Source organism: Oncorhynchus mykiss, chromosome 13 (genome assembly GCF_013265735.2).
Source record: "Oncorhynchus mykiss isolate Arlee chromosome 13, USDA_OmykA_1.1, whole genome shotgun sequence".
In the NCBI taxonomy this organism is placed as follows: Eukaryota; Metazoa; Chordata; class Actinopteri; order Salmoniformes; family Salmonidae; genus Oncorhynchus; species Oncorhynchus mykiss.
In genome coordinates, this window is record NC_048577.1 from 40,817,467 (window position 1) to 40,919,966 (window position 102,500).

General features: G+C 44.4%; 6 protein-coding genes across 8 annotated transcripts; all 6 read right to left on the reverse strand.

Moving 5' to 3' along the window:
* Positions 1 to 13,935: 13,935 nt before the first annotated feature.
* LOC110486364 (ribonucleoprotein PTB-binding 1) lies at positions 13,936 to 26,017 on the reverse strand. Its single transcript, XM_021557897.2, has 14 exons — positions 25,659 to 26,017; positions 24,208 to 24,274; positions 23,585 to 24,054; positions 19,976 to 20,167; positions 19,746 to 19,866; positions 19,031 to 19,131; positions 18,458 to 18,536; positions 17,940 to 18,127; positions 17,698 to 17,779; positions 17,447 to 17,586; positions 16,945 to 17,016; positions 16,656 to 16,787; positions 16,012 to 16,071; positions 13,936 to 15,914 (listed from the first exon to the last, which is right to left on the reverse strand). The coding sequence occupies exons 1-14, from the start codon at positions 25,971 to 25,973 to the stop codon at positions 15,780 to 15,782; spliced, it is 2,154 nt and encodes a 717-aa protein (XP_021413572.2). The 5' UTR covers positions 25,974 to 26,017; the 3' UTR covers positions 13,936 to 15,779.
* A 567-nt stretch (positions 26,018 to 26,584) lies between these two features.
* Positions 26,585 to 42,118, reverse strand: LOC110486365 (non-receptor tyrosine-protein kinase TYK2). Of its 2 annotated transcripts, none has more exons than XM_036941089.1 (24): positions 41,976 to 42,118; positions 38,800 to 39,008; positions 36,481 to 36,604; positions 34,673 to 34,805; positions 34,364 to 34,527; positions 33,481 to 33,865; positions 33,173 to 33,358; positions 32,747 to 32,904; positions 32,533 to 32,650; positions 32,231 to 32,414; positions 31,951 to 32,069; positions 31,235 to 31,408; positions 30,878 to 30,965; positions 30,481 to 30,608; positions 30,120 to 30,255; positions 29,592 to 29,743; positions 29,319 to 29,469; positions 29,097 to 29,188; positions 28,747 to 28,939; positions 28,395 to 28,513; positions 27,973 to 28,145; positions 27,744 to 27,861; positions 27,479 to 27,589; positions 26,585 to 27,384 (listed from the first exon to the last, which is right to left on the reverse strand). In XM_036941089.1, exons 1-24 carry the CDS (start codon positions 42,074 to 42,076, stop codon positions 27,244 to 27,246), a joined length of 3,657 nt encoding a protein of 1,218 aa, XP_036796984.1. In that variant the 5' UTR covers positions 42,077 to 42,118; the 3' UTR covers positions 26,585 to 27,243. The 2 variants fall into 2 exon arrangements, with proteins under 2 accessions (XP_036796984.1, XP_021413574.2); XM_021557899.2 differs by lacking the exon at positions 41,976 to 42,118 and adding an exon at positions 39,595 to 39,785.
* A 4,221-nt stretch (positions 42,119 to 46,339) lies between these two features.
* Positions 46,340 to 51,574, reverse strand: LOC110486366 (hsp90 co-chaperone Cdc37). The gene is made up of 8 exons (XM_021557900.2): positions 51,229 to 51,574; positions 50,709 to 50,990; positions 50,478 to 50,583; positions 50,280 to 50,395; positions 49,764 to 49,886; positions 49,499 to 49,681; positions 47,326 to 47,397; positions 46,340 to 47,142 (listed from the first exon to the last, which is right to left on the reverse strand). Exons 1-8 carry the CDS (start codon positions 51,337 to 51,339, stop codon positions 47,002 to 47,004), a joined length of 1,134 nt encoding a protein of 377 aa, XP_021413575.1. The 5' UTR covers positions 51,340 to 51,574; the 3' UTR covers positions 46,340 to 47,001.
* Positions 51,575 to 51,684: 110 nt separating this feature from the next.
* Positions 51,685 to 54,196, reverse strand: LOC110486367 (hemicentin-1-like). Its single transcript, XM_021557901.2, has 5 exons — positions 53,978 to 54,196; positions 53,154 to 53,420; positions 52,646 to 52,978; positions 52,274 to 52,525; positions 51,685 to 52,005 (listed from the first exon to the last, which is right to left on the reverse strand). The coding sequence occupies exons 1-4, from the start codon at positions 54,027 to 54,029 to the stop codon at positions 52,275 to 52,277; spliced, it is 903 nt and encodes a 300-aa protein (XP_021413576.1). The 5' UTR covers positions 54,030 to 54,196; the 3' UTR covers positions 51,685 to 52,005; position 52,274.
* A 998-nt stretch (positions 54,197 to 55,194) lies between these two features.
* On the reverse strand, positions 55,195 to 66,439 carry LOC110486370 (intercellular adhesion molecule 1). Of its 2 annotated transcripts, none has more exons than XM_036941090.1 (5): positions 66,377 to 66,439; positions 58,315 to 58,590; positions 57,890 to 58,219; positions 57,444 to 57,680; positions 55,195 to 57,105 (listed from the first exon to the last, which is right to left on the reverse strand). In XM_036941090.1, exons 2-5 carry the CDS (start codon positions 58,475 to 58,477, stop codon positions 56,993 to 56,995), a joined length of 843 nt encoding a protein of 280 aa, XP_036796985.1. In that variant the 5' UTR covers positions 58,478 to 58,590; positions 66,377 to 66,439; the 3' UTR covers positions 55,195 to 56,992. The 2 variants fall into 2 exon arrangements, with proteins under 2 accessions (XP_036796985.1, XP_021413578.2); XM_021557903.2 differs by lacking the exon at positions 66,377 to 66,439 and adding an exon at positions 60,274 to 60,483.
* A 1,777-nt stretch (positions 66,440 to 68,216) lies between these two features.
* LOC110486368 (vascular cell adhesion protein 1) lies at positions 68,217 to 74,925 on the reverse strand. Its single transcript, XM_021557902.2, has 8 exons — positions 74,540 to 74,925; positions 73,748 to 74,023; positions 73,328 to 73,657; positions 72,871 to 73,221; positions 72,483 to 72,746; positions 72,058 to 72,387; positions 71,563 to 71,805; positions 68,217 to 70,776 (listed from the first exon to the last, which is right to left on the reverse strand). The coding sequence occupies exons 1-8, from the start codon at positions 74,601 to 74,603 to the stop codon at positions 70,550 to 70,552; spliced, it is 2,085 nt and encodes a 694-aa protein (XP_021413577.2). The 5' UTR covers positions 74,604 to 74,925; the 3' UTR covers positions 68,217 to 70,549.
* Positions 74,926 to 102,500: the final 27,575 nt, after the last annotated feature.

The following is a 102,500-nucleotide window of genomic DNA, read 5'->3' on the forward strand; positions in this document are numbered from 1 at the left end:
ATATTGGATTGAAGCATAATGCATCACTATTTCATAACATGTGGGCTATGTCTCTGTGGCACTGTGGCAATAAGAAAGTGAAGTATTGTCAGTAATGCCCAACCTAGCCTTGTCCAGAACCGAGCTTCCCTAATCAGAAAGCCTGTCAATGTCAATGGCCATGATCGAGAGCATCGAAACCGTGATGTACCATGGGTAAACTGTGACGGACTGACTGACTGATATCCAAATAATATTGACTAGTTATTTGGGATGCAAGGTGATTTGTAGATCAGTCCGTCTGACCTCACCTTTAACGTCAGCTCAAGTCACATTGTGTTTGTCACACTGTTTGTGAACAGCAGGCGTAGTAGACTAACAGTGAAATGCTTTCTACCGGCCACTTCCCAACAACGCAGAGACAACAGAGAAATTATAGAAAGATATGAACACAAGGAATAAATACACAATGAGTTGCGATAACTTGGCTGTATACACTGAGTGCCAGGACTGACTGGATGTGCAGGGGTACGATGTCATTAAGGCTGACTCTGTCTGTACATACAGGCGAAGTGACGAGGCTACAGGATACACAATAAGCAGGAGCAGTAGCGTATGTGATGAGTCATAAGAGCTGGTTCTAAAAGGGGTCAATGCAGACAGTCCGGGTAACTATTTGGTTAACTATTTAGCAGAGGCCTCGTCACAACTGTGTTGTTGTGTGTGGACCATGTTAATTCCTTAGTGATGTGGACACCGAAGAACTTGAAGCTCTCGATCCCCTCCACTACAGCCCCGTCGATGTGGATGGGGGGGGGGGGGGGTGCTCAGCCCCGTCGATGTGGATGGGGGGGTGCTCGGCCCCGTTGATGTGGATGGGGGAGGGTGCTCGGCCCCGTCGATGTGGATGGGGGAGGGTGCTCGGCCCCGTCGATGTGGATGGGGGAGGGTGCTCGGCCCCGTCGATGTGGATGGGGGGGGTGCTCGGCCCCGTCGATGTGGATGGGGGGGGTGCTCGGCCCCGTCGATGTGGATGGGGGGGTGCTCGGCCCCGTCGATGTGGATGGGGGGGGTGCTCGACCCCGTCGATGTGGATGGGGGAGGGTGCTCGGCCCCATCGATGTGGATGTGGATGGGGGGGGGGTGCTCGGCCCTGTCGATGTGGATGGGGGGGGGTGCTCGGCCCTGTCGATGTGGATGTGGATGGGGGGGGGGGTGCTCGGCCCTGTCGATGTGGATGTGGATGTGGATGTGGATGGGGGGGGGTGCTCGGCCCTGTCGATGTGGATGTGGATGTGGATGGGGGGGGGTGCTCGGCCCTGTCGATGTGGATGGGGGGGGTGCTCGGCCCCGTCGATGTGGATGGGGGGGTGCTCGGCCCCGTCGATGTGGATGGGGGGGGTGCTCGACCCCGTCGATGTGGATGGGGGAGGGTGCTCGGCCCCATCGATGTGGATGTGGATGGGGGGGGGGTGCTCGGCCCTGTCGATGTGGATGGGGGGGGGTGCTCGGCCCTGTCGATGTGGATGTGGATGGGGGGGGGGGTGCTCGGCCCTGTCGATGTGGATGTGGATGTGGATGTGGATGGGGGGGGGTGCTCGGCCCTGTCGATGTGGATGTGGATGTGGATGGGGGGGGGTGCTCGGCCCTGTCGATGTGGATGTGGATGGGGGGGGGGGGGGGGTGCTCGGCCCTCCATTTCCTGTAGTCCATGATCAGCTTCTTTGTCTTGCTGACATTGAGGGTAGGGTTGTTGTCCGGGCACCAAACTGCCAGGTCACTGACCTCCTCCCTATAGGCTGTCTCATCATTGTTGGTGATCAGGTCTACCACCGCGGGGTCGTCAGCAAACCTATTGATGGTGTTGGAGTTGTGCGCGGTCCCGCAGTCGTAAGGTGAAGAGGGAGTATAGGAGGGGACTAAGCACGCATCACTGAGGGGCCCCCATTTTGAGGGCCAGTGTGGCGGACGTGTATATATATTTTTTTTTTTAAATTTAAATTCTGATGTTTCAGGGATGCTGCAGCACCCTCAACACCCCTACTTCCTACGGCTATGACGGTTTGTGTCAAGAACTGCAATGCTGCTGGGTTTTTCACGCTCAACAGCTTTCCGTGCGTATCAAGAATGGTGCACCACCCAAAGGACATCCAGCCAACTTGACACAACTGTGGGAAGCATTGGAGTCAACTTGGCCAGCATCCCTGTGGAAAGCTTCCGACACCTTGTGGAGCCCATGCCCCGATAAATTGAGGATGTTCCGAGGGCAACTCAATATCAGGAAAGTGTTCTTAATGTTTGGTAAACTCAGGGTATGTGCATACTGTATTCTTGACATACTGTAGCTCATCATATGTAACTACTGCTGTACATACCTTTTTAGTATTTATACCCAGAGCTCTAAAAGTATTGGGACAGTGACTTTTTCTGGGCTCTGTCCTCCAGCACTTTGGATTTCAAATGATACAATGACTTTGAAGTTAAGTGCAGACTGTCAGCTTTCATTTGAGGGTATTTTCATCCACATCGGTGAACAGTTTCAAAATGACACCACTTTTATACATAGTCCCCCCATTTCAGGAGACCAAAAGTATTGGGACAAATTCACTTATATGTGTATTAAAGTAGTCAAAGGAGAAGTATTTTGTCCCATATTCATAGTACACAATGCCTACATCAAACTTCTGACTCTTACACATTTTCTGGATGCATTTGCTGTTTGTTTTGGTTGTGTTTCAGATTTTTTTTTGTGCCAAATTGAAATGAATGATAAATATTGTATTGTGTCCTTTTGGAATCACTTTAATTGTAAATAAGAATAGAATATGTCTATAAACACTTCTACACTCATGTGGATGCTACAATGATTATGGATCATCCTGAATGAAATCGTAAACAATAATGACTGAGTAAATTCCCAATAGCAGGGGAGTACATGACAAATAAACACTTTATACGATTTCTTGAAATGTAACATCCAATAAAAATGTAGCAGCTGGAAGCCAGCGTACCATTTTAGCCGTTTCGGAAGGCGTGACAACAGAGTGATTTTGAGGTATAGCTACGCTACCGAGGCTATAGCCAACCCAACCCAGGTCAGTTCCACCCTTCAGGGCAACAGAATCTGCTGGTTCTCATTATTCAATTCAATAAGAAAGATGATATCATACTGAGGCACGCAAGCCCTGAAATGAGAACCGCTGCCTGCAGGTGATGCACCTGACCTGTCCAGGTAAGTTACATGGAGATGCCCGACCTCTATGTGAACTGTACCCATGGATGGTGTATCAGCTACGCCTACATTGCAAATAGCCGAACGTTTCAGTGGAAGATTATCTGAGTCAAGTATGCACGCACGAACGCACCCACTAGACCTTTGAATCCATTAGAAACGCGCAAAACAGATGTATTTCTGTTATCTATATGATGTGTTTGTCATGGTCATATAGGCCTAGGCTACTCTTAAAACGTTATTGATGTTTTCACTTGTTATTCCTGTTTTTGTGTGGGCGGGCGGGTTTACAGACAGTGCCAATCCGAGTGCTTAAACTCATGTTCTCTGACATGCCCAAGACGCATAAAGCATCACCACCGAGAACCCACGCGTCCCGCCTCCCAATACCAAACACCTCATATCAGTTAACCCTTCCGGCATACTTTAACACAGAGCACCACCCACTCATTATTAGTGGCTCTATTTATGCATATGTACGGCGATTGTAATGTTTGGAAATGTTTGTTGGATGCACGTCATACCGTTTATTTCCAACACAATTGCCGATGGATGGGTTCGTGGTTCCTTGGAACGAGGATGGCCAGGACATCCGACACTTCCTCAGCCCCGGTCTGTCGCTCGTGTCCATGGCATTAGAGCGCTCTATCCCTCGGTGGTGATGGCGGTCGGTGTCAGAGTATCCCCGGTGTTTGATTTTGATGGGGGTCCGTGGCTGCCTCCAAAGATGTTGCGGAGGCTTTAGGGTCGCCTGCTCCCGGGGAACGGGAAGCGAGAGAGAAAGGCTCTTTTTCGAGCATGGTGGTGGTACTTCCATCATAGTGCAAATTAAAATATCCCTTTTATATCTCAACTTATTGACACAAATAATAATATGGCTATATATTCTTTGACTTCAAATTACTAACCTATTAGCGTCCATCATTGCCACTTAATCGTAGCCTACCCTGTGTAATTGTGTAGACAAAAGTGACCAAGTCAAGTGCAGTCCGATGTTATATGTAATATTCTAAATAATAACATGTAAACCTTTCGGCCATTATCACAGTGGTACTGTCAGGCAGAGAATGTGACTAAATTCACCCAGAAAGTGTCTTTCTTTTGCCTACCGTTTATCCAATTAAATTCCCAACCAAAAGTTAATCTCTCTTCTAAATGTAAAACGTTTCCCTTATTTTTTGCTGAGAGCTTCGCCAATCGTTAAAGTATCCGTCTGGTAGGTGACGATAGCCCCTCACGGGTGCTTCCCCTGAAGTTTGACGCCTTGTCGCCCATTGCGCACTTGATCACTTTAGTTACAGAGCAATCTATTGCTTTTATCCGCTCCTTATTGCAGAATCACAGACCGTTGGCTCCTGTGCGATGAGGGATATTATTGCTGCTCTCGACCGCACATGTCTGTCAAAGCTCGCTCGTAACCGTTCGGTCTCCAGCTGTAGCCATAAAAAGTAACACAGAATACCGTCGTGCATCTGGAACTACATAGGCTGAGCCGCACGCGCGGAGCCTACTGTCTCGACTTTCCCCTATATTAAAATGCTTGATCCAATTATTTCAGTTTGAGATTAAATTAGATTTCGAGCAATAGAACATCTCCATGAATTACATAATTTCGGTTGTCTTTGGAGTTGTGGTTGTGCCTGTATCAAAAACCCACGCGATGTTATTTCCTTTGCCGCTCTTCTTCACACAATGCATTATCAAATGCAAAAGGCTACCAGAAAAGCATTGACTCTCGAAGTCCTGTAGTCGCTGCTTCCATTATCTGTCCATTGTCACGTCTGAACTCCAGATTGACGACAAATGTTACATTAACCATAACGCATCATCAACCCCATCCAGTCTCTCGCTTCTTTCTCACTCTCTTTTTTTCTCTCCAGCAAGCCCACACTCGCGGCTCCTGTCCAGTTGGTTTATCTCTTTGGACTGAAAGGAATTTAATAACGTATTATTAATTCCCTCATATTGACGATATTCTCCTGGAAAGCCCTCGACATAAAATCAAAAGAACTGATGTATTTTAATAGCCTACTAAATCGTTTTTCACCACTGTCTGCTTTCAGTGCACTGCCGACGTGGTCAAAAGTGTAAGCCGTAGTAAATGGATAACCACCTCTCACAAAACGCGATATTTGTTGTATCCGTTTTAGTTATTTGTCGCAGTCGTTCCACTGATGCGAGCTGTCACTTAAGATTTCTCTGACCGTTTTCAGCATAATTGGATCATATCTGGACACGCAGGGTTGAAACCAAGCGCACTCTCAATGCAAGATGCGTTTGTAGAGCGCAATCACAACTGCAGTTCTACAACCTTCCGTTAATCATAGCATTAAACATATTATCGTCTCATCTGCTGATGCATAATGATCAGGGATTCTCAGCTCCACTTTTTATTAAATCTCCAGGCACCGTGCGCCATCGAATTAAGTATTTGTAATATGAGCACGTCTGTTTACCCATAAAAGCATTAAATCATTTGCTTTTTAATCTGCAGAAATGCTCTCACATTAAACATATTTTTTTGCTTATCAGTTAGATATTCTACAGCTGTGGAGAGAGATGGCTATAGGCTACATGAATCATTTAAAGTCCCAGTGCAGTCAAACACGTCATTTTCTGTGTTTTATATATATACACAACATGACCAAAAGTATGTGGACACTTGTTTGTCGAACATCTCATTCCAAAATCATGAGCATTAACATAGAGTTGGTCCCATTGCTGCTATAACAGCCTCCACTCTCCACTCTCCTGGGAAGGCTTTCCACTAAATATTGGACATTTGCAGCGGGAACTTGCTTCCATTCAGCCACAAGAGCATTAGTGTGGTCAAGCACTGATGTTGGGCAAATAGGCCTGGCTCGCAGTCAGTGTTTCAATTCATCCCAAAGGTGTTTGACGGGGTGGAGGTCAGGGCTCTGTGCAGGCCAGTCAAGTTCTTCCACACAGCTCTTGACAAACCATTTCTGGATGGACCTCACTTTGTGCATGTGGGCATCGTCATGCTGAAACAGGAAAGGGCCTTCTCCAAACTGTTGCCACAAAGTTGGAAGCACAGAATCATTTAGAATGTCATGGTTTGCTGTAGTGTGAAGATTTCCCTTCACTGGAACCAAGGGGCCTAGCCCGAATCACGGAAAACAGCCCTAGACCATTATTTCTCCCACCAAACTTTACAGTTCGCACTATTCATTGGGGCAGGTAGCGTTCTCCTGGCATCCGCCAAACCCAGATTAGTCCGTCGGACTGCCAGATGGTGAAGCGTGATTTATCACTCCAGAGAATACATTTCCACTGCTCCGGAGTCCAATGGCGGCGAGCTTTACACCACTCCAGCCGATGCTTGGCATCGCGCGTGGCAATCTTAGGCTTGTGTGCGGCTGCACGGCCATGGAAACCCAATTCATGAAGCTCCCGACAAACAGTTATTGTGCTGACATTGCTTCTAGAGGCAGTTTGGAACTTGATAGTGACTGTTGCAACTGAAAACAGACGATTTGATGAACTTCAGCACTCGCCGGTCCCATTCTGTGAGCTTCTGTGGCCTACCACTTTGCGGCCGAGCCGTTGCTGCTCCTAGACATTTCCACTACACAATAACAGCACTTACAGATTCAGGTTCAGAAAACTTTTAATGTCCTCAGATGAAATTCATCTTGCAGCAGTCATAAAACATATCACATCTAAAAATGAAAATAAGTAGCAAAGGATATTTACAAACAAATAGACAGAGTAAGTGCAGTTGCATAGTGCAAGTGCCAAGTGCAATTAGTCCAACATTTTGGCTCTAGCAGTGCCGAAATTTGACGAACTGACTTGTTGGAAAGGTGGCATCCTATGATGGTGCCACGTTGAAAGTCACTGAGCTCTTCAGCACGGGCCAATCTACTGCCAATGTTTGTCTATGGAGATTTTATGGCTCTGTGCTCTAATTTATACACCTGTCAGCAATGGGTGTGGCTGAAATAGCCGAATCCACTAATTTGAAGGGGTGTCCACATACGTTTGCATATATAGTGTATTTCCACACTGTGAGGTTGGAATAGTACTGTGAAATTGTGAAAATGATGAAAATGCAGTTTAGTGTAAGAGCTGTTTGAAAAGAACACCTGAAATGTCAGCCTGTTTTGTTGAGTTTTGGCCTGCAGTATAAGTTAATAGATCAATAACAAATAGAGTTTCAAACCTTTCAGGTTACATATCCCTCCCATTAGGCTCGTCCAATCAGGCCCCTCACTCAGACCACTCCCAGACAGTCCTAGCAAAATTCTTGTTTGAGAAATTGTTCTTTGCTAAGAAGCTATTTTCGTTACTTAATTGTAACAACTTAATTGTTACCCAGAAATGATTTCATATTGAGATCAGTGCCCGTCATTCAGGGCAGGTGGGACATCTTTTTTTGGGGGGTGGGCTTGCCTGTTTTGCATGTTATTTTGGCATTAATACGAGTCACATATCAGTTTTCAAACTATGTAAAAAATATAAATATATAATTGAGTGAATAAAGCCGCATACAAACATGGTCTCTTTTTTGTTTTCTTGAGTAAGGCAGCTCCAAGATGCAGGTGTTTCAGCCTAACTCAGTGCTTTCTGTGGTGGTGGTGCAAGCCAGCAGAAAATAGGAGTGTTGTGCTGTGCTGTGATCAGTGTCCTGTCACTCATGGGGAAACTAAGTCACCAGTCCTTAGTAAGGGTAGACATCAAAAATTCTAGCCCTCTGCATCCTGCCACATATTTACATTAGTAGTGCCCTTCCAATAAGGCTCAAGTTCATTGGCCACAGATAACATGACATCAAATCACGTTATATCTACAGTAGCTTTGATTGGACTGATCATGTCAACATCTTCCTTCCAGAATCTTAGCTAGCAGTCATCATCATGAATCAAGTTGACACTACTTGCAAATCCTTTTTAATCCTAGAGAAATAATGAAGATAAATTATAGATAAAATGTATCGTGCTCATCGGCCACTGGACATAAAGATTACGCAACAAGTTGGAAATCGCAAATTCAACCATGAGTGGTTTGAAAGGAATCGGTGCCCATGGCTAACCGCAAGAATTGCAACTGGGAAGTCGGGAATAAACCAGCTCAGACTGGTAAAATACGTTTTGAACGGTCATCCAACCCGGAATTGTCAATTTTTCTCTTTCTTTGATGCCAAAATTTGCCCAAGAAGGACCGCTGCGCCACCTTCCTGTTTAAGTAAGCACGTCACCACAGCGTGAGTCCAAAAATGTCTTATATGCTGCTGCATAAATAATGTAATATGCCAGGGAGATATGTATACTGTAACTAAGAAAGTAATACGAAGTGTATGTTGTGTAATAAGCTGTTAGTTGCCCATGTGCATCACCCTAATAATTTGATCTATTTTCACGTCTTAATTTCGTCTAAAGTTCTAACTGTTCTGACTCAGTGGTGCACATGTAGCCTACAACCTGTTTTTGAGAAATGTCCTCATCTAATTTTGTAAGAGATTTCATTGTCTTCTTCTTCGCCCCCTTTATTTATCCTATGGTTCTGACTTGGTGAACAGGGAAAATACTTTAAGAGCAGCCCATTTTTCTGCACATTTCAAAAGTGCTGAACATAGTTCTATATATTTTGTCTTTATTTTATTTAACTAGGCAAGTCAGTTAAGAACAAATTCTTATTTACAATGACGGCCTACACCGTCCAAACCCAGACGAAGCTGGGCCAATTGTGCACCGCCCTATGGGACTCCTAATCACGGCCTGTTGTGATATAGCCTGGATTCGAACCAGGGTGTCTGTAGTGATGCCTCTGGCACTGAGATGCAGTGCCTTAGACCGCTGCGCCACGTCCGTTTTAGCTCGCTCGTTAATGTCTTAAACGAAATGCCTCTTATCTGCTCATCGTTCGTTCAATTGTCATTAGAAACCACATTTGTTTAAGCAAGTCAGCCATATCAGCTATGTTTTTAAAAAAGTCAGTAAACGAGGCTGAATTAATTGTTTCGCTGGCTGACAGCCAGGTGTAGCGGTGGTAAGGGTTCACTCCATTGTGTTGGAAAGAAAGCTCTGCTGTTGGGATAACTTTATGTAGGCCCTAACAGTTTGTGGGCACCGCTTGTTACCGTTATAGTGCAATTAATGTATTGTTTAGTGTTGTGTTGTGTTGTGGCTTTGCTGGCATGCATCTACAAAATGTGGGGGTGTTTGCCCCACCAAGATTTACATGCTAAAATCGGCACTGATTGAGATAAAAAACAGCCGCATTGGGCCTTTAACACAAAAATAATGGAACCTTGTATATTCACATTTTAGAAGTCTAAATGTGTTCTCCAAATCATAACCGAGATACCTGAGCCCTGTAAGCACATGACAAGGAATCTACACAGCGTCAAAAGAACTCCACAGGGACGTGAGCCCATATTGACTCCAATGCTTCCCACCGTTGTGTCAAGTTTGCTGGACCATTCTTGATCCACACAGGAAACTGTTGAGCATGAAAAACCCAGCAGTGTTGCTGTTACATTTTAGTCATTTAGCAGACACTCTTATCCAGAGTGAATTATAGTAGTGAATGAATACATTTTTCATTCTTATCCCCCATGGGACTTGCACCCACAACCCTAGCGTTGCAAGTGACATTCTCTACCAACTGAGCCACACGGGACCAGCTCTTCACGCAAACTGGTGCTCCTGGCATCTACTACCATATCCCATTCAAAAGCACTTAAATCTTTGTCTTGCTATGCTGATGAGGGGACATTATGAACACTACCATAGATACCTGCTATGCTGATGAGGTATCTTTATTAAAGCTACCATGTAAATACCGAATGTGCTAATGAGGTAATGTTATAGACACTACCTTATAAATACCTGCTGGTAAGTGAAATAGGAAGCAATGTGAACTATATGAGTTTACTAGATTCATGAAAAGTGACGATCCATTCAGACCAGCCTTACTGACTGAACTTTCATAAACTTTATTACATGCTGCTGGCGAAATAACGTGGAGATTATTCACATTTATCCCCCTGTAGAAATCTCACATTAGTCCTCTGAATATAGTGCATGCATGTCTGTCTGTCTGTCTGTCTGTCTGTCTGTGAGAGAGAGAAAGAGATAGAGAGCCCAACATAAACCAGTGCCTGCTGGGTATTTGATGTTTTGCAATATTGATATTAAGATGATTCCGGAAAAGGAGTGCTCTCGCTCTTTGATGCATCACCAACACATGAAAGACTCCTCTATTTATATCATGCCAAGAAAGCCCTGTGTCTGTCTGGCCTCTGTCCCAAGCTGTGTATAGTGTAGCGTAGTGTAGTGTGAGCACCAGAGAATTCTGGGAATTGGAGTTCCTCTTAGGGAGGCCCATGAAACATTAATCCACACCACTTTTCTGACAGTGAATAATAATCTGGCCTGGCCACTCACTTTGTGTGTGTGTGTGGTGATCACGTGTGTGTGTGTATCAGTAAATACGTGGTTGATCATTTCTACTGTAGGACAATGGGTGGTGGAAGGTAGTCCATACATGCTCATATGCCTATGGTGTCAGAGAACAGCCACCATGCAGCATAAGAATGTAATAGATGTAATAGATGTATTTACCTCCGGCGGGGTATGTGAGGTATTTTGTATGACGAGGTTTGATACCAACCTAGAAATAACCTGTCTACATTTTATTTTTCTGCAGCACTGCAGTGGTGGGGAAGCAGCATGTTCATATTGGCTATGAGCCTGTTACCGACCTGCATCATCCTCCTTTAAACTCCATTTGAACCTGCACTGCAGTGTCTCTCTGTGTGTGTTTGTTCCAGGGCCGAGGTGGGAGAGAGAGATGACATGATCTAAAGTATTAGGAATTGGAGACCTTGAGGAGACTGTGGTTTACTTTGGGGACTAGCTGAGCAACATCGATGACTTTAAAAGCCAGATAAGTAGATTTCGGCGCTTCTTAAGGCCATATTGATGAGGCTGAGGGGCTGGAGAGGATATCTGAGAGCAAGATCCAGTAGATGACCCTTCCACAAGGCTGTCCAATTTCCTCACTGCCGCTCTCCCATCCCCCCATCCACTGCCATGGCTTCTGTTTCAAACACAATTAGTAGTGATGCTGATACTGCTTCTGTACGGAACATGGGCATTGGACACCACGGATGTGGCACCACTAAAATGGAGAGTACATGGTAGAGCAATTGATTTTTATTTTAACTTTGGAACCAGAGGGGCTGGACCCATCGGCCACCACATAGAGATTCCTGATTAATAAAACATTGCAGGTAGCCTTACATTTTTCACATCACCTACCAAAGCTTTTATACAGTCAGCAATGCAAGCCATGTAGTGGAAAAGGGGGGGGGGGGGTTCAAAAGTTATTCATGCTAAAAACAGCTCCTGTATCTGAAAATATTTTAATGGGGTGATTTGTAAACCCCCTAAAAGTCTGTGGTTGATTGAGTGTTCAATTGTGATTTCACTATTACTGATTATAAACAGAATTGGTCCTGCAGAATAGGCACACTTCATGTCTGTAAGTGTAGCACAGGGAAAACACTGTTTTCTCTGCTGCTGATGTTTAAGCTGCAGTCCTCTGCACCTTTTCTATCTCCCTCCCTCCTGTATTTTGGAAAATCACAGGTTTCCGCAGCATTCTGCGTGCAGGGTGACTGCGTGGGTGGAAACATGGAAGGCAGAAATCTAAATGTGTCTGACACACCGTCCACTGAGCCGCGTTTGGTGGTTCCCCCAGAGCGCTCTGGTTACAGACAGCAGGCACCACAAGAGAGATTAGGGGCACTAAAAGTATCAAACACACAAAATGGAGGTGTGCAGATTTATCGTTTCCAATATGCTGAAATGACGCAACCATCTGAGCAACGTTCCATTTCTATGGTAACATTTGTTTCCTTTGTCATAAAATTGATATGAACGTTCCATTTAAGCCATATGAGAATGGTGTTCAGCCAACGTTTGCTGCCTAAATTTAAAATCACAAACATTTCCTCTACATGGCATCTAATTTGTTTCACCTCAGTGCCCCAGTCAATAACACTGCTGCTTCTAGTGGTTGTGACCAGGAGACAGTAACAGGCAACCAAAGTCACCTTGTAGCCTGATTACAGGATGGAGGACTGGCCTCTTCAGTCCCCCTTGTTTCGTACAGTAGAGGAGCTGAGGGGGTGAAGGGCACTATCAGTAAAACGTTAGGCCACGGTGTGCCCTAAGGCCACGATGTCTCCTAACCCAACGGTGTGCCCTAACCCAACGGTTTGCCCTAAGACCACGGTGTGCCCTAACCCCACGGCGTGCCCTAAGACCACGGTGTGCCCTAAGACCACGGTGTGCCCTAAGACCACGGTGTGCCCTAACCCAACGGTTTGCCCTAAGACCACGGTGTGCCCTAACCCAACGGTTTGCCCTAACCCCACGGTTTGCCCTAACCCAACGGTGTGCCCTAAGACCACGGTGTGCCCTAACCCAACGGTTTGCCCTAACCCAACGGTGTGCCCTAACGCAACGGTTTGCCCTAAGACCACGGTGTGCCCTAACGCAACGGTGTGCCCCTAACCCAATGGTTTCCACAAGTATCCCAGTGCTGATGCCCTTAACCTCATCAGCTCTTTTTCTGCTGTAAGACAAGGAAACAGTAAACCAATTTTATTGGACAAGCTCAGGTAATAGTACTTCCCAGTGTCAAAACATTTTCACCCAACTGGACAACCATGATGTTCACAATACAATGTACCCTAAACACCAGTCATACCTTCCCCTCCTATTACCCACTGACTAGTCAGAGGGAGAACTGGGCAAAACTAAGAGTTAACATTTCCACTTTTTCCATACTCATGTCAGTCTCTCCATTGGGATTTCTCTCCATTTCGTATTGACATTTATCCTCACAAATCTCACTGGGTTTGTGTTTATTGATAAGTCATATTTAAATCTTAACCTTTGGAGTTGACAAACACAGCCATGGCTTTGGGAGGCTTGGGAGTCAGGCTGCGTCAACCAGGGTGATTTTCCAGAGCCACGTTCACCGAGTAAAGAAGACTAACATCTGAGTGTGCAACTCCAGGACTGTAATGTGCATGTCGGAGAGATGCTTTGTGGCCCAACTGCACAGACCCAGAAACAAGAACACAACTATCCTCACAGCCGTCCTACGCAGCAGTCATGACAGAAGCCATACTTGGCCAATTTGTATCTGTATTCTGAAGCCATCTATTGTATCACTGATTTACCTCGACAGTGGTTTCAAGGTAGTCAATGAAAACGTCAGTTGATGAATAGCAGAATTGGTGGTTTACGAAAGATTGAAAAGCAGTCCTTGTTCATAGGGTAGACCTACAACCAAAAATAAGTGCAGGTCTGCATGCCAACCATCTGGTATTTGGAATTATGGGGTTGCTTTAAGACCGTTATTACAACCCAGTAGCACCAGTTCAGGACTCTTAAGTTTATTCATTTGACGGTTAAGGATTGAGGTACATAACCCAAACAGGGACTAGAGAGCCATAGGGGTAACAATCATTTATTTACAAGTTTGACCTATGTTCCTCACTTTTGAGAGGTAGGGGGGGGTGGGGGGGGGGCGGCTCAGGTGTGGTGGCTGCATCCATGGCAACGCTTGTCAACCAAACTTTGCAAGTCAGTGTTTTCCTGAGTTAACTGAGCATAAAAACGTAACACAAGTGCTGTCTAACAGCCAGCCTATTGACCATGGAAATTAACTGACGACAAAAAGTTTAATTAAATAACATTTACTTGCGCCAAAACAGACATATGGCAGTACAGATGACAGACAGCATGTATGAGGAAAAACAAAAGCAATCTTAATTCATATCATCGAGCAGCACCTGTTGGTCTATACAGAACATGGGGAAATCTACCACCAGACAGGTGGCTGCACTTGGTAATGGTCACTAAAAAACACAAAATATTGAGCAGCAGTTGCAATCTTAAAACAGACCAGAGGCCAAAGATATGATTGAGAAAACAAGAGTTTAGGACTCAGAGGAAATGATCAAGCTTTAAAGTATGTACAAAGGGATGTCGTCAGAAAGCCCACAGAGGGGAAGATGAGATGACAGAGGGAGGGGGGGGGGGGGGGGGGGGGGGAACTGTTAAGGCTCAAGTGTAATTGCAGTTCCCATCAGAAGTCAAGAGGTAATGGTGATCACAATCAAAATGTCAACCAGATTATTCTTCACAGACTAAGAACTCAATCACTGACCAATCATAAGCTTAATTTCCATGCAAACCTTCCGAGGCAGACCTTGTAGTCCCTGGACACTCCCATCGTATTAACACTTCAGATTGGAAGTCAACTTCTCCTGGACTGGAAAACTGAATGGAAATTCTACCCGTTTCAGTTTGTCAACCATCAGTGTGAAACTGTCAAGCTTGATTTAATTTCAGTTTAGCCTGAGGATCAACAGCCCCCCCCTGCTGGTCTACAGGGGAGGGACAGCCACAGGGGAGCCAACCTAGCCATGGCTCATTAATAAATGATAGTACAGTTAATTAATGTTTAGGCTCTGGGTGGACAGAGGCCACAGATGTCCCTGCTTACTGTCATAATCTGTAGATATTAAAGTATGGATAAGGCACAGCTACCATCCCCCTCCGAATGAACAAGAGCAAAATCAGGTGCCATGGTGGTTGAGATGCAAATACTCAGCCGACAAAGAGCTTACGTCAACACAGAACATACAAGATTCTGCAGAGAACAGAATGGGGGGGGAACGAGTGAGAACCGTAGAAATTCAACAAACCTGGAGAATTGTGATCTGCCCGTGTCCTCCAAGTGCAACAACAAACATTCAGTGTAGAGAACAGGCTCCCAAATGAGACAGAGGGGTGGAAGAGTGAAGGGTTGAAAACAGCATATTCCAGACTAGTTGTGTAAGGGGACAGTTCTTCTAAAGGACTGAAAGACAGGAAGGCAGTACTGCTACACAGATCTACGTGAATCCAAGGCCTGAATTCTGTCCAGACCGTCAGTACATAACCCCTGTAGGAGGAAGGCGCGCGGGAAAAAAAATTAAAACATCCCATCAAACAAACTAATGAACTATATACAAAAATATCGGGAGGCAAAACGTTTTAAAATAGAAACCCGTTGACACCATCACAACAGGAAGAAAAAAACTAATACAAAATATAAAAATTAAAATAAAAAGTGCTTAGCCAATCAATGAAGGGAATACGCAGAAGAAAAAAAAAGACCTGAAATCAGATGTTACGATTATTTTCTTATAGTACAAGGTAACTCCCAGTGTGTAAACAAAGGGATTTCCTGATAGAAAAAAATAAGACATAAAAAAAAAAAGGATAAAACTTCATTTACAAGCACACTGAAATCATATATTTACAAAAAAAAAACATCAAAACTCCCATACACTGGCAAGCATTATGTCCCGATTAGCGACAGGCTGCAACCCCAGCGCGCTCCAGGGGGTCGCTGGCAGGAACACAAGTGAGAGACCACTGGGACTGCCAAGCCCAAACCTAAAAGCTGATTGGTGGAGCCATCAGCCATCGGCTGTTAACTGGCATCTCGTACAAGAGGCGTTGATTGGTTTCCATTAGAAGATACGCTTGCGTTTCAGGTAGGAGTCAGCATAGTGGCCCCCAAGGCCCTGGGAGTGTTGTCCCACGTAGCCCCCTTCTGGGCTGGGCTCTGGAGACGGGATCAGACGCTTGTGACCACCAACGGGAGTCTAGAGGGGGCAGAGACATAAACCACGGTAAATGCCATGGCGAAAAATGGAGACAGAACAGGAAATGGCAGACCAACCGACAAAGAGGCACACTGACCTTCATTCCCAGACCAGAAGGGTACATGTTCGAGTGGCTCACAGGAGGCATGCCCACAGCCTGAACAGACAAACAGTGTTCAGGGATCAAAACAGCACCACAATGCATTGGTCTCAATGTACGTTTTCATCTTCAGTAAAGACGGGCGGCTTGGGTCTTTGTGAGCGCAAAACTAAGAGGAACAACCAGGTACAGTAAAGCCCGATCGATCCCTTCAACTTCTACACAGTCCACTCAAACAGAAAGATGCAATATCGAACAGCCGCATGGGACTTCACAGGATTCTGCTACAAAGACACTGCAAGACACTCATACACCATTTAGTTTGTCATCGTTCTGCCAGCATGGCTACTGTGGTTATGCAACCATGTGCGGCTTCAAGCATATCAGATAATGTGTTGTCCGCATTCGTCTGAGTGGACCGAGGACACGCAGATTAAGCCAATAACTTTCACTTAACATTTTCAGCCCAACTGTTTCATAACTTAGATTGTCCCCAACATGGGTGCTAGGCTAGCCAACAGATGTCAAGACCTCTCCGCTAAGTCTAAATAACAGAGGGCAGCCTTTATATTTTGAGCAGACACTCAACCCTCATTCGATCTGTTGATTACATTGGGAAGGAAAAGTGTGTGTGACCCTACCTTGTTGAGATGGCTGGAGGGGAGGCTGCCGGGGCCAGGTGCCACCGAGCTGTAGTAGGAAGACGAGGGCGGGCTGGGGGGGTAACTATAGCGGGAGGAGGCCTGCTCACTGTAGCTGGGGTGGCCAAAGCGCTACAGAGACATTCATCATGTTATTCTATGCTGCATGTACAGTTCTACATGTATATATTAAAAAGTCCGACTACAAAGGAGAGTGGAAATTGAAAAGGCAAGAGGTGCCACAGCTTGAAGGCTGGATGTGAATAGTGGAGATGATTTAGTGTCTTACCTGCTGTCCGAACCCTGCCAGAGCTCCAGTGTCCAGAGCCTCCTGCTGTTCATACAGATGGCCCAGAGGATCCTGGGAAGAGAGGAGCCAGACGCCATTAAACCTGCTGCTCATGTAACCAAGTTAAGGTCGTACCGTACTCTTACTCCGCAGCTGCAAGCTTTTTGGTGGCACATCTGGCTAGTACGTTGTCAAGCGGGCAGTCCCGTGTTTGCGAGGTGAGGACCCTAGGTTCAAACCATTGTGAGGACACGGTAGCCAGACAGGGAGGAAGTGGTGCTGATAGGCAGGCCCACTGTGTTCCGTCACACTAGAAAAACATCCATGCACTGACTGGGCAGCCAGGGAGGTAAAAAAACCCACCGGTGGCCACAATGACCTTAACCAAGACAGCAGTGTCCTCGGATATCAAATAAACATCAATGAGCAGGCATTCTATCACAACATCAGATGAGCCAGGCCAGGCAGTAGGGCTGGACATTAGAGGATAAGGGGGACCTACCTGGTGTATTGGGGGGTAGTCTGGGGTGTAGGACTCCTGGTAGCGCAGCCTGTAGTTACAGTGGATGTTCTGTGTGCGCTGGTTGGATGAGTTGCCTAGCGCTGGTCTCTTCCTGTAAGGGTGGGGCCTGCAGTTGGCGCCTGAGTGAAGGACGGCAGGAATGGAAAAGGAGAAAAACCCTACGGGTCAATACTGGGAAGGAATCAGAGCCAAACTTCACAGGCTGCAGACAGTTAGAAGGGGCAGCTCACCTGGGGATGGGAACAGGCTGTGGACATTGAAGGGGTTCTGGGGAAGATTCCCATCATTGGGAGGGTGTCCTAGAATGGACACCTATTGGAGAAGACATTAATAAAAAAATATTTTTTTTAATATGGGGACTTGATGTTATGTAATGAGGCACAATGACTTGAGCATACCTGCTAGTAGGGACAATATTAGAAAAGTATATAGAGCATTTTAATCATCATCATCATCATCATCATCATCATACCCCAGGTGCTGTAAGCCCCTCTGCCCCCGTCACACCACCCAGGTGGGAGATGGACATGCCCTGGAGAGTGGGAGAGGGGTTCTGGGAGAAGCTCGTAGGGGACTCTCTGCCCAGGGGGTGACCCATAGAGTGGGGGTTTAAGGGGCCCATAGGGTCTGACTGGAGGCCCAGGGATGGAACCACACCACCTGGGGACACGAGACAAACTTATTAATATAACACCCCATCACTGCAATGTAGAGAACCCTGAAAACACACTGAAAATCAATACAACACAGTAAATAACCTAGATGTAATAAGTACTGCCCAAATCCACGACATGTGTAAAGAACCTGCAATGGAATCACTAACAGAGCAGCAGGGCTAGCATAGCATGCATATGCTCAGCATCAATGTAGAGCATTGCTCTATGTGATAAATAAGTCAAACTAGAGAAACGGCCACTAGTGAGTTGTATAGGCAATACAAATAGACTTTAGACATGCCAATAAAGAATTGTGATGAATGGAAGGCCAAACCTTGAGGCAGGTCTCCCAGCAGATGGACTCCCTGCTGGAGAGGCATAGCAGCCAGAAGGTTGTCCCCCATCAGTCCTGCCTGTAGGAGACACGAGTTAAACACACGCTTCAGTGACCCACAAGATGCTAATAGTCTACATACCAGATATTTACTGAACCAAAATGTCACATTAAAGAATTATGTCAGTCAGAATTCACAGTAAAACACTTCAAAAACAAACCAGTTGCATATTAATATTACTAGAAAACCACCTCAAAAAGAACACAGCAGAAAGAAACGCTTTCCAGAGGGAGAGCATTTACCAGCTTTGGTTTAGGGAGCAGTCCCTCCACGACAAACCTATATCTACCACACACACACGCTCAGTGATCACTCACACAGGGAAGTAGTCGATTCTCTTTATTGTGCAGCACCTGAGCCCAGAGAAGATGATTTCCCAATAAGGCTTGCTGATAGTAGAGGAGAGAATAAAGTAGGAGAAGTGTGGATGAGAGACTAATGAACCAACAAAAGAGGGGAGAGGAGCTGGAGGAGAGAGGTGGTGAGTATGCAGGGCATGGTATGCAGGGTACCTGTTGAACTTGGGCCTGGTTCTGGAGGAGGAGCTGCAGCAGAGCAGCAGACAGGGCGGGGTTAGCCAGCAGCGGCATGGTGGGAGCAGCACCAAGGAGACCTGCAGAGAGACCATTTGACCGTAAGACCTGACAACCTATTCATTCACCATGCATTTAAAGGTCCAATATGCATCCTTGTTGCTAAAATTCTAATAGTTTGCCTAATTTCAGTTTGTGACAAAACAAGCAAGTGTAGAGAATCATCGTGTGATCTTAACTGATGTGAAATATATTTTCAGCTGGTGTACAAAAGAAAAAGACAAAACCAAAAACCTTAAATGAGAAGCATAGAAATTGCACACATAGAAAATATCTACCACTTCTTAGACTTCCTTACAAAATGACAGAGCTATAACTCACATTTCTATGTGAATTTGGTCAGGTCGCCAAGAAAGATAACTATTGTAGCTTAAAAGCACATGTCAAACTCATTCCACAGAATTTCTACGGCTTTTGGCTCCTGCTTTGTACTTGATTGATGAATTAAGGTCTAATTCATAAGGAACTCACCTCATCTGGTTGTCTAGGTCTTACTTGAAAGGAAGAAAAAAACAGCAGACACTAGGTCCACCATGGAATGAGTTTGACACGCCTGCTTTAAAGCATTAACAGCAGGGTAAGAGACTCATACCATACATCATCTTCCTTTAGAAAATGGCATGATCTTACTCACCTTGTTTCCTGCCCTGGGTGAGGGGGTTGAGCAGCATCTTGAGGGTGGCAGGGTTACTGAGGCCTGTGAGGATCTGCATGGCTGTGGGCTCAGGGAGGAGACCTTTCCCTCGGTTCAGGGCCTGTGGAGAGGGAAGAGGAGCGCCATTCAGAACATTTGTTTTACCACAGTAACATAAGGAAGTAATAGTTCAAACATATGGTCTGGTGTGGCAACCAAGAAGTCTTTACCATGGTCTGGGCAGCGATGAGGGCAGCCAGCATGCTTCTTCCCGGGGGTCCAGGGGCACAGAAGGAGACGCGGATGTGGGTCCCACCTAGCGCCCTGCCGTCAACCTCTCTCTGCACCTGCTCAGCCATCTCTGCCGAGGAGAACTCCAACATGGCAAACCGCCGGAAACTGTCATCCTGGCCCTGAGCCAACTGAATAAAGGAAAATTAAGTTAAATATGCGCTCCTTATGCAATCAGTCCAAAACTAATGACTACATTTGCCATTTAAATAGGTTTACACAGAATTCAGTAATATTAAACATCTTGAAATTTTTTTAAAACACCATCCACACCGATTTCCTCACCACAATTAGTAGAAAGGAGTATTTGATACAATGGTAGACTAGAGGTCGACCGATTATGATTTTTCAACGTCGATACCGATTATTGGAGGACCAAAAAAAAGCAGATACCGATTAAGCGGCAGATTATAATGTATTTGTAATAATGACAATTACAACAATACTGAACACTTTTTAACTTAATATAATACATCAATAAAATCAATTTAGCCTCAAATAAATAATGAAACATGTTCAATTTGGTTTAAATAATGCAAAAACAAAGTGTGGAGAAGAAAGTAAAAGTGCAATATGTGCCATGTAAGAAAGCTAACTTTTAAGTTCCTTGCTCAGAACAGGAGAACATTTTTTTTATACATTTTTTTTTACCCTTTATTTAACTAGGCAAGTCAGTTAAGAACAAATTCTTATTTTCAATGACGGCCTAGGAACATTGGGTTAACTGCCTGTTGCACGCAGAGTCAGGGTATATGCAACAGTATGGGTCGCCTGAAAGTTGGTGGTTCCTTTTAACATGAGACTTCAATATTCCAAGGTAAGAGGTTTTAGGTTGTAGTTATAGTATTTTTATAGGACTATTTCTCTATACCACTTGTATTTCATATACCTTTGACTATTGGATCTTCTTATAAACACTTTAGTATTGCCAGTGTAACAGTATAGCTTCCGTCCCTCTCCTCACTTCTACCTGGGCATGAACCAGGAACACATCGACAACAGCCACCCTCGAAGCAGCGTTACCCATGCAGAGCAAGGGGAACAACTCCTCCAAGTCCCAGAGCGAGTGACGTTTGAAACGCTATTAGCGCGCACCCCGCTAACTAGCTAGCCATTTCACATCGGTTACACCAGCCTAATCTCAGGAGTTGATAGGCTTGAAGTCATAAACAGCAGAGCGGCTGGCAAAACGCATAAAAGTGCTGTTTGAAGAAATGCTGATGAGCCCTCTGCAGCATACCATCACGCAGTCAGACTGCTCTATCAAATCATAGACTTAATTATAACATACAGAAATAGGTCATTAATGTGGTTGAATTCGGAAACAATCTCGAAAACAAAACATTTATTATTTCAGTGAAATACGGAACCGTTATGCATTTTATCTAACGGGTGGCATACATCAGTCTAAATATTCCTGTTACATTGCACAACCTTCAATGTTATGTCATAATTACCTAAAATTCTGGCAAATTAGTTCGCAACGAGCCAGGCGACCCACACTGTTGCATATACCCTGACTGTGCACAATAAACGCAAGAGAAGTGACACCTGGTTAATATTGCCTGCTAAGCTGGATTTATTTTAGATAAATATGCAGGTTTAAAAATATATACTGCCGTTTGTTGATTTTAAGAACGGCATTGATGTTTATGGTTAGTTACACGTTGGAGCAACAGTCCTTTTCCGCGAATGCGCACTGCAACAACTATATGCAACGCAGAACACACTAGATAAACTAGTAATATCAACTAGTGATTATGATTGATTAAGTTTAATGCTAGCTAGCAACTTACCTTGGCCTCGTACTGCATTCGCGTAACAGGCGGGCGGCTCCTTGTGAGGCAGGAGGTTAGAGCGTTCGACTAGTTAACCGTAAGGTTGCAAGATTGAATCCCTGAGCTGACAAGGTGAAAATCTGTTGTTCTGCCCCTGAACAAGGCAGGTAACCCACCGTTCCTAGGCCATCATTGAACATAAGAATGTGTTCTTAACTGACTTGTCTAGTTAAAAATATTAAATAAAGGTGTAAAAAGGGGGGGGGGAAGCCAAAATCGTCACCCAAAATTACCGATTTCCAATTGTTATGACAACTTGAAATTGGCCCTAATTAATTAGCCATTCCGATTAATCGGTCGACCTCTACTAGAGACAGTAGGTGGGATTAAACTTAATCATGCCCAGCGGCATTCTGTAATATAAAGTAGAGAAAATACTTGGGACTTCATGTTCCCAAATCTTCTCTCCAGTTTGCCACAGCTACTACTGGAGTCTCAACATTTAAAAGCAATTACCAATCAATTCTCTCCAGTTTGTCGATCTACAAGAAAGGCAATAAACAATGTATCAAGACCAAGTGAGCTATGAAAAAAACAAGCTTCATATTCCTGAGTTTTAACCTGTCCAATAGTTAAATTGCCTCACTCGCACTATTACGCAACAGTGTTCTGCCAGACCTCAAACTACCGTGCCCTAATGGTATATGAATGACTGTGCTTATGGTGCCAAAAGAACACCCCTGTCTCATTCCAGAAAGGCCTGTAGGGCCAGAGGCCTGCTGACTGACACCACCTGGGAGTCAGATGGTCGTCTCCATAGAAACCAGCAATGCTCATTGCTATAGAAACAAGTGGCCACAGGAAAAGCAGGTCGAAGGTGAGGGCTCGAAAGCCAGATTCATACAAAATACTCCCACCTATAGCGACCTCCTTTATGTGAACTGCCCAAGACCCTGTCATCACTATAGATGCCCCATGTTACATAACACAACCATCTGAACCTTGCAGCACAGCTACCTCAAACACACTTGATCAGTGTAAACAAAAGCAGTTGCAGTGTTTCCCCTACATGCACTTAGCAGCAGTCCACCACCGTTTTTAAATCATGGCCACCACTGAAAAATTGTAATTAATGTAATAAAAATATTTCAGGATGGTAAAACAGTCAGTGTCAACCAGATATAAAGTATGTAGACAAGACAACGGAGCTCTGATCTTTAACTAACAATCAAAGTATAAACAGCCCGGGACAATCAAATTTAAAAATGTCATTGCATTGGCACTCCATTGATTTTGTTATACGTTTGAGTCACCCAGATAGCATAAGAAAAGGGTATAAGCAATGGCAAAATGTATAATTGCAAGAAATTCTCTAAAACTGCTCATTTCCTCTACACAACGGCAAAATGTGTAGAATTAGCTTTAAAACAAAATGGTGTTTGAGGCCAAGAGGGCCTCTAATACCGTGCCATTAGCCATGCATACGCTAACTCTGCCACCGCTGCTTCTACAAAAACCTATGGGGAAACAGTTGGAACAGCTTTCATGACTAACAAAGTAAAAAGGTGTGCCAAAAGTACAAGCAGGTATGTTCTGCTTGCTACTAGAGTACACTGGAGCCACTCCGATACAAATTGAACTGAGAAACGCTAGTAGATATATACTATTCATGAGAGGCCGATACACATGTTAAATCCTCTGAAAATATCAGTATCAAGTTTGTGTGAGAGGTCGTTGGAGTTCCTGTGCGCGTGTTCACATGCGACTGACCTGGCAAAAGATGGGTACGTGCGTGTCGGCCAGGGCATTGCCGAGGTCCTGAGCGGTCAGTAGGCTGGGGGGCAGACGGTCCACACAGAGACACCTGGAGTGCAGCAGGGGGTAGGTGAGGGAGCCCACCTCAGTCCAGTGGACGTACAGCATCCTGGAGCCCAGCTGCTTCCCCAGCAGCTCAGACTTAGCCCTAGCCGCAGAGTCCTTCTTCATGTACTCCACGAAGCCGTAGCCCTTGGAGTGGCCAGTGGAGGCGCTGTGGACCAGGAAGCAGCGCTCTAGGTTGCCGAAGGGTCTCACCAGCTCCTCAAACTGCTGCTGGGAGAAAGCGTGGGGCAGGTTGGCGATGCACAGCAGCGCGTCGGTGGGCTGCAGCTGCACAGAGATCTCCCGCTCCCGCAGCATGTGCTGGTGGAACTCTTTGATGGCACATTGTGCCTGCTCCCCATGGAGCAGTGTGACAAAAGCTGAGGGGAGAAGAGAGAATATGAGCTAAGACTTTGAACTATGTGGAAGGTTACATCGCTCAAAATAGGAAGAGAGTTGAGGAATCTGTTTGTCTAGCTCTGTCAGAGAGCCTGCTGCATCCAATTAGTCTTACATTTCAGTCTTTTACCTACCTGTTCCCTTGTATTTGTCCACAAAGCAGTACTTCAAGTCATAGCTGCGCAACAGCTCATGTACCTCCTGAAAGGGAGAAAGTGTGGTGAGCTACAATCAGTGTTTCCCTATAATTTTTTCCACAGAATTCCAGTCAATATTTGTAAATGCCCTCCTTGGCCAGAGATGCCCTACCAAACGCCCTACCAACGGTGTAGGCATAAATTCTGCTTAAAACTAAGTGTTAGACACTACAATCACTTGAAACCACGACAATCTAATGTGATGTGTGAACATCCCTAATCTAAAGCCATCTGTTGTGTAGCTCCATCTATATGTCTACTTTTATTCACTGACTTGCTTTTCCATTCATTTTGGGGGGGGGTCGAAGCATGTTGCTATCAGTTTAAGTGTCCAATTAGGGATAGTGTGACATTGACAAGTGCTTTCCACAACAATATTTGAGTATAGACCATCTGTAGTACCTAAATGCTCAGAAGTATTGATCAAAACAATTTAGGATGATTGCTATTTGTTTCAAATTGGCAAAGACACCTGCTGTAAGCAAAGTCAGCCCCAGCTTATCGGGCAATGGTGGAAAAAAGTTGCCCATTCACTGTGCTAGAAGAAATGTTGTTCCACAATGCTTTGCCTGTTCCACAAACGAATCGCAATGCTGTCTAGCATTTTCTGAAAGCGGCTACGTTGCCTCTACACCTTCAACCCTTTGTCACTGCTACTCACGTTCCCATCTCGAACTCCCAATATGCACCCAGGCAAACAATGAAACGCGCACAGGCCACAGTTCCCCACGAGTCAAGCATGTTCCAACTTTTTTTTTAAATAATGTTTTACACAAAATGTTTCAGGGCCATGAAGTTTGTTTCAATGAGGGACATTACCTGAAAATAATTTAACGACAGACTTTTGAACCAGTCACATACAATGTATGGTCAATCCATAGCCTGACAATTACTGGTCAAAACAAACAGTTCTGCTAACGTTAGCAACTAGCATTGCCTTTCCGCACGAGGATTTTAATTCTGCACTTTCAACTTGTCCATCAACCACGCGTGATGCTGGAATGGGCAATTACAGCCAGGCCGTGAATAACCACCAAACATCACCTACCACGTAGCAATACCTTAAGAGCGCAAATAGAAGTTTATTGGCGACATAATATGGAACTATGATTAGTTCGCAAATCATTGTTAGTTCCTAGGAAACTGTGCTAGTTAACGTTAAGAAAAGATAGCTAACTAGAATAAAGACATCACCAAGAGTCAGCGAACTCCGTTAAATTACTGGTAATATAGCTAGATGTCAATTTCATGGCACGGGTGTAGTTATTTATCTTTTACATAACGTTACTAGATTAACGAGCTGCATCCTAGGCTTGATCTGATGAAATTACTGACCCGCGTTAGCTTTTTAACGTTACTGAAAACTAAAAAAAGTTTAGGAAACGTACCTGATTGCTAACATCGGATGGCAGGTTTTTTATTATGATTTTCCGGCGATTGTAAAACTCTCGACGAGTTCTGTCCAAGCGACTCTCAATCTCTTCAGGGCTAAGCGTCGTCAACTCTTCATCGACCCTTCGCTGACACTCGTTGTCCGATGATGCATCCCCATCACTCGGCTCGAGTTCGGGATCCCTGGACACCCAATTCTCGTGTTCGACAGCGGGGTCATAGTTTTCGTGAAATGGACGGCTAGCGAAATTGGGCCCTGCATTTGGATTTTCTTCTCTGCCAGCTGCGCTAACGGACACCGCGGCCGCCATCACCTTTGCCTGAAAGTTTTCTGAAACTGACAACGCCGTCAGATTTGAGCAGTTTAAACAATACACACATGGGCGCAACTCGGCTTCTAATTGGACGAGAAGATGCATTTTTTTTTTATACCACGTCACGTCATGAGCGGGGCGGGTAGATGTAGCTTGCCTGTCATAAATCAAAACCAGTTACGCCCACTACAAATTCAACAAACCCACATGATCCAGTACATTGAATTGAATTACCGGTATGAACATATTGATAAAATCACTATTTAATTTCTGATTCAATAGAAGTTGAGGTGTTTGTATTACATTCAGCTGTATATGTCCCTGATTGACAGGAAATGTTATTTTATTTAGGAAAAGGGAAAAAAGGGAAAAAAGGGAAATTATTTAGGCATAAAATCAAATTAGCTTTCGCCTCTAGGCACACTGGACCTTAGCATGTTTATCATACCACATCTGAGTAGACAGTTTGCTCAAGTTGGCAAACAGAAGTGGACTTCCCTTTGCTTTGCACTCAACTCTCCTTTTTTTTAAAAAAAATAAATACACAATTGATCATTTACATTCGGTGAAAGTGTTACAAATGATGAACTAACAATTCACAACCTGGATTTTTTTGGGCTTCGGTCAAATTTATTAAACACCGTCAAGGGATACAAATGCTTCATTTTCAACATTCGCCCACTCAAACATTTAATACATACAAACATAGGGAAAAACATGATATGATACAATAAAATCAGTAAATGTTTTATATTTACACCAATACAGAAATAAAGAGAAACTGTTGGTAATATACATGCATCAATTGAAGTGTTATATTAATCATGTGAACATTATGAGTGACAAATCATGTGGAACGACAGCTCCTCTCCTCTTCTGGATAGTAAATATTTCATATGTTGGAGGATCCCATTCTCGGGCTAAAATGTAGAACCTAAATTGGATCAGTCATGGAACATGGGCCCGGTTCTCCTCCCGAGACAGCACTATAGCTGCCATTCAGGGAATTTCACACCTAAAAAAATAATATCTGTCACATCAAAATAAAACAAGTGCCATCACGAAGGGCTCATCTATATGAATGAATGGATGAGAATGACTAAAAACCTGAGTTCCTATTTATTAATACAAAGAGCAGTCTACTCCTTCAGAACAGACAGAGGGCACTGTGGTGCAGGGTGTGATGTAGACTCTAGAGTAGATTTATGTAGCAAAGTGCTGAGGTATACAGGAGTAAGGCCAGCTGGCCTGTGAAAAAGTAAGGTTCTCATTGGCTAATTTGGGACAGCCGCACATTGGGTTGCCGTTCGTATGTCTTGCGAATCGCTTCGATGGACTCAATGAGGGATTTGAAAGATGGCCGTCTCGCGGGGTCAAAGTCCCAACAATGCTGCATCAACATGCGGACCTGTTCAAAACAAAGACAGGTTCGTTTCCCTAGGTGCATCTGGCTTACAGAAACAATGAAGAACTGTGTGAGAGTGTTTAGCTGTATGGTTTACCTCACTAGGACAGTCTCGGGGGCAGGGCAACCTATTGTGTTTCTCCAGCAGCTTGATCAGCACCAGCACCGTCATCTGACCCTTCACTTTACCCATCATCTGAAAGAACTTCTATAAAAAAAACACACATACAAAAACGCACACGTCACAATTAATACACTCAGCAAACCGCACACAGACTGCATCACAATTATGTAAAGGGTTGGTGGCCTTGGTTAAATGGATCATGCAGATTTAGACGGAGACAGAGGGTGTCGTTTCGTACCACTGGAGGGCTCTGACGATATTCACAGTGGGTCAGGACCTCATAGAGCGTCACGCCAAAGGACCAAATGTCTGAAGAGAAGGAAAACTTGCTCTCCTTCAGACACTCAATTGCATACCTGTAAAATAAAGTCAAAGGTTATACCGTAAGATACCTTTCACATCTGGACTCTAAATTAGCAGCCCAGAGCCCAGCAGGGAAGTAATTGCTCAATGGCTCCAGGACTCACCAGAACACAGGACTGTCTCCATTCTCACGCACGCGGTAGTAAACATCTCCCTCTGGGATGTATTTGGTAAGGCCAAAGTCCCCGATCTTCACCAGATGCTCATTCTCCACCAGTACGTTCCGGGCAGCCAAGTCCCGGTGGATGTATCGCTTCGAGTGCAGGTAATCCATCCCCTTAAAAAGGAAAAAAAGCCAAAAGAGCAGGAGGAGAGATGAGGGAGACCAAGGTGAAAGAGTAGCAGTTAGAGAAGAAAATAGAGTACTATAATCTATTGTTGTATAAAACAATACTCCAATATTGGATAGCAAATCTTCAACTTGAACCCAAACAGTGTACCTGCTACAGAACTAAACAGAACCCTAGAAGGAATCTAGATGACATATCTTTATATTACCAGCCCCCCCGTGCAGTGCTCGTCTCACCTGGCAGATCTGCTGTGCAAACAGGAGGCTGTGAGCCACGCCCAGGCGGTGTTTGGCTAGGTACTCTCTGAGGCTGCCCAGAGGTAGGAACTCCATAATCAGCTGCACCGTCTGCCCTCCTGTGGAGACAACGAAACAGGCATTTACAGCAGTCACTCATACATACAGACGCTACCCTACACGTGTAAATGTGAACAGATGCTGGAAACCCCCCACACATGAACATGTCATCTGTAGGAAGGAGCCAAGCAAGAAATGTAATAAACAAGCATTGTATGAAAATGAGACTGCCAGTCATATACAGCAGATGGATGACAGACAGGTGAGCTTGACTGGATCACATGCCACTCACCCAGCTCAGAGCAGCAGCCCTTGTACTTGACTATGTTGCCGTGGTAAAGAGACTTGAGGATCTCAATCTCCTTCATCCAGCCTTCACTGAGATGGCTGCCTCCCTCATGCTTCAGGGTCTTCACTGCCACATAGTCCCCTGTCCCGTCGTTGGCTGGGTCATACACATAGAGAATCACCTTCCCAAAGTGACCCTGGAGACAGAGAGAGAGCACAAAGCATTCTCTCAGTTAGAGGGAGGCCAGGGAATAATGTTTTACATAACACCAGTAGATCACAAAGCACAACAGAAGATGAAGAGCACAGAGGGGTTTATAAGAGTCATGTTGTCCTGCGGGGAAATTAACTCACCTCCCCTAAGTCCCGGATCTTTTTCAAGTAGCGTTTGAGGAAAACGTTGGGGTCAGCGTCCGGGAGAGACTCCAGGGGGGATATGTCAGGATCTGATCAGAAACCAGGAGAGCAACATTAAAGCAACACTAATCAATCACGAAAATGTGGTCAATCTAAATGCTAGAAGAGGAAACGGAGAGAAACAGACTGTGAACCAAATAATAAAAGGAGAGGACATACTCTTGATCTGTAGTTCAGTGAGCTCTCGAAGCACAGTGCGGAAGGACGGCCTCTCCCGGGGTTCGTAGGTCAAACACATGCTAATGAAGCTGGCCAGTTCCTGCGACGAGGGCTCAGTGAGGCGACTCCGCGTTTCGTAGAAACGCTCTTTCTGTTGGCAAGAGAGAGGTCAGGGGTCAGCATGAATCACAGGCACGGTAAGAGGATGGCAGATAATGAGTTATGATTAGAGGGAGGAGAATTGAAGGGCAGTGACGATAGGGCTGTAGGTACCTCAGTGAGCGTGCTGCCACTCATGGGCAAATCTCCATTGTTGCAGATCTCCAGCAGTGTGGCTCCAAAGCTCCACTGGTCGGCAGCACTGCTGAATGGGGCACCGCTTGGCACACACTCCGGGGCGATCCATGGGATTCGCTCGACACGCTCTGTAGGGCATTGAGACAGTCTAAGTCAGACCAGGCTATATAATACCACTACATTCAGTAGGTTCATGAATCACATGGTCTCACAACACAAACTAAATAACCTCTAAAGCCTTCCTGCTAAGTGTCAATATGATGGCAAGTGCAAGACAACCAGGAAGTGGGCCTCACAGCAACCAGGTAGTGGTTTACACAGGGCTTCTTGTGACTCAATCTGATCTAAAAGAATGAAGACCAAGCAAAACCACCAGAGACGGAAATTGAGGGTTGACAAAATAACTCACTGTAGCGAGATTGTATTTATCATGTAGTGGGTGTTGCCCAACATGGATGTGGTCTGGTAGAAACTAACTGTTTTATTGTTCAAGTAGGAACTAACCTTCTCTGGACAGCACGTTGAGGGCAATGCCTGGATCGCTCAGCTTGATGAAGGGAAAGGTGCCCTCCTCCAGACCACGGCGAGCCACCAGAATGTTTTTAGCACAGACATTACCATGTACCAGTTGTTTAGTCTCCTGCAGTAACCAGGTGGTAGAGGTAACAACATAAAGTACATTCGGGACACTCAATAGTGGGAAATGAGGGTTGGCAATACATTAACTATGGACACAAGGGTTTAGAGTTTGAAACGGGACTGTCACAGAAGACAGGAGATCAACATCCTAAAAGATCATTGTTTCATACAATGAGTGAGGAGTAATCTTAGTTTGTTGTGATGTGAGGGTATCAGGCCGACTTACGAGGTAGCTCAGGGCACTGGCCAGCTGTTTGGCTACAGTAAATTTCCACTGAGGGGTGACCAGCGCCCTTTCCCTTCGCAGGAACACATCCAGAGGCCCAAACTCCACAAACTCCTCCACCATGATGTCTGCAGACAGGTCAAAGACAAGGATTATTATCTCGGATCACACCACTTACTGTTAGAGATGACCGACACTTCACTGTATTGAGTCTAATTCAAAGGCTACGGTTTGGCTGAGAGTCATGCTTGTGGTTGTACTGTACACCAGTCTTGTTGCCTAGTAATTCAAACAACCAATACAATTAACCTTCTGAGAGGGAAGTGTCAGTGCTGAAGGAGGAAGTTGCACAGCTGAATGAGGAAGTGTGAGGTTGAGTAGTGCCATGGTGACTTACTCTCAGATCCTTTGACAGACACGCCGTGAACAAAGACCAGGTGACTGTGAGATACTTGGCTCATCAGACTGGCTGTTTCAAAGAACGCCTACGAGAGGACAGGAAAGAGGAAGGATTATCAGGACATTGTAAACAAAGGTTCACATTTAACAGTCTACCGTGAAAACGGTAGCTTCGAACCAACAAGGTATCCGTTGTGTGATTGAGGCAAACTGGGTTGGAACCTGGGATGGTGTTATCGCACAGAGCTAAAGTCCAGGCATTATCACACCGAGCTAGTCTTCAGGTCACAGGTAAGGTTACTCATCACGCAATCAATTCCTGTAAGAGGATAATGATACATTAATGGTAACTCACTAACGCTATGTCCTTGTGGCTCTGGTCCAAGATCTTAAGAACCACTCGGATCTCTTTGCGATCAGTAAGATTGTTATTCCACTTGTCCTCCTCATCCTCCTCCTCCACTCCGCCCCTCACCAACAGACTGCCAGAGTAGATGTTGGTCCTGGTCCCACGGCCCAGATGCTGCTCCTAAGCACAAGGACAACCAGACATACAACCATTTTAGAAGTACTGGGTACAAACCGGATAAAGATAGAGAAGAGCATCAGTGTTCAGTAGGGAAAAATGTATTGGAATTTAGAGAAACTGGGAGGTACAGTTGCAAAGGTGTGCCCTACTGAATATAACCCAGGTGAAACATACACAAAGGAGGGCACTGACAGAGAAATATATAGAAGAGAATCAAATCAAATTTATTTATATAGCCCTTCGTATATCAGCTGATATCTAAAAGTGCTGTACAGAAACCCAGCCTAAAACCCCAAACAGCAAGCAATGCAGGTGTAGAAGCACGGTGGCTAGGAAAAACTGCCTAGAAAGGCCAAAACCTAGGAAGAAACCTAGAGAGGAACCAGGCTATGAGGGGTGGCCAGTCCTCTTCTGGCTGTGCCGGGTGGAGATTATAACAGAACATGGCCAAGATGTTCAAATGTTCATAAATGACCAGCATGGTCAAATAATAATAATCACAGTAGTTGTCGAGGGTGGAGCAAGAATGCCCTCTCTCTCACCTGGGTGATCTCCTTGTCTTTGATCTGATGGAACCTCAGCTGAGTCAGACAGAGGGCCACAGAGTCAGGCTGAACACACTGGTCCGCACCCTGCCTCATCACCAAGAGGTTGGACAGTTCTGCAGCACACAAACACTCGTTTAAATACAGCACAGGAAAACATGGACACACAACACATCCTTACAGAATAACATCTCTGTACATATGTTGAGCTGTGGTATGTTAGGGGCAGAACAACACCAATGCACATCTATAGAAAACACATCACACCCAAACTAACCTGCAGGTCGGGGTAGGCAGCATTTCTTCACAGTGAAATTGTCCGTGCCAGACTTGAGCACAAAGGTCTTGAGGCTGTCGGTGAGCTCCTTGACACTGGAGAACTCCCGGTCCCAGCCTTCCAGAGCAAACACTGAACCACTATGCATGATCCTGAACTGCTTGTGGATTGCAGCTTGTCCATTCTATAGGAAGCCAGCAAAGACACACACATGCATCCAAATATATAACTTCTAATGACATTATATTGCTTTTCATATTTTCAGACTACATTTTCCATGTTCCTCATCCTTCAGGGCTTACCTGACTCTTGTTTAGAACAGCTAATATGATGCGGTGGTAGTCGAGGACGCTCCAGCGCACAAGAAAGGCTCCCTCTTCAACTGCTTCCTTCCTCAGTCTCTGCAGCACAAAGTCATCACTGAAAAAGACAGTCAGAATTGTAGTGGGAGCCAGGGCAGTGTGTGTGTGTGTGTGTGTGTGTGTGTGTGTGTGTATATGTGTGTGTGTTACTCACTTCATTGGTCCATGGAGGCCATTGGTGGCACTGAGCACTACCCTGGGCGGAGCCACCTCGTGACACAGGTAGTGGTGTGCGTCTGCAGTAAGCCGGAAGTACCCGTCCAGCAGGGAGACGAAAGACAGAGCCTCAAGGATGGAATTCATTTGAACCTCCTGCACACATATACACATATTATCCTCAGACAACACCACCTACACACATATCAGTCAGATACTCCGCTTCCGTACAGACATACATCATATAGTAAGATGCAACTTCACACACAAACCTAACTTGAGATCTGCACACTTGACTTAGGTTTTTGCATAAATCATGCAATGTTGTCAATGGGGGATTTGCACAAAACATGGAGCTACGTGTGTGTATCTCAAGATAGGTTTGGGGCCCAACAGAAAGCAGTTGAGAGGCAGGTGCTCGAACCATAGAGAAGTTGTCCTGTTTAATGATGCTGACGTTGGCTCCAGTGATGGTGATGTGGGAGATTTCCGGGAAGTCGCAGAAAGACGTCCATGTGTCAGAGGATTTAGGTTCTTGCTGGAGGGGCGATTGCTTCACAGTTTTCCGATTCCCTAAGTAATCGTTCCCAAAGTAACTGTTGGCCTGGGCCTAGAATGGATAGACACAACGTACAGAGCATCCCACAGAAGGCACACTACGAGAAACACACAAAGGCACAGTTCTAACTAGCAGTCAAAGAGCTTGATAGACATCCAATGAGACAGAAATACCTTCTGCACTGTGATCTTCCTCCACTGAATCCCCTTGGTACCAGACACCATGACCTCATGCATGACCTGAGGGCCAAAGTTCCCAGGGTCAGAGGCCCCGTGGGCGTGGCTGGTGTTGAGGTAGGAGCCGCTCCCGTCGCCCCCGTCCTTCCTCAGCTCCAGTTGGGCCGCGAGGAAGGTCTCGGTACCGAAGCAGGGGGCTAGGTGCTCCAGAGTAGACAGGTATTTATACATGACCTCCTGGGAGCCCAGGCGTCCTAAGTCCACAGTGTGCTCCTGGAAGGTCCTCACAAAGTCAGCAAACACACGCCGGATACGGATCTTGGTCAGGAAGTTGTCCCTCGCTATATGTTTGGAGAAGGATCTCGGAATGCAGCGCAGGAAGCTACAGTATGGCAAGGGGAATATGGAAGTCAATCAAAACATTACGGCTGTGTTTGTAAAGGCACTAGTTTCCCTCTATAGTGCACTAGTTTCCCTCTATAGTGCACTAGTTTCCCTCTATAGTGCACTAGTTTCCCTCTATAGTGCACTAGTTTCCCTCTATAGTGCACTAGTTTCCCTCTATAGTGCACTAGTTCCCCTCTATAGTGCACTAGTTTCCCTCTATAGTGCACTAGTTTCCCTCTATAGTGCACTAGTTCCCCTCTATAGTGCACTAGTTTCCCTCTATAGTGCACTAGTTCCCCTCTATAGTGCACTAGTTTCCCTCTATAGTGCACTAGTTTCCCTCTATAGTGCACTAGTTTCCCTCTATAGTGCACTAGTTTTGATAGTGAATAAGGTGCCATTTTTCAACACCGCCTCAGACTATAGTAATGTCTGAAACCTTGTCAAAGCCCTTCCTAAACAATGCACCCATCCCCTCTGACTCATGGCTTACCTGACAGACTTGGCCACTTCCTGTAGCGTGCAGCCTGAGCACAGGGCCTGGTGAGAGAGGTGCAGCACAGCCATCCCCAGACTCTCATTCTTAAAGTGACTCAACTCTTCCTTTCCTTGAGCATCCTCCATTGGCGTGACATCATTCACAAAATCAAACTTTGCCTAAGAGAAACAAAAAGGGAAATGAGTTTTTTCACAATATGAAAATGTCCGTGTGACACAGGAATATTATGTTAATGCACACTTCCACAGGAATATATGAATACAAACACATTTTGGATAAAACACGCCTCTTTCTGAAACTCACCTGGCAGAAGAGGTATTCCAGGGAGGTCATTTCTAGTAGAGGTGAGCCCCCGTGCTCTGTCCCTGACCGTGGGGCATATCGCGACACTGACGGCTCCTTCTCACTCAACCCATGCCAATTCCGAAAGTAAAACCTGGGAACCGAAAGAGAAAATTCCCTATATAAATATGCCTGTACATAAAAGCATACAGTGCATAGTCTCTCTCACACACACACACTGTGTTAGGTTAGATTAGATTCGGAACTAGAAGCACAAGCATTTCGCTACCCTCGCATTAACATCTGCTAACCATGTGTATGTGACAAATAAAATTTGATTTGACACACACTATAAAAACAGTTGGCTGGTATGCCCTCCCCCTTCTGAGCGGTCAGCTGTGAATGCCCTCACCTGCTAGCACAATTATGCTGACTGGGATTTGGGTTCTGACCTTCCACAGGGTGTCCGTACAGAACAATGCTGATGCTTCTCTGGGTTCTGATGCTCCACAGGATGTCCGCTCAGAACAATGCTGATGCTTCTCTGGGTTCTGATGCTCCACAGGATGTCCGCTCAGAACAATGCTGATGCTTCTCTGGGTTCTGATGCTCCACAGGATGTCCGCTCAGAACAATGCTGATGCTTCTCTGGGTTCTGATGCTCCACAGGATGTCCGCTCAGAACAATGCTGATGCTTCTCTGGGTTCTGATGCTCCACAGGATGTCCACTCAGAACAATGCTGATGCTTCTCTGGGTTCTGATGCGCCACAGGATGTCCGCTCAGAACAATGCTGATGCTTCTCTGGGTTCTGATGCTCCACAGGATGTCCACTCAGAACAATGCTGATGCTTCTCTGGGTTCTGACCCTCCACAAGATGTCCGGTCAGAACAATTTTGAGGTAGTCGGGTGTGCTATTTACAGATTGGCTGTGTACAGGTGCAGTGATCAGTAAGCTGGTGCTTAAAGTTAGAGAGGGAGATATAAGACTCCAGCTTCAGAGATTTTTGCAATTTGTTCCAGTCATTGGCAGCAGGGAACTGGAAGGAAAGGCAGCCAAAGTAAGTGTTGGCTTTGGGGATGACCAGTGCAATATACCTGCTGGAGTGCGTGCTATGGGTGGGTGTTGCTATGGTGACCAGTGAGTTGAGATAAGGCGGGGCTTTACCTAGCAAAGACTTATAGATGACCTTGCGCCAGTGGGTTTGGCGATGGATATGTAGTGAGGGCCAGCCAACGAGAGCATACAGCATACATATACATATAGAGCAAACATGTTCGCAGTGGTGGGTAGTATATGGGGCTTTGGTGATAAAAACGGATGGCACTGTGATAGACTACATCCATCACAGAATGCTGATGCTTCTCTGGGTTCTGACCCTCCACAGGATGTCCGGTCAGAACAATGACGATGCTTCTCTTTTCAGGGTTTTAATTTCCTTTTCCTCTCTCTTCACACACTTCTGGTCATACAACATGAATCTTGACTGGGAGTGAATCTTGGTGGAATAGTACTCGTGTTACTCCGAATGATTTGTGATTATTTTGATGCACGCACCACATTCATGTATTCTTGTTGCTGTCCACAATAAAAAAATTGACCTCAGAAATGTGCGTCTTCTTTCTTCGGACAAAGATAACACTCTGACCTGAGTGGGTGCAGTGTCCAGTTGCGCCTTTCCAACAGCTCTGATTGGTTGGGAACGGCAGGGCTAACTAAGGTACTAAGGTACTAACGGGACTCAAGGGAAAATGAAGGGAGTGTGAGGGAAATCTAGGTAGAAAGGAGGGGACGGGATGGCCATTTTAAACCCACACACACACTAACCTCATGCGATAATGGAGTGTCAGGCTTGTCTGCTCTTCTGGGTTGAAGAAATGGTTGGGACTGTACCAGCAGTGGGATTCAGGGTCATACAGAGAAAACAGGACATGGCACAGTGGAGTGATACCTAGGGGGACAGATATATAGGTTAAGTACACCTTGGATACACCCTCTCAATTACATTTTTTTAAAATAATGTTTTATTTATTTCACCTTTATTTAACCAGGTAGGCAAGTTGAGAACAAGTTCTCATTTACAATTGCGACCTGGCCAAGATAAAGCAAAGCAGTTCGACAGATACAACGACACAGACTTACACATGGAGTAAAACAAACATACAGTCAATAATACAGTATAAACAAGTCTATATACGATGTGAGCAAATGAGGTGAGATAAGGGAGGTAAAGGCAAAAAAAGGCCATGGTGGCAAAGTAAATACAATATAGCAAGTAAAACACTGGAATGGTAGATTTGCAATGGAAAATGTGCAAAGTAGAAATACAAATAATGGGGTGCAAAGGAGCAAAATAAATAAATGAATTAAATACAGTAGGGAAAGAGGTAGTTGTTTGGCATACAGTGCATTCAGGAAATACACAGACCCCTTCACTTTTTCCACATTTTGTTACGGTACAGCCTTATTCTAAAGTGGATTAAATAAAAACATGTCATCAATCTACACACAAAACCCCATAATGACAAAGTGAAAATAGTTTTGTAAACATTTTTGCAAATGTAAAAAGAAAAGAAAACTAATACCTTATTTACAATAAGAATTCAGACAATTTGCTATGAGACTCGAAATTGAGCTCCTGTTTCCATTGATCATCTTTGATCAATTTTATACAACTTGATTAGAGTCCACCTGTGGTAAATTCAATTGATTGGACATGATTTGGAAATGCACACACCTGCCTATACAAGGTCGCACAGTTGACAGTGCACGTCAGAGCAAAAAACCAAGCCATGAGGTCAAAGGAATTGTACATAGAGCTCTGAGACAGGATTGTGTCGAGGCACAGATCTGGGGAAGGGTACCAAAACATTTCTGCAGCTTTGAAGGTCCCCAAGAACACAGTGGCCTTCATTGTTCTTAAATGGAAGAAGTTTGGAAACAGGACTCTAGGACTCTTCCTAGAGCTGGCTGCCCAGCCAAACTGAGCAATCGGGGGAGTAGGGCATTGGTCAGGGAGGTGACCAAGAACCCGATGGTCACTCTGACAGAGCTCTAGAGTTCCTCTGTGGAGATGGGAGAAACTTCCAGAAGGACAACTCTCTCTGCAGCAATCCATCAATCAGGCCTTTGTGGTAGAGTGGCCAGATGGAAGCCACTCCTCAGTAGAAGGCACATGAAATCCTGCATGGAGTTTGCCAAAAGACACCTAAAGACTCTCAGACAGTGAGAAACCAGATCCTCTGGTCTGATGAAACCAAGATTGAACTCTTTGGCCTGAATGCCAAGCATCACGTTTGGAGGAAACCTGGCACCCTCCCTAAGGTGAAGCATGGTGGTGGTAGCATTATGCTGTTGGGATTTTCTCTAGCAGTATGGCCTGGGAGACTAGTCAGGATCAAGGGAAAGATGAACGGAGCAAAGTACATTGTTGATGAAAACCTGCTCCAGAGTACTCAGGACCTCAGACTGGGAAGAAGGTTCACCTTCCAACAGGACAACGACTAAGCACACAGCCAAGACAACGCAAGAGTAACTTCGGAACAAGTCTCTGAATGTCCCGATTGAACATCTCTGGAGAGACTTGAAAATAGCTGTTGAGCGACGCTCCCCATCCAACCTGACAGCGCTTGAGAGGATCTACAGAGAAGAATGGGAGAAACTCCCCTGATACTGGTGTGCCAAGCTTGTAGCATCATACCCAAGAAGACCGAGGCTGTAATTGCTGCCAAAGGTGCTTCAACACCGTACTGAGTAAAGGGTCTGAATACTAATGGAAATGTGATTTCAGTTGTTTTTTTAATACATTTACAAGCATTTCTAAAAACCTGTTTTTGCTTAATCATTATGGGGTAGTGTGAAGAAAATAAGAAAATAAACTATTTAAACTATTTAATCCATTTTAGAATAAGGCTGTAACGTAACAAAATGTGGAAATAGGGAAGGGGTCTGAATACTTTCCGAATGCACTGTAAAACCCAGATGCCTGGAGTCATCAACTCAAACACACCCTTACGTGCCAGGCTGCCAATGTCCTCAAACAACAGAACACCACACAGCTAACCTGAATGCCCTAAATTATTGCTCAATACTCAAACAAAATATTGTTTCTGTTTCATTAAAACAATAAATGGCACTTGTTCTTACCCACAGTCTGTGCTGCAGAGATTGAAAGCTCCTCGGCTGTCACTTTACCCTCTGTGTGGGTCAGATAGCGCTCCCCTCCCTTGGTCCAAAACAGATAGACATGGACGCCTGGTCCCTGAGGAGGCTCACACTGGCCTGTGGATGACCCTGTCCTGGTACTCTTGGAGCGGCCACTTCGAGACATTATGGACCAGGCTGAGTCACTACACCTGTCACAGGGAGGAAGTAAGAGAAAAGTATTTCCAAGTAATCAATTACATGGTAACAAATCCAGATAACAATTAAGGACATGGGTTTTATACTTTATACGTGGGTTTTTGTTAATATCAACGACAAAAATATACTCAAATACAATGTAAATCTTATTGTAGCAAGGAATCACATCTGGATCAAATAGATTTGTTACCATGTAATTGTTCAGCATTATTACCATGTTCTGAGAACTCGCGATATGATCCAATATTTTCTAGTAAGGCCTTCCGGGTATTGCACATGAATATCAGTAAAGACGAACATTTAACGATAACGTGACACGAAAATCCGGATTTAATTTATCCAACGTTCCTACATTTTCAAATATATATTCTCACCAATACATTTATCACTTCGTCATCGACCTGATTGCTCACGGAGATGGTGGAATATAGCCTACTGTGTACTGTAAACAATTGTAAACCAGAGGCATAACGCCCACTTCCTATAATACTGATATAGTATGCTTTATCCGCCAATGCTGGAATAAACCCGTGTATTTGTAAATTGTATTGCACATTTGTCAAACTACAGGTTTCTTACCATTTAGTTGCGTCCCTAAAACGTGTAGTTAGAAAATCCAATGCAGGTTGAACCGAAGTCCACTCTTATGATTTCCTAAAGCGTGTTTCCCCTACTCCTACGCATTCCCGCGAAGCGCACAGATAGAGAAGTCAGCTACAAGACGAAAACACCGAAAGACACTTTTGGCCACTCCCCTTGAACCAGCTGTACTACAGTAGGCTTGTGGGATAGCTCAAATCAAATCGTATTTGCGTCGAATATAACAGTTGTAGACCTTATTGTGAGATGCTTACTTACAAGCCCTTAACCAACATTGCAGTTCAAGAAATACACTACCGTTCAAAAGTTTGGGGTCACTTATGCATTTCTTTGTTTTCCATGAAAACATACATGAAATGAGTTGCAAAATTAATAGGAAAAATAGTCAAGACGTTGACAAAGTTATAAATAATTATTTTTAATTGAAATAATAATTGTGTCCTTCAAACTGCTTTCATCAAAGAATCCTCCATTTGCAATTACCGCCTTGCAGACGTTTGGCATTCTAGTTGTCAATTTGTTGAGGTAATCTGAAGAGATTTCACCCCATGCTTCCTGAAGCATCTCCCACAAATTGGATTGGCTTGATGGGCACTTCCTACAGTACCATATGGCCAAGCTGCACCCACAACAGCTCAATAGGGTTGAGATCCGGTGACTGCTGGCCGCTCCATTATAGACCGAATACCAGCTGACTGCTTCTTCCCTAAATAGTTATTGCATAGTTTGGAGCTGTGCTTTGGGTCATTGTCCTGTTGTATGAGGAAATTGGCTCAAATTAAGCGCCATCCACAGGGTGGCACCCCCAGACCATCACATTGCCACCACCATGCTTAACAGATGGCGTCAAGATCTTTTCCAGAATCTTTTCATTTTTTCTGCATCTCACAAATGTTCTTCTTTGTGATCCGAACACCTCAAACTTAGATTTGTCTGTCCATCACCTTTTTCCAATCTTCCTCTGTCCAGTGTCTATGTTCTTTTACCCATCTTAATCTTTTCTTTTTATTGGCCAGTCTGAGATATGGCTTTTTCGTTGCAACTCTGCCTAGAAGGCCAGCATCCCAGAGTCGCGTCTTCACTGTTGACGTTAAGACTGGTGTTTTGCAGGTACTATTTAATGAAGCTGCCAGTTGAGGACTCTGTTTCTCTAACTAGACTCTAATGTACTTGTCCTCTTGCTCAGTTGTGCACCAGGGCCTCCCACTCTATTCTGGTTAGAGACAGTTTGCGCTGTTCTGTGAAGGGAGTAGTACACAGCGTTGTACGAGATTTTCAGGTTCTTGGCAATTTCTCGCATGGAATAGCCTTAATTTCTCAGAACAAGAATAGACTGACGAGTTCCAGAATAAAGTTATTTGTTTCTGGCCATTTTGGGCCTATAATCTAACCTATAAATGCTGATGCTCCAGATACTCAACTAGTCTAAAGAAGGCCAGTTGTATTGCTTCTTTAATCAGGACAACCGTTTTCAGCTGTGCTAACATAATTGCAAAAGGGTTTTCTAATGATCAATTAACCGTTTAAAATTATGCACTTGGTTTAGCTAACACAACGTGCCATTGGAACAGAGGGATGTTTGCTGATAATGGGCCTCTGTACGCCTATGTAAACTCAGCAAAAAAAAGAAACAGCCCTTTTTCAGGACCCTGTCTTTCAAAGATAATTAGTAAACATTCAAATAACTACACATATCTTCATTGTAAAGGGTTTAAACAATGTTTCCCATGCTTGTTCAATGAACCATAAACAATTAATGAACATGCACCTGTGGAACGGTCGTTAAGACACTAACAGCTTACAGACGGTAGGAAATTAAGTTATGTCACAGTTATGAAAACTTAGGACACTAAACACGCCTTTCTACTGACTCTGAAAAACACCAAAAGAAAGATGCCCAGGGTCCCTGCTCATCTGCATGAACGTGCCTTAGGCATGCTGCAAGGAGGGATGATGACTGAGATGTGGCCAGGGCAATAAATTGCAATGTCAGTACCTTGAGACGCCTAAGACAGCGCTACAGGGAGACAGGATGGACAGCTGATCGTCCTCGCAGTGGCAGAACACATGTAACAACACCTGCACAGGATTGGTACATCCGAACATCACATCTGCGGGACAGATACAGGATGGCAACAACAACTGCCCGAGTTACACCAGGAACGCAATCCCTCCATCAGTGCTCAGACTGCCCGCAATAGGCTAAGAGAGGCTGGACTGAGCACTTGTAGGCCTGTTGTAGGCCTACAAGACATCAGACATCACCGGCAACGTCGCCTATGGGCACAAACCCACCGTCGCTGGACCAGACATGATTGGCAAAAAGTGCTTTTCACTGACGAGTTGCGTTTTTGTCTCACCAGAGGTGATGGTCGGATTTGCGTTTATCGTCGAAGGAATGAGCGTTACACGAGGCCTGTACTCTGGAGCAGGATCGATTTGGTGGTGGAGAGTCCATCATGGTCTGAGACGGTGTGTCACATCATCATCGGACTGAGCTCGTTCTAATTGCAGGCAATATCAACGCTGTGCGTTACAGGGAAGACATCCTCCTCCCTCATGTTCTACCCTTCCTGCAGGCTCATCCTGACATGACCCTCTAGCACACATATGTCAGAGTCAAGGCCCGCGGGCCACATCCGGCCCGCAAGAAGGTTTTTTACGGCCCCTGGGATGATCTTGATTTATTATTAGAACCGGCCCGCAGCAAGCCGGCAGCCCGCAGATCTTTTACACGCACCAATACTACATTTCCCACAATGCAAAGGTGACGCACCGAGCAGTAGGCTGCTTCATTTCAATATTTATTGGCACAGCAGTCGTCAGCATCACAGTAAAATTAACTTTCAGATACCCATCAAAAATGGCAAAACGGAAGGTGGATACTGAGAACCGGGGGTTTCAAACAAGGTGGGAGTCGGAGTATATGTTCACGAAGGTAGCTGGAAAACCTGTGTGTCTTCTGTGTGGAGAAAGTGTGGCGGTACTGAAAGAGTATAATCTGAGACGACATTATGAAACGAAACACGCGGACAAAAACAAGAATATGGACATGGAACAAAGGCTACAAAAGGCAGAGGAATTAAAACGAGGCCTCAAATCTCGACAGGCTCTGTTCAAAAAAGCCAAATCACAAGGCCAGGCTGCTGTCAAGGCCAGTTTTATTTTGGCAGAAGAGATCGCTAAATCAGCCCGGCCATTTACGGAGGGGGATTTCATCAAAAACTGCATGATTAAAGTTTGTGACGAAGTTTGCCCAGAAAAAAGGCAACTCTTTTTAAATGTGAGTCTGAGCAGAAACACCATTGCCGAGAGAGTAGACCAGTTGTCCATCAATCTAAAAGAGCAGCTTGTGAAAAAGGGAAAAGATTTTATTGCATATTCCTTGGCTGTGGATGAGAGCACCGACATTTCTGACATTGCCCAGTTGTCAATTTTCATCCGCGGAGTGGACTCCAACCTAAGCGTGACAGAGGAGTTTTTGGCTTTACGTCCTATGCATGGCACAACTACGGGGCATGATTTGTATGAAGAGGTGTCAAGATGTGTAAATGAGATGGAGCTGCCTTGGGAAAAACTCGTGGGTTTGACAACCGACGGAGCACCTGCGATGTGTGGACACAGGAGCGGACTGGTGGCGAAGATACGGGAAAAGATGCAAGAGGAAAACGCGACAGGTGAGCTGACAGCTTATCATTGTATCATACACCAGGAAGCGTTGTGCGGTAAAGCCTTGAAAATGGAGCATGTAATGAGCATCATCACGCGCACAGTTAACTTTATCAGAGCCAAAGGTTTGAATCACCGCCAGTTCAAGGCATTTCTGACGGAGTTAGAAACGGAGCATGGTGATTTGCCTTATCACACAGAGGTGCGATGGCTAAGCCAGGGAAAGGTGCTTCAAAGATGTTTCGAGCTTCGTGAGGAGATTTGTCTGTTCTTGGACAGCAAAGGGAAAGACACAACACAACTCCGAGACGAAATGTTTCTGTGTGAAATGGCTTTTCTGTGTGACATTACGAGTCATCTGAATGCAATAAACTTGCAGCTGCAGGGTCGGGATCGTGTCATCTCTGATATGTACAGTACAGTGAAGGCATTTAAAACCAAACTGACTCTGTGGGAGACGCAGATGCGGAAAGAAAATTTGAGCCACTTTCCCAGCTGCCAGACCATGAAAGAGAAGCTCTCTACCAGTGCGTTCCCGAGCACACAGTTGGCTGATAAAATAGGTATGCTTGCCGCTGACTTTCGACGCCGATTTGCTGACTTTGAAGCACAAAAAAGCAGGTTGGAACTGCTCGGTAACCCATTTGCTGTTGACGTGGAAAGCTCACCACCAAACCTCCAAATGGAGTTGATTGACCTCCAATGCAATGATGCACTGAGGGCAAAATATGCGGCAGTGGGTGCTGCGGAGTTCGCCCGTTTCCTCCCCGGCACAATGCCCCAGCTGCGCATCCAGGCTGCTCAAACGTTGTCTATGTTTGGCAGCACATACCTGTGTGAACAACTGTTTTCTTTGATGAACCTGAACAAAACATCACACAGAAGTCGACTTACTGCTGAACACCTCCACTCAATTCTGAGGATTTCTTCAGCTCAGAGCCTTACCCCGAACATTGATGAACTTGTGGAAAAGATGGGACACCACCAAGTATCACCCTCAACCTCAAACAAGTGAACATTACTGTGCAATCACATATTTAGAGTTTTTACTCAGTTCAAGTTTAAAAGTTAAAATTTAATATTTGTTTTCACTGCATGTTACTTCTCCTTAAACAAAGTGTTGTTTTTGATTAATAGATTTTTGCACTTTATTTTTTTGTATTTCAATCCAATTATATTTTAAAAATATTTCAGTTGAGTGGATGATAGAAAATTGCTATTATTGTTTTTTCTTTGAAGTAAATTTAGCCCACTTTTGCTAAAATAGAAAATATAGTCTACTGATGGTGCCTTGAATACCGGTTTCTTTCATTTAATGTTCATGTTATGGGGATATTTATATAAAGGAAATTTGTCTTTTGTGTCTGTTGAAAATTAAAGATTACTGACAGAGCCATAAGAAAATATTGCTTTATTTATCTGATCATATTGTAATATATTTGTTAGGTTTTCAGTAGGTTCAATTAGGTTCACTAGACTATATGCGTCATTTAAAAAATTTTCAATGAACATTCGAACAGTCCGGCCCTCGTCTTGTAGCTGATTTTTTTATTTGGCCCTCCGTCCATTTGACTTTGACACCCCTGCTCTAGCATGACAATTCCACCAGCCATACTACTCGTTATGTGCGTGATTTCCTGCAAGACAGGAATGTCAGTGTTCTGTCATAGCCAGCGAAGAGCCCGGGTCTCAATCCCATTGAGCACGTCTGGGACCTGTTGGATCGGAGGATGGGGGCTAGGGCCATCCCCCCTAGAAATGTCTGGGAACTTTCAGGTGCCTTGGTGGAAGAGTGGGGTAACATCTCACAGCAAGAACTGGCAAATCTGGTGCAGTTCATGAGGAGGAGATGCACTGTAGTACTTAATGCAGCTGGTGGCCACACCAGAAACTGACTGTTACTTTGATTTTACCCCCCCCCCTTTGTTCAGGGACACATTATTCCATTTATGTTAGTCACATGTCTGTGGAACTTGTTCAGTTTATGTCTCAGTTGTTGAATCTTGTGCAAATATTTGTATGAACATATGTTAAGTTTGCTGAAAATAAACACAGTTGACAGTAAGAGGATGTTTCTTTTTTTGCTGAGTTTAGGTATTTCATAAAAAAAAATCTGCCGTTTCCAGATACAATAGTAATTTACAACATTAACAATGTCTACACTGTGTTTCTGATCAATTTGATGTAATTTTAATGGACAAAAAATTTGATTTTCTTTAAAAAACAAGGCCATTTCTAAGTGACCCCAAACTTTTGAATGGTAGGGTAGGTGTAGACCTCATCGTGAAATGTTTACTTACAAGCCCTTAACCAACAGTGCAGTTCAAGAAAATATTTACTAAATCAAATAGTAAAAATAAAGAAGTAACACAGTAGAATAAACATAACAATAACGAGGCTATATACAGGAGGCAAGGGTACCGAATAAATGTGTGGGGGTACAGGTTAGTCGAGGTAATTTGTACATGTGGGTAGGGGAAAGTGACTATGCAAAGATGATAAACAGCGAGTAGCAGCAGTCTCAAAACAAAAGCGGGGTCAATGTAAATAGTCCGGGTGGCCATTTGATTAATTGTTCAGAAGTCTTATAGCTTGGGGATAGAAGCTGCTCAGGAGCCTTTTGGACCTAGACTTGGCGCTCCAGTATGACTTGGGTGACAGAGTCTTTGACAATTTGTTGGGCCTTCCTCTGACACCGCCTGGTATAAAGGTCCTGGATGGCAGGAAGCTTGGCCCCAGTGATGTATTGGGCCGTACGCACTACCCTCTGTAGCGCCTTACGGTCAGATACCGAGCAGTTGCCATACGAGGCCGTGATGCAACCAGTCAGGATGCTCTTGATGGTGCAGCTGTAGAACTTTTTGAGGATTTGGGGACCCATGCCAAACCGTTAGTCTCCTGAGGAGAAGGTGTTGTCGTGCCCTCTTCACAACTGTCTTGGTGTGTCTGGACCATATTAATTTGTTGCACTAAGCATTATAATGCAATGGAAGACAGGTGAAACTATCTTACAATGTTTCTAATAAATCTCAATTCAATAACACCCTATCCTGACTCATGTAAACCACATCAGTGATATTTTTAATAGCAAATAATACTCAAAGTGATTATCCCATCAACTTAAAAGTTGATGTGAGGTGACACCTGCTGGTCAAATTAAGGAGAGAAAACAATGAGCAAAAAGGTCATAAGGGGCCAGTACACTGGATTCAAAATGTCACATGTTGATATGATTCAATTTCAACCTCAGTTACTAGTCTATCCCACGTTACATCACTATGTATAATTCTATCACATCAAGAACTAAAATCCTGCCATGCCTATCCCTATACATGTAGAATCAGTAGTGAGACTATTGAATGAAAAAGAGAAACAATGTTCCCCAGCAACTGAAAGCACACAAATACAAGGTAAACAACAGATTGGCTGGCTGGCTGACACACACATCCAAAGAGACTATGTACAGGCACACACACGTTTAAGAATACAGCTTCACTAATAAAGGCCCAAGCAAGAATTATGTTTAAAAAAATAAAAGCATTCAGCAAGTGATATTGGTGTGATACTGTTGTCCACAAAGAGTGGACATCACCACAGAGAGGTTACACTGTTCCAAAGCGTTAAGGAGAAATTCATGAAAAAAAACATTGGGAGTAGCAATAGAAGTGACGACTACATAGATGAAAATATCATCATCGTAAAGTCAATTCATGTCAATCATTCTATCTTCTGTTCGCCCATCTCCTTATTCAGCGCTTCATAAGTAGCGTCTTCCTCCTTGTCGTCTCCCTCGTCTGCCTGTGAGTTAGGGACCCAGAGGCCAGAGTCGATGCATCTCTTCATGTGGACCTTAGCCTCCTGACGGGTGGGAACAATGACATTTAGAGCACCAGTTTGTAACAACTTCAGGAGGTTTTGTGTCACTATTCAGCGTGCCTTTACATTTGTAGAACAATGTATGTTGTCGGTATGCTTGCCCTGAGCACGTGGAAGACAATACAACAAAAGAAAAACAGGAATGGATTTGGTTTTGTAACCTACCGTTGGGTCCAGCTTCGTGATGACAGTCTGCAACATGGCAATGTCCTTCTCGTCAAAACATTTCTGCATCTCCTACAAAAAGGACAAAATCTATTTTTTAAATTTCACCTTTATTTAACCAGGTAGGTTAGTTGAGAACAAGTTCTCATTTACAACTGCGACCTGGCCAAGATAAAGCAAAGCAGTGTGACACATACAACGACACAGAGTTACACATGGAATAAGCAAACATTCAGTCAATAATATAATAGAAAAAGTCTATATACAGTGTGTGTAAATGAGGTAGGATAAGGGAGGTAAGGCAATAAATAGGCCATAGTGGCAAAATAATGACAAGATAGCAATTAAACACTGGAATGATAGATGTGCAGAAGATGAGTGTGCAAGTAGAGATACTGGGGTGCAAAGGAGCAAAATAAAATAAATAACAGTATGGGGATGAGGTAGTTGGATGGGCTATTTACAGATGGGCTATGTACAGGTGCAGTGATCTGCTCTGACAGCTGGTGCTTAAAGTTATTTTTTAAATTTAGTTTTATTTATTTCACCTTTATTTAACCAGGTAGGCAAGTTGAGAACAAGTTCTCATTTACAATTGCGACCTGGCCAAGATAATGCAAAGCAGTTCGACACATACAACAACACAGAGTTACACATGGAGTAAAACAAACATACAGTCAATAATACAGTATAAACAAGTCTATATACGATGTGAGCAAATGAGGGGAGATAAGGGAGGTAAAGGCAAAAAAAAAAAAAAAAAAAAAAAAAAAAAATGAGGAGATATGAGTCTCCAGCTTCAGTGATTTTAGAAGTTCGTTGCAGTCATTGGCAGCAGAGAACTGGAAGGAAAGGAGGAAGTCAAAGGAGGAATTGGCTTTGAGGGTGACCAGTGAAATACATCTGCTGGAGTGTGTGCTACGGGTGGGTGCTGCTATGATGACATGTGAGCTAAGATAAGACGGGCTTTACCTAGCAAAGACTTATAGATGACCTGGAGCCAGTGGGTTTGGCGACGAATATGAAGGGCCAGCCAACGAGAGCATAGAGGTCACAGTGGTTAGTATATGGGGCTTTGGTGACAAAACGGATGGCGGTGTGATAGACTGCATGCAATTTGCTGAAGTCAAGGATCGGTAGGATAGTCCGTTTTGTTTTACGAGGGTATGTCTGGCAGCATGAGTGAAGGATGCTTTGTTTGTGAAATAGGAAGCCAATTCTAGATTTAACTTTGGATTGGAGATGTTTGATGTGAGTCTGGAAGGAGAGTTTACAGTCTAACCAGACACCTAGGTATTTGTAGTTGTCCACATATTCTAAGTCAGAACCGTCCAGAGTAGTGATCACTACTCTGGACGGGCGGGCAGGTGTGCGCAGCGATCGGTTGAAGAGCATGCATTTAGTTTTACTTGCATTTAAGAGCAGTTGGGAGGCCACGGAAGGAGAGTTGTATAGCATTGAAACTCGTTTGGAGGTTAGTTAACACAGTGTCCAAAGAAGGGCCAGAAGTATACAGAATGGTGTCGTCTGCGTAGAGGTGGATCAGAGAATCACAAGCAGCAAGAGCAACATCATTGATGTATACAGAGAAAAGAGTCGGCCCGAGGATTGAACCCTGTGGCACCCCCATAGAGACTGCCAGAGGTCCGGACAACAGGCCCTCCGACTTGACACACTGAACTCTGTCTGAGAAGTAGTTGGTGAACCAGGCGAGACAGTCATTTGAGAAACCAAGACTGTTGAGTATGCCGATAAGAACGTGGTGATTGACAGAGTTGAAAGCCTTGGCCAGGTCGATGAGTACAGCTGCACAGTATTGTCTCTTATCGATGGCGGTTATGATATCGTTTAGGACCCGAGCGTGGCTGAGGTGCACCCATGACTAGCTCGGAAACCAGATTGCACAGCGGAGAAGGTAAGGTAGGATTCGAAATGGTCAGTGATCTGTTTGTTAACTTGGCTTTCAAATACCTTAGAAAGGCAGGGTAGGATAGATATAGGTCTGTAGCAGTTTGGGTCTAGAGTGTCTCCCCCTTTGAAGAGGGGGATGACTGCGGCAGCTTTCCAATCTTTGGGTTTGTTAACTTGCAAAACCAAAAACAGAGATAGGGATGATGATTATGATGGAAGGACGGTGCTAAATGGAGGAGGTGCAGCAGTAGATGTCCTGTACCTCAGGTAGGGACTCATACACCTCAGCAGGATCCAGTCCTCCGGGCCCCAGGCGTTTCTGTCTCTCCTCCTCTTCGTACTCCTTCATGGCCCTCTCGATGCGAATCTTGGCCCTGCCGCGCACCCTCCCCTTAAAGGACTCCAGCTCATCATTGAAGGCATCCTGATACTGCTGATCTGCAGTCTGAGAGAGGGAAATATATCTGTCTATATGCTTTGCTATTGAGTGCAAGTGGGAAATGTATCACCTTTACACACAAACAAACCTTTATCTTGGCGAAGAACTGACGGAAGCAACCGCGGGGATCCACCTTCAGGCTCTTAGCCAGCTCCAGGACGAACTGCATCACTATAGTCTGGTGGGCCACCTGCTCCATCAGCGCTTTCTTCTACAGGAGGAAAACATCAACAGGACACTGACATTAACCCTTGTCTATGCTCATCTGTATCAAGAAAAGGAAACTGCATGTGTACTTCGTACTGAGGCATGTTTGGGCAAATAAAGAAGATCAGACGATCACTTACTAACCTACTTCATAACCTTCTCTACACCAGAATTGTGTTCATTATGCACCTAATGTAAGAAGATGGACTGAAACAGGAAGGGTCTACCTGGACTTGTTCAACAAGAAACACTATCGTTTTCTGTTTCAAAACATTTTGCTACCCTGTGCCCTACTGAACATGACCCTGATGAGTGTCCTCTGGAATATTGTATAGTGGATGAAATCCCTCATGGGTTATTAGAGGTGAGGTTTGTCGTATTACGGTTCTGCACTCACCTCCTCCACCTCCAGGTCAATGCACATGATGACTAGGTAGTTGGCCGTCTCCTCACACACCAGGTGAGGGTTGTCTGATAGGTACTTCTGGCTGTCGTCCCAGCGTTTCATCATACCTGACAACAGAGACAGATACCATGGCCATGACAACTACCCACAAAGAATGGGGACAACAAAGAATGGGATAATGACTCTCACCAAAGTGTTTGATCTCTTTCTCATACTTCTCCACAAAGGTCTTGTGTTTCTGCTCTTTCTGCTCCTCGGTGTCCTCCTTCACATCTGGCTTAACGTTCATAACACTCTAGGAGAGACAGAAGGAGAGAGAGAGAGAAAGAGAGAGATCGGAGTGGGGCAAGACAAATGGCATCAGCAAATAACCATCACCATCAGCCAGGGCGCATCAGTGGTTCCACACACTAAACCCACCTTGCTGAAGCCCTCCTTGCAGAGTGTGTCTACACTCCATGGCATCTTCTTCTCTTCCCGCCGGTGGTCCTCCAGTTTCTTCTCCCAGTCTCGCTCCTCCTTCTTCAGCCTCTTCTCTTCGGCCTGTGCCTTGCTCAGCTCGGCTTTGGCATCGTCCGTGACTGAACTGGACAGATTCTTGGTCTTCTTCTGTGCTTCAGTCAACTTGCGCTTAGATTCAGCTAGCCCCTTCTCCAGGTCCTCACCAGCCTTTATGAACTGGTCCATTCGTTCCACACGCGCCTAGGTGATGGTGGGGAGAGGGGTCAGGACAAAGGGATCTCATCGGGGATAACTAGATATACAACACATAACGACAAATGTTATGTTTATCTTTCCATTGCGTTTATCTGCGAAAGCAGGCTGTTTACATAACGTCAGCATCTGCAAATCTAGAAAGCTAGCTAATAATGTGATAATTAGCTAACTTACAGAGACCAAGTAGCTATCAAATGCATCACTCTAATCGACATAACGTTACCTCATGTCTCCATTTGAAAAGGCTGGGTGTATCGATGTTTGGATGAGTGTCATCTTCATCATCTGAAACCTCAATGTGGTCCCACACGCTGTAGTCTATCCTACTTGTCATTCTAGCCACCTAGCTAGCAGGCTACAATTTGCTTGTAGCAAGAGCACGTTAAAAGTGAAAATAATAGATTTTAAATTAGCTAACTTAAAACCTTGTTAGAAATTATATCGGTAGCTAATATATTTACTATTGCTAAACAACAATAGTGCACAATGTAGCATTAGCTAGCTAAGGAAGAAACCCTGGAAGTTTCCGTTTAGACGTATCTACGTAAACTCGTCATTGAAGAACGTCAAGGCAAAGGCATGTGGGTGGAACATAATATTTTTATAATAAAAAATATATATATTATTTAGTAGATTTAATAATAATAGCCTACCATCATTGATAATAATACAACAAATACAAATTTGTAATTTTATTAGTGTTTTTATGACAAAGAGAGAAAGAACAAACAACAATAAAGTTAATGGATAGCTTATTAATGGATAGAATTATTCACACTGCCTCGCGTTCTAGGGTTCTCCACACTGAAAGTGAACTGTATACCCTACATATATATTTAAACACGTCAAAGTATACTTTATGTTGCAATAACAACAAGAATCAATCATAACACAATAATATGCTACTATAAACTATTACATGACCAAAGTCTTTAAAAATGTAAGGCAATTCCTTTTTTTCTGTGCGATGGTCTGGCTGACAATGATGACGCTCTCACACCTGTAACAAAACCGTGCAATTGATATTAGAGACAGAAAATATCTTCCCTCTGCTAATCCCCCAAACTTGGACTTTTGTTTTGTAAAGCCAACACTCCACTGTGGGAAAAGTCACACACCTCCAACGTGGCCCTTTTTACCTTCTGACTCCTCAGATTACATACCAAATAAGATCTATGGCTTCTATAACAAGTATGATGGTAGAGAATGCTAGTTCTATCCTCTAAATGTTTGCATTTAACAATGCCCCCTTCACTGTGTCCTCCTACCTTAAGACTTAGTCTTGATGATGAACTGCTTACTCTTCTTGCCAATCTTATTAGAAGAAATGCAGGTGTAGGTCCCTGGAAGCAAGGAGGAAGAGGTAAAAACAGGTTGGTCCTCCATCTTCTCTTTGGGATCTGAAGACTGCCAGCTGTACACAGGACTGGGGCTTCCTTTAGCCGTGCAGTTTAATGTGATTTCATCCCCCACAACGATGTCCAGGGTCTCAGCCTCAGGACTGAGGAAGGATGGGGGGTCTGAGGAAATAATTACAAGGGAAAGGGATGGATATTGCATATAAATGAATACACAAACACAATTGGATTTCATTGTTTCTCATGAAACTATTAATGGTTGGGTTGAGTTAATAGACTCACAGTGCACAGAGACGTTGAGAGGCTCTGATGTCACTGAAGGAGGCGGTTGTGGTCCCTCTGGTCCCAAGTCCAGCTGAGCCACGCACTTGTACTGGGCTCCGTTATCAGCTTTGGTTGGGGTGACCAGGAGGATGGAGGATACTTGGACAGGGGAGGCAGGGGTCAGATCAGAGAAAGAGTGGTTGTAAACTTCAGTCTGCCCTCTGTACCACCTCAGGGTGAGGTATTGAACGGGGGCGATGTTCTGGACATCACAGAGCAGCTGGTACTCTTTCCCCTCCAACATGGGACCAGTGTGGTTCGCTGAGCTGATAGTGACACTGTCTGGAGTCTCTGTGAAAGATCAGCTGGTTAGTGTGTCAAGCACAACACGTACATGTAGTAGTAGTCGCCACAAATAGAATTCATCATTATGAAGTATGGCCTGATGCATGTACTGCAGCCATGCTCTGCCTTAAATTGAGCTAAGATTAAAAAAGCCAGCTTTATGTAGGCCAGGTTGACTCACTGTAAAGGATGAGGTTGAGTTTCTCCTCACACTGTCTGGGTGCAGTGAAGAAGACTCCGTAGCAGATAGGCTCCTCGATCCAGTCGATCAGACTGTCCACCTTCCATTGGACAGCACGGTCCTGTTGGGTGTGTGCTGCCCCGATGGCTGACTCCCAGCCTAGGACACGCACCGGGCGAGAGGCCTCACAGCTGACAGACACAGCCTCCCCAAACCCCACCACCACCCTGGAGGGTTTCAGCTCCAGAGAGCATCCTTCACCTGACACTGAGACATGGACAATATCATCATCACCATCATCATCGTTACATTGTCTTCATCAGCATCATAATTTTCACAATCTTTTTCATTATCATCGTGATCATCACATAATCTAGTTAGAAAGTTATATTATTGCTGGCATATCCGAAACATTCATATTTCTTAAACAAAATCACATTTACAGATACCAGGAAAATGTTGCTTTCAGTGATTTGATTGTGTGACTTTAGCAGGTGTTTATGATCGGTTTGTATCACTGTGGATATAAGACTGGGTGGGATGCAGGTTTCACTTTGCCATCATCTCTGGGTTGCAAATTTAATTTCAGTGGACAAAGCACAGGTAAATAATTCACACACTCATATACGCAATATTATATAATAGTATTTTGCCAAAGTGCTTTAAAACCATTTATGACCAATTCTATTGCCAAAAAACGTCTTCAAACTACAAACTCGTCGATACAAAGGGGGCCTCTACTGCAGATGTCCCATAACCCTCGACTCCACAGAGAATAAGCAAATCTTATGAATAATAAAATGTTGTCTCTTGCAACATCTTACCGGTGCAGAACATGCAAAAGGTTAGGATCCATTTTAGAAAGTAGTTTTCCATCTTCTTGCAGACTTTGATGAGGTCCACTATGGTCGGAGTTGAAAGGCGAGTGGAATTCCGACTTGGTCCTGCTTGGCAACTCCAAAGTGAACTGTGATTACTAACAAAAGCCCTCCCTCACCAAACGAGGGCTCTCATACCGTAGTCTGTGTCTGACTGCAGGGCCCCGAGGGGGAGAAGAGGGGGCTAAGGAAGTTTGACAGGCATCAAGGCCAGACCTCCTCAATGGTAACTCATTAGGCCTACATCCCACAGGGGAAATTCTTCCTTTAATCATTTATTTGTGGTTTAGTTAGAATCTGTATTTAATGTTCAATGAGAGTTAAAATATCAGACCCATGATATATTTCAGCCCAAAATGTGTTCTTACTCCTAGAATCTCAGCTTAGATCTTTTGTATTTTTGTTCGCTATCGTGTATTGTTACAGCAGCACAACCTCGAGCTATTCAGATGACAGCTCTTTTGTTTTTAGAAAATACCCATACAGAGTTCTAGGACTTCAGAAGGGTGCTACGGTTACAATTTTCAGTTCTTTAAACTGAAATGAAACCCCAATGACCTGTGGTAACTTGCCTCAAACAGTTCCCGTGTGACTGCGGATTCATATACATAGGTGGTTTGAGAGAACTCACAATGCAGTTCTACTCTCTGCAGACATGTTTGATTCCCATGCGCGCACTGCTTGGAGACCCCATGCTTTGTCAAGACTCAGCAGGTTGGATTGTTGGACTTGTTGTCCGGTATGTAGTGTGTAGGCCTCACACTGTGATCAGAATGTACCACCACTGCACAACAGAACCAGCCGTAACCAGGCTGCCAGAAACATTGCTCAGTAATTGGATGCTCATTGGGTGTATTTATAGAAGGCTCAGCTGCCAATTCTGTGTCTACAGTATGTGGACTCTGTTTCTATGCTGTGCCCTTGTTTGTTGTGGAAGTATACTATTGTACACTTGTTTCTGAAAATGATCATGTGTGTATAATATAACAGGTTTTTGCTCTAGGACTAAATGTGCTGGCAAATTGCCCTTATAAGTCTACACTGCAGCCAGGTTGTTATAGCAACAGTCAGGCTGCACACACAAAGTGTTTCTTGGCAGGGCAGAAGTCCCCTTCACCAGGATGAAGCAGAACCCGAGAGACACAAAAAGGACAGACACTCAATTCTGAAAAAGGAAGTATTTATATGAGCCACCGTAGGCAGGATAACAGATGGACTTCCATGCGTCGCTTTACATGGACCTTAGTTTGTAGTGATTAGTATTGATGTGTCAGTGTTACAGTGATGTATGAGAGAAAGGTTCCCAATGGCATACAAAATACAGTAGAGGAACATGTCACAGTGAAAGACTGATTCTTTCAAAACTTTAACTCAATGAGCATAGCTGGTTGATGTTTGACAGCGAATGCTGTGTATGCATGGTAAACATCTCCTGCATTGTCGATGTAAAACTGTCCACCAATTTTGCAGCACTATTGAAATGGAAATGAAAGACAGCATCATTCTAACCTAAATAGGTTGCAGCAGAACACTTCCTGAAACTGAATCTCTGACAATGCTGAGCCTAACAAGTACCGACATTCCGAATAGATAACTAAATGTCTGAAAGGAAGATCAGTCAGATGGAAACACACACATATCACGGGTCATATAAACATAAGCAAGCTGACAAAAATGTCTAAATAAAGTAGAGAATGAGTGTTAGCGACTGTTAAAGACAGCATATAACAACATTCAGTGCTGAAATCAAATGGACAATATACACATAGTTAGTTAGCGACACAACACAAACATCACATGTAAAAAGCTAGTTTACATCATGCAACTCAAATAGTTCTGTGCACCTTACAAGCACCATTTGCAACTGTACCAATGCTATTCCAGCCCTGTACAACGTGAACTGAACATACTTTGCACTTAACACTGTACCCATACCTTGAAATATCTAGCATGAATGTTTTAAAATTGTTATACAAAAAATAAAAACAAACCTCTGTGATCCAACAAAAAAAGACAACGATTTAAAGGACTGTGCCACTCCACTCGTCAAAACAGAGTATTGTTTCTACTAACACACTGTATAGCAACATCGTAAAGGACCATGTGAGCCACGTATGGTGAGTTATGACTGTGTAGACTATTAAAATACCTGAGATAGATAAAACACATCAGTGGCCTTTCTCTCCTCACAGCCCGGAGACTGCGTCCATGGGATTCATGTCAGTATGCATGTTCGCTTCTCTATGGTCTGCAGATATAGGTTGAGAAAGTGAAAGACAAACAATTAAAGCTATCATCAAACATACTGACATTACTGAGAATCAAGGGTGCTGTGACGGTAAAAGAGAGATAGCGGAAGCATGTGGGCAGAGAACAAAATTAGCAATAGTGAAGAGAAGCTTCCTGTGGCTCTTGGACCAGCAAACTTAAATCGGTTAAAAGGCTCTGGTACCACCATTTTAGAGCAACAAGAAAAAAAAAAGGCATTAGACAGGAAGTGATGCATTGCATGGCTCATTTCTCACTGTATAGTCACATAAGGTCACTTGGTGCGGTCATCGGACTACAGCGATCAGGCTAGCCTGTTTATACAGCCGCTTTACCTGCGTGACAGAGACACAGTGGCTGTGAGAAGAGACTACATTCAGGTATGCTTGATTATAAAATAAGTAGTAAAACAGGACACACATGCATGTGAATGAATGGTTTGTAGTGTTGCGCAACATGCTCACACGGACACAGCCCAAGACACATTCAAAACAACGCATCACCACGTCCAAATGGCACAAAGCTATTGGTTGGAGAAGGCTAATAGAAAGCACTCTTTGGAGTTATAAGCCATGCGGGATTGAAGCGTTCCATCATAATAATTCAATAAACAACCATTCTTATTCATACAGTGTCTATTGAGGAAGTCCTGCTGGTCACACTGGCGATAGAATTGCTCTTCCTCTGGCCTGGTCAGATGATGGAGTTGGGACCTGCTCTGTATTTGACAATGGCATAGACAATCACAACCACAATGGCCAGGCCCAGGCCCGATCCTATGATGACCCAGAACGTTGTTCTGTCCCCTGTGGGAAGAGGGTGTTGTTAATGAGGGTTTATTTATTTGTTTGTGATGCACCACACAGACAGACACTAGAGCAAAGAAAGCCGGCATGACCACCACTATCCCTGCAGTGGTTCCACGACTGCCTGGAGAAACAGGAGCAATATTAGACATTTAAATATACTGTCAAAGGAGACATTTCTCAGAGCAGTCTATTTGGGAAATATTAAGAAAGTAACACATATTCATGGTACAGGAAAATTGGGTCCCACTTTAAATGAAGTGGGAGGGGTAGTAGGTGAGAATAGAAGCATTTGTGAAAAAGATAAGACTAGCTACTAATTATAAACATGATCCTACCTTTAGGTTTGGGATTCACAGTGAATGTCTTGCTGATCTTGCCTATCTGATTGTAGGCAGTGCAGGTGTAGGTTCCTGGGACCTCGGACGGGGGGGTGAAAAGAGCTTCTTGGAAATCTGAAGACTGCCACCTGTACAGAGGAGTGGGCCTTCCAGTAGCCGTGCAGTTTAAGGTGATTTCCTCCCCCACTCTGATGTCCAGGTTCTCAGCTTCAGGTCTGGAAAAGGTTGGGGGGTCTGAAGAATGAGGAGAAATAAGATAAACATATAACCAATCAACATGGACTGTTCCCACAAGATTCAGAGTTTGGGGAGGGTGAAACCATGAGAAGATAACAGATTATTGGAAAACTCCATTAAATATCACAGTCGGGTATCAGATCAAACTAAATGATCAGCTGTAAACATGAATGGAATGATTGAAAATAAGACTAGAGGGAACTCACAGTGCACAGTAATGCTGAGAGGTTCTGATGTCACTGTAGGATGGGGTTGTGGTCCCTCTGGTCCCAGGTCCAGTTCTGCTCTACATCTATACTGATCTCCATCATCATCTCTACTGGGGCTGATCATCAGAGTAGCTGACACATCCTCTGGTCTCTTACTGACGTTACTGTAAGTTACATTATCTAAGAGTTCATTCCCTTTGTACCACTTCACAACCAGGTTCTGTAGAGGAGCGATGTTCTGAATGTCACACTGCAGCTGGTACTGTGTCCCCTCCACCATGGGACCAGAGTGTCTCAGAACAGAGATGGAGACGCTGTCTGGAGTCTCTGTAGAGGAGGTGAACAATGTAAAAAACCCTCAATGCTGATATACAGTTAAATAGAAACATACCTTTCACATTCACAAGGAGGAAAATACTCACTGTAGAGAATGACTGGAAGTACTTTTGAGGGTTGTTCGCCGTCAATGAGATTGATGTAGCATTTGGGTTCTATTGTCCAATCAGTAAGGTTATCCACAGTCCAGGTGACAAGGTTGACATGTTCTTCTAAACTTTTACCTCCGAATGTGGCCTCCCAGCCCATCCCCTCATGGTCTGTGGATGATGTGCTGCAGTTGACTGAGACTGAGTCTCCATATCTCACCACCACTCTGGGAGGGTTGAGCTCAAGAGGAAAGGAGGCATGTGTAGGCCCACCTACCGGTCAGAGCACATGACATGTGAACAACATGGCAATGATTACATACAACCATAAAGTAACACTGACATCACAATACATTGTCTGTCAATAAATATATCTTTGCTAGTATTTTTGCTGGTTTGTATCACAAACTCTCTGCTGGCCAAGACAACTGGTTTGACTGTGGCCATACACTATCAGAGGGTGAGAAAGTTGCCCATTGTTTTTAACAACTAGCAGAAGCAATGTCACTCAGTCAAGTCAGGAACAAGGGAGTAAATGAATGAAACTTGTTTTAATATTGATAGTGCTCTAAGGCAGGGATTCCCAAACTTCTGCACTCATACCCCCCTTCCAGCATTGGGGAACAATCCGTGCCACCCTGCGCACGAGCCGCGTCTATTTCTATGGGTAAAAGCACTTTTCATGACAAAAACTGTTCACACCCCTCTGGTTGGCGAAGAGAAAATCATGCAGGTTTAAAGCTTATTTCTGCAATTCTACAATTTGTTTCATGAAGCACTGAGAAAATTTAACATTTTTATTCTATACATTTTGCCATGTTTAATGTGTATCTAAGTGACTCAAACATTACAGCAAAATCTATGGGTCGTTTTTAACAAAAAATGTTTAACGTTTGCTGACTTAAAAAAAATTATAATTAAACTCAGGCTTTCAATGTATTAATGTGGTTGAGAGCTATAACAGTAGAATGCACAAGGTGCAATTTTTTACATTTGGTAGTGTATGGGAAGTTTTCCTCTTGTTGTGTCATTCACTGACAGACATTAGAGAGCTATTTCTAACATGTCAGTAATGCAGAGTTGATCAACTAACCCATGTTAGCTAGGTAGGTACGTTAGGCTAACCAGCTATCTAAATCTTGTAGTTATCATGGCCATAATGTGTGCCTCGACCCCCAGGAGGCCCCCATTGATTTTGTTGACTCACTCAGGTATCATATGAACACATTTAAGACAATGCTAAATTTGTATAATTGCCGGAAATTTGCTTTAAAACCACAAAATAATTATCCCCGCCGATAGCAAAATATGGAGCATTTTGGGGAAATTAGCTTAAATCATGCTAAATGTTATTTCTGTCAAAAAAAGGATTGTGAACAATTTGAAGTCATATGGGTCGGGACTTGCGAGGTGGAGGTTTGTGACTACGCAGATAAAGATTATACCAACCCAGAATTTTACCTCCTAGGACATTTGTGTGACCGGACCTTCTCAAATAGTAGTTGAGTACACCTGGGCTAGTTGATCTGGACATTTCTGACAAGTTATAAATATCTCTCTAAGGTATACAATGACTGACATGACAAGAGGAACTGATGACACACTACCCAATTTCGAAATTGCACCTTAGGGGGACCGCCCCACAGTTTGGGAAACCGTTCTAAGGGACCAAATTCGAGAGAGAAAAACAATTGCTTTTCTTCCAAATGAATCGACCACACCCATCAATAGAGCTCTTTCTTGATCAGAGACATATTGATTCAGTGGGAGAGATTGGACTTCAAATAGTCGAAAACAAGTTTACTATGACTTCCAGTAAGTTAATCATCATACCCTGAAAATACAATTAAATAGTAATTGAGTTGTTTAAACATAATGGGAAACTCATACTGTAACGGGAACAGCAAACATCTGTAGTTTAACAAAAAAGTAGTAACATTGATCTGTAGACCCTACCTGTAAACACCAACACACCGAGTGTCAGAAATCCATAAAGTCCTTTCACCATATTTATTTTATCCGGCAAATATATCCCAATGTTGACCGTCACCTTGAAAACGTATAACTATGGTAATCGAAACTAAAAGCAGCAGAGCACACAAACGCTTTCCCACACGAGTACACATCCTCTATCCATCCATGGGTTGCCATGTCAGATTAAATTGCTAGCACAATCACATTTTTTTTAAAACCCTCCCCCAATGCCTGAGAGGAGCTGGGACATTTAATCAATATAAACCTTTTCCATAACGTCATTGAGCGAATTAAGAATGAATATCAACGTAACTTGTAATGATGTATGGAGCTAAATTCGGTTTTCTATCAAAACAATAATTATTGCGAGCTAACTTGACTAAAATGAATTTAAATATGGTGCAAGAGAAATTATAATTAGCACTCATTAAACTGCCAGATATTTTTTTTATCATTGGATGTTGATTTAACTTGTTTGTCTGCTATGATTAAGCAATAAGGCCTGGGAAGGTGTGGTACCATATAATGCCAATATACCATGGCTAAAGGCTACAACGCAAAGTGCCTGGATACCACAAACCCGCAGAGGTGCCTTATTTTTTTTTTTTTTTTTTTTTTTTTTTTTTTTTTACCTTTATTTAACTAGGCAAGTCAGTTAAGAACAAATTCTTATTTACAATGACGGCCTAGGAACAGTGGGTTAACTGCCTGTTCAGGGGCAGAACGACAGATTTGTACCTTGTCAGCTCGGGGGTTTGAACTTGCAACCTTCCGGTTACTAGTCCAACGCTCTAACCACTAGGCTACCCTGTTGATATTATAAATTGGTTACCAACATAATTAGAACAGTAAAAAGTATTTTTTTGTCATAACTGTGGTATATGGTCTGAAATACCACAGCTTTCAGTCAATCAGCATTCAGGGCTCAAACCACACACTTAAAAAATGAATGTTGGGCAATTTGTGACTTTATTATGTGCAAGATGTTAAGACTATAAACAGTTATAAATGGCCTATTTGCGAGATTGACTTGTCATTTCAATAGGCATAGGCTAGGCCTACTGACTAAAATCTGGGTTCATGACTGTAAAACTCTGCCATGGTTTGGTTAACTAGATGCAGGTAGCCTATAGCCAGTGATTGGACTACATCTAAATTGAGATGGCCTAAAGTAACCTAGGCAAGATGTAGGCACGATGTAAAATGAACGATTTAGCAGTTTGCTTTGTTCAAATTGACAGACTTATTTATTCAACATGAGTAGCGAGGTGATTTTGAGGTAAGAAGTGTTTCTGTTGCCCTGTTGGAACAGGCTAGTAAGAATGGGGTCGTAATTTTAGTCACTGAATCAAATATTAATAATATGGATATGAACTGAATAGGCCTATGCTTGTCATTCAGTGTTTTATTTAGTTTTACCTGTAGCCTAATCTGACAGACTTACCTTCAATCGAATGCATTCTAATTACAGCTGATCGGCAATCGCACTAGAACTGTTAACTAAACATGGCCATTAATAATTACATAATAACACAAGGCTACAACAACAATAAAATGAAGGTATAGGCTATTTATTAAACCGGTTGCCAGCTCCAAGAAGGCTACACAAGTTGTGTAACAGTATAACTTTAGACCATCCCCGAACCAGGGACCCTCTGCACACATCAACAAGTCACCCACGAAGCATTGTTACCCATCGCTCCATAAAAGCCGCGGCCCTTGCAGAACAAGGGGAACCACTACTTCAAGGTCTCAGAGCAAGTGACGTCACCGATTGAAACGCTATTTAGCGCGCACCACCGCTAACTAGCTAGCCGTTTCACATCCGTTACACTTGCATAAATCGATTTGCAATGACTCCAGTAATATAGTCATTGTATCAAATGCTAGGCTACAGTAGCCGCCATAGAAATTAATAGGCTACATGATGGCCAACAGATACAAATGTAGTATATCATTTCCACTTTTAATGTCAGTTTCATTGTTGTCTTTTTCCCTTAACAGAAGCATGCGAGGGAGTTCCATAACTTCAATTTAAAATTTCCACTGAGCATGTGTAAAACACTTCGCTTACGTTTTAAATAAGCAAAGTCGACATTAGAATGCAGTTTAAACCACCTAGTGAATTTATCTAATGCACTAAAGTTTTTTGTGCCGTTATTTCTTGATGCGCATCAGTTTGTTTTATAGAAAAAGGTTTGGAAATAGAACTCCATAATGACAATCTAAATAGCCTGCTTAAATCTATTTGAAACGGTTACAAGTCCAATGCTCTAACCACTAGGCTACCCTGCCAAAGCAAGGGAAGTAAATAACAAACAAAAGTGAAATAAACAAAAATTAACATAAACATTACACTCACAGAAGTACCAAAATAATAAAGACATTTCAAATGTCATATTATTTCTATATAAAGTGTTGTAACGACGTGCAAATAGTTCAAGTAAGGGTTGTATTTGGGCCAGCAGGGCCAGTAACCAAAAGGTTGCTAGATTGAATCCTCAAGCTAACAAGGTATAAATATTTTGTTCTGAACAAGGCAGTTAACCTGCTGTTCCAAAGCAGTCTTTGTAAATAATAATCTCAACACACACACACAACCCCTCTGGCCCTCCCCATCATCACTCAGAAACAGTCAGCAGCAGGCCATAGTGAATTAGGATACATTTTCGTCCGCGACATCGTTTTCAAAGTTGCTCAATTGTACGAAAATCGCGAACATGGCAACCCTGAATCACCGCCCTCATGTTGGTGCTAGCAAGCCATATACTGCTAAGTATCAACAGCCAATCCAGTAGGGTCTGGAAACCATGATGAGCTTCGATTGGTCAATAGCAACGCGATGTCGCGTCAACGACTTTCCACAATTTTGGTACCGCCCTGTTCACGCTCCCTCGCCCCGCACACTTCCCTTCCTTCATAGAAAATGAATGGGCTTCCGTTGCTTAATCGATGACGTTGTTTCCAAAGCGCGCGTCGCAAAGAAAATGTTGTGCAAGATCAGAATGATGACCAGCTGTTTTGAAATCCTGTAGATTTCTCATATGAGCAACGTACAATAAAAATAAAGTTATGAAAATCACACAACAAATCTTATGAGATAGATTCTTTGAAATGAACAAATTAGTGCGTATTCAGGTCTCTTCGATAATTCATTAGGGCTAACACGGAACCCAAACCGGCTGCGCGCGTGCGCCATCGTGCATAATTGTATTTTGTCCCCCTACACCAGGGGTGTCAAAGTCAAATGGACGGAGGGCCAAATAAAAAAATCAGCTACAAGACGAGGGCCGGACTGTTCGAATGTTCATTGAAAATTTTTTAAATGACGCATATAGTCTAGTGAACCTAATTGAACCTACTGAAAACCTAACAAATATATTACAATATGATCAGATAAATAAAGCAATATTTTCTTATGGCTCTGTCAGTAATCTTTAATTTTCAACAGACACAAAAGACAAATTTCCTTTATATAAATATCCCCATAACATGAACATTAAATGAAAGAAACCGGTATTCAAGGCACCATCAGTAGACTATATTTTCTATTTTAGCAAAAGTGGGCTAAATTTACTTCAAAGAAAAAACAATAATAGCAATTTTCTATCATCCACTCAACTGAAATATTTTTAAAATATAATTGGATTGAAATACAAAAAAATAAAGTGCAAAAATCTATTAATCAAAAACAACACTTTGTTTAAGGAGAAGTAACATGCAGTGAAAACAAATATTAAATTTTAACTTTTAAACTTGAACTGAGTAAAAACTCTAAATATGTGATTGCACAGTAATGTTCACTTGTTTGAGGTTGAGGGTGATACTTGGTGGTGTCCCATCTTTTCCACAAGTTCATCAATGTTCGGGGTAAGGCTCTGAGCTGAAGAAATCCTCAGAATTGAGTGGAGGTGTTCAGCAGTAAGTCGACTTCTGTGTGATGTTTTGTTCAGGTTCATCAAAGAAAACAGTTGTTCACACAGGTATGTGCTGCCAAACATAGACAACGTTTGAGCAGCCTGGATGCGCAGCTGGGGCATTGTGCCGGGGAGGAAACGGGCGAACTCCGCAGCACCCACTGCCGCATATTTTGCCCTCAGTGCATCATTGCATTGGAGGTCAATCAACTCCATTTGGAGGTTTGGTGGTGAGCTTTCCACGTCAACAGCAAATGGGTTACCGAGCAGTTCCAACCTGCTTTTTTGTGCTTCAAAGTCAGCAAATCGGCGTCGAAAGTCAGCGGCAAGCATACCTATTTTATCAGCCAACTGTGTGCTCGGGAACGCACTGGTAGAGAGCTTCTCTTTCATGGTCTGGCAGCTGGGAAAGTGGCTCAAATTTTCTTTCCGCATCTGCGTCTCCCACAGAGTCAGTTTGGTTTTAAATGCCTTCACTGTACTGTACATATCAGAGATGACACGATCCCGACCCTGCAGCTGCAAGTTTATTGCATTCAGATGACTCGTAATGTCACACAGAAAAGCCATTTCACACAGAAACATTTCGTCTCGGAGTTGTGTTGTGTCTTTCCCTTTGCTGTCCAAGAACAGACAAATCTCCTCACGAAGCTCGAAACATCTTTGAAGCACCTTTCCCTGGCTTAGCCATCGCACCTCTGTGTGATAAGGCAAATCACCATGCTCCGTTTCTAACTCCGTCAGAAATGCCTTGAACTGGCGGTGATTCAAACCTTTGGCTCTGATAAAGTTAACTGTGCGCGTGATGATGCTCATTACATGCTCCATTTTCAAGGCTTTACCGCACAACGCTTCCTGGTGTATGATACAATGATAAGCTGTCAGCTCACCTGTCGCGTTTTCCTCTTGCATCTTTTCCCGTATCTTCGCCACCAGTCCGCTCCTGTGTCCACACATCGCAGGTGCTCCGTCGGTTGTCAAACCCACGAGTTTTTCCCAAGGCAGCTCCATCTCATTTACACATCTTGACACCTCTTCATACAAATCATGCCCCGTAGTTGTGCCATGCATAGGACGTAAAGCCAAAAACTCCTCTGTCACGCTTAGGTTGGAGTCCACTCCGCGGATGAAAATTGACAACTGGGCAATGTCAGAAATGTCGGTGCTCTCATCCACAGCCAAGGAATATGCAATAAAATCTTTTCCCTTTTTCACAAGCTGCTCTTTTAGATTGATGGACAACTGGTCTACTCTCTCGGCAATGGTGTTTCTGCTCAGACTCACATTTAAAAAGAGTTGCCTTTTTTCTGGGCAAACTTCGTCACAAACTTTAATCATGCAGTTTTTGATGAAATCCCCCTCCGTAAATGGCCGGGCTGATTTAGCGATCTCTTCTGCCAAAATAAAACTGGCCTTGACAGCAGCCTGGCCTTGTGATTTGGCTTTTTTGAACAGAGCCTGTCGAGATTTGAGGCCTCGTTTTAATTCCTCTGCCTTTTGTAGCCTTTGTTCCATGTCCATATTCTTGTTTTTGTCCGCGTGTTTCGTTTCATAATGTCGTCTCAGATTATACTCTTTCAGTACCGCCACACTTTCTCCACACAGAAGACACACAGGTTTTCCAGCTACCTTCGTGAACATATACTCCGACTCCCACCTTGTTTGAAACCCCCGGTTCTCAGTATCCACCTTCCGTTTTGCCATTTTTGATGGGTATCTGAAAGTTAATTTTACTGTGATGCTGACGACTGCTGTGCCAATAAATATTGAAATGAAGCAGCCTACTGCTCGGTGCGTCACCTTTGCATTGTGGGAAATGTAGTATTGGTGCGTGTAAAAGATCTGCGGGCTGCCGGCTTGCTGCGGGCCGGTTCTAATAATAAATCAAGATCATCCCAGGGGCCGTAAAAAACCTTCTTGCGGGCCGGATGTGGCCCGCGGGCCTTGACTCTGACATATGTGCCCTACACCAAACGCGATCACTACACGCAGGTTAACATATCAAAACAAACTCTGAACCAATGACATTCATTTGGGGACAATTCGAAAAGCATTAAACATGTATGGCAATTTAGCTAGTTACCTTGCTAGCTAATTTGTCCTATTTAACTAGCTTGTTGTTGCTAGCTAATTTGTCCTGGGATATAAACATTGAGTTGTTAGTTTACCTGAAATGCACAAGGTCCTCTACTCCGACAATTAATCCACACATAAAACGGACAATCAAATCGTTTCTAGTCATCTCTCCTCCTTCCAGGCTTTTTCGTCTTTTGAATTTATATGGTGATCCATCTACACTTTTATAGTATTACCACGACAACCAACAAAACTTTTAGGCTTTCAATCACCCACGTGGGTATAACCAATGAGGAGAAGGGAGAGGCAGGATTTTCAGCACGATCTGCGTCAGAAATAGAAAGGAGTTCTATTTTAGCCCTTGGCAACGCAGAGGCTCATTGGCGCGTGAGCAGTGTGGGTGCAATAATTGAATAACATGGATTTCTACATTTATTTTGTGATGCTCGTGCACACGACGTGTCCCGTCTGGTCAGCATTTAAAATAGAAGTCATTCCAAATTTCTGACACAGATCAGCTGCAAGTCCTGCCTCTCCCATCTCCTCATTGGTTTATAGAAGCAGGTACCCACGTGCCATCTCCTCATTGGTTATACCCACGTGGGTGATTAAAATACTATATGTTTTGCCGGTTGTCGTGGTAATACTATGAAAGTGTAGATGCCAATCACCATATAAATTCAAAGATGAAAAAGCCTGGAAGGAGGAGAGATGACTAGAAACGATTCGGTTGGCCGTTTTATGTGTGGATTAATCGTCGGAGTAGATGGCGCATGCGCGCAGCCGGTTAGCCCTTGGCAACACAGACGCTCTTTGGCACGTGCGAGCAGCGTGGGTGCAATACTTGAATAACATGGATTTCTACATTTATTTTGCAACGCTCGCGCATGCATGTATTAGGCAAAGCCATAGGGGCCTAAATTACATTTTGTGGCTACAAATGTAACAGTTAAAGAATATTTTGAAATATATCATTTACTTCCTGACAAGGACATTTTGATGTTTGTGTTAGATAAACCTATTTTTAGAGCATTCTTAACACATTTTCCTCAATTGTTTTTTCAGTCATTTTCACAATACGATCAGTGACGATTTTAGCATGTACATCTTGGTGGGGCAACAACAAAAAAAGTGGGATGCATGCCAGCAAAGCCATTACACTACACAACACAACACATGAATTACACTATAACGGTGACAAAAGGTGCCCATAAACTGTTAGGGCCTACATAAAGAGTCCCAACAGCAGTCCAAATTGTTGTGTAATGTTTGTCGAATGGCCGATGAGCACCGATACGTTTTATCTTTATTTTCTCTTCATATGACAAGGATTAAAAAGGATTTGCCAGTAGACTTGATTCATGATGATGATACTAGCTAAGATTGGGAAAGTATAATGTTGACATGATCAGTCCAATCAAAGCTACTGTACATGTGATTTGACATCATTTCTGTGGCCAATGACCTTGAGCCTTCTTGGAAGGGCACTTCTAATATAACTCTATGGCAGGACCCAAAGGCCTGAAATGTTGGATGTCTACCCTTACTAATGACTGAAGCTTGGCGATTGCATAAGGCCCCCATGAGTGACAGAACACTGAGCCAATCACAGCGCATTGTTCTTATTTTCTGCTGACCCGCCCCACCACCACAGAAAGCATTGAGCTGTGATGAAACACCTGCATTTTGGAGCTGCCTTACTCAAGAAAACATAGAAAGAGACCATGTTTGTATTCAGCTTTATTAACCCAAATATATATATTTTTTGGCACGTATAAATGCCAAAATAACATGCAAAACAGGCAAGCACTCCCCCAAATTGTTAGTATATATATATATATATATATATATATATATATATATATATATATATATATATATATATATATATATATATATATATATATATATACACATATATATACACATATATATAAATATATATATTTTTTTAATTATCAGTGTTTTGCTAAAAATATGGGTCTCAAATGACGGGTCGCCACTGAATACAACAATAATTATCATAATAAAAAACTAAATATTTTAATGATAACTCAAAGCAATATTATACAAAAGGTTTCTTAATACAGTAGTATTGACATGAGAGGACTGTGAAACAAAAGATCTCCACAGAAGTTTGTGTAGACTACATACAGTGGCGAAAGGGGATCAGGGGAGATACTTTCTCTCCTAACAACCAGAGGACCAATATTGATAGAAATTCTATACTGACCATCCCTTTGTACAATATGATTTGTTCTCTCCTTCCCTATAAGCCCCCCCCCCCTCCCCCTTTCAATCTATTAGCCAGGTACTCTATGGGCCCTTAAATGTTGAGTCACTCATTTTTACAGACTTTAATAAATATACAGTTCTATATTTTATATTACATACACAAAAGGCTTTGAGTTTACATGAAGTAGCCTAAAACGTATGCATTTACATTGTGGTTATATACACTCCCTGGCCAGTTCATTAGGTACACCCATCTAGTTCCGGGTCAGACTCCCTTTGCCTCCAGAACAGCCTAAATTATTCGGGACATGCATTCTACAAGTCAAAAACGTTCCACAGGGATGTTGGTCCATGCTGACGCGATGGCATCACGTAGTTGCTGCAGTTTGGACGGTGATACACCATGATACACCATACACCACACACCACCGCCACTGTAATGCAGTCAGGCATTACAGTGATGCAGTTAAAACACTGAACACTCCAGATGCAGTGGAACAGTGTAGAGTAGTAACAGAGTTGCTCCGACCCCCAAATGAGACATGAGCTCCCCTAAATGAGTTCCCCACTGTTCTTTCAATCGCATTCATTCTCCGCCTGTCTGCCTCTCTGATGTCTGTTTTGAGCTTTGCAACAATGTTTCAACTGGGCCCTCGCATGAGCTTGGGACAGACAGCTGTAGTTGCGTCCCGTATTTCAGCCCCTTTTCAGGTGTCCACATTTTTATATATTTTTTCTGTCAATTTGTCAGCAAGACGCATCAATGAATTCAGGCTACAAGAGTGTAGGCTTCCTGACAATCGCCGAATGTCATCAGACTTTTTGGTGTTTTGTAACAGATGTCTCTTTCCCTTCATGAAATGGCGGGTGCACTGTTGGAAGCTGGAATTATTTTGTGGACAAAAGTGCACAGGTAGCTTCATTTTTGAAGTGATTTCTTTGCGAATCAGTTGAACGCATCATGACTGTTTGTGTTCATGCCACATTAAAAGGTAATAATGTTTACCATTACAATACATCTTTACTATTAGTTCCCCCCAAAAAATGTAGGAAGTCGCGTAAAAAAATGGAGACCCCCTTCATGTCACGATATAATCCGTACTCTGGGGAAAAAATACTTTTCACATGTAGGCTACATTAATTGGTTTCAGGGATCATTGTGCTCACAACCTAAAGAGGTTGTGTGCATATACTGTAGCACAGGAGGTTGGTAGCACCTTAATTGGGGAGGACGGGCTCGTGGAAATGGCTGGAGTGGAATTAGTGGAATGGTATCAAATACATCAAGCACATGGTTTCCACATGTTTGATGTCATTCCATTCACTCCGTTCCAGCCATTATTACGAGCCGTCTTCCCCTCAGCAGCCTCCATTGTACTGTAGGTTTACACTCCAAGCTGCTTGTCACAAGCAAGACATCACATCCAGGCAAAGGAGACATTCTCACAATTTCAACCATGTGCTGCTCTTCAAGCAATTGCTTAATGTGACAGAAATGACATTGTCATCAGACCAAACTAAAAAAAGACATTCAAAATGACATAACAATTCCCTTGTTGGTGCTTATGCAACACAAACCAGTTTTTTCAAAACCAGTCATATAAAACATATATTTCAATTAAGCCAATTCCCAAAAAGCTTTCACCTTGTCCATTTGCTGCCTCTTCTTGTCCTTCAGAGAAAAGATCAGCGATTTTGAATGTGTAGAATAGATCATATAGCTCACACTAAAAACAGAGGTTATTCTACCTCATCAGGTTCTTCAGTAGAAGGGGAAATAGAGGGACTGATCTGTACTTAAAATCTTAGTGCTAAAAAGGAAAGGGAGTGCATATGAAGCATAGGGAGGTTGGAGGAGAGTCAGGAGACACTCCCAACTATCACAATCCAGACCTGCATCTGACAGCTGAATGAGTTGTGACCAGCCCCTCAACCACCTCAACCACTTGGTCTCTCACTTTGTCACTTAGTCTCTCAGCAGGGAAAGAGGGCTCTTCATTCAGTGGCCCATCCCAATAAAACTCGTTCTCCTAGAAGTAGATGTTTGGCTGAGACAGTTTTGTCATCGGGAGCGGAGTGTCCTGGCCGCCGTTCTGCGCCACGTTGCCGTTGGGCGTGCTGCTGAGCTTGGCCTTCTTCAGGCTGTAGCGGCCCATCTTGTTGTTCTTGTAGTAGATGGAGTAGATGACGACGAAGATGACCGAGATGACCACGACCATGAAGGCCACGAAGCCCGCTATGAGGGGCAGGTAGTCCTCTGTGACCAGAGAGACAACAACAAACACCCATTAATCCATCACACTCTGTTAACGTTCTGGCGCCACCTCAGACTGTACCATTTTCACCATCAAATAGAGAAGCGTCAATACACTGATTTATCCTACTTCCTCCAACAGGAAAGAATAAGCACATATTACTTAACATAATATTACATGATCCCACTAGTCAGAGTAGATCTACAACATACCGTAAGAGTTGGGACATTGCTCAACTTTACCCTTGAAATAGTCTTCTACAAGGCAACAGTCAGTACTGAGCTAAACTGCCAAATATTCAACAACTTTACCCAACACTCTTCAATGAATGATGGATGTTCTACCTAGCCTCACCAGGTGCCCTCCCCTAGGAGTTTGTTTGATGCCTGATCTAATATGTGAACGAAAATATACTGTCCCCTCGTCATCTCCTCATGTTTTTCAGCTTTGGTTCAAACTCCCTCACACAGCAGAGATGTACTACATGTATCTGACTACAGAATGTGGCAGGAGGAGAGCAGTTCAGAAACCAGTAACTAAGAGGTATTGGATTAGTCAACGGGTAAAGGACAATGAGGAAAACTGCATAGTGAAAAGTTAATAAGACAATTTGTTCAGAGAACATTAATCCGTCAACCAAAGAATAGCAGACACAAAGAGAGAAAGGAGACCAGAAAGACGGGAGGAGGAAGCAGACCAGCAAGAAGAAAACGTCCTACAAGACTTTCATAAACAGTAAATAATGGGTTAATAAAGGGTTTAATACAGTTTAACAAAGGTTCCATTACCATTTAAAACCACCTCTACCACAATGAAGCTCGTCGCCACGTCGTTGGTGGCAGTGCAGTTGTAGAGCCCTGCCTCAAAGACAGTCAGGTTGCCTCCCGCCTCACTGACATGCTTCGCTGGGTCATAGACCCACTTTATCCTGGGCTGTGGGTAACCCTCAGCCTCACACACTAACTCCTCAGGATAGCCCCTGAACACAGGTATCCTCACTGGCAGTCGAGATGCATTGATGCATGGCTTATCTTAGAGAGAGAGAGGGAGTAAAAAGGCAGGTGGTGAAAATATGACAACACATTTCTTGAATGAATTACTGCAGTGAAGGAAACAAACACAATTGTAAGTTTGATTATTTTCTTCTAACATTAAAAGACAGTGGAGTGAGACTTCACCGTAGAACATTAGGCAATTATGGAATGTGCTTTGAGACAAGATATTATCAAACGTTATACAACGTTAGCGTGGTTTGTATATATGAACAGTTCTCAGCAACTCACAGTGCACAGTAATGCTGAGAGGTTCTGATGTCACTGTAGGATGGGGTTGTGGTCCCTCTGGTCCCAGGTCCAGTTCTGCTCTACATCTATACTGATCTCCATCATCATCTCTACTGGGGCTGATCATCAGAGTAGCTGACACATCCTCTGGTCTCTTACTGACGTTACTGTACGTTACATTATCTAAGAGTTCATTCCCTTTGTACCACTTCACAACCAGGTTCTGTAGAGGAGCGATGTTCTGAATGTCACACTGCAGCTGGTACTGTGTCCCCTCCACCATGGGACCAGAGTGGTTCAGAACAGAGATGGAGACGCTGTCTGGAGTCTCTGTAGACGAGGTCAACAATGTAAAAAACCCTCAATGCTGATATACAGTTAAATAGAAACATACCTTTCACATTCACAAGGAGGAAAATACTCACTGTAGAGAATGACTGGAAGTACTATTGAGAGTTGTTCGCCGTCAATGAGATTGATGTAGCATTTGGGTTCTATTGTCCAATCAGTAAGGTTATACACAGTCCAGGTGACAACGTTGACATCTTGTTCTAAACTTGTACCTCCGAATGTGGCCTCCCAGCCCATTCCCTCATGGTCTGTGGATGATGTGCTGCAGTTGACTGAGACTGAGTCTCCATATCTCACCACCACTCTGGGAGGGTTGAGCTCAAGAGAAAAGGTAACTACTGTAAAAACATACAAGAATGAAGACATCAATGTGAAATCCACATCAAATATAAACTGTTCTGCCTTGTGAGATAAGTGAGGGTGAATTAAATCATGTGAGCACAGAGATGAGCTGGAAATTACATTTTGGCTTGGCTGTTCCTGGAAGGGTGGTCATAGTTTCTGGAGTTGAGGGTGCTGTGGAGAACATCGTTGGGTGTTGTTGTGGAGGTACATCTACTAAGACATGTATCTGCTTGGTGATGGAGCCCAGGCTATTTGTGACTATGCAGTTGTAAGTTGCATTAGCTGTTACTCTGGAGATATTGAGAGTACGCAGGCGCCCCACAGTGATCTCATTGGCATTTCCCTCTGCAGTGTTGTTGGTCCACTTCAGCTCAGGAGGAGGGTTCCCCTCAGCACTGCAGTCCAGAGACACATCACTGCCTGCACTCACCTCCACTGTGTCATTTCCTGGAAGGAACTCAGGAGCGTCTGAGGAGAAAAGGAGGTGCTTTTAGACAGTTTTAAACGTATACAGTTGTAGAACATCACTCCTGGTCAGGGGTACAGAGGCAAGATCGAGTATTGATAAACTCACAGTGCACAGTAATGTTGAGAGGTTCTGATGTCACTGTAGGATGGGGTTGTGGTCCCTCTGGTCCCAGGTCCAGTTCTGCTCTACATCTATACTGATCTCCATCATCATCTCTACTGGGGCTGATCATCAGAGTAGCTGACACATCCTCTGGTCTCTTACTGACGTTACTGTAAGTTACATTATCTAAGAGTTCATTCCCTTTGTACCACTTCACAACCAGGTTCTGTAGAGGAGCGATGTTCTGAATGTCACACTGCAGCTGGTACTGTGTCCCCTCCACCATGGGACCAGAGTGGCTCAGAACAGAGATGGAGACTCTGTCTGGAATCTCTGTAGACAAAATAGTTACATGTAGTGAGAACAAAATAATAGTTTTCACTGACCAAACTCACTACAAGACGCAAAAGAAAAACAACTTACTGTATAAAATGACAGGGAACGTTTCCAAACACTGCTTTCCATCTGCTGATGTGATGTAGCATTTAGGTTGTATTGTCCAGTCTGTCAAATTCTTCACAGTCCAGGTGACAACAATGACATCTTGTTCTAAACTTGTACCTCCGAATGTGGCCTCCCAGCCCATCCCCTCGTGGTCTGTGGATGATGTGCTGCAGTTGACTGAGACTGAGTCTCCATATCTCACCACCAATCTGGGAGGGTTGAGCTCAAGAGGACAGGCGGCATGTGCCAGCCCACCTACAGGTCAGACCACATGGCAGAGACCATAATCAGCTAATTTTCATTCTCAAGCAGACATACTGTAGCTTTAAACAAAAATGATCCTGTCTAGGCCTAGAATGCAGAATGGTAAACTAACAAGAGGTTCAAATTAGTTGCCTTTTTCAGAAGCCAGTTGCTAATCAGTAATTGAAATATAGGAAATACATTTTAGAACGTTTTATATTGGACAAAGACATAACAATTAAGACACAACTTTAAAAAAATACATTTTGTGTCATATGTCACATCATCTTCACTGCCAGCATACAGATCTTATTCGCTACTACATTGCCCTCTCCTGGTTATTCCAAAACGTGTTATTGGTTCTTAGTTTTTCTCTGGGCACTATGAAAGACGATCCAGTTATTGCGGATTTGAATTGTTCTTACCCCTCTTAACTGGAATGTCTGGTATAGTTTAGAGTTATCAATGTTCCTATTCTGCTTGAAATTCGTAAATCTTTCAATACCGGTATAACAAAACTAACTGTACCTGCCATCCAGAGGAGAAGTACGTGAAACCCAAGAAAAATCCGACTAAATATTATTTCACACATTTGATATTAAACTAATATTTTATTCCCAGAAAGACGTAGAAAAATGTAGGTATTCCTTGCGGTCAGTGTCTGATGTCCAAGTGTCCAGTCCCCACATGCATACTACAGCCCAACTCTTCAACAGGCGCAGCGGTCAGTTGTCTCACATTATATTTTGGCTCTGTATTGAATTACAAGAACAGGACCGGGAAAGAGTGAGAAGTCACGTGCTCTTTACTGGAAGACCCCTTCGAACGATTTCAGCCATCAAGCGCAATAAACCTAACAATATAAACTTGGGGAATTTCCATGGAACAGGACCCGGCACCTCGTTTGGACTTTTTCATTCCGGAACCCATTTTCCACGATGCGGTAGCTCTCTTCGCATGAAAAATGATTTCCACTGTTTGTAATGTAAAAATTATAATAAAAGCAATCAGAGTTCATTCAAGTTGCCTGCTCTGTATTAATTCTGCCTCCTAAAAAAACGTAATGTGAAAACGTGCCTGATATTCTACGGTAAGAATTGATTCGAGTTGGGCCCAACACGGTTTATGGTTTGCGAAACATTGTAGGGTCTACAGACCAACGTGTGGCCATTGCTGTGGTCGGAGAGAGAAGCGCGCCTGTATCTCTCATAGAACTAGATTTGAAATTCACTTTGTGATCTCTCTCTGCTCTGATAGATACGAGCCTGCAACTGTCATCTCTTCAGCGTTGCTCTTAATCATTTATTTCACCACTGATAAATTGAAATACATTTGCCAAAATTATAGAATTATTGTCTGTTCAGAAAGAAATTAAACAATTAAGAAAACACCAGTAGTAGGCATATCATTCATCCAAAGAGGATCAATAGTTTTTATTTATTTGTGTAGCCTAGTTGTGGATTGTGTGTAGCCCAATCACAAGGCATGCCTATAGTCATGGAACTAAAAAGATTGATGGAAAATGACAAGATAGTTACACCGGGTGGAACAGGGGAACCCAAGAGCAGACTCAGTCGAGGAGACTGGGATAAAGTGACCAAGGTATTTATTGAAAAACGGGGAAGCTCGGGTGGGTTGCAGGAAACCAGGTGCGGAGGCTGAGGCTGGAGTGAGAGGGTTTGGGACAGGGTAAGCAGGTCTGGAGGGGAATCCAAGGGAGTAGTAGAGTGGGGAATCCAGGACAGAGTAGCAGGATGACGAGACGTGGAACTGGAGACAAGGACCAGAGTCAGAGCAGGCAGAATTGTAGCTGAGAGGAAAACAGCATCAGGCAAAGGAAACCAGGCACAACAAACGGCAAGCAGCATAGACTGACTGAGCAGAGAATACAATCTGGCAGTGTGGATTGTGGCAGGGCTGAGTATTTGTAAAGGTCTTGATTATGGAACAGGTTGCAGCTGGTGGGGATCTGCTCTGACTCCAGCACACCTGTCTCCACCCACACAATCACACACACACAGAGAGAGGGAGAGAGTACTGGGGGAGTGGCGGCAAGTCAAGGAGACACAGGATGAGCAGTAGAGGGCGTGGCAGGAGCAGATGTAACAAAGATAGAGATTTAAATAGCAATATTAATTTTTTGCTGAAAGGCTTTATGCCTAATCATCTCAGGTCACCAGCTCGCAGATTGACACCCACTCAACAGCATTAGGCAATGTGATGCAGCGTTTGTGTTCTTCCATTTCAAACAACATTAACAGTTCCATCACATTTACATAATAAGTCATTTGTCTTTTAATTTTGTTGTGTATATTATTTATTTCAGGGGAACAGTCGCTCAATTGATTGCATCTATTTCATTTCACAATATTTATATTCATAGTTTTATTATAATTTTTCATAGTGTTGACAGCGCAGTAGGGCGGAATCTCTGTGCATTCTAGAATGACCTGTTATTTCCAGTTTCTCTCTGCAGTTTCCTGTCTATTTATGAGACTCGTGGAAAGTACTAAATATCTTGGTCATGTGATGTGTGCTCTGGTAGAGTGGATGCAGAACTGAGTGGTGAAGTGGTGATGATATAATAAGTCATCAGATGAGGGGGAGGTAGTGGGCGGTGGGATGGCTCCATCCACAAATAACATCTCTGTTGACTTAGACTGATATTTAGTTAGAATAGAGATGTTGAGAACACAGAAATGCCTCACTATCTTATACAGTATACAGGCTTTATAGCAACCCACAGGTGGGCAAGTGCAGGTGGGAAAACTCAAGAGCTCCATCCAATCAAAAGGCGTATCTGCTACTCGTCTGAATGGGTCCCTCAGTCTAGTTACAGTAGGAGTCTGGACTAATACAATGGAATTATTTAGCTAAAGCTCTAGCCTTTTAGATTATTTCTTAGCCCTGCATCATCCATCAGCCCAGGTCTTGTCTGTGTTTATAAGATACGGTGATGATAAGTCATACCAGGGGATCAGAACAAGAGAAGTATTTACAAAATTCCAGCTGCTGCTATTTCTAAGGAGTTCTAGACTTGAGTTAGGGTCAGAGGCGGTTCTAACTAGTTGTCAGAGAAAGGGGAGGTGAAGGGAGAGGAGAGACAAAGTGATATACAGGGGAGGACTGGACTCCCCATAAGAACAAACAGTGTGTTCTTGTTGCAAAAACAAGCATTTGAATTCCAATCATGTCTCTGACACACTCACTATTCAATAGTGCTCTCATACTGTAGTGCTCTCATACTGTAGTGCTCTCATACTGTAGTGCTCTCATACTGTAGTGCTCTCAAGACACTCTGAGTCTGTGTTATATATCCTGCATCCACATGTAAAGTCTCTAGTCAATGTCCAAAAACGCTATAGAAAGTTCATACACAGACACTCAATGTGAACAATAGTATTCAATGTAAATGGATAGATCAAATACATTGTTATTGACCACCAGCCAAAAGGAAACTTGAATCTCCACCCAGGGGCTCTGCGTATCTAAGCAACAAGGTCAAAGGAAAAGTAAATAGTTGTCAAATGGGACAGATATTTTCAGAGCTGTAGCTGAGGAAACCAACACTCAGCTTTCCTCCCGCTGCCCTTTGTCAGCCCTGTGTATGTTTTGATTGACCACAGATCCTGTAGCTCCCCTGTACATTAAAGCAGAGAGACCTGGAGGGAGTTGACACGTTGCATGTTGGGTTTCAGTTTCCTGTGGATACAACATTTCAGTTTCCTGTGGATCAAAGGACTAGTTTGCACCTCAGTGTACTCAGATGTTTCAGAGAGCGACATGTCAAACAAATGCAGATATACTAGAGGATTTGAAACACAGTAGCTGTTCCTCCCACACATGACTTTCCCTTAACATGACACTTTCAGTCTTTTTTTTAAAGCAACATTGACACCAGAACACGTGACAACAGTGCATCATTTGCAGGACAGTACATCCCTGCTAGCAACATAAAAAGAACAGAGAATGCGCCAGACAAATTAATACACTAACACAGAGAAAAACAGTACAGTGTGTTCAAGAAGGTAGAAATTGGGGGAAAGGAAAATGTTGGCACCCTCTTACACTGTTTCTGAAATGTAGAATGTGGCCCCTTGTCCCCTGTGTCCCTCTGACAGAGTATTCATCTATTCACCCTTTTGCAGGCCTATCCCATTCCATTTCTCTCTCCTCACTGTTTCACTGCTCTCTGTGCCTCTCAGTGTGTACATATGTGTGTGTGTGTGTGTGTGTGTGTGTGTGTGTGTGTGTGTGTGTGTGTGTGTGTGTGTGTGTGTGTGCGTACGTGTGTGTGTGCGTACAGTCAGTGTGTGTCCCACTCCAAGGCCAGCTTCTGATAGCTTTGTAATGCCTTGATACAGGACACTGACGGCGTGACCTTGTACCCTGTTGACAAACTAAAGACCACGTCAGCTTTGGTGACCAGACTGTATTTTCTCACACTTCTGAGTACAGTCAACAGTCTCGTTGTTAACACAGTTCAGTAAGCTGTTTAAAAGTGTAAAAGATAGCAAGTAAAAAAAAAATACATTTTGTGGAGCACATTAAAACAATCTGGTTCTTGTTCATTTAATCCCTGATGCAAACCTCTGAAATATCATTATGTAGAATACATGAGCTCAACAAACGCCCCTCTGTGTCTACACATTCTTCATGGGGATACTGGAATTTAAAAGACATTTCCCATATCTTGCCAATTAGAATAAGGCCTGGTGAGTGGATGAGTAAGTGGGTTGGGTACTCTGGGCAGCGGGTACTTTCTCAAACATTATTTAGAGCTTTTGAAAGGGGGTTTCCACTTTTCCAGTCATCTTAAAAGAAAAACCATTCCACACTGTACAGCAAATAGATGGGTGGGGAACTTTCTACACTCTAATGAACAATGGTCAAGGTACTTAAGGAAAATAAGCAAAGCAAAAAAACAGGCAGGAACCAGATAACAGACAGGAAATGTCTACTTTACAAGGATATTGCCAAATCAAATCAAATCAAATCAAATTGTATTTGTCACATACACATGGTTAGCAGATGTTAATGCGAGTGTAGCGAAATGCTTGTGCTTCTAGTTCCGACAATGCAGTAATAACCAACAAGTAATCTAGCTAACAATTCCAAAACTACTACCTTATAGACACAAGTGTAAGGGGATAAAGAATATGTACATAAAGATATATGAATGAGTGATGGTACAGAGCGGCATAGGCAAGATACAGTAGATGGTATTGAGTGCAGTATATACATATGAGATGAGTATGTAAACAAAGTGGCATAGTTAAAGTGAGTGATAGTGATATATTTTACATCATTTCCCATCCATTCCCATTATTAAAGTGGTTGGAGTTGAGTCAGTGTGTTGGCAGCAGCCACTCAATGTTAGTGGTGGCTGTTTAACAATCTGATGGCCTTGAGATAGAAGCTGTTTTTCAGTTTCTCGGTCCCAGCTTTGATGCACCTGTACTGACCTCGCCTTCTGGATGATAGCAGGGTGAACAGGCAGTGGCTCGGGTGGTTGTTGACCTTGATGATCTTTATGGCTTTCCTGTGACATCGGGTGGTGTAGGTGTCCTGGAGGGCAGGTAGTTTGCCCCCGGTGATGCGTTGTGCAGACCTCACTACCCTCTGGAGAGCCTTACGGTTGTGGGCGGAGCAGTTGCCGTACCAGGCGGTGATACAGCCCGACAGGATGCTCTCGATTGTGCATCTGTAGAAGTTTGTGAGTGCTTTTGGTGACAAGCCAAATTTCTTCAGCCTCCTGAGGTTGAAGAGGCGCTGCTGCGCCTTCTTCACGATGCTGTCTGTGTGGGTGGACCAATTCAGTTTGTCTGTGATGTGTACGCCGAGGAACTTAAAACTTACTACCCTCTCCACTACTGTTCCATCGATGTGGATAGGGGGGTGTTCCCTCTGCTGTTTCCTGAAGTCCACAATCATCTCCTTATTTTTTTTTTTTTAAGTAGTCAACAGGATACAGAATTTGAATGAAAGGAAATATAATTTAATTCAGTGAAATTCAATGAAATCCAAATAACTCTTCTATTAAGGTTAGGGTTAGATCTTTGACATCAACATCAAACATGTTGTTATATACATATGTAACAGATGTCATCACACTTCGTAACTCTCTTGTGTTGTGTTTAAAAAAAAAGGCCTGTCCAGCCAGCAATCCCAGTTGATTGAAGCAACTCAGGTGTGCAGCAACAACATTATGTTGATGGCTGTAGATTCGTGATTTGCCTCTTACATGTCAATATCAGACTGGGTATTTTGTAATCAAACGTCATAACAATAACAAAAATAGTACAAAATACAATAAATGTAAGTACCTCACGATAGACACAAGGAACCACATTAGATGTGCAGGACAACAGTGTGTTGATGGCTGTAGATTCGCGATTTGTCTGTTAGCATGGAAATAACTGTGAATTAGCAGGGAGCTAATGTGACCACTACAATTAGAGTATGCTAGCTAACTTGCTCTTACAGCAATAACATCCAAGGTAACAGGTACACAAAATGCTTTATTTCAAAATGTGACCTACCGCTTGCATGTCAATATCAGACTGGGAAGAATTGAAGTTTGTGATCTCCCCCTTCCTTATTTCACTCTGTCATGCAGGTTAGTATTGTGGATTAACTATGTTGTTGATCCATCCTCAGTTTTCTCCTATCACAGCCATTAAACTCCATAACTGTTATAAAATCACCATTGGCCTGATGGTGAAATCCTTGTGCAGTTTCGCTCCTCTCCGGCAACTGAGTTAGGAAGAACGCCTGTATATTTGTAGTGACGATTAACCTGTACCCCTCAGTACCGGTACCCCCTGTATATAGCCTAGTTATTGTTATTTACATTTATTGTGTTACCTATTGATTGATTTGATTTTTATTTAGTAAATATTTTATTAACCATTACAAATCATCCTAAACGTAATTGATAACTTCACCATGCTCAAAGGGATATTCAGTGTCGGCTTCTTTTTTTTACGCATCTATCACTAGGTGCCGTTCTTTGCGAGACATTGGACTACTCGACTGAGTAAACTTACAGATGACCATATGTGTAAATTCAGGCTGTAGCACAACAAAATGTGGAAAATGTCAAGGGCTGTGAATACTTTCTAAAAGCACTGTATAAGGTACTGTCTAATATACAGTAACTGCATTGCTTGTCCAGAAAATAGAATTGACTATTCTTATCACTAAGGAGTAAATTAACATTGTTTTCAGAGGAAGGGAGTGCTATATTCTTTGGTATGAGGAAGTGTGACCTGTTAGATTCAATAAAACTCTCTCATGTACTATGGCACTGTCACATCCCGACCATAGAAAACCTGTATTTTCTATGGTAGAGTAGGTCAGGGCATGACTAGGGTCTTTTGTTCTAGTTTATATTTTCTTTGTGGGGTTCTAGGTTTGATTTTCTATGTTGGTGATTTGTATGATTTCCAATTAGAGGCAGCTGGTAATCGTTGTCTCTAATTGGGGATCATACTTAAGTAGCATTTTTTTCCACCTGTAGGTTATGGGATATTGTTTATAATTAGTTGCCTGTTAGCACAGCATTGTCGTCACGGTTAGTTTATTCTTTATTGTTTTGTAATTGCTTAAGTTTCACTTTATTCATTAAAAGTATGTGGAACTCTACTTTGCTGCGCCTTGGCCCGACCATCATTATTACGAACATCGTGACAGGCAGTGGAATTTCTTTGAATTGCACTGAATTAAATACTACTCCCTGTCACTCAAACTCTAATTCTACATCCTGTGGGTTGTGGCTAATTCAATTCGAATTTCAACTCATGAGTTGAATGGGAGTCAATTCCAAAATTCTGAATTGAGACCCACCCTAAATCCTATAATTGAATGATTTCCTGTATGTCCATCTTTCTGGATCCATCCTGAATGTGCCCCTGTCCCCTTTCTTTTTGTGTTTATCTTTTTGTCTTGTTCAGTAAATTTCTATATTGTCTGAGCCTGTTTCCCTCTTTCTCCTTCACTTTCACCATGTATGTGGTAAACCAATAAGGACCTGAGTTTCACAGGGAGAAAATATTTTATAATGTTACACTTCAGCCCCTGTTTCCCAATTCAGATTAGGCTGCCCTGAATATGAACAGGGCCGGTATTATGGGTGGGAACTAGGGGGGCTGGCCCGCCCTACCGTACGTCTTTGGCGTCCAAATAAAATATAGAAATTTGACCGAGACACGCACAGACAGAAAGACGCATCAATCTCAGATAAAGCATCTGAATGAGCCAAACAGCTCCCCTCTGTTGCGGTATGTGTATCTGATGCTGTCTGGACAAAATTAGTATGGCATGACATAATTTGTCTGTCCAGACAGCATCAGATAGTGTCGAAGCAAGAGGGCTCACTCTCGCCAAAATCTTTGCTCAATAAGCCCAATACATTTCTATGGGCATAATATGCAGACCTAAGCTTGTTGCCTGCATTCCCCCCTTTGGGAAAACGACTAGTATTGTTAGGGCGGAGACATGTGCATCTGTCATTATATACAGATCTCTGGTTTCAGCCACTTGTGAATTAGAAAGGAAAATTGGCGGGGTCATGGTGCACTGTTTGGATGCTGGCTTCCCCTAAAGTAAATTGATGTTTTGCCAACATTATATAGTGACTCCTGTCTAAATACTTGCCTAGTTAAATAAAGGTAAAATAAAAATACATAAAGAAATATGTATTGATTTTGATGTATGTTCACAGTGCTTTTGATACTCACATGGATGACAATCCTGAAGATCTATGGTGGACAATAATATGCATTGTGAACAATAAGATTTGGAAGAGAAGATGTATTATGATTATAAAACAACTTTTTGTCACCTCAAACATTATTTTAAATAAATCTAAACTAAATTAAAAAGAAGAAAAAAGCTGGACTCCAAAAAACAAGGTGACGTACAAGAACTTCCTATTAAATATGTAAATCATGTTAAGTAGCCTAACAATGAACATATTGATGTGAAAACAGATTTGTATCTATATGAATTCATCTGTTATGTTTGTAGAATGTGAGATCAAACTTCAATAAAGATTATTTGAAGGAAAAAAAGGAAAGGCTGGTGCTCTTGTTTAGTTGAATATGAACTTTTTGATTTTTATCATTTAAATTAAGATTTTAATAATTAACCATATTATTATTGAAGTGAAACTGTTCCACAAAAATGTGCATATCAAAATAATCATACACATGTGCAACACGCTGGTAAAACCTGACAAAACAAGACAAACTGGCAACAGACAAACAAAGAACACAGGGATAAATACACCAGGGAAAGGACCAATAAAATGGGGGGAAAGTTTAGTGGTGGCTCCTTCCTGGGAGACATCATTGTGGAGCTGGTCTGAGTCTGCTGGTCATGGCATTCTGCCAGGGTATGGAGTCCAGTACAGGACGGCAGGCAGGCTCGGGGTCATAGCAGGCAGAAGTTCATAATCAGGTCAGAGTCAGGGAGGTACAGGACGGCAGGCAGGCTTGGGGTCAGGTCAGGCAGAATGGTCAGAATACTTATTTTTCACCATAATTTGCAAATAAATTCATTAAAAATCCTACAATGTGATTTTATGGATTTTTTAAAAAAAAATTCTCATTTTGTCTGTCATAGTTGAAGTGTACCTATGATGAGAATTACAGGCCTCTCTCATCTTTTTTTAAGAGGGAGAACTTGCACAATTGGTGGCTGACTAAATACTTTTTTGCCTCACTGTATATTGATTAACATTACGTACGTCCAAGCTCCCTCATTGTCTTAATAGAAATTACGGACTGCCTCTTATCTGCTTGATGTCCTCATAGTTTGTACATTTCAATTGTCATTAGAAACCACATTTGTTTAAGCAAGTCAGCCATATCAGCTATGTTTTTTTAAAAGGCAGTAAATGAGGCTGAATGAACTGTTTCGCTGCCAGACAAGGCTCCACTGATAGCCAGGTGTAGCAGTGGCAAGATGTTGGGACAGCTTTATGTAGGCCCTAACAGTTTGTGGGCACCGTTTGTCATCATTAGAGTGCAATTAATGTATTGTTTAGTGTTTTCCCCACCAAGATTTACATGCTAAAATCGCCTCTGATAACACCCATTAGCAAGCGTTTGCTCACAGGAAGTCCCGTAAAATAATCAGGCCGGCCTATAGAAATCAAATTCCCTTCCAACTGATTCATTCTGGAGCCAGCCCTGAATGTGAATACATGTCTGGCACATCAGCATGAGGTAAGCATTGGCTTGATGTATCAGAGGCTCATTCACCCTTTCCCCCTTTCTCTTTGCTTCTAGTCTTCCCCTCTCTTCTCTTATTATGTCCCCCCCCTTCGTTGTCCTTTACTCTCTATTATCTACGTACATGTTCTTTCCTACCAGTTCTATAGAACAATGGCCTGGATCTCCAGCTTTACATGAGGAGGGGTTGGGAAGGGGGGTAGTGATTGCTGTTGAGGGACAGGATATTACAGTCCCCCCCACCCATTCCCCTTCAGATTAATCACATGGTTTCAGGAAAGGGACCTCACTCTCGCTGCTGAGTCATGGGAAAATAAACACTCGTGCACTTCCCAAGTAGGAGTTAGCCCTCCTCCTTTGCTCCTCCCTCCTCTCCTCCTCATTGACAACAAGCAGATCCAGCTAGCACCTCCTGTGTGGTTGACGAAGCTCTCCATCATAAACTGCAGCTGCTGGCTGACTGGCTGTTATCATGTTATCATGTGACTGAATGAAGATAGATCCTGTAACTATGTGCGTGGGGGTGATATGTACGGCTGTGCCCAGAACAAAAATATCACCCGCATCAAGCCAAGGCAACGTCTAACAGGAGTCAAACTGCCTGACATCATACTATAGTCATCTGGGAATGGTCAGTAGAAAGGTTGAATGGGAGGGTTCTGAATGATGGCAGCTCCAGCATGCAAATGTTGCTTGGAACTGATTAATTAAACACAGAAGTCAGATGTGTTATGTGTTATGAAAGTATGGACCTGGCTGTGCTGGGTGGTTTATGTTTAGTTTTTTTATTATGGGGGGGGGGGGAGAGATTGTGGAGGAATTATAACAGATTGTGTAATGCAAAAGGGGATAATAAAGGGTAAATATTTTCAGTCAAGAGACCTTTCAATATTATCTGATGATGCTGTTCCTAGGAGAAATTCCAGCCCTGTTGCATGAAGCAATATAAGCTTACATTCCTTACACTTCACTCACAGGCACACGAGTACCCAGGTGCACAAACAAGCACGCACACACACGAGCCAGCGCCCGAAGGAATCAGTTGGATGGGCATTTGATTTCTATAGGCGTCCCGTTTTTCTGTATAATATACCCATAGAAAGTCATTGGGCTTATTCAGGACAGATTTTGGCGAGAGTGGGCCTTCTTGCTTCGCCTCGTCCTCTCTGCTGAAACGAGGGAACAAAACAGCGCCCCTCTGTATTACTACATCTAGCCCATGTATCTGAGGCTGTCTGGCCAGAAAATGTATGACATGCCATGCTCATTTTGTCCAGACGGCATCAGATACATGGTCTACACATACAGAGACAGAGGGGCGCTGTTTCACTCGCTCTGAAATGTTATCTGAGATTGATGCTTCTTTCTGTCGGCATGCATCACGGTCAAATAAATTATCAATATTTCAATATTTTATTTGGACGGGCAAGGAGGTATGGTAGGGCGGGCCAGGCCCACTAGTGGCAGCCCACAACTCCGACCCTGGCACACACACTTGTACATGCACATGCACGAGCGAGTGAGCACACACAGACACGCACACACAGGTAATGTACATATTGTACAGTATACCGCTGTAGATGAACAATACAATAGTTCTCCTGGTTCAGAGTCATGTCCTCAGTCATTGTAGTTGTGTGTCTATAACCACTAGATGGCAGTCTCTTATCATATCAAAGATCACAGCTAACCAGAAGCCAAAAAACCTTTGCCATTAGGGTGTTTGTTTATCCTGGAGAATGATTCATGTTGTTTCTTATTTTGTGTCAGCAAGCTGTTCTACTACTTGAGAAAGGGGTGTGGTGGTGGGTATGGGGAAGAGGGAAGGTGGTTCTCACAGCCAACAGTCTCATGTATCTTATGGATTTGGAAAAACTCAACAGTGGCGACCACATAGACCACAGACAATCACACTGAGGTCATGTATTTAACTAACCTCATGGGGATACAATTAGGTCGGAGCGCACGCACACACACACACACACGCACGCACACACACACGCACGCACGCGCACACACACACACACACACACACGCACGCACACACGCACACAAACTAACATGATGTTCCTGTTTCTCACATTCACCTTGCATTCATCACTATTTGCAGAGGAATAGGAGAATGAGAAAGAGTCTCTGTTGTGGTCATTGCCTTCTCCCTCTAACCGAAACCATTAGGCAATACACAATTCTTCTCCTGTCATCAAACACTTCACTGATATAAACTAATATCTGAATAATGGTTCAACAGGACACAGGACAGGAAACATGATTGATAGGCACATTTCCGGTGACATATTTCACCTAAAAGAGAGAAAGAGATGTAAGCAGTTGTTAGAAAGCTGCTGGGTGGTTTGTACATACGGTGCTGCTGGGTGGTTTGTACATACGGTGCTGCTGGGTGGTTTGTACATACGGTGCTGCTGGGTGGTTTGTACATATGGTGCTGCTGGGTGGTTTGTACATACGGTGCTGCTGGGTGGTTTGTACATATGGTGCTGCTGGGTGGTTTGTACATATGGTGCTGCTGGGTGGTTTGTACATATGGTGTTGCTGGGTGGTTTGTACATATGGTGCTGCTGGGTGGTTTGTACATATGGTGTTGCTGGGTGGTTTGTACATATGGTGCTGCTGGGTGGTTTGTACATATGGTGCTGCTGTGTAGTTTGTACATATGGTGCTGCTGGGTGGTTTGTACATATGGTGCTGCTGGGTGGTTTGTACATATGGTGCTGCTGGGTGGTTTGTACATACGGTGCTACTGGGTGGTTTGTACATACGGTGCTGCTGGGTGGTTTGTACATATGGTGTTGCTGGGTGGTTTGTACATACGGTACTGCTGGGTGGTTTGTACATATGGTGCTGCCTGGTAGTTTGTACATATGGTGCTGCTGGGTGGTTTGTACATATGGTGCTGCTGGGTAGTTTGTACATACGGTGCTGCTGGGTGGTTTGTACATACGGTGCTGCTGGGTGGTTTGTACATACGGTGCTGCTGGGTGGTTTGTACATATGGTGCTGCCGGGTAGTTTGTACATATGGTGCTGCTGGGTAGTTTGTACATATGGTGCTGCTGGGTGGTTTGTACATATGGTGCTGCTGGGTGGTTTGTACATATGGTGTTGCTGGGTGGTTTGTACATACGGTACTGCTGGGTGGTTTGTACATATGGTGCTGCCGGGTAGTTTGTACATATGGTGCTGCTGGGTGGTTTGTACATATGGTGCTGCTGGGTAGTTTGTACATACGGTGCTGCTGGGTGGTTTGTACATACGGTGCTGCTGGGTGGTTTGTACATACGGTGCTGCTGGGTGGTTTGTACATATGGTGCTGCCGGGTAGTTTGTACATATGGTGCTGCTGGGTAGTTTGTACATATGGTGCTGCTGGGTGGTTTGTACATATGGTGCTGCTGGGTGGTTTGTACATATGGTGCTGCTGGGTGGTTTGTACATATGGTGCTGCTGGGTAGTTTGTACATACGGTGTTGCTGGGTGGTTTGTACATACGGTACTGCTGGGTGGTTTGTACATATGGTGCTGCCGGGTAGTTTGTACATATGGTGCTGCTGGGTGGTTTGTACATATGGTGCTGCTGGGTAGTTTGTACATACGGTGCTGCTGGGTGGTTTGTACATACGGTGCTGCTGGGTGGTTTGTACATACGGTGCTGCTGGGTGGTTTGTACATATGGTGCTGCCGGGTAGTTTGTACATATGGTGCTGCTGGGTAGTTTGTACATATGGTGCTGCCGGGTGGTTTGTACATATGGTGCTGCCGGGTGGTTTGTACATATGGTGCTGCCGGGTGTTTTGTACATATGGTGCTGCTGGGTGGTTTGTACATATGGTGCTGCCGGGTGGTTTGTACATATGGTGCTGCCGGGTGGTTTGTACATATGGTGCTGCTGGGTGGTTTGTACATATGGTGCTGCTGGGTGGTTTGTACATATGGTGCTGCTGGGTGGTTTGTACATATGGTGCTGCTGGGTGGTTTGTACATATGGTGCTGCTGGGAGGTTTGTACATATGGTGCTGCTGGGAGGTTTGTACATATGGTGCTGCTGGGTGGTTTGTACATATGGTGCTGCTGGGTGGTTTGTACATACGGTACTGCTGGGTGGTTTGTACATATGGTGCTGCCGGGTAGTTTGTACATATGGTGCTGCTGGGTGGTTTGTACATATGGTGCTGCTGGGTAGTTTGTGCATACGGTGCTGCTGGGTGGTTTGTACATACGGTGCTGCTGGGTGGTTTGTACATACGGTGCTGCTGGGTGGTTTGTACATATGGTGCTGCCGGGTAGTTTGTACATATGGTGCTGCTGGGTAGTTTGTACATATGGTGCTGCTGGGTGGTTTGTACATATGGTGCTGCTGGGTGGTTTGTACATATGGTGCTGCCGGGTAGTTTGTACATATGGTGCTGCTGGGTGGTTTGTACATATGGTGCTGCTGGGTAGTTTGTACATACGGTGCTGCTGGGTGGTTTGTACATACGGTGCTGCTGGGTGGTTTGTACATACGGTGCTGCTGGGTGGTTTGTACATATGGTGCTGCCGGGTAGTTTGTACATATGGTGCTGCTGGGTAGTTTGTACATATGGTGCTGCCGGGTGGTTTGTACATATGGTGCTGCTGGGTAGTTTGTACATATGGTGCTGCTGGGAGGTTTGTACATATGGTGCTGCTGGGTGGTTTGTACATATGGTGCTGCCGGGTGGTTTGTACATATGGTGCTGCTGGGTGGTTTGTACATATGGTGCTGCTGTGTAGTTTGTGACAACAGACTGTTTAGCAAGACCATTGGCTGTATTGTGGTAGGATTTAGACAGCATTATTAGCCATTTCTCAGAGCTTTACAGACGGTATAACACAGTAATTCTCTGTTTGTGAGTACTTTAAACATGGAACTTGGCTGTCTTGCTGTGGTTTAATTTTGTCTGTTTCTTTTGGGCGGGCTCCAGCGTATGCTGCAGATGGACACATTCTCACAGAACAGCTCTCTGCTCTCCGCCCTCCGCCCTCCAGCCCGTCTCGTCTGGTTTGTGGCCCCAGCCATGCTCATGCCCCCTGGAGACGCTGGACCCGCTGGACTATCAAGATGTTGTGTTGTCTAGTATCATGTCTCCGTGCCCCAGTTGTATACCATCTTACTTCTGTGTCGTCTCTTTTTCTCCACCTCAGTGTGCCTGAGACATACAGACGGATTTGTATCATTTTCCCATGTGTGTATATGTGGGTGTGTGTGTGTGTGTGTATGTGCCACAGCCATCCTTGATTTCAGTTCTGTACCATTCATATTCATATTTCCTCTTCCAACCACACTAAGGTTGTCTAGCACAACAACGAATAGAACACTCATTATAGTGGAGTCTGGCGGCTGGGGCTCTGGGGCTGGAGGGACTGGGGCTCTGGGACAGGAGGGACTGGGGCTCTGGGGCTGGATGGACTGGGGCTCTGGGGCTGGGGGAGACTGGGGCTCTGGGCCAGGAGGGAATGGGGCTCTGGGGCTGGAGGGACTGGGGCTCTGGGACAGGAGGGACTGGGGCTCTGGGACAGGGGGGACTGGGGCTCTGGGGCTGGAGGGACTGGGGCTCTGGGACAGGAGGAGACTGGGGCTCTGGGGCTGGAGGGACTGGGGCTCTGGGGCTGGGGGAGACTGGGGCTCTGGGCCAGGAGGGAATGGGGCTCTGGGGCTGGAGTGACTGGGGCTCTGGGACAGGAGGGACTGGGGCTCTGGGACAGGAGGGACTGGGGCTCTGGGGCTGGAGGGACTGGGGCTCTGGGACAGGAGGGACTGGGGCTCTGGGACAGGAGGAACTGGGGCTCTGGGACAGGAGGGACTGGGGCTCTGGGGCTGGAGGGCCTGGGGCTCTGGGACAGGAGGGACTGGGGCTCTGGGGCAGGAGGGACTAGGGCTCTGGGGCAGGAGGGACTGGGTCTCTGGGGCAGGGGGAGACTGGGGCTCTGGGGCAGGAGGGACTGGGGCTCTGGGGCAGGAGGGACTGGGGCTCTGGAACTGCAGGAACTGGGGCTCTGGGACTGGAGGGACTGGGGCTCTGGGACAGGAGGGACTGGGGCTCTGGGACTGGAGGGTCTGAGGTTCTGGGGCAGAAGGGACTGGGGCTCTGGGACTGGACGGACTGGGGCTCTGGGGCTGGGGGAGACTGGGGCTCTGGGGCCAGGGGAGACTGGGGCTCTGGGGCTGGGGTAGACTGGGGCTCTGGGGCTGGAGGGTCTGGGGCTCTGGGACTGGATCCCTTGTGGCTCTTATGAGGTTTCATACTGAGGAGCAGAAAGAGCCTAATGATGGAGCTATTCACACTAACGATTACAGCATGTTTCCCTGTATGACACACAGAGATCTAAGAGGTTTAATCATACTGATTTAATGATCCTCTCCCATTAGCAGGGTGTGGGGAGGGAGGGCAGTAAACCAAGCCAGCTTTTGAGACTAAACTCACTGGCCATTGATTTTCTACAGTGGATAGATGTTCATCATTCAGACTGGGCGATACAGGAAGGGGATGGAGTGAGGCACCTCGCTGAACAGCAGACCACCGACACCAGATACCCCACCATGGTTACAGACAACATCCAGTGGCTGCAGACAGTTTGGAAACCCAATATGAACATCACTAACCATCTGGAGAAAGGACAGCAGTGGACTTTTCACATATGCTTTAGAGCTTATCTGTGTACTGAAATACTGTCAGAATGTCTTTCAACTCCGTCACAGCCATGTACTGTATGTAACCCTGCAGATTGGGGCAAAGAGACGACAGGTCAGCAATTACTTTGTGAAAGGGAAAGGAGGGAAGGGGACTGTTTTAGCGGCTCAGTGGGAGCATGAAAGGGCTGCGGACCCCTTCCCCCTCTCAGAGGGCACCATTAACGCCTTGAGAGGGGGGCATTTCCAAAGCTGGGTAAGGGTGGAGAATATACAGCATCTGGAAAGCATTATGCTGTTACTGCCCAAGGGTGAGACATAGGAGGAATAAGAGCAGGGAGAATGTGTGTGTGTGTGTGTGTGTGTGTGTGTGTGTGTGTGTGTGTGTGTGTGTGTGTGTGTGTGAGTGAGAGAGAGAGTGTTTGTGTTTTGGTTTTTACTATCCTTGTGGGGACTGAGGGGTTAGGTTTAGGGTTAGGTTTAGTTTTAGGGTTAGGGTTAGGGTTAGGATTTTGGGGTAGGGTTAAAGTTAAGAGTTAGGGTTAGGTTGAGGGAAAAAAGGATTTTGAATGGGAATCAATTGTTTGGTCCCCATACGGATAGAAAAACGCGCGCGTGTGTGTGTAGTCAATTACATTTGTGGGTCAGAGAATGTATGAGCAATTTTAAAAAGACAGAGAGAGGACGATGGAGGAGGCTGAGAAGGAGAGATGGAGGGGAGATAAGGATCAAGGGACAGAGCGATAGTGTGTACATAGGCAGTGGGAATGTGTGAGTGTGTGACCTAGCGCCATGCAGTGTGCTGTATGAGTCTTTGTTCCTGCTAGTCGTTTGAAGACTGGACCTTTTCACTGGGAGGCAGGATGTAGAGATCAGGAACCTTGGCAACAGAACAGTTCCATCTGGGCCTGGGCTAGAAACAAAATGGCTTTGTGTGAGTGTGTTAGAGAGAGACACCCTTATCCCATCCTCACCCCCAGCCGGCTCGGCCCAGCCTCAGGCAGGGTACACGAGGTGCTCCCCCCTCATCAGTCGTCCCAGCAGCCCAGGACCAGCCAGCTGACGTGGGCCTGGGGAGAGGGAACAGAGTAGCTAATGGCTCACACACAGCACATGACCTTCACTGAGACACATGCAGACACAGAGCAGGTCCCACTCCAATCAGCAGCACACACTTATATCATCTAGAATTTCAGGGAGAAGAGGAAGCCAGCTGATTCAGAACAGATTGTAATACAACAGGTTACATAGGGGTTACATGAGACAGGGAGGGACATTTGATGTAATACTCATAGTTCCTTTTATCCAAAGGAGCTATTGTGAGGATTTGGGGGTTGTCAGGAAGATATTCTAGGTTGGTGAAAGGTTCAACATTGTCAGATACAAATAAAGCAGGCCCCAGGGAGAAGTAGAGCATGCTGGGTATTGGAGTATACTGATCCATATCTCTCCCCATAGGCCATAAGACTGATCACAAAGCAAATACTCCCCTAGTCTCCACTCACAGAGCAATTTACTGTTATGGAGCCATCTGGGATAAATGAAAAGAAGGGGGTTTCTCGGCCAACTCTGGAACTCGCTCCCCCATTTCGTGAGATTTTCTTGGCTGTGGAGCGTTCACACCCCCACCCCCTTGAAGTAATTTTTTAAGAGCTAGTCGAGCCTTCTCCATAACATGAGTACATGCTGTGCTAGGCCAAGTGCCCGCGGCATGCTAGAGACAATCGCTGGACGTTAAACCTACCTCCCCCCTACCCCAGCACCACCAGCTCATTCCCCAGCCACCCTCCACTACCACCTCATATCCCTCTAGTACTCTAGTCCTCTACCTCCCCCCTACCCCCGCACCACCAGCTCATTCCCCAGCCACCCTCCACTACCACCTCACATCCCTCTAGTACTCTAGTCCTCTACCTCCCCCCTACCCCCGCACCACCAGCTCATTCCCCAGCCACCCTCCACTACCACCTCACATCCCTCTAGTACTCTAGTTCTCTACCTCCCCCCGCACCACCAGCTCATTCCCCTCTAGTACTCTAGTCCTCTACCTCCCCCTTACCCCCGCACCACCAGCTCATTCCCCAGCCACCCTCCACTACCACCTCACATCCCTCTAGTACTCTAGTCCTCTACCTCCCTCCGCACCACCAGCTCATTCCCCTCTAGTACTCTAGTCCTCTACCTCCCCCCACACCACCAGTTCATTCCCCTCTAGTACTCTAGTCCTCTACCTCCCCCTACCCCAGCACCACCAGCTCATTGCTAGAAGCATGTGTGAAGCATGTGTTTCAGACATAAGGAAGTGGATGGCTGCAAACTTTCTACTTTTAAACTCGGACAAAACAGAGATGCTTGTTCTAGGTCCCAAGAAACAAAGAGATCTTCTGTTGAATCTGACAATTAATCTTAATGGTTGTACAGTCGTCTCAAATAAAACTGTGAAGGACCTCGGCGTTACTCTGGACCCTGATCTCTCTTTTGACGAACATATCAAGACTGTTTCAAGGACAGCTTTTTTCCATCTACGTAACATTGCAAAAATCAGAAACTTTCTGTCCAAAAATGATGCAGAAAAATTAATCCATGCTTTGTCACTTCTAGGCTAGACTACTACAATGCTCTCCTTTCCGGCTACCCGGATAAAGCACTAAATAAACCTCAGTTAGTACTAAATACAGCTGCTAGAATCCTGACTAGAACCAAAAAAATTTATCATATTACTCCAGTGCTAGCCTCCCTACAATGGCTTCCTGTCAAAGCAAGGGCTGATTTCAAGGTTTTACTGCTAACCTACAAAGCATTACATGGGCTTGCTCCTACCTATCTCTCTGATTTGGTCCTGCCGTACATACCTACACGTACGCTACGGTCACAAGACGCAGGCCTCCTAATTGTCCCTAGAATTTCTAAGCAAACAGCTGGAGGCAGGGCTTTCTCCTATAGAGCTCCATTTTTATGGAACGGTCTGCCTACCCATGTCAGAGACGCAAACTCGGTCTCGACCTTTAAGTCTTTACTGAAGACTCATCTCTTCACTGGGTCATATGATTGAGTGTAGTCTGGCCCAGGAGTGTGAAGGTGAACGGAAAGGCTCTGGAGCAACGAACCGCCCTTGCTGTCTCTGCCTGGCCGGTTCCCCTCTTTCCACTGGGATTCTCTGCCTCTAACCCTATTACAGGGGCTGAGTCACTGGCTTACTGGGGCTCTCTCATGCCGTCCCTGGAAGGGGTGCGTCACCTGAGTGGGTTGATTCACTGATGTGGTCATCCTGTCTGGGTTGGTGCCCCCCCTTGGGTTGTGCCATGGCGGAGATCTTTGTGGGCTATACTTGGCCTTGTCTCAGGATGGTAAGTTGGTGGTTGAAGATATCCCTCTAGTGGTGTGGGGGCTGTGCTTTGGCAAAGTGGGTGGGGTTTATCCTTCCTGTTTGGCCCTGTCCGGGGGTGTCCTCGGATGGGGCCACAGTGTCTCCTGACCCCTCCTGTCTCAGCCTCCAGTATTTATGCTGCAGTAGTTTATGTGTCGGGGGGCTAGGGTCAGTTTGTTATATCTGGAGTACTTCTCCTGTCCTATTCGGTGTCCTGTGTGAATCTAAGTGTGCGTTCTCTAATTCTCTCCTTCTCTCTTTCTTTCTCTCTCTCGGAGGACCTGAGCACTAGGACCATGCCCCAGGACTACCTCACATGATGACTCCTTGCTGTCCCCAGTCCACCTGGCAGTGCTGCTGCTCCAGTTTCAACTGTTCTGCTTTATTATTATTCGACCATGCTGGTCATTTATGAACATTTAAACATCTTGGCCATGTTCTGTTATAATCTCCACCTGGCACAGCCAGAAGAGGACTGGCCACCCCACATAGCCTGGTTCCTCTCTAGGTTTCTTCCTAGGTTTTGGCCTTTCTAGAGAGTTTTTCCTAGCCACCGTGCTTCTACACCTGCATTGCTTGCTGTTTGGGGTTTTAGGCTGGGTTTCTGTACAGCACTTTGAGATATCAGCTGATGTACGAAGGGCTATGTAAATAAATTTGATTTGATTTGATTCCCCTCTAGTACTCTAGTCCTCTACCTCCCCCTACCCCCGCACCACCAGCTCATTCCCCTCTAGTACTCTAGTCCTCTACCTCCCCCTACCTCCGCACCACCAGCTCATTCCCCAGCCACCCTCCACTACCACCTCACATCCCTCTAGTACTGTAGTCCTCTACCTCTCTCTCCTCCACTCCCTCACTCTCTGCCCCCCCCCCCCCCGCCTCATTCTCCACCCCCTCCCTCTCTTCCACATACTTATTTTCTCAACCCCCCTCTCTCTCCTCCACCCCCTCCCTCTCTCCTCTTCTCCCTGCCATCCATCGCTTGGGCTGTTATTGAGCATGCATTTCACAGACACTCCCTTAGAGACCGGTGACCTCATCACTGGGCAGGAAGTCAGGGGTTCGTGTTCCTCCTTTTGTGAAAGTAATCTCACACTCAATATTTTATTCAAGAGGGAGTGGAGTGGATGAGTGGAGAGTGGTCTGGCGGAGGGAAGGAGGGGGTGTGGAGGCCCCTAACTCAGTTGATTCTCAGTAGTGCTCACTGCTCATGACACATCATCATGATCACTTGACTATACTTGACTATACTATGCATTAAAACCACAGGCCGGTGCGGGGAGGACAGCTGATCATAGTGTCTGGAATGAAGTGAATGGAATGCTATCAAACACATGGACCATGTGTTTGAGACCATTCCATTTATTCCATTCCAGCCATTATTATGAGCCTGTCCTCCACAATGAAGGTGCCACCAGGAACCAAAAGGAACCAAAAAGGCCCTCTGTGAAAAGCTTTTCTAGATCCAGGTTCGAAGCAGCTGAACTTTCACAACTGGTCTAGACTGGACTGCAATGTGGCAGTGGAACAATGTGGAAGAGGAAGGACTGAAACAGAAAAGCCACAGAAAATAAAAGAGAACGATTCGACATAGAGAAGAACGATTCGACATAGAGAAGTTGTAAATGAAGCACAAAATATCAAAAGGAATGGAGAACCGATCCGTCTGATTGGTTAGACACATGCTATAGGCTACTGTAACTTTCTGTGAAAACCCAAGTCAATGTGTCGTAAAAACATGGAGACGGAGAGACAAACTGACTGGAAACTTCTGTCCCTGATGTGAGTCAATGAATTTGACTGACGGTTTATTGCTGCCAGGGTGCTATTGCTGTATTCTGATGACATCAAGGAAATGCCTAGGCAAGGCTGAAGCAAAGCTGATTCAACTCTACAGCTGCTTCTCCTCAGGCAGCAGCAACAGGAACACACCCACCTGGCCTGCTGCCTTCTACACAGAGGAGGTGTGGGGGCAAGCATCAGCTCTTTCTCTCAGGGGGCCCTACTGTGGACTAGGAAGATCACACACATACGTGCACACGCACACGGACATATATGCACGTGCACATGGACACATATATACATAAATGCACACACACACACACATACACACACACACACAGTGCACACACACACCTAGTCAGTACCTGACTCCCTGTTTAACTTCATGGTTGTCTTTGAAGTGGCACCAGTGGGTCCTCACCAGTGTGCACATTAGATTAGAGTAGAATAGATTATTCGTCACATTACATTTACACTACCAAACTCTTAGATTTGAATAAACACTGTCTGTAAAGGCTATGAAAGTAATTGGTTATTATGATTTTGGCTATGATTTACATTAGTGATAGTGTTTATTTTTGTATGTAAAGTATCAATATATACATTGCAATGGTTAGGTCTATTTAAATACACGGAGCACGCCAAACATTAGGAACAAAGGGATCATAGCTTTCACCTGGATTCACCTGGTCAGTCTACATCATGGAACGAGTGTTCTTAATATTTTTGTAGACTCAGTACATGTTACCTTATCATCAGGTCAAGCCCTACAAGACGACCTTTCCTTTTCAATTTCTCACAATAAGTTTTACATAAGAAAGAAGAGAAGAGAGTGGAAAAGAAAGAGAGATAGAAATGGAGCGGGAGACAGAGAGAGAGAGAGAGAGAGAGTAGTGAGAAAGACCATTTTTGATCAATGCCTTCGGTGTGTTTCATCCAGCTGGCATGTGAGAGCTGCGAGCAGACATTCACGGCAGATCGATTCAGAAACTGGGGGGCACAAGCATAGGATTTTGAGGTTAAACTTTGCACGCACAGTCACTCACAAGAACAAAGTCAAACTGACACATACACTCACCTATCATTTATATTTCACAGACACACCTGCATTCCCTCCTTCCCTCAGTCTCCAGGACAGTCATCCCCAGTGAGTCTGTACATGTCTGTTACCGCCAGGTCTGGCTTTCTGCTGACGGTGCACAAACACACACTGTTGCTCCAGAGGGGTGTGTTGGGGCCTGGCCACTCCCGGCCCGCACGACACAGAGACAGCAGCGCTGCCAGAAAGCAACACACAGCAGCTCCACAGAAAATGAGAAAAACAGACAGAGCAGGCCAGGGAAAGAGGGGGGCAGAGAGGAGAGGGGTGGGGGTGAATTCACTGAGGAGGCTGTGGAGTCTCATCACTCTGCCTACAGGGACATTGGTGGGTCTGTGCCCAGATGTGAGGGAGGGAATGGATGGAGGGATGGAGGGATGGATGGACACAGAAGTGACAGTAAGATCCAGTGTGTCTGAATCCCTGCCAATCCCTCCAGTCATTCTCATGGTGCTGCCTCTACAACAAATCTCTTATGTTTCCAGGACATTTCATTCCCCACCCGCTGCTGATTCTGGCACACACCACCTTAGGGCCGTCTCACATATTCTAGTGTTGGACACACACTCTTAGTAGACACCGCATAAGCACGCACACAGACACACACACACGCAACCACACACACACAGCGAGTCAGTGGAACAGAAGGCAGCGGCAACACATACTCTGTCGTCCTCTTCCAGAGATATGCTAATTAGCAGTGACACAGTCATCCAGTGATAAGGAAGTACTATAAAAACAGTGCCTCATGTCTTAGGAAGTGAATGTCATCAGTTACGCTCTCAACCAGCCCTTTCTGCATTGTACTCGATGTGGAGTCCCTGTGGTTTGATAGCCTTTCTCTCCTCCCCTCTCTCTCTCTCTCTCTCTCTCTCCCTCGCCCTCTCTCTCCCTCTCTCTCTCTCCCTCTCTCTCTCTCTCTCTCTCTTTCTCCCTCCCTCTCCCTCTCTCTCTCTCTCTCTCTCTCTCTCTCTCTCTCTCTGTCTCTGTGCCATGATTCATGCTGCAGTGAAACAGAACATTCAGATAAAATAACTGCTAGGAGACCGGGAGGACATTCACAGATAAACTATGAACATACTCCTTACACAATAAGAACATTCAGACCTGCATTCAGAGAGGAACTGCACTCACTCACTGACACTCAGTCCAAGATGGTGCCTTGTCCTCTGTTGGCCAAGTGGAGAGTCTATGATTAGTACGTGCTTACCTCATTGGTTAGAAATCCAATGATGCAGTTACTGCCATGAGATTGTCCAATTAGCATAGCCCCTCAATGTCTAATTATATATCGAACCTTTATTTAACTAGGCAAGTCAGTTAAGAACAAATTCTTATTTGAAATGACGGCCTACCCCCGGCCAAACCCAAACAATGTTGGGCCAATTGTGAGCCGCCCTACGGGAATCCCGATCACGGCCAGTTGTGATACAGCCTGGATTCGAACCAGGGTTTCTGTAGTGATGCCTCTAGCACTGAGATGCAGTGCCTTAGACTGCATTATCTCACAAGCTGAAAGCTTTACATCAAAACTAGGTCAAGGAAAAATAGCACATAAGTTGAAGAGCTTGCCAAGGGCCAGAGTGACACTAAAGTGTTACAGGGATGAAATAATCAGCAAGAGAAAAGGGGGCGAGGGAGTGAGTTAGGGAGGGAAGGAAGGAGGGAGCGAGGGCAAGAAAGAGAGCATGTAACTGTGAGGAGAGGAGCAGGGTCAAGGGGGAGATTGGGAGCGAGAGATAAGCAAAGGTTGGTGGGTGTCTCGTGGCTCCAAGGTCACAGAGGTCAGCCAGAGCGGAGGAAAGGTTGAACGTCATGACTCATTGCTATGTGGGAAAGACGGAGGGAGAGAGAGAGGAAATAGTTTCAGGTCTGTTTGGGATAATTGAAGTGCATCCCTCAGCTGTAGTTGCTTGTGGAGTGTGGGAGTGTAGGGAGAGAGGGAGAAAGAGAGAGAGAGAGGGAGAGAGAGAGAGAGAGAGAGAGAGAGAGAGAGAGAGAGAGAGAGAGAGGGGGGGAGAGAGAGAGAGAGAAAGGAGTAAGGAAGGAGAAAGGGAGAGAAAGAGAGAGAGATGGAGGGAGGGTTCAGTGCCTGGGCAGGTCTGGTTCCCATTAGACAAGAGGCCCAGAGGGTGGGTTTGTTTGTACAGGCAGAACGTCCCATAGGAGCAGGGGAGGCAGAGGAAGGCTGATGATGTCACTACGCCCTATTGGGCCCCTACAGAGGGCATATCAACTGCCCTGGTTCACTCTTTCACCCTCTCACCCCTCCAATCCCCTCATCCCTCCACCCCAGTCCACCCGTTTGGAAAGAATTGAAACAAACGGCTAACTTCTAAATTGTTTACGGATGTTGTCTGTTTGTGTGTTATTCATGAGAGCTGAGCTGAGAGGTCCTGTCATGACTCCTCTTCCCCTTGGCCTGGCCCAGAACAGAGGATCATCTGCTGTTATCCTTTGACGGATGTGTCATTCACCTGTGAACGAACCAACCTAGCTTCTGCAGTTGAATCAGCCTACTGCCTCACTGCGGCCTAATAGGCATGTGCAGACAGGTCTATCACTCACATGGCCCATGGGCTGGGTTGTATCAGAGCCAGTTACACACACACACACACACACACATACACTCCTTTTACACATTATAATTACAGGCCAATTAACTACCGATGTGACTTTCCATCATTTCATGAATCATAACAAATGCCTCTTATGTCACCCATTACATGTGTGGGTGCTGTTATTGACAGCTGTTATATTGCATGCTATCCCCAGCTCATTCATTATCTCCGCTGACCACCATCTCCGTAGTTTGTGTTATTTTCACCATGACAACAATGGTTTCCTTGGTGTTTGTGACCTAACTGTTTCTCACTTTTCCCTCCTGGTCGATGGCTGTTAGAGAGAGCAACAGCCTCAGGCACAGAGGGATGAATGGAAGGCACCGCCGTTGATTGCGGCCTATAAAGGAGCAACAAGGACACTATGACGAACACGCAGCAGCGTTAATAGGTTAATAAGGCCTGTAGGGTCTGATTGGAGCAGCATGACTCTGACTCAACTATGGTGCAACAGACAGACGGGACCAGAAACAGTTGTGGTTAGAGCAGAGACAGAAGAGGAAGCAAGACATCCCACTCCCTCAATTTTTCTGTTTCAATGTGATTCACTGAACTAGGCAGACCAGACCCAGCTGCTATCGAATTGATGTCTATGGGAGAGCCGACCCTTAAGCTCCTGAGTGGCGCAGCGGTCTGAGGCACTGCATCTCAGTGCAAGAGGTGTCACTACAGTCCCTTGTTTGAATCCAGGCTGCATCACATCTGGCTGTGATTGGGAGTCCCATAGGGTGGTGCTCAATTTACCCAGTGTCGTCCAGGTTTGGCCGGGGGTAGGTCGTCATTGTAAATATGAATTTGTTCTTAACTGACTTGCCTAGTTAAATAAAGGTTCAATAAAAAAAGTAGACCCGTACTGACCATTTTTTCCAATGGTAAACGGCCTGAGTGAACTATCTTCATTTATCCACCATCTTAGGTTAGAGTGTCTGAATCCAAACTGAACAGACACCTGGTTAGGTTAGGGTTAAGGAGTGGTTGAGGAAATCGTCTCAACTGGAGCTCACTAGAACGTCACATATGGTTGAACGGGGGAAAGTAGGGGGATGTGGAGGGAGTCGTGATGTTTCACTCCTGGTTCCACTGAAACAAGGTCCGGTTCAGTAATGTAGCACTGATTTATAGAGCCCCCAGACCAGAACTTCACTCCAACTTTTCCTGGAATTCGAGGCCTTTTGGTGGGAGAGGGAGCAGGGTGTTAAGGGGTGAGTGTGGTCCGAAGGCCAGGGAAGGAGCTATATGTCACCCGTGGCCGTTAAATCAATTCTCCTCCAGATGGGTTTCAGGAGGTTGAAAGCTAATGAACGATCTCTTCCCCCTGCCTGTCCATTGCATTGAGTTACACACTTCACCCTGTCTATCCCAATAGGGTAGATCTGTTTCTCAAAGATGGAACCCTACAGTTCAACTATGCTATTTGAGCTAAGGGGTCAACACTGCGCACGATTAGGTAACTAGCATTTCCCTGGCTCAAGTAGTCAGCTGAAGACCGTAGAGGATAAGTGGACTGGTTTGTAACAGTCCAACTGATTACAATAGTTCAGACTGAACAGTATGCACATTGAGACAGTGAATCAGCCACACTGTTGTTCTGTTGGCTGTGGATGCACATGCACGTAGAGACAAGCATGTGTAACCTTATACGTATATAGAGTCCCTTGAGCAACTGCATGTGAGATTTTGTGTGTGTTGTGTGTGTGACTTGTGTGTGTGTGCGTGTTTGTGTTTGTGCATGCACCTGTAGGTGTGTGTGTGTTAGTGAGATAATAAAAAGGACCAGAGTTTATCTCTATTACTGTACTGTTCTGCCCTTTGAACCAGTTTCTCAATGAGTCACACCAGCAGCCTAATAAGTTATTGTCAGCAACAATGCCTCTTATGCAACAGAAAGAGGACAAACCCTCCAGCAAGTTACCAACACCCACGCAGACCCACAGCGTATTAGCATTATAAGCCTGTTGCTGTTATAGTTTCACCATGGAGTCGTAAAACTATCCGAACCATCTCAACCAATCTGCTTCAATTTAACATGATCGCTGATGGCCCTGGAAGAGGGGTTCGTGTGAGCCTTTAATTTAAGCCTGCTCTCTTTTGTGTTAGCTCGCAGCGATGTTCGTCACTTTATGGAGCATTCTTCAGGACAGTTTCACTGTTGCCAAACTCTGACTTTCAAGATAAACACTGGATGTTTTCCAGCATTACAGCTCAGTCCATGGCCACAAAACACTTCCATACCACCACAGCTTGTTAGTCTCACACACGCACACACACACACACACACACACACACACACACACACACACACACACACACACACACACACACCTCCCGCTCATGGGGTAGTGTAGTAGGAATCTGAGGCTGAACAGGCTTGGTTCTAACAGGGATCTAATGTGGCCCCCGTCTCTTACATTTCCCATAGGCCACCCCTAATTCCTAGCGAGGGAAGATTCCATAATTCCTTGGAGGGACGACTGCTCTGCTTGGCCTGCCCTCCTCACAATGAACTCTGTCCCATGTGTCAACTGCTCTCTTTTCATCAACAAACCAGTCTTCCTGGTGTGTGTGTGTTGCAGTGAATTTTCTATCTGTTGCCTTAGATTAGCTTTGACTTTTGTTTGGATAAAATGGCATGACTCCTGTCATACTACCCAGTGAGTCCATCTGGCAGGCCTGGAGGCTGAAAGTGGGTTCACAAATGATGTCTTCATCAT

Excerpts from the sequence above, each read along its gene's own strand:
- LOC110486364 (XM_021557897.2), bottom strand. The coding sequence starts at position 25,973 with ATGGCGGCCGCGGTGTCCGTTAGCGCAGCTGGCAGAGAAGAAAATCCA. Across the intron at positions 18,537-19,030 it reads ACCAGGCCCAAGTTCAACAG|GCAGGACTGATGGGGGACAA; the intron begins GTACCCTGCATA and ends TGTCTCCTACAG. Across the intron at positions 17,017-17,446 it reads ACTACCCCCCAATACACCAG|GATCCTCTGGGCCATCTGTA; the intron begins GTAGGTCCCCCT and ends CTCTCTTCCCAG.
- LOC110486365 (XM_036941089.1), bottom strand. The coding sequence starts at position 42,076 with ATGATGGACTCTCCACCACCAAATCGATCCTGCTCCAGAGTACAGGCC. Across the intron at positions 39,009-41,975 it reads AAATCCGACCATCACCTCTG|GTGTAGTGACTCAGCCTGGT; the intron begins GTGAGACAAAAA and ends TCCCTGTGACAG. Across the intron at positions 29,470-29,591 it reads GTGGCAGCACGCTCACTGAG|AAAGAGCGTTTCTACGAAAC; the intron begins GTACCTACAGCC and ends TCTTGCCAACAG.
- LOC110486366 (XM_021557900.2), bottom strand. The coding sequence starts at position 51,339 with ATGACAAGTAGGATAGACTACAGCGTGTGGGACCACATTGAGGTTTCA. Across the intron at positions 50,991-51,228 it reads TTTTCAAATGGAGACATGAG|GCGCGTGTGGAACGAATGGA; the intron begins GTAACGTTATGT and ends ACCATCACCTAG. Across the intron at positions 50,396-50,477 it reads GAAAGAGATCAAACACTTTG|GTATGATGAAACGCTGGGAC; the intron begins GTGAGAGTCATT and ends CTCTGTTGTCAG.
- LOC110486367 (XM_021557901.2), bottom strand. The coding sequence starts at position 54,029 with ATGGAAAACTACTTTCTAAAATGGATCCTAACCTTTTGCATGTTCTGC. Across the intron at positions 52,979-53,153 it reads ACTCAACCTCATCCTTTACA|AGACTCCAGACAGTGTCACT; the intron begins GTGAGTCAACCT and ends GATCTTTCACAG. Across the intron at positions 52,526-52,645 it reads TCTCAACGTCTCTGTGCACT|ACCCCCCATCCTTCCTCAGT; the intron begins GTGAGTCTATTA and ends TTATTTCCTCAG.
- LOC110486370 (XM_021557903.2), bottom strand. The coding sequence starts at position 60,325 with ATGGTGAAAGGACTTTATGGATTTCTGACACTCGGTGTGTTGGTGTTT. Across the intron at positions 57,681-57,889 it reads TCTCAGCATTACTGTGCACT|ACCCCCCAACCTTTTCCAGA; the intron begins GTGAGTTCCCTC and ends CTCATTCTTCAG. Across the intron at positions 57,106-57,443 it reads TGTGAATCCCAAACCTAAAG|GGGACAGAACAACGTTCTGG; the intron begins GTAGGATCATGT and ends CTCTTCCCACAG.
- LOC110486368 (XM_021557902.2), bottom strand. The coding sequence starts at position 74,603 with ATGTGTGAAATAATATTTAGTCGGATTTTTCTTGGGTTTCACGTACTT. Across the intron at positions 74,024-74,539 it reads ACTTCTCCTCTGGATGGCAG|GTGGGCTGGCACATGCCGCC; the intron begins GTACAGTTAGTT and ends TCTGACCTGTAG. Across the intron at positions 72,388-72,482 it reads ACTTCCAGTCATTCTCTACA|AGACTCCAGACAGCGTCTCC; the intron begins GTGAGTATTTTC and ends CCTCGTCTACAG.